We start from the raw sequence: 140,862 nt of genomic DNA on the forward strand, positions 1-140,862 counted from the left end.
ACATCTTTGTTAGTCAATGCCATGTTTAGAAGCATCTGACTCAATGGCTCCTAGAAATGCGCAGAGCCAGGGTAGTTTGTGGTTTCATATAGCAGTAATGATAACACAATAATGAAAAAGTGACCCTCCAAAGAAATCCCTTATCTTTTCTGACAGCCACTCACAGGAAGGACATTAATTTCCAACTTGTTTCTAAACATACTGACAGTGGACGATTTGGGGAATGAGGGAAGCAATATACCAGGTACCTGGTCATAAATGAGGAATTAATTGCACACTTTCTTTTAATTTCCCGCCCCTTACCCAAGGCTGTACCGAGCTTGCATCCTTGGGGCTGACAATGTGTTTCCTGGTGGAGGAAAGATATGCAGTGATTATTTTATTTGCTCTGTTGGTTGGTGTTTCCATCACTTTCTGCTTGAGTTGGACAGTTCTTTGCCAGTCCTTTGCTCTTTTCACACCACCTCTTGCTTCTTGGTGCTCCTTTTCCAAGTATGAAAGCACTAGGAGGAAGGTTTGGGTCAGTACATTTAGCAGACTTTCCTACAGTTACTGGGGTCTGTGTAAAAGGTGTTTTGTTCGTGATATCGGATTCAGGTTGTGACCAAGTTTAGTCAATGCTACGCTGTCGTCATCTTGTGCAACAGCCAGAGACCGTGTGCTGCAGCAGCCCTGATTTAGGAGGATTGGCTCTCCTCTGTCCCCCATTACATCCCTCTTTCAGCTAAGGATGTTCCTGGTCTGGACCTTAGTATGACTTTGAAGAGATGCTGTGATCCCTGAACTGGGTAGCAGGTAACCTGCAAGTTAAGCTTCTTTCCCTAGGGAAGGGGTAAGCCACAGAAAAATATTTGCTGATGTGGAAAAATAGGCTTTTTCTCAACTCTTTGAGTCTGTGAGGCTGGGAATCCCTCAGCAGCAGAGCCGTGTTCCTGGTAAGCTTTGGAGCATCTTTGTCAGCTGCAAACCAGAGGGAAACTCAGAAACAGATAAAAATGACCAAGTGGGAGAAAAGTTCTTCTGAAAATGATGAGGCAAATGAGGATGTGTCCAAGGAGAAATAGGAACATACCATGGCCAGCTTAGGTGTTTTTTCCCCTTCCTCCCACCTCCTTTTTCTCTCCACTTAGGGGTAAAAAGAACCTGTGGATACCTGTAAGTCTCTCCCACGTTTCTCTCCTTCCAGCTCAGGTCTGCTCAGCCCCCTTAGCCTCTTTGCCCTCAGTAGCAGGCTTTTCTGATGTGGCCTCAAAGACTTCTCCCAGGGCAGTGGAAACCATCCAACAGCCTGAGCACTAGGTGAGATTTGACCCTGTTTTTACGACTAAGGAGATCCACGACCTGATGCTCACCATGTTGCTCCTGATTTTCAGAAGCATGTGGGGCCATCTGTTCATATTTTGCAGCAGAACATGTATTTACATAGGAGATTTATCTTTGTGCAACATTGGGAGATCTGAAGCTTTCCTTTCTCTTTTTGTCTCTCCTTCTGGTCCCCTGACCATTGCCTGGCCCCAATTACAGCCTGGGTACTCTCGGAGGAGAGGCAACAAAGCCCAGTCGCACGCTGTCCTGCCAGCCCTACAAAGACTACATCTCCTGGACTTCTGCTTTAATGAGAGCAAATTTTTTGTCCAAACATTTGAAGCAAGGAGGTGCCTTCTCTTACCACCCCCTGCCGGGATTAATATTATTATCCAGTTTGCTCTGGTTAGAAATTATAACAAAGGCATTTGCTTCTTTTAATGAGAGGTGACAGTGGCTCCAGCACTTCAGAAGGGAATTAGGAAAGGAGGGATGGCTGCGGAGCCCGTCTCCACAGAGTCTTATCCATTGGCCCTTCTGCCCTGGGCAGCGAGCGGGATCAAAGGGCACCTACCTGCTGCTGAGCACAAAATCCCCGAGGACACTCCCTTCCGCGGTCCTGCCTCACACTGGAAATAATGGCTTTAAAGGGTAGCATAATATAGAGCTCCTCTTCCTTGGGGAGGATGGGGCAAGGAGGCGAAGAGGGGACCTCATTGAGCCTCTGGGCATCATAGCCGGGTCTGCTAAAATGGGGGTTTTGTAGGGATAAACCTGATTTTAGGTTTAGGACTTTGGTGGAGGAGAGAAATATTGGCGTAGCTAGATTTATGCAAAACTGGTGATGATGCAGCAACTAAAACGTTGTGGAGAGAATTTTGGTGATGGTCGTTTTATATGAAAAGCTTTGAACTTTAAGTTTTTAGTGGGACTTTTTGACTTTAGGGAAGTGCAAAGGGTTTGGTTTGTTTTTTTTTTTATTTTAAGGAATTGGAAAAAAGTGCTTATTAGAAATACCCACCAAAGGCTTCCCCTGATTGACGGTCTTATCATTGAAAAATAATGAGCTAAACCTGTTCTTCTATCTGGCTCAGGATAGTTTTGATTAGAAATGTCAAAAAAATATGGGACAAAAACGTGAATTTTTAATCCTATTTTAAAGGCCCTTTACCCATGCGTGAACTTTCCTTTTGAAGTGCTGCAGCTGGCTCTTCCCTAGACTGCTCGGAAAAATGCCTCCTTGGAGGGGGAGACGGCCTGCGAGCCCAAACAAAGGTTCCTTTCTGAATCCTTAAAGCGGACGGCATTGATCACTACTCATAGCAGGACACTAGAGTGCCGGCTTCTTGTGCTGAGCTGGGCTGGACTGGGACACCACCAGTCTATCCAGTTACTGGAATGCCAGGGTGCTTTGGAGGTGGAGAGAGGTGATGGGAAGCAGACACTGAGCCACATAATGCAGACCCCACGGTGTGAAAAAGGATTGAACAGGGTGATAGCAGTGATTACAATGGATTTTCTTGCTATTTTGTGTGTGTGTGTGTGTGCTGGAATAGCTTATACCTGTCCTGAGAAAGGGATGGAGAGGGAAAATAATTCCCTATGCACAGATCACACAGAGGATGCTTTTGGCACACCTCTGCTGTGGAGCTGGGTTTTTGTGAGCCTTGGCCATAAATGACTTTGGTAGCTGATATGGGATGGTTCAGCCCAAATCCTACCTTGTCTCATGTGATTGTGCCCTCGCTGGGAGCCTCCCAGCTTAAATTCATACTTTGGTTTACTGGGATGAATCCATTTGAGGTGGCAGGATGTTTCTGGAAGCAAATGGGAGAGAGCAATTAAGGGCTATGTGGGTATTCCCTCTCTCAAAGAGCTGTGTCAGAGGCAATGTTGCCAGTGGCTGGGGACCTGATGGTTATTGCTATCCCATCGGTGGCACTGGGAACCAAGGAACAGCAAATAACAGCTTCACCGGGGTCTTCACCACATCAGGAAAACACAAACAAGCGTGTTGCAGTTCAAGCTGCTGGGGAGAAAAAAACCTTTCTCCCATAGAGAGAGCAAAATTTCTGTTTTGTTTTGGTGTTTTATTTTTTTTTTTTTCCAATTGGAAGGCTGAAAATGAATGTGCTTTTAGGTTTCTGAATGAGACGCTTTCAGTTTTCAACGGATGTGCAGCACGGCTTTGTGATTCTGCCCCTCAACTCTGCTCTCATGTGACATCACTTGGATTATTGTGTCCGGTTCTGGGATCCTTGGCACAAGGAGGAATTGGATCCATTAGAGCAAGTCCAGAGGATGCCACAGAGGTGATCTGAGACCTGGAGCACCTTCTATACAAGGACAGGCTGAGGGAAGCTGGGGTTTTTCAGCCTGGAGAAGGCTGCAGGGAAACCTTAAAGGAGCTTCCAGTACTGAAAGGGGTTCCAGGAAAGCTGGGGAGGGGCTCCTGATCAGGGAGTGCAGGGATAGGATGATGGGGGAATGGTTTTGAGCTGAAAGAGGGGAGATTGAGATGAGATCTCAGGGAGAAATGTTTTGCTGTGAGGGTGGGGAGGCCCTGGCCCAGGCTGCCCAGAGCAGTGGTTGCTGCCCCATCCCTGGAGGGGTTCCAGGCCAGGTTGGATGGGGCTTGGAGCCCCTGATCCAGTGGGAGGTGTCCCTGCCCATGGCAGGGAGTTGGAAGGGGGTGGGCTTTAAGGTCCCTTCCAACTCAAATCATTCTATGATTCTGTTTTGGTGCTTCGCTCTGCAGTGGGTCAGGACCATGTGTGAACCACTGTGGTGTGCGGCCCTCATGGAATGGCAGGATGAATGGTGTGAACCCTCTCACCCACCTCTATCAGGGCTGAGGGCTGCTGACAGCATGAGTGGAAGTGCATGGAGCCGTCATCCTTGCCCAGGGCTGGGTGGGGAAGCAGAGGAGCAAACCCCCGGGAGCAGAAACGCTGCAGCTCTCCAGCACAGGTACACTCAATAAATAGCAAGCAATAAAACAGCTGCCTCCATCAGGAAATCAATTAGATGTGAGGCCTTTGGGTTGGTTTTTTTCTCTTTTTTCCCTTCTCACTTCCCCTCCTTTTATTCCATTTTTCAGGCAGATGTCTAAGGTGAGGGTTGTGGAAGCAATTGCTTCTTGAGGCAGTTGCTTTTCTGTTCCCTCCATTCACAGCTAAAGTGCAGCAAAGCCCATCGCTCTGGGGCTTCGTGCTTCTTCGCTGTTCCCTGCATCCGCTGGGAAGTTGGGTGGAGAGAGGCTGGAGCTGGGGAGGTTGCTGGGGTCATGCGTTTGAGATGCTCACAGCCTGGAGGAGATGCGTCAGTGCTGGAGCCAGGCCCAGACTACAAGACCCAGAGCAAGGTGTTAGCAATTTTCAGGCTCAGGATGAGGGCAAAAAGGGTTTGAAAATGTTAGCTGCTACGCATTTGCTCTGTGTTTGGCTTCTGAGCTTGCTTGGAGACAAGGAGGGGCTGAGAAGGGGGTTAAATCTGCCTCTGGTCAGGGCAAAACAGCAGGGTTACCTGCCGGTCCTGGGATGGGCTGGAAGTGAATGGGCAGCACAAAGTGTTTGGCAATAGGAGACTGCTCAGAGCCGTTCAGGTCGGATGTACCAGTGACTGGAGAATGCAGGTTTCCCCTTAATGGGTCAAAGCTTCCTGATGACCCATCAGCCCAGCCACGAGGCACTGGACAAGGCTTTTCCTCAGCTCCCAGTTGTGACTGTTCGCATCAATAGTTCTGCCAGGGACTCCTAGACCTCAGCTCCCACCCACTCCCAGGCAAAGACAGTGGATCTGCATTTTAGCAGTGACAATGTAAGCCCACCGTGCTCCTTCTGCAGCCCTTCTGCCCTCCTCACTTCATGTTTACAAGCATTTCTGCCCTCCAAGCTGATATTGTGCTCTTCCCTGTGTGTTTACGGCACCCACCAAAATTGCTCGCAGCATCCAGCGCAGCAAGAACCACACAAACTCATGGTGTGCATGTTGAGGTGGAACTGGAGCTCTCCCTCATCCCCAAAATACCCAGACAGGTTTTGCTCAGCAGCACATGAATGAAGGTTTTACAATTAGCCTGATTTGTCTGAAATAGCTCACTTGTTTATTTTGCAGGCAGTCCAGATGTTAGAGAAACCCAAAGCCCTGAGCTGATCACACCTTGAGAGCATTCACTTGTGTCCTGCGTGAATTCATAACTACAGCACACAGCTATTTGAATTTCTGGTTTCCTCCTTACGCTTTCCTGATTTTACCAGAGTTGCAAAGTCCTTGAGACATTTGAAACAATGATGGGTTAATTGACTTAATTTGGATTAAGGAGGAATTAGAGATTTATTTCCAGAAACAGGCCTTTAATAAATGAGATAAAATCCAGTTTAGGGAGGTGGAATATATTTTTCTGGGCTTTTTTTGCCCTTGTCAAAAGAGGAAAAGCAGGGTATTTGATGGGTCAGGCTTGATGGATTCAGCAGGGCAGTGTCTACTTTGGAGTGGATCTGCCTTGGTTTTTGGAACTAGAAGTTCAGGTTGAAGGGTGACTCAGCCTTGAGGCACAGGCTTTGAGACCAAATCTTTCATTTTAGTTGTTGTTAACATCCTTTTGTCACTTGTCCTTCTCAGTGTTTTACGACCTTGTCCCTTGTTTGCCTCACTCCCCACTTAACCCTCAGAAGTTCAAAACCGCTCAGTGTTTTCTGCTGTTGGTTGCAGAGAGACCGGAGGATAAGAAGAAGAGATGGTGTTGGCTTAGCTAAGGAGGACCAAATTGCTTTGGTTTGAGATCTCTGTTCTTTGCAAAAATAGAGATGATTTTAACAGATCAAACATGGAATTGATTTTGAAAAATTTCCTGCTTTAAGAACACCAGACTATTTGGTGGGTCTTGATGTCACATTTTTGTAAGGCGAAACAGAAGTTCCTAAATAGACTTTGCTAACCTAATTGTCAGTGAAAATGTCACCAGCATTTCTGCAAATGTGTTGTGACTTCTGTAAGTCTGCTTTTTCTGCTGATAATTAGTGTCAGGAAACAAGCGGCAGCCTCCTCCTCCTCCAGCAAAGAGTGAAGGAGTGTTTTCCTGGAGAGCGGGAAGCGGAGGATGCTCTCCTGCTGGTGCTGTTGTTTGTCAGGGACCAAGCAGAGAACAGATTGCCTTGAGCCCAGGTCCTACCCGCAGTACCTAGATGTAAGGAGAGACCTTGATATATCATCTGTCCCTTTGAACAGTCCCAGGGTGGATGGGCAGGTTCATTCATCTTCTCTTCCAGAGAGGGAAAGGAGCAAATTCTCTCTGGTCTGGATTCCAGATGTTTGGGGGGAGGATGGGGGGGGGTGATTGTGGCAGGACCTGAGGATGCAGAGATTTTCTCTTATCAGAGTGCTCAGACCTGGAGAGCACTGAGTGCTCCTGTGACGAGGAGCAGCAGCAGCACGTATGCGTGTGCGGGCAGACGGTGCACACAGACCTGCTGCACTCTCCTGAGCATTATGGACTGTAGTGTGGTGGAATCAGCCTTGCCTCCTGGTGGACTCACTACCCATCAGCTGAGTGGATGTAACTGGCTGCACTCATGCTCCTTACCTGTTGCAAATGTAAAGTATTATTTAAATGATTTCTCTGAGTGACTTAAGCTGATAGAGTTAACTTCCCAGCCTCGTCATTAAACCTCTGCTATCAAGAGATACTTCAGCTGCTTTTAATCAGATGGACACCCCGTGAGCTCCCAGATGCCAGACTTGGGCTTATTACCCTGCAGGAACTTGTTAGACTGTCAGCCTTAAATGTTCAAATATCCCAGGTGAACCACCTCCCATATTCATTTAATTACAGATCTATACTCAAACATATATTCTCACAGCTTGTAGGTTAAAATAGATGACTTTGAAAGGAATGGATGTAAGAGTATGTTTACTTTGCCTTTTGTTCTTTAACCATCAGATATAGATTTTAAAAGGTACAGACAAAAAGTTCTCAGATTCGGCAACAGGGGCTCGTACATTTGCTCCTTGCATGTCTGATCCATACAGGAGACGTGTTGAGCTGATTAAAACTTGTGGGTTTTTTGCTTTGTTAACAAGTTTGATGTTGGAAAGGAAATGGCTTTCTGGTTTATAATTTCAGAGAAGGTTTTGGGAAGTGGGTAAGAGTGAGCTGGAGGCACTGAACATCACCTGGTTTGGGCAGGGGGATAGTTTTCACTCTCTCTGGAATGTATTGGGATTGTGCAGTTAGCAGGAGAGAACACTGCGGTTTTGTTCAGGCCAAAAGCAAATGGAAATATTGTCATTAGAAAGCTTCAGAATGGCTTGGCTTGGGTTTTTTTTGTCTGCATGTACATGGTGTAATTTAAAACTTGTTTGTGTAAAGCGCCGTATCTGCAGTTGGCCACCCTGTTACAGCCAAAGTGCTGCATCGTAGCTCATATTCAGCTGGATGGGTGCCCAGGTTGGTCCCCATGAAGGAAAGACAAGGTCAGGACTTACATTTCTGCCTCTCAACTATGTTTTCTGTTCACCACAAATCGATTAAAAACACCCAGGAAGAAGTCTTCTCCTAGGGTTTTTCTCTAGTGCCTGTGAGCAGAGCCTCTGCCCAGGCTGGAATACTTGGACCATCATTCTCATCACTGCTAAGGCCGAGAGGTGCCCTTGGCTCTTACAGCGAACCAAGGGCTGGCTGGAGAAAGGGTGGTTTGGAGACCAAACTCATTTCTTTTAACACCGGCTGCCTCCATCATGAGTTGTTCCCTCCCAGCCCATCCTGTTTCAATCGCCAGCCCCGCAATGTTATTTCAGCAATCAGCTGCAAGACAAACCAGCTGGCCCCGTCAGGCGGCGTGTGGAGGTGTGGAAAGTCCACTGGGGGATTAAGCTGGTCTTACCATCAGTCCTCACTTGTGAAAATACAACCTACTAAGTTTTCCTAGATGATGCAGTTTTCAATTGCTTTTGTTTGCTTTTCAGACAGGTCTTAAATCAGGCTGTCAGTCAGTCTCCCTTCCTCCCCCTGCCTTGCCTCCGAGGCAGCTTCCAGGCACTTTCTAGGAGGACCTGTAATATCTTTCCTTTTGCCATTTATTTATGGGGCTTTCCCTTCCTGCCTGTAGGAAGGGAGGTGCTGTGTCTTGCACGGCAAAGCATGTGCGCTCTACAGCTCGTTGTTTGGAGCCCTCAGATCATCATTGCCCCTGGGTATTTGGCAGCAATGCAGCATGGAGCAGGGGGGGTAACATCTTATAGCAAGACTAGGGGTACCCTGTCCCTGTGCTCGGTGTCTTTGCATCATAATTCCAACCTGTTCTCCAACTTTCTACTTTCATCTGTGACGCAGCAGATGCAGGAGGCCGGGGACATCGTTATCAGTGTCCCTCTCTTCACACCTGTAATGGGGGATTTCCCATAAAGAGCTCGGGGAGAGCTTTTATCCATGTTTCCTCTCCTTTGTCTCCTCCCTCAGCTGCTACATCCATCTCCTTGGCTGCAAAAGATATTTACACAGCATCTCGTGGGTACAGCAGAGCTGAAGGCTCATTAGAGCTCATTGCTAGAGTTTCTTCTCCCAGCCGAAAAGGATGCCATGGGTTTTGGAAGAAGAAGTACTGGCTAAGATGTGGAGGAAGCAGGTCTGCAAGGTGCAAGCCTGCGAGTTCAGTGGGAGTCAGACGCTCGGCTCAGCCTTGTTCTCCATCCCACCAGGCGCATTTTTATATGTCTTTAGGTGCTTGAGTACAGTCCTGTCAACGCAGGGGAAGGGAGGTGGTCCTGTCGGCGTGTATGCAGCAAATCCAACACATTGCAGGCAGGAATTGACTCTGCTTGACATATGGAACAGGTCAGTGCCTCGGGACGCAGCAGCCCCGTGGCAAACGTAACACAGAGCTGCTCTGCATGTGTTCCTTGGAGGTTGGTCCAGGATTTCTAACCATCCTGAGTAAACCTTGACCTAGGTCTCTGGGCATCAGATTCCTGCTGCAAGTCATGGTGCACAGGTCCCACTGGCAGAGGTGGCCGGTCTCCAAGGACCTTTACAAATCTGGCCCAAATCTTATAAGGGGCCGTGGCTACATCTCTTCCCTCCACCCCCCACCCCCCCGGCCTCAATGTTCCAGGTGTTTTCTTCCACCTTTGTCTCATAACACAATACACAAAGGACAGACTTCTTCCAGATATGGGAATCTGTGCGCCAAGTCAGTCCCAGCAGCCCACTAAATCCTACCCCTCCATGTAATTTAAATCGCAGCGGTTGTGCCTAGACGATGGTGGGGGAGGTTCTGGATTTGAATGTCACCTGGTTAATGAACATGCTGCGATACCTTTTCCCCCCTGTATCTACAGCAAAAGTCAAGGGATGGAGGGGGTTTGATCAGCACTGCTGCCTGAAGAAGCTGATTCCTCTAGCGAAGCTGATTTCTCTAGCAAAGCTGCTGTGGTTGGTATAACACAGACCCGGCGTGCTGGCAGAGCCGGGATGACGTTAGCAGACAGGGCTTGCAGCCCTCCTCAAGCTCCTGGGGGAGCACAGTGCCGAGCTGCTGGCAACTCTCATCTTAGATAAGGATGAAGGCAGAGAAAATCCAGTGCACGTTCCCATCCTGGAGGGGCTGAGGGCAAGCGGCTGGGTTTCTGCATGGTGCAAGTGATGCAGGAGATCGGCCTCTTCCCGGCAGCGATGTGCCCTTCCACCTAAGGTAGAGAAAAGTGCAAATGCTGGTCTAATATGCTCCATTGTTGCCACAGGTATGCAAGAGATTGTTCCTCAATATTTTTATTAGTGACAAGGATGGATATTTGGGCAGATCAGTGAGGCAAAGTACCCTAAAACTGTTTGAGGAGAGAGGAAGAGCTGGGTGTAATCTGGGGACGCGTGACAACCAAGTGGGTGGTGATCCTGCAGGAAAGCAGTGGTGCTTGGCAAGGCAGGATGAAGAAAGAGGCTTTGCAGCCTTCTACTCCTGTTGGCTGATGTGCAAAAGGCTTGAGCATCTGGAAATCCTTTGAGAGAACCATTGTACAGACGTGATCCCTGCAGGAAGGGAACAGAGGGTGGCTGCTTCTGACTTGCACAGGCAAATCCACGGGAGCCTCTCACTCCAAGCCTTGAACTGGTTTTACATCTAATTTCAGCCAACACTGGCATCTAGATAAGGCTTTGCTTTGCTTCTCTTTGCATCTCCTGCTAAGCAGCCTGTAGACACTTAGAGAAAACCGGGTCTTCCAGTACTCCAATGAGGCAAGAAGGACCCGAATATCTGATCTCGATGTAGCTGGCTTTAAGTCAGACCGGTCTTGCCCTGGGCAGTAGAAATAGGAATGAGCAGAACTGAAACATGAAAGTGTCTGTGCTGTTTAAGGGTCCAGCCCACAGAGTGAGGGAAATAAGTTTTCACTCGAGCCAAAACAAGCTGAAGGACCGAAAATTGCTTGCCTCACAACCCTGCTGTGAAATCCAGGTTGCCTCCCCTGCACACATCTGCAGCATTGTTTCTTTTGCTGCCTTTGGGGGAGATCAAGGCAGGAACCAGCCATGCCAGATGGTCTCCAGCACAGCATGGTACAAAGGACTCGGGTGCTTTGCAGGTGAGGAAGACAGGCTGTAGTGCACAGCATGGCTTGAAAGCCTTTGAGGGATGCTCTGGGTGAGAGTCTCCTTGTTGTCCTTATAGCAGTATTGTTTGAATAGCTTCATCACCAGCAGCTCGAGTAGGGTTTTATCCAGCTACTGAGCACCCCAGGGCCATGGCTCATGGAAAAGCAGCTGGCTGGTGCCAGGGCTGTTTGTGGCTGACAGGGCAATGAAAAATAACTGTACTGTGCTTTGAACCATGCTCTGCTGGATCTGGGACCTCTTGGATTCATACATAGTCTGTCTACTCTTGAATTGTGCTCCCAAAACATCCCCCAGCCACTGCTGCTGGAGAAGGGGAGAGGATCGAAGGAAGTCCTTCAGGCTCTGGTGATCAGAAGCCATGGCCCCACCTTGTCCTGGCCTGTCTCCTTCCCCTTCACAACTGACCTGGGGTGGGTTGAAGATGCTCAACTGGCAGCCATTCAGCTCATCGCTGCAGAGACAGGAGTGAACTACAGAGCGAGGCATCAGAATGAAAGCTCCCTGCAACCCAAGATGGTAAGTGCATGTTAGCCTAGTGCTAAGGAACAGCATTCCTCCTGCTCCCGGAGGAGGGGTATGAGTCAGGTGCACCTTAATATTGAGCTGTCTATGTCTCTATCTTTGGAGACTTCCCTCCTGACCTTAGCAAAGCCCTGGCATTGGAGCGCATGGCCCAGAGCCCTGGTGGAACATCACACACCACCTGGAGCCATTTGAGTGTCTCTGCACAATACATGTTGCTGCTAACTTAGAAGTTCTCCCTGGTGAAGATAAGGGCTGCTCTCATTTGTTCTGCCATGCTTAGGGAGCAAATGATGTTTGTAACTGGAAATGTTTTTTTTTTCCCAGCTTGCTTTATCCTTTCCTCTTGCAGCCTAGAAAGAAGAGCTGATTGGTGCCTTGGACACCTCCAGGGATGGGACAGCCATCGCTTCTCTGGACAGCCTGGGCAAGGGCCTCACCCGGCTCACAGCAAAACATTTATTCCTACGATCTCCTTTCAATCTCCTCTCTTTCAGTTCAAAACTATTCCCCCATCCTATCCCTGCAGTTCCCTCCCAGCTTTCCTGGAGCCCCTTTCAGTACTGGAAGCTGCTCTAAGCTCTCCCTGGAGCCTTCTCTTCTCCAGGTTGAACAACCCCAACTCTCTCAGGCTGTCTGCATAGGAGAGGATACCAGAGCCTCTTATCCTGCGCATGGGGTCTTGGGTGAGCCAGTGGGCAATGCTTCTCCAAATCCCCACCTCGGAGCTAGCTCTTTGGCCTTAACTAGGGGATGGTCTGGACTCCCTAAGCTGTTCCTTCACCCTTGTGTTTTCTTTGGAAACAGAAAAATTTCAGAAGGCAGGCTCTCCTGTGTGGTGAAATTGTTGGGAATGTCTATTTTCTGCAGGCAAGTGGTGTTTCTGCTGCCCTCAGCACAGCAACGCCAGCCGGGAGAGGCTGTGCTGATGGTGAGCTGCTCCTCCGGTATAAATCTGACCCACGAGCTTACCCAATTCATTAGACACTGCCTGTTGAAAAGGCAGTAAATCAGCTAAAACCTCAGTCAGAACTGGCTTTGGCATGTTTTATGGTGGAATTAGAATAATGAATGAGGAGCCGGCTGTTTATGTTAGTTTTGGCTTGCAAGCTGAAGAAAAATTCTGGTGTTGAACTTCATGATAAACTCTCCACACTAGTGGGGTCTAAGATTGGAAACAATTTTTAAGAGCCTCGATGGCCTGAGAAGGTGAGAGACTGGCACCTCACAAGCTCGGTGAACACTAGGGCTTAGATAAGAGTCATGGCATGCTTTGGGACATGAAGCAGGATGAGACCTCGCTGCTGGAGGGGTCTCCAAAGCTTGGCTACCTGCAGTCTTCTCCCTGGGATTGGTTTCCACGCCATATGCTTGAGAAGCAAAGTGAATTAGGCAAACCTGCAGGTGTCCAGCTATCTCCATGCACTGACTAGATTATTTATACTTCAGGTCTATGCTTTGGGACTCCTCCATGCTTTGTAGTGGGTCACCCATCATCTGTTCTTGGCGAGAGTTTTTCCAGCTTTTCTTTCACATCCTTAGTTGAGTTAATCTGTAAAAATGGGATTTGTGCTCTGAATCTAACAGAGTTGCAGGAACTGGAGTGAACTTCACTGTGGTTTTCTTCAAGCTTTAACAGGGCCTGCATGGCTCGTAGTGGACATAGTCCTGTTTTTCCTGGACTGGGGAAAAGATACTGCAGAAAACATGATGAGCAGTTAATTGGATACAGCCCAGCTTGATGGATAGATGGAGAGATTTTGTGTGTTAGTATTAATAATCCAGCAATGCAGTTACAATGCAGTATCCATAATCGAGGCATGCTGCAGCAAATTCCCATTTTCTTGAGTAGTCTTTGTTCAGGCAGCCCTTGTGGGGTCCTGGGAGGAGTGAGCACCTTGACATGCTGTGTTCCCTCCACACCACAACTCAGCAAGGCTCTCTAAATAGCTGATTATTATATCTTCTTGCTGAATCCAGGGTTTCATCTCCTGGTGGTCCCTTTTTCCCCCTCTGATGACTCTGGTTGCTCGACTCAGAGTGGGTCGCTCCTTTCTTCAGTTTAGAACCCTTCTGTCACAACCCTTTTAGCCCAGTCAGCAAAGACTAAGCAGATGGATCCACCATGTCCTCTCGTCCCCTTTTTCTCTCTTTCCTATCATCTGCTGAAGGCAACCGTACTCAGTCCAAGTTTATCCTGGGCTTATTTTCTGGCTGGATAAGCCTTCCCAGGCTCCCCTGAGAACCGGGACCGTGGCCGCCTCCTGGCGGAGTGGCTGGACTCAAGGGCAACCACCCTCCTTTAGCTCTTTGAAGATTAGGGGGCTTTAACGTGTCTTTAAAGTGAATTTCTTCCCCCCACCCTCCTCTGTTTTATTATTATAATTGATGACCAGCAAACTTTTCTTTTCCTTTATCTCTTAAATATGTTTCTTTCCCCTTAAAAATGCAATATTTCTTTTAACTCGGAATATGGATGGGTCTGTGCCTAGCAGGGCCGCCTTGGAATCATCTGTCAATTTGATTGTGTAAAGCCTCTGTTTTCAGCTGGCATCCAGTGCAGATTTCAAAGCCGTGACTCACCACTTCTTGCAGAGTTAGGACCAAAAGGGAAGGTAAAATAGAAAAGAATTAAAACCAAAATAAACATTTTTCAAGCAGTTAATTACTAGGTTTTATTTTGTGAGGTCTGTAGCGGGGCTATCAGGGGGTTTTGCATGTACGTGCACAGGAAGGATTAAAAGCGTTGCAGGATTTCAGCAGCAAGGGCTGCAAAATGAATGGTTGTTGCTTGGAAAGAGTAGGTTGGAAGACATGAAATGATTGTAAATGAAGTTGGGAAGCCAGAATGCAAGTTTTTTTTTACAAAGCAGGAGGCAGGGAAGGGGGAAGGCACTTGAATGATTTTTATATATAGTCAAAACATTGCATTTCTGTAGAGCGTATACACGCTGATGTAGTAAATGCTTGAAACGGAAGCTGCTTTTTCTCTCTGTGCACGTCTGTATAAATAGCTGAAACAAACCTGCTTTCAGAATGAAAAGATCTGCTGAAGTAAAAAACAGACATTCCCTGTCCTCTCAAAATGTGAATACGCTGCTTTCTTTTAAGCAAAATTTCCCCCCGTTTGTATAATTTTACCAAAAAGACCTTTTCTTTCAAATGCCATTTTTCTTGGTGTGATTGCAGCCCCCAAATTGGGAACTGGTCTGTGTTTCCTGGGCTGGATCCCCAGGCCAGGGTGGACCAGGGTTATGAACACGGTGCCCCGCGGGGGGTGACAGGGCACCGTGCTCCTGCCACCGACGGCTTCTGTTACAGGATCCCAGGCTTTAACCAAGACAACTCTACAAATAGTGTCAAAAGAATATGCGTGGAGCAGCTCAGTGTTTCCTCTCTTGTCAGATATTTTTATGACACCTTATCGTATGCATCTTAAATCCACATGTAGAGAAAGCAGGAATTAAAAATGAACATTTGTAACCGACTGATGAGCGCTGGTGCTGTCCTTGGGTCAGCAGCAGGAGGCTACCAGGAGACGGGATGTTTCCTGCACTCAGTTCCCGTTCAGAAGTAGGGCAGGACTTGCCACGCTGTGTGTCACAGCATCAGCTTCCAGCCCTTCTTAGTCTAAAACCTCGAGCTCCAGGATGGGGCGAACCCAACTCTGCAGGCTTTGCTCTGTTTGCTTTGGAGATGGGGGATAGGATGATGGGCTGATGTGGGTCCCAAAGAGGTCACAGATGTCCGTGCATTCAGTGTGCTCTGAGGGTCCTGCCAGGACCAGCTCTGTGCTGGGAACACCTGAGACCCATAAAGGCAGAGTGCTCTTGCCATTAAATACCACCATATAACACCACAGGGGACACCAGAAAGGCTGTGCGTGGCAGCAGGGCCATGGTGGAGCAATCCCAAGCAACGTGGATTTGAGGTGACGGCTGCTGCAACATCGTGTGGAAAACAACACGATTTTAAAACAAAACTTGCAAGCAGATGGAGCTGGGAGGCACCTTATGATGTCAAGCACTGAAGAAGTGGGATTTGATGGTTGTTCATGCTTTGTAATTAAGAATAATGCATCAGTATAGGAGGGGCGTGAAATGCAGAGCCCACGTAGTCCAATCTCATCTACTGAATTTACTTTTCCTTGCACCAGCCAGTGTCTGTAATTATTCCTATCCTCAAGCACAGACGTTCTTTAAAGTGTTTTGCATAGTGGCACCTCCAGCCTCCCTTCTGGACCTGTGTGGGAAGTGCTGCTTGATCAGCTCTATTGAGTCTCGACCTACCATTACTGTCTGAAATAGACGATATTCATCTTCCCTTTGCTGTTTTGTTGTCAAAGGCTGCTTGGTCAAAACTTGTTTAGCACCAAGTTCCTCTTGAAAGTGGCTTCAATGTTTTCTTAGCCTCTGAAGACCAACAGCTGGCCACCAGGAAACGTGTGCCGGGGCTCTTACATGATCCGAACGTGGCCTTACAGGTTAGCTTAGAGCAGTTGAGAGCTTGAAATTAGCACTTTTCAAAACCTTATTGTTCATCATGTAGTTGCGTTGCAACTCAAAACAAAGTAGAAAGTATGAGACAGAGAAGTGAATGCTGGAAGGAGATGGTGGGGCAGACAGGGAGGAGGGAGACAACAAGCTCTGGGTGGTCGTTGATTGTCTTCATCTCCAGAACTACGAGATTCATCCCAGAATCCCCCAGAATTAGAGTTGTTCTCCTGGTGTCTGGGTCTGAGAACAGCAGCTTTGTGGTGACTCCAAGCTCTCCGGTGGCTACTGAAGCATGATAGCGAACTGGCTGAGCTTACCTGGTCCTCCATGGCTTGGTCCTCTTGCAGACACCCACCTACTCTTGGGAGCCGCAATGAAGATGGAAGGAAGCAGTTTTAAAAGCAGAATATGAGTCAGCCAGAGCTGGAGAAAAGCTCTAGCAGAGCCCCACTCGACCAGCCAGGCACCCACTGCTGTCAGGGGGCTGCTAGGGCGCTGCCAGCAGTAGCGACTGGCTCAGGCTGGAGCTGAGCCTGTGAACCGGGAGATGAAAAGCTGCATTACAGGTCCAGGGAGCCCACCCAGGGCCCTACAGCCGGCCAAGCGCCGGGCGGGAGGATGGATATGGGGGCCATCGAAAGACCTCATCCAGCGTATATTTGGTTTGTCTTGTGTGACACAGAGAACCTGAGTTATTATTTGATCCTGCTCTGAGTAATAACCAGATAAATGGGCCTGCAGATTTCCAAATAAACATTTTAATAAATGATGGGTGAATTAAAGGAGAGCTGCTCCCCCCGTCCCCAGCTCCCAATATTAATGTTCAAATGAAGGCAGGCAGTGTCTAACAGAGCCCCGTGTACTGTAAATACATTTCTTGCACTGTCACATATAAACACTGGAGAGACGGAGATCAAAAGGTCTCGCTGTGCAGAGCAGAGCTGTGTGATGAAGTGAACATGTTGCTTTGTGGCTGGGGTGGGGTGATGGGACGCCTGAGAATAACAGACTGGCTGGAGACGTAGGAGCCCAGAAGGCCTGGGGGGCCTCAAAGGGGGGGAAAAAAAAATCCCCACTAGCAGCAGGAAAAATAAATAATTCCGTTATCTCTGATGAATTTCTGCCTTTGATCTAGTTTTTCCTCTCCCTCGCGCTGCCTTTTCGTTCCCTCTTGTCCCCCCTGCTTGCAGCCCCCCCTACCTCCCCCTCGGACACTTTTTTCCCCCTTTCCCTCTTGCAGTTTGATTTATCCCATGGCCAGCTCGGGAAGCCTGACGGGCCCTGATGAATGGGCAGAGCTCTTCTGCCCATAGCCCTGCCCCGGCGTCTGCCAGGACATCCCCGGCTTCTTTTCATTCTTGGAAGCCCAGCATCCCGCCGGGCAGCCTTGTGCAATATATTTGATTCGCGGGTTGTGCTTTCCTCAGCTGCCTCGGAGAAGATGCTTTGTGCCTCTCCCGTCCATACAAACACACATACACCAAGCCCAGCCTTCCCCATCCCAGGGTTATTTAGCTTAACCTTGACAGCTGCTAAATAATTGGGTGTTTCTTCCACGGCCAGTGCCTCCTTTCTGAGCCAGTGGAGGCCAAATGGGTGCCTCTGATATTTCCCTGCAGCATTGCCAACAAAAAAAATATAAAGATGGGGTTTTGGAGACAGAGGAGAGCAGAGTGGAAGTGGTCCGAGTCAGGATGGTGGCGCGGGAGGGAGAACAGTCCCCCAGCGAGGGGTGAACAGGGAGCTGGGAGAGGAGGCGGTGGGGGCTCACAGAGATACTGAGCTGACCCTTTCAAGAAAAGGAGAAAGGATTAACACCAAAATGTTTCTCACCTGCAGCTGATTCTCAGCTTAGGTCCGAAATTTGTGTCCTAGAAGGGGCTCAAGTCATAGCATGGTTCAGCACAAGTGACCAGGATGGGGCTCTTCTGTTTCAGACTCTAGATGATGATGATGATGATGATGATGATGATGATGTCTTTAAGAAAATATGTCATTGAAGCTGGAAAAAGATGCCAGTGAGATGCTGTGTAACAACCTGCCTGTCCCTGCCTGCCCCGGCTATCCTCCACTGTCCCAGTCCTCTGCTGGTGTTGGGAAAGATCCCTGGGTTGATGCATCAACTGTTTCCCATGGCTAGAAGCCAAAACTCATACAGTAGTTTGATCATTGGATTGTTAAGAGGTCCATTAAATAAAAAGTCCTGCAATTCTGCATTGACATTTCCTCTCTCCCAGTTAAAAAATCAAAAAAACCTAATGTTAAAAAAATTAATGTTAAAAAATTTTGTTCCTCTACAACATTTAATATTAACAATTTCAATAAAAATCACTGCTTTTTCTGTCTGATTCAAACCCATGGATCCAACCCAGCTCCTTGCTCTGATTTCCCACCCTCTCTATTTCTTTGTGCCCACAGTGCAGTTCTGATTTATCATTCCTGTTTCTCCATCTCCAAGAGATATCTTAGTAAAAACAACCCCTCTTCTGGGCTTCTTGGGCCTGAGTGAACCTGTAATTCTCCCAGAGGAGGTCAGCTTGAAAATTCACACTCTACTCTTGTTAATACATATTTGAAGCTGTTTTTTTCTATCACTTGAGAGGTTTGGTTTCTCCCATAGTCTGTTTACTGATCCGCTTCTCTACCCTCTAATCCTTTTCTTTGCATTCCAGTTCCTCTAATCTTTTTCTTTATATTCTGTTTCTCTTCCAGATGAAATGGAGATTATTCATGGAGGAATTGTAAGGCTTTTTGTACAGCCGATATGTTCATGAAGCCTGCTGGCAACGAAATACTTCCAGACTTCTTATCCCCACCAAAATGTACGTAAACCTTGAAAATTCACACACAAACAACGTCTTAAAACATTAAAATCCAACCCACCCAACACACTGAGCACAATACAACCCATCATGCAAGGCATTCCACTCCAAGTGAGGATGAATTCTAACAGCCAAAAGCACAAGAGATGAAATAACTCAAATTAACTCTAATAATTAACTCTAAGTGACTCTAATAGAGTCACAGAGTGGGTTGAAGGCAGAGCTGGGAGGAGAAATTTGGTCTCTCAAAATCTGTATTTCTTTTCCTAACCTGTTACAATATCCGCTCGCCCTGTGTCACTAAGAGGTCTTGAAAACCTCTCTCTGGTAACTATGCATTTGTGTATTGAATAATCAGGAGCTGATACATACCCCAGAGGTGGGTTCTGGGAGGTGAACAGTAGCAATCACAGTGCCAGAGAAGGTCATATCCAGCCCGTGGGCTCCCAGGAAGCATCCGGCTGTGGTTTGAAGACATCCAGAGATGGTGAATCCATCACTTCCTGTGGAGAGCTGTGCCAGTGGTTAATCACCCTCACTTAAATATGCATGCCTCGTTTTTCACTGGAATTTGCAGGGCTTCAGCTTTGAGTTGTCTTTTGGTTTTCCTTGCAGAACCACAGACCTTTCCATGGCCAGTGCATGGCGGGTTCGCGGCACCGGCTGCGCTGCTCAGCACCCCGATGAAGGACTCGGGCAGTTTTTCTGGGTTTGCTATCTGGGATCCTTAATTAATTCACTTTTTTCTATAGCTCAGCACCAAGCTCTGTCCTCCTATCGTGATCTCCTTATATTAATAAAGAATAAACAATTGCATTTCTGTTATAAATAGATGTAATTCCTTATCACTTGCAAACAAAAAATCATCAACCAAAAGCTGCACAACGAGCAAGGTGCTCTCTGCGTTTCTGTAGCATAATTTTGGCTTTTTCGGTTTTCACTTGCTATTTAAGTATAATAGTCTATATTATATATGAAAAACACTACACCGTTTAAGGAAATATCTTAAAGTATCACTTTGTTTCGAACCATACCCTGCAGACCAGTTGTAGAGCTCCACAAACAGAGACGAGAGTAAGAAGACCTCTACTCTGATTTTAGCAGGAAATGGAATGTCCTCACCTGCACAGCTGGTAAAAGCCCAGGAGTGAAGGCAAGAGGGCTAATTAGCTGAACAGCCTGCTGGTAATTAGAGAAAGGGCAGGACTTCCCTTCCCTGGGGTGACAAACCTTATATAAGCCCCAACAGCAGAGGGGTTGCAGCGATGCTGGCAGTGTTTGGGTTGCAAGAAGATGTGGTTTCCACAAGGTACTTGTGTTTTTTTCATATTGGAAGGAATATAGGCTGTGAGGGTGTTATTTACTTATCTGTATTATTTTGGGGGGACACAAACATTCTGCCCTGGGTGCTGCTGGTGTTCAGGGAGCACTGTTTGTGGTGGATGTCCCACAGGGCAGATACGAGGGTCCAGGATGCAGCTGTGAGCGAGTGTTTGCGCGTGGAGTCCTGGAGGACCAAAGAGCAGAGTTAAATCCCTCACTGTGCTCTAGACGCAAAGATTACACCGCCTTCCTTCAACAGAAAAAGGATGTTTCATGCTTTTCAAAGGGAAGAGTTCCTGTCGCAGCTGGGTCAGTTTTGGTGCTAAATAGGTGAACAAGGTGGATAATCTTTAAAAATCCTAAATGATTCTAGTCTGGGGATCCTCTGCCTCCAGAAGAGAAAATAGGAAGGAGAATAGATGCATTTAGTTCTGGGCTTCGGGTTTTTGTCCTTTCCTCTTTTTCCTAAAGTGAGACAGACAGCTTTCAGGGGACTTTCCTGTAGAGGGGTGAGGCAGCTTCTCTGCTAGAGGGATGTCAAAAGTGGAGAGGGAAGGGCTCAAAGGAGCCTGGTGTGGCTCATGCTCTGGGTGCCTTATGCCCTAAGTGCTGCCTAGGGCCAGAGGGTGATGAACACAAGGGCAAAGACTTATAGCTTCTTCCTTCCTGACCTCCAGAGGGATATTGGTTTGGGAAAAGTTCTCAAATGCTTCAGGTGAAGCAGCCCTTGGTAAGCAGGGCACTTCGAGCAAGGAGCAGGAGTAGAAGCTTCTGCCTGTTCTATGAAAATAAGTTCTCCAGCACAGATTTCTTGGGGAGCGACTTGAAATATGTGAAGCTTTTAACTCTGTAACGTGGTTTTTGTTCTGTGCTTCAACTCTCTGCATTTAACTGAGTGTTTGTTGCCTCCGATCTTGTCTGCTCTGGCTCCATCCTGGGCTGCACATGGGGTGCAGATGGAAGGCAAAGGCTTTGGGAGATGCTGGGGACAAGGTGAGCAGGCGGGAGCTCACCTCCCAGCGCGATTGTAGCAACAACATGAGGAGGAGGTTGTTGATCAAACATTTCTGGAAGACCAGAATGCGCTTGGCTGAGTGACTTGCAGAAATAGCCCAGGCTGCCGTCCCTCCTGGGGAGCAGCCACGGCCGGCGATCGCGCCGGGGCTTATCTTTTCCCCCCAAACATCAGAGAACCGATCTTGCTCCCGAGGCCAGGACCTGACAGCCTTGTACATTAGCACTTTTTAAAAGCGATGTCCGCTTTTGAAATAGTACCTGTCCTGAGAGTGGTCACTTCATTTGACAAATGCCAGTGATGACAGCTGGACACCACTTTACAAACTCCAGCTTTCTGCTCACCCGTGCTACAGCCCTGCTTGCAGCTCGCCCGCCCCAAGAGAGGAGATGGAGGAAACCTGTGTTCCCCTTTGCCTTGTTAAGATATTTGTAGGTAGTACCCTCTCTGAGCCCACAGCCCTGGCATGAGGTCTGTGTGGGCCTTGGGCACGGTCTGCTCCCTCTGGAATATGTGCGTGGACCCCACCAGCATCACCGAGCATCACTGAGCACGGCAGCTGAAGGCAGTGAGCAAGTAGATGGGGATTTTCCCAAAAGGTCGGTGGGGTTTTGTCAGCCTCGAATGTCTGCCCACTGCAAGGAGTGAAGCGAGGCAGAGAAATCAGCCCCAACATAACATTTAATGTAAACCCTGTTGGACAGGGAAGGTCCGTGTAGACTGGCTGCATGGAGAGATGGTGCCTTGCACGGTGATGGTTGTCTCTGCTGCTAATTGGCACAGTGAAGCATTCCAGGCTCATTTGTGTCCCTAAGGAATCTTGGCAACTTGTTCCCAACTGAGGGTGGTGAAACACCGGCCCAGATTGCCCACAGAAGTAGTGGAGGAGCCATCACTGGAAAATCCAAGGTCAGATTGGATGGGGCTCGAGTAACCTGATCTGGTCCCTGTTCCTGCAGGGGCGTTGGGCTGGGTGACCTGTAAAGGTCCCTTCCAACCCAAAGCATTCTATGATTCTATGAACTCATCAGCATTTTGGCAGTTTTGGGAGGCAGGCTGGAAGTCAGATGGATTCTTTTCCTCCCTTGTCTGCATCTTAGATGCTTTCCCCAGCCACCAGCTCATCTCTTGCTGACCACCCTTCCACTCCGCTTGCTGAGCCATCTCTTGGTGCCCACCTCTCTATGGGCTGACTCTCCCATGCAGCTGCTCTCTGTCCCTGCATTAGTCTCCCTCCACGACCCCACTGAGACAAATTATGACTTGAAACTTGGACACGAATGGACAATTGGCACAGTCCAAGCTGAGCCTGCAATTTCCTGGCTCATAAAAACATGAGCTTCCTTCGGGCCCAGGTCTCCACCAAGTCCTACTGATCTGAGTCCCACACCTCCTCCCCAAGGCCTCCCACCCCCCAATATTTCGTGACAGAAGCTTGGAGCTAGGTTTTTTTATTGCTCCATGTGTTGGAGACACATGGAAAAACGCATCGGAGAAATCCCCTTAGCGAGGCAGTGAAAAGCCACCAAGTTTACAGGGTGTTGCAAATAATCTGAGGCAAAACAAATGTTTAAGGGCTGACTTGACTGCCAGTTTTGAGTACATTGTTTTAAATCTGGAAAACCAGGCCAAAGGGCATCTGTTAATGGGCCAGTAGTTTTCTTCCTTTCTGGACACCCCAGAGCAACAAATATCAAATATTCCTTGGGAAAGAAATCAAGTGTGGAGGCCTTTTTATTTACCATCTCAAAAGGCATCATTGACTCGCCCTCATAGAGCGCTGCTCCTTCCAGCGAGGGGCTTTTACAAGCAATAACCTGTTTGCGATGCAGAGCAGTGAAGCCACACAGCCAAGCTCGCGGCTTATTGTTGGTGCTGACTTTTATAAGACACTGTGGGGGCTTCCAACAGACGTGCTTTTTGTAAACCAGTCCATTAAACAACACAACCTGAGCTAAACAGCAGCAGGGGACAGAGCCTCTGGGGACCCTGCCGAGCCGACCCCTGCGCTTCTGTAATAAACTCAGCGGCATCCCACTTACAGCTCGAGCAGCAAACAGCCTGTACACAGAGGCTAATGTACTGCTGCAGAGAAGGTCAAGTATGAAAAGACCCAGGCTGGGATTTTTTCCAGAGTGTCTGGTTGTTTCTAGGGGCTCAGTTGGCCAAAACGCTGTTGGTCCATGTGGTTTTATCGTCGGTGATGCTTTGAGCCCTGGATTTGGGATTTTTGGATCCTTGTTGAGAAGATTTTTCTCGCTGGGACTTGGTGTGATCTTGTGGGTATTGCACTGGTCTGCAGCCCAGGAGAAGTGGCTGTGTTCTGGGCAAAGGTCCCCAGCCTGCTCCGGGGTGATGCGCTCCTTGTAGCTTTGTGTCCCCACGCTGGGCGCTGTGTGGCTGCGGTGGCTCTGGGCACTGCGTGCAGCTGTGTTATAATTTCTCCGGCTACCATACAGGGACAGGAGTGCTTCTGGGAAACTGCCTCAAATAAAGCCAGTGTGGACTTTGATGATAAATTGTCTTTCTCTTGTGCTGTAAGAAAAGGAAGGACCTGTTGTCTCCCAGCATCAAGTGCAGGACTTGTACCCCTCTGCACTGTCTGCACACAGTGTGCTGGCACGGGAGCTCTGGCAGCAATGCAGCGTTAGGGGTAGTGATCATCAGGATCTCTGCTGGCACAGCGTAGGTTTCTGGATATTCACTCAAACCGCATAGGTGAGAGCAGGAGCTGGTATAATGATACCACGTGGTTCGGAAGAAAAATTAACTTCTGAGGATGCAGTCTAAAATATCCAAGCAAAAAGCCTTCACATGGTCTTGTTTGGACCAAGGAGACTTAGAAACCCCAAAGCTTGTTGCTGTCAGTGTGTCTTGGAGTAATTGTTGGCTCCTGAAGCTTCCAAGGATAAGGAAACAAGGAGTGTGCTTCATGCATAACTTGTAACTGGTGCTGCTGATTGGATTGCTGCTCTGTCCCCCTCGCTGCCCACGGTGTGCTGGGCAGTGGTGGTCCAGAGTGCAGCCCTGCCAGGAGCTGTGTGGGTCCTGTTCCCTGGCTTAAGCTCCTCAGAAATCCAATTCCTCTTGGGAATTGGACCAATTCTTGTTGGTCCTGGTACAATCTCCACCCGGGCTCCTGGTTCTGCCCAGGTGGGCTTTTGCTGCAAGGCGAAGCCTGTGACTCTTTGGAAGAGTAGTGGCTGCTATAGGAAAGCTGCAGTTCCACGGGACGCTGAGGTAAGGCGTATTCTGGAGGGGTTCAGGAGGGAGGAAGGGACCCCCATTCCTGGGGATGGAACGGGGAGGGCGACTACAAAAAAGAGGCTGTGGATACTGTCTGGGCAGGGAGCACAGCAAGCAGTGTGAGACAGCTCTGAGGATGGTCTCTACCAGACCCTGGTGGCACATGCTTGGGGGCATCAGCTGATGGATGTCCCAAGGCAGAGAGGACAGCCAGCCCATCATGCAGGGCTCAGGGCTTGTCCAGCTGCAGCAAAACTCATAGAGGGCTTAAGCTGGGGACGGAAAAAAAGAAACCAACCGTTAATTTTGACATTAACACCATTAACTTGTGCTTGCTGGTTGTCACTGTTGTCCTTTCTTTGTGGAGGCTGCCTGTGGTCCTCAGCCATTGTCGCTTGCTGTGGTTTGAGCAGAACTGAGAAGCTTCATGCTGGCTGAGGAGGCCGTGGGCAATGAGGAAAGACCTGTACATGCTTGTCCTTCCTCGAGTTCTTTCAGTATTTCACTTTGAGCCTGTGGCTTTTACCTGTCAGCAGGTCTTCCACTCCCTACCAGGGCTGAGAGAGGAAAAGAGGTCGCTAGAAAATGCTTGAGGCTTGGTGCAGGTCTATGTGCTGACACTGAGGTTGGCACTGGTTGAGCTTTTCAACAGTACTTTTAGTTGGAAAAAATAGTCCTGACTATATGGGAATGTTGTGGGAGTACAGAGCACTCTGCTCTATTGCTTTAGAAAACTCAATTTCCCCTCAAGTCAAAATTCTTTGTATTTGCAGAATAGTCCTGCAGTTTGGGTGGTTTGGAGCAATCTTTCCTTGCAATTGCTTTTATCTTTGCTTTTGAGGTTCTTGCTCAAATTTAAGTACTTTGGAGCAAAATATGTTGATGAGTCTGTGGTTTAAAGACACTTCCAAATTTACTTACTTTCAAACCCAGGATGTTCTGAATTGAGATAATACTCAACCCTCTCTGTACTAATTCAACCGAACAATTTCATAGAGTCACAGAATAGTTTAGTTTGGAAGGGACCTTAAAGCCCATCCAGATCCACCTCCTGCCGTGGGCAGGGACACCTCCCACTGGACCAGAGGCTCCGAGCCCCATCCAACCTGGCCTTGAACACCTCCTGGGATGGGGCAGCCACAGCTTCTTTGGGCAACCTGGGCCAGGGCCTCCCCACCCTTATCATGAAGAATTTCTTCCTCATGTCTAGTCTAAATGTTTTTCCCTCTGATTTAAAGTACTTGTCTTGCACAGATACCTACTAGTGCACTCTGGAACAAAAAAAACCTTATAATCTTTGGCTTAAAGCAATTCATTCTACTTATTTTTGATCTAAAAAGTCTGCGCTGCAGATCTCTGGGTGGATGAAAGTTTAAGAATGAATGATTCCAGCCCACAAAGGGCTTGAGGACTGGGGCCACGGGGGCTCGTCCTGTTGCACCGTGCTGAGCATCCACAGCATCCCGTGGTCCAGCACCGGTCCCTGGGGGATGCTGCAGCCAGGGGGTTTCCATGGCAACGGGAAGATGCCGAGCCTGAGATGCAGTCTGGTCCCCACTGCTCTTGCAGGGGATGGGGTGCCGAGGCTGGAGCACCCCGGGAGGGTCGGGGGGACCCCTCGGGGCAGGCTGCCCCCAGCCCCGCTCAGTTCTGCGGCCCCGCGGGGGCTCTCGGGGGGCTTCGGGCGAAGGGTGCGGGTGACACCTTGTGGCCGCGGCTCCTCGCCGGGACCGCGCACCGAGACGGCCGCGACAGCAGAGGCTGCTCGGCCCCCCCGGCTCAAACACCGGAGCTTGAGGTGGGGAAACTGCTGCGGTCCCTCGGGCTGCAGCCCTGCCCTGAGGCTTCTCTGCTGGCTTCCTTCCCAAGCGTCCACCCTCACATCCTCGCCCAGGGCATGAGGGTGAAGCGGATGGCAGGGCAGCCCCAGTCTCTCCAAGTAGCTAAAATCATTTTTTTCCCCCCTTCTGCTGATCAGCATCCTTTCCAACAAGGGATCATAGAATCACCAGGTTGGAAAAGACCTCTTGATCTATATAGACCTCTATAGTCCAACCATTCCCATCAGCCACCTTCATAAGCACAGACGTGGCCAGGCTCTTCTGGTCTCGTGCATTAACGGGGAGCAGGTTGTGCTTGCTTTACTCCATCCTGATGCTCTGCAGCAAAACCCAGTCGGCTGAAAACCTTGGAGGGCTTGTAATTAAATGTGGACTCACTGCTGTGAGGTGCCATGGAAGCCAGGAACATCAGTGGGATTAAAATGGGTCTGGAAAACTTCAGGAAGAAGGTGAGTATCAGGAGATGTTTAATGCCATGGCTTGGAGATAGCTTGAGAGGTTTAGACCAGACATTAGGAATAAAAGTTTTTATGCTGAGGGTGGTGAAATACTGGAACAGGTTACCCATAGAGGTGGTAGCAGTCCCATCCCTGGAAACATTCAAGGTCGGGTTGGATGGGGGTCTGAGCGACCTGATCCAGTGGAAGGTGTCTCTGCTCGCTGCAGGGGTGTTGGAACTGGGTGATCTTCATGGTCCCTTCCAATCCAAACTGTTCCATGATTCTGTGTCCACTGGCAGCCTAGGCAAGACTAACTCAATGTGTACGTTGTTTCAGCGCCTGATGCTGGCCCGTAGAAGGGGGAGGATGCTTAGCCAGGTGGGGGTCTGGCTTGGCCTCTTGCTACTGTTCTTTGTGGACTTTGTCTTTTGGGAATTTGTTTCAGTTACATCTGAAGGTGTCGAGGTGTAAAATCAGGACAGAGCTCAAAAAATCCAACGCGCCCTAAACTGCATCCAGTGCCTGTCCTTGTGCTCTGCCCCACAGAGGAGGAGGCCAGCACCCTACTTGGACGATGGCAAGGGCTTAAAAGTGTCTGGTTCTTTAGGGCTTTGCTCTCGCTGCTTCTGCTGTGGAGGAAAAGGTTAATCCCCAGGCAAGAGGGATGGGTGGGGCTGTGCTACTGCTGAGCAGCTCAGGGATTTTCTCATTCCCACTGAGCACAGTTTGTCCCCTGGCTCCAGTCCCCATGACTGACAGGGACCTGCCTCCTCCGAGGTGCCATGGGAGCAGCCTTGACCTTTGCAGCCAGCAGTGCCCAGCGTGTCCCTGGCACGTTTGTGCCTCAGGTACCCAATGCTGTCAAGCAACTCCAACAGAAAGCAAGGAATAAAGTGACCCTGCAGGTTTTGGTACCTGTAGGTCACTGGGGACCTGCTCTTTGGCTCTGACATCCCTTCCCTGACACTAGCAGGAAGCATCTCCCACTCTACATGTGTATTTTTGATGTTGCACGGTCCCCGGGTTGAGTCCCCGTGGCTTTTTTTGAGGTAGCACATTCTTGGTTTATAGAGCTCTGAGTGGAAGCAAGACTTGGGGTGCAGCTGGGATTTGGTATATGATCGAGGGGTGTAGGTACTGCAATGCTGCAATTAATTAAATGGATTCTGTAGTGCTGTGGGGAAAGATGTGGGGTGAGCCCCTGTTTTGGGGGTCGTGGCTCTCCACTCCTCGGTGGACCCATGTTGGGGTCAGGCACATCCCACAGTGACTTTTGAGAGCACCTCTTTGGGCGGCTGATTTGACAGAGGGTTAATGAGTTGAGAAGGTCTCCCGCTTCCTCTGTGGGTGGAAAGGTTTAACTCTACCCTGCCTCAGCCACCATTTTTCTGCTCGGGTGGGCAGGAGGCTTAAAATGCCACTTTGGCTGGCAGCAAGATGGGGGCCAGGGGAAGGGCGAAGAAAAAAGCTTTTATTTCCAAAAATAACTCTGGAACAAAATTAAGAGGTCAGAGGGCAAGCAGGGAAACAGAGAATTACCTTCCCCAGGGGCAAGCACTGAAGTTTTCTTCCTTTGAGTACCCGAGGAAGGAAAGCTCCGCTATATTAAAGACTGTCCCATGATGCCAGGGCTAAAACAAGCTGCGGCACCACAAGCGCAGGCACGCATGAGAGCAGCTGGGTGATCATGGCATGGAGCATCTTACTGCCTCTCTTTCATGTCTGCAGTTGAGCTTCCCCAGCCCATCCTCTAGCAAAATTTTTGGCCGGATGGGGCAGCAGTGGCATCACTGTGTTGGCTATTCTGCTGCTCGTGGGAACTCTCGTTGCTTGGGTCTCTGGCTTTTGCAGGGTGGTGCTGCAGCTGCTTCCCAACACTAGTACTCCCATAACTGGCAGGAAGGACTAAGGGGCTCCGCTGCTCCACTGGTCCCTTATTGACGTGTGTGCTGGTCCATGCCCAGGTGCAGGTCTGTCTGTCCTTGGAAATGAAGATGGGACAGGATGGGATCACTCAGAGGATGGAAACACTTGTGGTGCTGTGCCACGTCACGCCCTGCCTGCATCAGAGGACGTAACAGAGAAGGAGGAAGGTTTGGAGTCTGCTGTGCACAAGGACATCTGGCATCCCCTTAGCTGGGGACCAGTTTCCAGCTCCCCTTTACAGAGCAGGATTTGACCCAGAGTGAAGCACTGGGGCCGCGTCTCCGCTGGCCATGGGGAAGCTCTGGCTGGAAGTGTTACAGGTGCTGGAAGGAGGAACTTGCTGCTCTGCTGGCTGCTTCCTTCCCTGCTCACTTGGTCTAAACGCCAGTTTCTTACCCTTGCATAGAGCTTGAGGCTTCCTGAAAGAGCCATTCCCTCCACCTTTGTGCTGAGCCAAGGGAGCAGCTGTGCTGGCGACCTCTGAGCGAGAAGCTGGCACAGCCCTCAAGCACCAGGACACAGGGAAATCCTGTACTAAATTGAGGGGAAAAAGACAGAATAACCCCCACAAGGGCGTCTCCTGGCCAGGAGCGGACTACTCTGTGGCACCCTGCAGAGCACTGTGGTCTCAGTCTAGGGCGAGTATAGGGGCTGTCTTTGATCCCCACCCTGGCACCCAACCCTGGCCCCAGCACCCATCCTTGCCCCACGCAAGGAGCTTGCCTGTGGGTCTCTGCACCTGATGCTGCAAAAGCCACCTCCTGTGCATCAGGCCCTCCCCAATAAAAAGGGATTTACTTAAGAGGAAAATGCAGAGGGTGTTTCCCATGGCAAGTGTTAGGTGGGCATTTTATTGCTGGTGGTGGCTGGTATGCCAAGAAGTACTGTTATTTCTTCTCTTTCCAATGCTGGGAAGAGGCTGGGATAAACACTAGGGTCTGCTCCATTCAGCTGTGATCCATCAAGGCAGGGGGAGACTCACACCAGAGAGCAGGTGAAGGGAGGTCAGTGGTTGTGTAAACAGGCACTTTAAGAGTTCACCCCGAGCTGGTATTACTGTAATTCATTAACGGTGTCAGCCCTCTTTGTAGTTCCTCGCTTGGAGAGAGACCCTTGCTTGGCAACTTCTAACATCCAGCCTTGCCAGGGGAAAACAAACAGTGCAAGATGTCTTTGCAGGAGACAAAGTTGCAATTGCAGCATCACGCTGCAGAAAAAAAAATGGTGAGATGTAGCATCTCTGCTTGTTTTCAGGCGAGGCTCTGTTACTCTAATGAAGGCTCCTCCTCCACTGCAGCACCTGGTGTTGAAGGAGTCCTATTTGTTCCTGCCAAAGTGATGCTAAGTGAGATGCAACATGGTACCTGACCACCCTGGTCAGGCACAGCCCACCCACTGCTGAAATTGCAGAATTTACTTAGGAAAAAATGTGTGAGGGCACTGAATACCCTTTCCTGCAGCCAGGATGTGGATTTGCTTTGGGGGACCCCTAGCTCCCTCTAGGCAGGAGGTTGGGGAGCATGGGAGCTTGCTGCCTCTTCCTGGACTCCTAGGCTGATATGCCTGTATGGAACATCCTTTCTGACTTGGATTGAACCACTCGCACCAAACCCCTACCAAATGGAAATCTCTGTTCTGCCCCAGGTGGCAGGGGTTGGGGAGCATGAACTCTCCTTTGCAGCCCATCCGGCTGCCACGCTTAGTGTGAAGCTCTTGTCAGCATCTGAGGATGGAGCAGGGCTTTGCAGGGAGCAAGCCAAGCCCATGGGCTGGAGGAGGAGCAGGGTTGCAGTGCTCTCCCGCATTGGAACAGCTTGTTCCCATCCCCTCACTGGCTTTCTTGGCTGCAACACTTCACTTGACTTAAAAGAGCACTAAATTCTCCCTCCCAGTGGTGGGGAAGCCCGGCACAGTATATAAACTGCTGGAGGTGTCCCGTGAGCAGTTCATGTGGTGACTTACAGGTCTGTAAACATGGGGGAGGATGAAGTGCTGTGGAGGGCAGCCTTTGGGATGTAGTATCTTGGATGTGCACTCCGGTGGTGATGCTGAAGATCAAGCTGCAGGACAAGGAGGGAGTGGTGTTTTGCTCTGTCCACAGGGGATTAACCTTCTAGGCAGGATGAAACTGCTCCTTCCAACTAAAACGTTCCTGCATCCGTGCTTGGTAAAGCAGAGGAAGGGCCTCTGCAGGTGAAAGCACTGGATGGCCGTTCCTGCACTGGCTCCTGCATGTTGCTGTACCTTGGAGATGCAACACACTCTCTCAGCTTTAGCTGCATGTTGGCAGGAGATGAGCTGAATATTGAGTCCTCTGCAGGAAGGGCTGTGCCTTGCTCTGCTCTCCAGCTTGATGGAGCTGCTTGAGGTGACCCTGTGGGGGACCACAGCATCCTGGCCAAGTTGAAGGTCACCTCCCAGTGCTGGGGAGGCTGTCTCCAGTGATGCAATAGCAGCAGGCAAATAAATGCAGAGAATTCAAATCTGCTTCCAGATCTGGGGGCCTGGTGAACCCCTCTAAGGAACTGGAAGGCTTCTGTGAGACCTTAGAGCAGCCTTCCAGTACTTAAAGGGGGCTCCAGGAAAGCTGGGGAGGGGCTCTTGATCAGGGAGTGCAGGGACAGGATGAGCGGGAATGGTTTTCAGCTGAAAGAGGGGAGATTGAGATGAGATCTTAGGAAGAAATGTTTTGCTGTGAGGGTGGGGAGGCCCTGGCCCAGGTTGCTCAGAGCAGTGGTGGCTGCCCCATCCCTGGAGGGGTTCAAGGCCAGGTTGGATGAGTTTTTGAGCAACTTCATCCAGTGGGAGGTGTCCCTGTCCATGGCAGGGGATTGGAACTGGATGGGCTTTGAGGTCCCTTCCAACCCAAACCATTCTCTGACTCTATGATCATCAGCCTGTAGGTGACATGAGAGCCAGGCATCAAAGGCTTGGGACCAGCGTTTCTGTTTCTAGGCAACAGTTGAGATGCACTTGATGTGAGTGGATGGGGTGGTACAAAATATGTAAATGGGATGGGAATCCGCGGCAAAATTGGGGGATTTTAGCATTTCGGCAAAGCCCAACACACCTGATGCTACAGCAGAGCAGTTGGTGTGGGCAGACAAACTAATGGCCTTAAGCGTGCAATGCCTCCTACAAGGTTTTACACGCAGTATGAAAATCTTCTCACAGGATTCCCATATTTCTCTTTTATTCATTACTTCGTATTTGTATGTTTATGGACCAGGCTGTGTTGCACTAACAAAGGCTCCTCCTTCATTAGGGCACCTGCTATTGAAGTCCTATTTGCTCCCACTAAACTGATGCTGAGTGAGGTGCAGCGTGGTACCTGACCACGCAGGTCAGGCAGAGCCCACCCACTGCTACAGTTACAGAATTTGCTTAGGAAAAACCTTGTGGGCACTGAATGTACTTTGGGTTTTGTGAGGACAGACTGCCACCACCCTGTTGAAAAGCCAGGGATTTGATGTGTCTTGTTCAGGCTGCTAGAGTGAGGCTGGCTCCCTAGTGAATGACTAGGGATGGGGAGGGAAGAAGAAAGAACCTTGGGATGCTGTGGAGCTGATATCACTTGTGCTCTTTGCATCGATCTCTGGTGCTGTGCTCAGTGAGGAGGATGAGCAGGGAGGCCAGGGCAGCCTATGGCACAAGATCTGACTTAGCTTTTAATGCTACAGATAAATGGTTATTAACCCAAGTGACAATTTTCATTTCTCCCTTATTTGCCTCCTCAATGCCACAACCTAATCTAATCCCATCTTTCCACTTGCTGAACTCATTATTGTGCTATCAGAGTGCCGTGTTCCTGAAGAAATCTGTCCTCTCCTGCCCTGTTGCAGGGGAGGGGGTGCGTGCTGGTGAGGGAAACACGTCTGTGATAGACCTGCTTCTGATGCCTTTGCACTGCAACAAGAAAACAAGTGTCTGCTCCCAGCTCTGTAGTCAGTAATAAACCATCTGGCATTGCTTATTTTGATTGCATTGTGCTCCGATGGAGGGTCAGTGTGGAGAGAGGGTGTCCTACATTCTTGCATGCGGCATTTGGTTGGGGATAATTGTGCTGCGCGAGTGGCAGGATCCCAGCACTGGGGCCTTTGATTCCCAGCCAAGGGAGGCAGGTGCTTTCAATATTCACCCTGCTAAGCCTCCCTGATAGGGAAAAGTGTTTGCAAGATGCATATGGTAGAGGAGAGGCCAAAGAGGGAGTTCAGCCTGGGTAGGTAGCAAGTCCTTGGTCTGGGCTGCCCTGTGGCCTTGTGCTGCAGCTGTCCCTCATCCTTCTTGTGCTGCCTGTTCATTATTTGCTGTGTGTGGTGTTCTCAAGATGTCAGCAGTGGTCTGTCACCACCAGCTTGAGTGGTGGCCACTGCTTTTGCCTTCCTTCCCACAGCTCCTTGCCGCTGCCCATGCTCTCCTAAATTCTCCCTCCATCCATGCCCAGGTGCTGGCTCTGGGTTTTGCCCATTTGGGATGGGAAGGGTGAGCTCAGCTGCATCTCTGTGTCAAGGGCTGGTTCTGCAGCTCAGGAAGCCTCCAGCCACCTCTTTAAGCCACCCAAAAGTGAGCACCTTGGCACAGTCCTTTGGTTGCTCCAAGGGCTGGAGCAAAAAGGGGCCAGGTATGGCAAAGGGCAGCTGCAGTTACATCCCTGGCTGTGTCACCATACTTTCCCCTTCCTATGCCTCAGTTTCCCTTTTTGGTCTTTGTTTTTTGTGCTTGTCTTCAAAGTGCTGAGATGCAGGACTCTGAGCAGGCATGGCTGTAGATGGAGGCTGTGGTCTTTTCTTTGCTTTATTATGAGGTGGGGGAAAAGCGGTCTGTGGGATATTTTGGCAGATAAATCCTTTGGGCTGGGACTTGTATGATGGGACGTGGCAGCAGTGATCAGGCCATCCCTCCTGCTTTACTCCCCCTTACTGGGATCTCGTGTTTCTTCTTTGTCTTTCCCAGGGGTTTTCAACTTCACTTCTTCCCTGGGGAGACCCAGCACCCCGAGCCCAGCATCGTGCCAGCACCACCAGGGAGAATGAAGGGGATCTGGTGCAGGGCGCAGCACGGCACTGCCTTGTTCCATCAGTGCAGAACAGGGGCTGGGCTTCCCTCTCCCTGGCTGCCACCCATCCTGGTTTGGAGGTGGGATATCTCAGCCTTCTCCACTTGACTTAGCAGCCCTTCCATGTGCCTTCAGCTCACTGTGGTGACCAGCAGCGGCATCGCAGCACAGAGCACCACCACTCTGGAGTAAGCTGGGAGCCCCCTTGAGCTGCCAGTCTGTTCCCACTGCTCTGTCTCTCCCCTTCCACCGCCCCCTGTGCCAGCCCTGTCAGCTCTCCAGCCCAAAGGCCTCCATCTGCACAAAAAAGACTCATCCCTGCCAGATCCCCCAGCACGGGGTACAAGCAGACATTTTCATGTCTTTTTTTTTTCTTTTTCCCAGGGTTTGCTGATAAATCCTGTCTCCATAACCCCAGCCCTGATTGACTCATTATCAGGCAACGTGCAGCGAGGAAGCGACCTGTGACCCTGCCTGGGGAGATGGGGTGACCCCGCGGGAGGAGCCCTTATCGGCCCTTTTTAAAAGCTGCCCTTTTTAACACAACAGAGGAGCCTCAGCCAAGCCAAGTAATACCTAAACAGCAACGGAGCTGAGGAAGGTGTGGAGGGGTTGAGGACAGGGGAGTGCAGGAAGCATCAGGCACATGAAGGGGGCATTGCTTCTGCTGGAAGAGTGTGAGGGTGTTTGCTGAAGCTGGGAAGAGCCTCTGCCTGGGTGAAAACATTGATCTGGTTCCCATCAGAAGAGTTGTGGAGCGGGGCTGGCTGTGGCTCAGGGGGCTGAGCTTGCCTTCACCCAACACCTTGCCTGAGTCCACCTGCTCCACGCAGACAACCTTCCCAGCTTCCCACCAGGGTTATCGGGAGAAAGCCTGCCAGGAGATAAGAGTGTCCGTGGGGGAAAGTGGCATCAGACAAGCTTGGTGTTGTGGCCAAGCCCACACATCAGGCTGTCCTGTGTGCCTGGGATGGAAGAGAGGCTGTGAGCCGTCTCCTCGCTGTCCCCAATCCATGGTTGTCTATCAGAAAGGGGCTAATTTATCTTCTCTTTTCCTCCCAGCTGTTTTTATAGCAAGTGACCTTTCAACCCTTGTCCCATCTTTATGGAGGCGATAAAAGCGTAAGGGCATCACTGCTCTGCTTTCCCTTTGGCATTCCCTCCCAGGGCGAACTGTGGGGGACTTGGGACTTGGCACGTGCTGAGCTGCTGGCAGGGGCAGGCAGGACAACAGCGAGCTGGCAGGGTTTCTCAACATGTGGGAGCAAGGATGAAGCCACAGAGGGCAAAATAAGTAGTGGAAAACCCATTGCTTACCTTGTGGCAGAGAGGTTAACATCTTGCTTTGGATAGAGCCCCTTAAGGCAGGTGGGAACAACCTTCCTCAGCCTGTGTCATGGCATGGATCACTCCCTTCCATGGGCTGAAAGTTGGCCTATCTGTGTGGGTCGCTGATCCGACCCCCCAGCTCCCAGCAGAGATTAGTGGAGATGGTTTTTTGCCAAGTCTTGGCTGTCACTATGTTCCCACCTTTGATCAGGAGTCGGCATTCCTGAAGTGCTCCATCTCCCACATGTTGCGTTGATCAAAGGCAGCTGTTGCCTGGACCCTCCCCTGAATCCATTTACGCACATACACCCAGAAATCCAGAAATACAACAGAAACTGAAGGCAGCGGAAGGGGTAATGGGTGGGAGAGAGACCCAGGAGAGGGGCAGCATTAGGCAAAATCCCTCCCCCTGGTCTCCTTGCAGAGTGCCCCATATGGAGCCTCCAGGTAGGCTGGTGGGGAGTTTGTTGTGGGTCTGAAGAGAGATGATGAACTCCTCCCCAGGAAGGAGTTGGACCTCATCTGTTTTCTGAAGGAAACAGTGTCATCGGTGAGTGACAGCAATTACCTGGACTAGATGCAGCTGCAGCAGAGCGTGGCCAACATCTCCTGTGGCTTTAAGTGGCATCAAGGAGACTGGATGAATAGACCATTTTCTTAGGTCAGGTGGCAGGTTCAGGTGAGTGAGGGTTTGTCTGGTTGAAAGCCAAATTCTGCTGCCTGCAATGATACTGTACCAATCGCATCCCTCGGGGAAGGATGAAAGCATCGTCTCCCTCTAGCAGAGGGTCCGGCAGACCAGTCTGGGCAGAGTCGCAGCTGCTGCAGATGAAGCCCTTCAGAAGGGCAGTTTGTCTTGCTCCTCCCTTGGCCCCATCTTGCTGTGCAGCACACAGCGTAGCAGGTGTATTGGGCTTTGCATTTCCAATCATTAAAGGCAGCCTTTTATTTCCTTTCTCCAGGACTGGGCAAGACAGTTTGCTGCCAGCGTAAGGCAGGGGCAGCCATCTCTACTTCCAAAAGCTGGTGTCTCCAGAAGCAAACCTGAGGAAGTTCAGGCAGCGTTTCCAATGATGCTGTTAATATAACATTACCTGCATCAGCTGAGTGCCCTGGTGGGATGCCAGAACACCAAAACCAGGCAGTGAGTATTGCTGGGTCACATTCATCCCTGTCCTTGTGGGTTAATTTAATCAGCTGAAGAAGGTCCTCAGCCAGGTTACAGCCTTTTTTGGTAATCCTCCAAGGCTGAATTTTGCTCATAATCAGCATCTAAAGAAAAAGGGAGGGATTCAGGGTCTGAGTATCAAGGAAACAAAGCACCTCCTGCCATTGACGGGTGTGGGTACCCTCAGAATCCCCACTACAACAACCAAAGGTGCTCAGCAGCATCCTGCATGCACTGGAACAGCTTCCTGGCAGGGCTGCATGGGGGGTGCTGTCCCAGCAAGGGTGACCCTGGCTCAAATGGATCTCGTCTTTCCTGTTCACCTTAACTAGTGTCCAGTAGCAGCTGAGGTGTTCCTGATCAGACAGGCATGAAAGGCTCCTTGGGGCTGCGCTCGTCCTTCTCAGGCAGGGCTGCCAGTGCCTGCCCCCAGCCCAGGGCAGCCGAGGGCAGGCTGGCTTGTCACCACAGCAGCTATCCCAGCTCGAGGTCATAGCTCTGCCTGCCCAGGATGGCAGGAGTGACGGGTTGTGCTGTGGCACCTGGGGAAATCAGGAAGAAACCTCTGGTGCCCCTTTGGACACTGTAGAGGCTGTAGATCAAGAGAAGCATCACTCCAAAGACCACAGTGATTTTGGTTCTGATCTTTCTCTTATCATAGATAAGGATAGATGGGATCTGTGGCAGCTTCTTTATTTCCTCCTCAGCAGCACTTCAACACTGGTGCATTCACCAGGGGTGCTCGGGTACCCAGAGTACAATGTCAGGAACCTTTTGCCCCTCTGCCCACACCTGTCTCTCCCCACTGAGAGATGCCCCAAACACCGCATTCCCTTGTCCTAACCCTGCTTTCCAAAGTTCAGCTGCTTGGCTGCAGGCAGCCCATAATACCGTTTTACAGCAAGGTGACCCCTGCACTTTGATGCTGTGCAACCCCCTGTCTGACCTGCCGAGGAGCCGGCCACCTAACGCAATGTGACAGCTCGTCTGCATGGAGCTCGTGGAGGGACCACGTCTTCCCCCCCCTCTCAGTGGTGGGGTTGACAGCACTGGGCCCTACTCTGCTGAGCACGAGGGGAGGGGATTGGAGGAGGGAGGTCAAAGGGACAGGCATCACCTGGACCCTGCCACTGGCCCATTGATCACCCCAACACTGAACTTACTGGTGGGATGGGAGGGCAAACCTGGTGCTCTTTCCAAACAGCATGCTGGCTGTGGGTTGACGTTGTGCCACCTTTGCTGGGCACGTCACCCTCCTAGTTGCCCTCTCCCTCTCATTGTTATAAGCCAGTGTAAGAAAAAAAAACCCAAAACAAAAAGCTGGGCAGAGTTGCTTTTCCTTCCACTTCCCCACTCAGCTGCAGCCCCAGGTGAAGTTGTGGCTTGAGGTGAGGGCCCCCCAAGAGCAGAAGGGCTGGCTATGGCCAAGGTACATCTCTGGCCCAGCAGTGCCAGGTTAGGAGGCAGGAACGGACAAGGACTGTGGTGTCTGGCCGTTGCGGACAGGAGCTGGGCACTGCTGCTGGCTGCAAGCAGCAGGTGAGGAGCAGATGGGGAGGGAGGGAGGGGGACGAGTGTCCTGGAGAGGATTGGACTGACAAGGGCAAGGTCTGGATGTGTTCGTGACAGTCCAAGTGTAGCCCTGTCACTGCCAGCCCTCATCCCAAGTGACAGGTCTGACAGCCCGGCCAAGGACACAGCAGGAGCAGAGGGCAATAGGGGGAGGGAGCTGGGTCCCTGGTACTGTGACACCTCACGGAGACCCATTCAAAGGGTCAGGTGAGCAGGAGCATCTCCTCCTGGGTACCCCCAGCTGTGGATGACGGTTGTGAGGGATTTGTGCTGTGCATTTTCCCTTTGAACAGGGCTCCACGTGGCAGTTCCAGCAGCATTCCACCCTCTTTCTCCTCTTTCCTGTGCACTGAGCCTGGCCATTGCCAGCTCTCCTTCCCTGGAAAATGCTAGTATTTGCCTTGCTGCTAACTTCAAGGGACAGGATGGGCTCGGGTTTACATGACTGCATCTCAGTCCTGCCAGGACACAGGGATGTAGCAGTGGTGTGTCTGGTTTGAGGCTGCCTCTTCCAAGCAGCTCACTCCATGTGCTCCCTGCTGCTTCGAGCCTTTGGGATGGGCACAGCCAGCCGGACTGGCCTCAAAGGGGTGTTAGGAGATGGTGCTTCCACCCATGCTGTTTGTGGGGTGGGAGAGCTGTGGGCTGGGCAGAGGAAGCCTCAACCTCTGGGGTAAATCAGGCTGCCTTGAGAAGCTGTGGTTGTCCCATCGCTGGAGGTGTTCAAGGCCAGGTTGGATGGGGCTTGGAGCCCCTGATCCAGTGGGAGGTGTCCCTGCCCATGGCAGGGGGTGGAATTGGATGGGCTTTGAGGTTGCTTCCATCCCAAACCATTCTATGATATTTTTCCTCTTTTGTCCAGGGCAGCTTCTGCAACGCGACATCCGCCAGCTGTGTTGTTATTTAGCTGTTCCTTGGGGAGAAGGTGTATTTTCTTAGTCCTGTAGCACTTCCCTCGAGGGGTTCAGGGATGCTCGGTGGGCTCTGAGCTCCCTCCTCCGGCCCTGCCGAGCAGCGCGGCCAGGCTGGGGGCTGCAGCCACGAAGCCCCGGGGATGGGCAGCGGGGTTCCCTCTGATGGGGAGGGAGCACTGGGTGCAGTTTTGGGCACCACAGTATAAAGAGGATCTAAAGCTACTGAGGAGTGTCCAGAGGAGGGCATGGAGCTGGTGAAGAGTTTAGAGCGGAAGTGCATGAGGAGTGGCTGAAGTCAATGTGTCCGTTTAGTCTGGAGGAGACTGAAGAGAGACCTCATTGTGCTCCGCAGCTTCCTCAAATGGGGAGGAGGAGGAGCAGGTGCTGAGCTCTTCTCTCTGGACCTGAGGGAAAGGCAGGAAGATGCTCCAGGGTAGGGTCAGGTTGGACATTAGGAAAAGGTTCTTCCTCCTGAGGGTGGTGGCACAGCTCCCAGGGAAGCTGCCACAGCGCCAAGGCTGACAGCGCTCAAGAAGCGTTTGGCCAACGCCCTCAGACACCCGGGAGGAATGCTGGGGCTGTCCTGTGCAGGGACACGCGGATCGCGGCCCCCGCTGCTGTGCAGGGACGGGCCCTGCCCTCCATGATGCTCCCCGGCCCCGTGGTTGCCAAGGACCTCGTTGCCGGGGGCCCCGCCGCCCCACGTGACCTGCGCCACGCCCACCGCCACGCCCACGTGACCCGCCCCGCGCCCACGTGACTCAGCGGGACAAGATGGCGGCGCCCGCGGGGAGGCGTGCGAGGCGCTGAGCGTGGCGGGCCCTGCCCTGCGGCCGCCGGTCTCCGTCGCAGCGATGTCGCGGCTCATCGTGAAGAACCTCCCCAACGGGGTGAGCCCACCGCGGGGTGCGGGAGTTGGGGTTGTTCAGCCTGGAGAAGAGAAAGCTCTGCGGAGACCTTATAGCGACTTTCCAGCACTTGAAGGGGCTACAGGAAAGCTGGAGAGGGGCTGTTTACAAAGGCTTGTGGGGAGAGGACCAGGGGGAACGGGTATAAACTGGAGAGGGGCAGATTTAGACTAGACATGAGGAGGAATCTCTTCACCGTGAGAGTGGGGAGGCCCTGGCCCAGGTTGCCCAGAGCAGTGGTGGCTGCCCCATCCCTGGAGGAGTTCAAGGCCGGGTTGGATGGGCCTTGGGCAGCCTGAGCCAGTGGGAGGTGTCCCTGCCCATGGCAGGGGGTGGAACTGGATGAGCTTTAAGGTTTCTTCCAACTCAAACTATTCTGTGGGTCTGAGGGGTCTCCCCAGGGGGACATGGGCTCCAGGCAGGGAGAGGCCCTGGGAGGGGAAGGGTGATACAAGAAGTAGTTGCTGTTGAAAAAAATGGATTATTTTTTATTTAAGCTAAAATAATGAATTTTCATCTAAGTAATTGCATTCTTTGAAAGTTAGACGGAATGTGCCTCTGACAGCATGTTTTCTTTTGAACAGTGGTCCTTTTGGGAGAGCCAGTAGGCAGCTTTAAGGGTAGGATGGTGGGGAATCCTGGACAGGGAGTGCTCCAGGAGAGGTCAGGGAGGTGCCCTGGGTGGGAAGCGGAGTGTGAGGCATGGTGGGCAGAGTGGTGTCCCAGGAGGAGAGCTTGCATACCACAGGCTAGAAGAGCAGGGCTTGTGGCTAATGTCCTCCCCTCCCTCTCAAGTAGCTGGTTACAGGTGTACTGTGCTGCTCTACTGTTATCCAGGTCCTCTGTGGGATCCCACTCTGCCTGGGGTTGAACTGGGGCTTGTTTGTGGCAAGTCTCCTAAGAAACAAGTGATGGGATGAGAGGGAATGGCCTCAAGTTGCAAGAGGGAGGTTTAGACTAGACATCAGGAAAAAATTCCTTCATTGAAAGGGTTCTCAGGCACTGGCAGAAGCTGTCCAGGGAAATGGTTGAGTTCCCATCTCTGGAGGCGTTCTAAAGACAGGTAGACAAGGTGCTTGGGGATATGGTTTAGTAGTGGGCAGGTACAGTTGGACTTGATCTCAAAGATCTTTTCCAACTAAATGATTCCATGATTCTAGGCCAGTGCTGTGAGGCCCTAGGCTCCCCAGGAACTGGGTGCACAGCTGTGGGGCATTGCAGACAGAGATCTGTGCAGGGAGTGGATTCATGAAGGCGATTAAGCGGTTTGGTAGCTGCTGTGTGGGTTTTTTTGTGTGTTGCCGCAACACAGTGTGGTTCCTACAGCACTTCGGAAGCCGTCTGGTACCAGATGTTTTGTTTTGGATGCAAAACATCTCTTGTTGCATTGCTAATTTCTGTTCCTCTTGTCCTTCCTCTTTTCCCAGATGAAGGAAGATCGCTTTCGGAAGCTGTTTGCTGCCTTTGGACCGCTGACTGATTGTTGCTTGAAGTTCACCAAGGATGGCAAGTTCCGGAAATTTGGCTTCATTGGCTACAGATCTGAAGATGAAGCTCAGAAGGCACTGAACCACTTCAACAGGAGTTTCATAGACACCTCCAGAATCACAGTGAGTTGATCTTTAAAAATAGCTCGCTTTGATTGTTCAGAAAGTTCGTCATTGGAGATTTTGGAAGTGCTAGAGGTAAACAGTCAGGGTCTGAGAAAGCCTAGAAACCAAGTCCTCTGCAGCAAACCAGCAAAGCCTGAAGCCAGGCCTCGTTGCTGGAGTCTCAAGCAGGTTTTTGATTCAGGTAGGCTGTGATTATGCACTAACAGTGATTTTAGTGCTGGTTGGAACAACAGTGCCAGGTCTTGAGCTGTCACGATCTGAACATTTGAGGTTGTTTTTTGTTTCAAGTCATTTGTGTTGCTGTTCTGGACAGAGAATGATTTGTGATAAACAGAACAACTTATTTGACTATGCTTAAGTGAGCGCAACACACTGTTCCCCATGTGAGTGAGCATGCAGTCCTGTGCTTTTAAAATCATGGAATGGTTTGGGTTGGAAGGGACCTTAAAGATCATCCAGTTCCAACCCCTGAAATGCACATCTGTATGATGTTGCTTGTTCTTCCGCACGCTTCCCCTCCATCCTGTCACAGTTATAAGAAAGGTTCCTGAGTGAGGTTTATCCAGCAGTTACAGACCAGACTGTTGAATATATGTTTAATTAAAGGTCTGATTCTTTCCAGGTTGAGTTATGCAAGTCTTTTGGTGACCCTTCAAAACCTAAGGCATGGAGTAAGCACACTCAGAAGGCCCCTGCCTCAGAAAAACAGACTGAGAAACCTGTGACAAGTGCAGCTCCTGCGGGCACAAAGAAAGTGAGTCTGGCTTCTTTCCTGGAGGCTCGAATGTATGTCAGTCTTGGCAGAGAGAAGAGTTTGTGGAGAAGGGGTCAGAGTAGCTGGGACAGTGGATTTTGGACTCCTGGTATTTTATGCCTTGGGATTTATGTTCCTTCTACCACTAAGTTAACTGAGAAATGATCTTGGCTGTGCTTGTAATAAGCCTTTCTAAAAATGTTTTTTTTTCCTAGACTAAAAAGAAGAAAGATCCAACGGAAAACTTAAAGGAGGTAATTTGAGGTTGAATTGTGATCCCAGTCTTCATGCTAGCTTGAATTAAGAACAAGAGCTGAGTGAGTTTCCGTACTGCTTCCAGTGCTGATTAATTCAGGCAAGGTGCATGGTTTGACCAGCTCCCTGACGGTTTTACTAAACAAAACATGATTTTAACAATCTCAGTACTGGGGACCAGTTTTTTAATTGTCAGCTACTCTGTGAGCATTGCATCTAGGACAACCCTGTTTCAAAAGCTTTGGTTTTCAACCATGTGTGAGTTTTGTTGTCTTTAACTTGTATGGCTTTTTCTCTTTTTAATGTTTCATTTTCTTTAAAGTGCTTTCTTAACATGAATTACAAAAAAAGAAAGCGTAAGACTGAGGGATCCTGAGAAGATTAGTCACTGTAAGTGCTCACCTTGCAAGTGTAAACTGGCCTCCCCTCTTAGTGCTTTTTTATACTGCTGGAAATTAGGTTATTTCTCTGAATTAAAACTTACTGCTAGCTCTCCTGTGTCTGTCTTCACAGTTTGTCTGCTTGATTTCTTTTTCCGCAGCTGGAAGAAGATAAGACATTCCAGGAGTTCTTGGTGGTACATCAGAAACGGTCTCAGGTGGCCACTTGGGCTAATGACACTTTGGCAGAGGAGCCCAAGAAGGAGAAAGCAAAGCCAGCAGATGATTATCTCAACTTTGATTCCGATGAGTCTGAATTGCTGAGTGAAGAAGAGGATGGGAATGAACCCTCTGAAGATCGAGAGGAAACTAAAGGTACTTAAAGGAGCCATCACCTTTTGCTTTTCTTTGTCTCCGAGTGTGAGAGCTGCTGTGCTGAGAGGGCCTAACTCGAAGTCCTGCCTCCACATGGAGACAGTGTAATCAGCAGGGTGGTTTTTCAAGCATGAAACTTGTTCTGTGTGCTGTGGATGGACGTTTTCCCAAATCTGGGGAAGTGAGGGAAATGCAGTTTCTGGTATTAGTGGGATGGCATTTGTGCTTCCCATGGGCACTTAAATCAGTACCTCAAAAAAGTAGCAGGGCAAACATCTGCATCTCTCCCTTAAATGGTCTCCTAGCCAGGAGCTGCTTTGATCTCCAGGGGCCTACAGGAAAGCTGGGGAGGGGCTCTTGATTAGGGAGTGCAGTGACAGGATGAGAGGGAGAGGTTTTAACCTGAAAGAGGGCAGATTTAGGAAGAAATGTATTCTTGTGAGGGTGGTGAGGCACTGGCCCAGGTTGCCCAGAGAAGTGGTGGCTGTCCCATCCTATTCTTGGAGATGTTCAAGTAAACAGAACAGCTAAAAGCCTTCTCTAGGCTCCATCTGAAGTATTTAGTTAAAATTGAGACAAAATACCCTGCCACGTAGCTCCGCAAGCTCCTTGCTAATTTGTTTTATACCTGAACTGTTGCTTTGAAGAGTAGTCATCCAGACATGTTAGTCTGGAATTGCTGAGATAAGGTTGCTATTCTCCAGCCTTTCCTTCTGGTGGAAAAGGTAGAGGAGAGGAAGGTGGTTCTTGTGATTGTGTCTGTTCTCAGCTTTTACCTCACTGTGTAGAGAGCAGCAGCATCTGTGTGCAAAACTCCCCTGGTCTCTCCTCTCTGACAGCAAAGAAAGGAGGGAAGAAGGCAGCCACCAGCAAAGACCTCTCGGATATGGATTACCTGAAATCCAAAGTGGTGAAGGATTCTTCCTCCTCATCCAGTACAGAGGAAGAAACAGATAGTGAGGAGGATGAAGAGGAAAGCGAGAGTGAGGAGGATTCGGGCATTGCAGAAACTATCGGCACCTCTACAGATAAAAGGGGGAAGCCAAAAGCCCCACAGACACAGCAAGAGACGCCAGTGGAGAAGAAGAAGAAAGGATCCACACTGGAGGTATTGCTGAATTAGACTTTTGTCTTACCAAAAGCAGGAGCTTTATGGGGTAGTGTGTGTCTGTCGGTCACTCCAGGCATAAGCTGAAAGCTTAAAATCCACAGGGCCCCCAAATACCAGCTTGCTTGGCTCACTGAGTGGGAGCCATTAAAAAACTTTGCTGCATCTCCTTTTAGTGCTCATTGAACCTCTCCCCACCCCTGCCAAGACAGAGCTTCCAAACAAGTGCTGCTAGTGCCTTTTCAGAGGCTTTTCTGTTTTTCCTGTGTCCATCTCGGTCTGCAGGAAACACTGTCCTGCAGAATTCCATTTTTGTGACTGGGTTTCACAATCCCAGTCAAACCTTGCACCCTCACCTGGCACCTCCTTCCTAGGCCGATGCAGTTGCGAGAATCCCTTGATATTCTCTCCCATTCTTTGGCCTCCTCCTTGTTGGACAAGACCAGCTTGTTGTGCTGTGACTTTTGCTTCTTTTCACTTGGCTTCTTTTCTTTTCTTGTTTCCTCATCCTTCTGTCCAGAGCCAGGGCAGCTCAGTGAAGGCCAGCACACCACACACAGTGAAACTTCGAGGTGTCCCCTCAAACATCACTGAGGTGAGCTTTGTTACCAAGCTGGGAATGGAGGCTTGAGGGTCTTTTCAGCGTGTAACTCAGCGTGATATTTACAGAGGCTTCTATCTTACATAGCTGTTTTGAGGGTTGTAAGGGTGGTTGGGAACGCTTTTGAACTGGCTTTGTGCACAGATATTATATGTTGCATATAGTGTTTTCATAGTGCATTTTAAAAACCTCGGTCTGAAACCTTCTGCCTCCTGCATCTGAGAACTTATTTAAACAATTACAATTCTTCCTGTAGCAAAAGATTCGTGAGTTCTTCTTACCGCTGAAGCCAGTGGCGATCCGGATGGGAAAAAGCGCCCAGGGAAAAAATCCAGGTAATGTGTCTGTTTGGAAGGGGGATGGATCTGTGAGTTAGAGGCCCCTTCAGTCACACCTTGACTCTTATCTGCAGTTTCAAATTGCTGGCTTGTGTCCCGAGTCTTACAGACCTTGCTGTGACTTTGCAGCTCGCCTGCCCTAGTTGCTGTCTGTAGGATGCTGTGTGCAGAGTAATGTAGGCTGTGCTCCCTTCGGAGCAGCAGCAGGAACCTGTGCTTTGATCTGCCTCCAGAGCTTTCTTAAAGCATCCCAAAGAAAGTTGTTCTTTTTTTTTTCATTCTGGGATGGCTACAGCAGCACCCAGGGACTTTGACCAGTGCCTATCAGCTTCAGAGCAGCCTGTGGCTGAGGTGGGTCTCCTGACAGGCTGTGGCTATGGAAGAGACCCATCAGAGCGCGGAGCATGTCCTTGGAGCTGACAGGGAACTTTGCTGTATGCTGTTTCCCTAACAGCAGATGCACCTTTTATTTGCTCTTGGAGACACCCGTGAAAGCCTACTTCAGCTCTTAAGTCAGGCTTCTTTGGTTTGCCTGTAGAGAATAAGCTTTCAAAAGGCAGCCTTCCAATCTGATATGGCCATTTTCAGGCTGGGTTGAAACTTTAATGAAAGCTGAATGCTTTATCTATAGGAATCTAATTTAAAGAAAGCCCAATTCACCCTTAATTAGCCAATTAGTGGTTGTAAGTTCCCCACATGATGCTCAGTTGAACCTTTCCTTCCTCCAAGGTTATATCTTTGTTGACTTGAAGAGTGAAGCAGATGTGCGAAGGGCCTTGAAGCGAAAAAAAGAATACATAGGTAAGGGCTATTTGTTCCTTCTTGTTCTGTCTGATATTGATGGCAGGGTGTTCAGCTGCTGAAGTGTTCCCCATGGAAGTATCTCCCGTTGTTCTAGTTTTTCCCAAGCAGATGATGGGGGTGATTTCCTTCGCTCAGCTGACATGGCATAAGTCAGGTACCATGTCAGGAGCAACATAGAATTGGCAAGTGACTGAGCTTTGCACGTAGCTCTTCAGGCCTTGTTTTTTGTCACCTGCTTGAAGTATATTCTGCTTTTCATATAAAAATGCTGTTGTTTAAATCTGGTTAGGAGAGTGCAGGGGATTGCTTCATATGATACTATAAGCCTGTGTTTGAAACCTATTCTTGGCCGAACTTAGTTCCTTAGTGGAACTACTAAAATTGTATTTGCAAAAATCCTGGGCAGAATGGGAATATCTGCTTGAAAGCCTGTGGACTAGACTGGAGCTCTCTGAAAGGAAGAGACACTGAAGTTGTCTAGCAAATGTTACCCTGTTTTTTATGAAAATTGATTTTTTGCAGCTTCCACCCCCCTGTTTTTTAAAATGGGGCAGAGTTCTGCTCAAAGCTTGTGGAATTGTAATTGTTTGTGTCACTGCTGTAAGTCCAGGGTCTTTGCACATTGATACTGATTGCCCATCGCCTTGTGAAGCATCTAATGGGGCTCTATGTATGTTTGTGGATTAGGTGGGCGATGTGTTGAGGTATTCCGATGCACAAATACCCCAAAAGAAACCATTACAGCGAAACCTGAGAACCAGCCTTGGCAAAGAAGGAAGAGAGACGATGAGGAGGAAGAGGACTTGTCTGAATCGGGGAGGCTCTTTGTCAGGAATCTTCCTTTTACTAGCACTGAGGAGGACTTGGAGAAGATCTTCTCAAAGTATGGTAAGTATTTGCTGCGGGGCTGGAACTTGCAGGCTTATGCCCTTCTTGCACGTGAAGGTTTGCTTGCTGGGTGTGAATGCACAAAACTCTGTTTCATGCCTCTCGGATGTGGACCAGCTCCCATCACCTTTATTGCCTGATGTGGTGGTATGTGGCTGCTTGGCTTTGAAACTGGTGCTGGCTCTGGCTCCGTGCCCCTTCTCTTGAAGCATTTCCTGTTGTGCGTGGCTGCCCTCGTCCCTCTGAGTCCTAGTGAGATGAGGAGGAGAAGATAGCCAAAAGCATCTGCTGCATGAAATGCTGATCGTGCAGGAGATTTCTAGATACTGCGGGTAAGAGGTAAATCTCTGAGATACACCCCAAATTCATGTTCGTGTTTGGCATGTTAAGTGGAAGCCTGAAGGTTCCCTTTTCTAGCTTAAAAGTTGAGCAAATGTAAGGCTCTGTTGGGATTATAGAGTGTCCTGGAGGGGACAGAGGGTTAAGTTGTGGGAATCTTGATTCCTGGCTGAAGTGAAGTGCAGCTGCTTGGGGGTTGCTTGGTTTGTACTGTGTGTCAAAGCCCTGCGAGCTGCCACACAGTGCAAAGCCAGACTTGGGGTGTTTTTGCTGGGCCTGCCTTGTCATTCTGCAGCCAGCAGCTCCTCACCCATGCTGGCAGCTCACCGCACATCCTCTGCAATATCCAAAGCTGCTCTGCCCTCCCTGGCTTCCTTCCTCCCTGGCTTTTTGGTGGTTCAGAGCATGTGATGGTTATGTGAGGACATCTCTCATGGAAAGGGCTTGCCTTTTGCAGGACCCATCTCGGAGATCCATTTCCCTATAGACAGGCTGACTAAGAAATCCAAAGGATTTGCTTTTGTCACCTATATGATTCCTGAGCATGCAGTGAAGGCCTACGCAGAAATGGATGGACAAGTGTTCCAGGTACAGTGACTGACGGTTTTCCTGTGCTATTGGACTATAGCTGGTGGGAATACTTGTTGGTAACATGGCCAAGTGTTTGCTTTTGTGCTTTGCTGAAAAGGTTGTGTCTCCTGCCTTGCTGTATGGAAACACAATTGCTTTTGGTAGAGCAGCCTGGTTTGAACAACCTGGCAGGTTCCAAAGTCTGAGCTAGAGGTGGAGGAAGGAGATCTGAGTCTTGTCTCTCATATTCTGTGGCTGCTCTGAGTTGTAGTAATATCTCCTCCTTCCATGTAGGTTGCTTGACTAGGAAAGGTGCCAGGAAGTTTCCTCCACTCTTCTTAGTTCATGAGCTTCTGTGGGTTATTTCAGAGCTGCTGGACCTCTTCTCCCTTCCTTCTAGGGTAGAATGATGCACCTTTTACCATCCACAATCAAAAAGGAAAAAGTCGAAGATGCAGATGCAGAAGAGTCTTCCTCCTACAAAAAACAGAAAGAGGCCAAGGATAAAGCCAACAGTGCCAGGTACAGAGGTGTCTTGTGGTGCAGCTAGTCGGCACTGCCTGCCAAATTCCCAAATGGCAGGAATGCATGTGGGGTCTTTGCAAGGGCTCTTTAGATGACCAAAATCAAGCATGTGCTTTGTAGCTCTTTGCTTCCTCTGTCTCTTTCCTGCTTGATTCTTCTGTCCAAGTAGATCTAGTAGTGCAGTGAGCAGCAGAAGTTGACAGAAACATGGTTTTCAATGCCTTTGTGTGTGAGTTTATTTCTCTGATGTCTCATAGAAGTTGGTCTGATGTGATAGTTCTTTAGGGTAGCGTTTTCAGATCAGTTGCATCTTTCTCCTTTACTTGGCCACCTGTATTTATAAAACTTATAGGAACTCTTACCTTTTTATGACGTATTAGTTTGAAGGTGGCGGGTACTTTCAAACTTAAAGAGAAAGGAATGCGCCCTTACTCGCATGGGCTTTGTGTGTTTAGGAAACGAGTTGAAAAAAAGCCATATGTTCCTCTGAGCCAATGTCTGAACTTCCAGCTGTAACTGCAGAGCCGTGGCCAGTGATCTCTAGAGAAAAAGAGCAAAGCTCCCTGCACTGCTGCCTTTCTGTTACCTTTCCAGTCATGCCTCCCTCATCCTGACTCATCTCTAAGGATCTTCTACCCATCTTTCTCTCTGGCTTCTCATCCTGGCTGCTAATGGTGGCATTCAAAGCTGTTTTTCCCCCAGGACCATTGGATATAGAGACATGAGTGGGAGAAGGGCCTCTGTGACCTGGCTCTTCTTTCTTTTTCCAGCTCTCACAACTGGAACACGTTGTTTGTGGGGACAAATGCTGTGGCTGATGCCATTGCTCAGAAGTATAATGCTTCCAAAAGCCAAGTTCTGGATCATGTGAGTTGAGTTATTGATCATCTGGGATGGAAGATCATCTTATCCGCTTCCCTGTGCCCAGCCCCTGCCTGGTCTTTTTGTACAGCAAAAGCTTCTGTACAAACACCACCCAGGCTGAGTGATCAGTGGTGCTGTAGCCCCTCTGTGGGATCTGAGCCTAACAATCCCTTTGTCACTGGAAGACAAAGTCACACTCACGGCTCTCCCACCCACTCTGTTTTTCTGTGACTGAGTTTTGCATTTCTATGTAACTAGTTGTTGAGAATTTGTATCCTAAAGCTTGGATCCTTCCTGGAAATGTTATTTTGCTTTGGGAAGTGTTCTGACTTCAATGGCAGCTTCATAGGAGCTGCAATGTTTTACCTTCAAGTCAAATTCCCTTCGCATTTGCTAATGAGAGCAGCAGGAACAACAGGTGCCCAGCGTCTTCCTGGATCAGGCTCTTTGCTTCCCTCTTTTGAGCTTTGTCACTTTTTCAACTGATGTTCTTGCCTGCAGGAGAGTAAAGACAGTGTGGCAGTGAGGGTCGCTCTGGGAGAAACAGAGCTCGTCCAGGAAATTCGCCAATTCCTCATTGAAAATGGAGTCAGCCTGGATTCCTTCAGTCAGGTGAGATGCATAGCTGAAGGCAGTGCACACCTACCTCTCAAATGTTAAACTGGTCCTACCTTCTTCATCTCTCTTTTTTAAATAAGTAATTAAATCCTCAGCATCTTGCAGGATTGAACCCTTATTTGCTTTATGAAATATTTATTTGAAAATGCACCCGCCCTTGGGGTGGTTGAAATGTACAGTGTGAGAGCTTATATAGCGTGATGGTCAGCTTGCTGCAGGCAGTCTTGTGTCTGTACCAGGGTGGACCTGGAGCTGAAAACTCCATACATCAGCGTTTGTGGAACGAGCAGGTTGCACTGGGGCATGGATCTTATAGGAAGTGCTTTCTAAATGACTGTTGGCCCTCTTGGATTCTGGAAAGATGTGACACGGAGTGAGAACGAATGGCATGTTGAATCCAGAATCTTCACTTAGTCTGGGGTTTGCTTTTTTAAATCCAATCTTGCCTTTCTTTTCTCACTGAATGTGGCAGGCTGCTGGCGAGCGGAGCAAAACGGTGATCTTGGTAAAGAACCTCCCAGCCAGCACGAGCGTAGAGGAGTTGGAGGATGTCTTTGGTAAACACGGCAGCCTGGGTCGGGTGCTGCTGCCGACAGGAGGTGTCACGGCCATTGTTGAGTTTCTGGAGCCAACTGAGGCCAAGCAGGCATTCACCAGGCTGGCCTACTCTAAGGTGAGTGTTGTAGGGGTAAGCAGCTGCCTGGAGGGTGAGGATCTCAGCTAGTTGTGAAGCTGCAGAAAGGAGTGCTTGCTCTGAATGTGAGGGGCAGAGGGCTTCTGAGGGAAGTGAGTTATTCCAGAGCCACTGCTGTTACTCTCTGTCCCTTGGGTTTAGAGAGGTGCCTGGTGCATCCTTGTGCAGCGGTGGCTGAGTAGGGCTCTCAGTCTGCAGCAGAGAGCTGGAGGAGAGGGCTGTGACACACCTAGAAAAGTCTCAGTGGCCTAGAGAGGGTTTCTTTTACCTTTTGCAATAGAGGAGCACAGTACATGGTAGACTGCGGTCCTGTGTGAGGCTGGATACAGACTCTCCTTTGTTGAAAGGGAGTTTAGCTGGCTGAAAGACATTGCTCAACTTTTCCAGTGCTGTTTTCCATTACAGAGTGAGAGGAAAATAAAGCTGAGAGCAGAGGTTTTTACTGGGGCCTTGCCCTCCATTCTTCATGTCTCTCCTGTGTCCTCTTTACAGTTTCATTCTGTACCGTTGTATCTGGAATGGGCTCCAATGGGTGTCTTTGTGAGCCCAGCCCCTCAGAAGAAAACGGTTCAGGCCCCAGAAAAGGAGGGCAAAGCAGGGCTGGTACCAGGTAAGAATCTTGAGTTTCGGACAGCGGTATGTCTGGTGGTTTTGCAGCTCCTTTATGTGTAAAGCAGCAATGCTGATATTCCTGATTGTTTAGGGGTGGAACCGCCTCACGGAGTCGTGTGCGTGGCCCTTAGAGCTACCTGCTTTGCAGTATTTTAGTTGATCGTATCACACAGATATTGTGCTCGTTCCTGCCCCTGCCCTCCTGGATGAGGCATAGGCAGTACAGTGCTGCTCGGACAGGGCTAACATGAGCTCTGGGAAGAGATTCTGAGCAGCAATGGATGGAGAGGCTGACTTGCCAGTGACAAACTGTAGAACCCTGTATAGATTTCTCTGCTCTTATGTCAAGCCCCACTGTATGCTTTGTCTGGGTGATTTCCCACTGCCTCCGCTTCAAGGACATGACCTTCCATCCCTGAGTATAACCTCTTTCTCCCTATCCCAGGGGTTGTAACAATTAAATCTTGCAGTGTCTGAGGGCTGGGGCAAGGAAGTTTGTGGAGTTTCTACCCTCAAAGAATAGCCAATATTTTAGTTTTCATGAGGACATATTCTTATACCACACGCGGAGCTTGCTTCTGTCTATATCCACACACAAAGAGCCAATGGAGAAGTGGCCTGTTTGTGCTGGAGTAGTAGCTATTAGCTGGGGTAGCGGGCAAGCTCCTCCAAAATTTGGTTTTGTTACATCTTACAAAATTGGGTTTATTCTTTTTATTTCAGGTGATGACACTGACACAGCTGTAAAGGGCTCAGAGGAAACAGCAGCACAGGAAGAAGAGGTGGAAGAAGAGGAGGAGGAAGAAGAAGAAGAAAGCATTCCTGGCTGTACTTTGTTCATCAAAAACCTCAACTTTGCCACCACAGAAGACACGCTGAAAGAGGTGAGCCATAAATGAGGAGGGGAGGAATGGGTTTTACTTAGCATGGTCCGCTCAGATGGAGTGGGAGGGGCTGAATGTGTGGTTGAGGGTCAAACTGAGGTGGCTGATGGAGTAAAGCCACTTTCAGCATGGGCTAGGAGAAAGGGCTTTACCCTGCTGCAGAAAACAGGGGGCAAGCTGTTCTGTACATTTGTTGTGTTGAGGATAAAGTGCTTAAAGGAATTAAATGGCTGCCAGTGTGACCTATGAGAGATGAGGGAGCACTGGGTTGTACTGGGACTGGAAATCTCTATTTTGTGGTTTCTTTAAAAATCTATGAGTGGGTGGGTGTATATTTATACAGAAATAATTTTATAAGCCGCAGCTGCATGGACTGCTTGTCAGGTGTGTGTTGCGGGAGGTGGGCCTGTGAGTATGTGCTCTGGGCTCTGGAAGAGGGCCACATTGTCACTCAAGTTGAGCTGCAAGCCTGTGACAAAGGGAGCTGAATCACGTGTCTAAATTCCTTGCAGACATTCTCCAAAGTGGGAGCAGTGAAGAGCTGCACAATATCCAAGAAGAAAGACAAAGCAGGTACTCTAGACGTTGCTGTTCAATTCCTTCCCTTGGCTGGTTACTGAGGGCTCAGGTGTGGCATTGCTTTAGCATTCATCTGGCTGAGCATTTTTGTTCTTATTGGTGAAATCCTTAATATTTCTAGAAGTGTATCTGTTGAAATGGCTGAAAGCAACAACCAAAAATACCCCACGGTTGGGTCTAGAAGGTTAAGCTCAATTGTGGGATTTGTGTAGATATGGTCTTCTCTTGAGATCTTGAGATAGAGAAGCCAACTCCTTCAAGATCGCAGAAGAGAGCAGGATGCAAGTTGAAAGGAAATGGTGCCCCACAATGATTAAACCTGCATATGACATGCTTTATCTACAATAATGGCCAGGATCTTCAAGGATGTCTGGCTGAGTACTGTGCTGAGTGGGCTTCGTTTGCCTTCTGTCTGCCAGCTTTGAACCCAGCGGGCTGTGGTGAGGAGTGGATATGTCTCTTGTATTGACTATGCTCACTTTCTGGGCAGTTGGACAGGAGAGAGTTTGCTTAAGGCAAATGCTGACTAGATGGGCTGTGTCTTGCTTCCCGATTTTAGGCTAGGGAGTTGCACAGCTTTACAGGATTTTGCCTTAACAGGATACCTGTTGTGTGGGAAAACTCAGATCCGCTGAAAGAAAAGAAAATGAAGTGAGTTCTTCAATACCGCTCACGTGTCCGGCTGTAGGCGTGCTCATGACCAAAGAGGAACATTTGAGTCTAGGCTGATCTCATACCACCTACCACAGCGATCCCTTCTGTCACTGTGGATTCATCTCTATAGTGTGCTGCCACTGAGGTTTTGAAGTTGGAACCTGGGTGTTATGTTTTCACTTGTGGATTTTTCCTTCCCTCACCCAGCCTTGTACTGGTCAGCGTGTTCCTCCGAAGCTTGGTGTGACTGTAGATGCTGCAAACCTTTGCTCTGCAGGGAGGTGGCATAGATGTCTCTTCCTTTGGCGTGGAAATGGCAGCTGCTGGCCCAGCTCTATAGAAGTCCTTGCTTCTTTTGTGCCTTGCAGACCTCAAAGGCATTTTGTCTCTTAAATGAGACACAGGGCTTGCACTTTGTGATGATGGGAAATACAACATGTCACAGCCCAAGCTCGAACAGATTTCAAATGCTCGGCTCCCAGCAGTGGTCAATAACTGACTGCCTTTCAAGTGATGGGGTTGCAGGCGAGAAGTGTCTTCCCTGGAGGCCAGACTGAAGCATGTATATCTCTGTCCTGCAACAAAAGACACATCCTTTCCTGGATAGTTGGCGAATTTTCCAAATGAAGATCTCATTTCAGCCATGAGGAAAAAGTGCTGCATATAAACAAATGCTTATGGACCCGTAATGGAATCGGTCACCCTGACTGTGACCAGCAGTTGTTTTGTGGGACTTAGTGCTTTATTCAAGGAGATTGCGGTGAAATTATGGAAAGCAAAAAATCTGTTTTGCATGCAACATCAATTATCTCTGACATCGGCAGCAAAACCAGGCTGTTCTCGATCAGCGTCTTGCTCAAAACAAGTCAGTAAGGGGTGCTGATGAGTGCTGGAGTCAAGTCATAGGCAGGCTGGCCTTTTGCCAGAGGTGTTAGTTTCTGTCTTCCCAGTTTTGGCAATCAGTGCTTGCTCCTGACTTGTGTTTAAAACTTCTGCTTAATATCATCGCTGTTTCCTGCTAGCTTCATGACTTCCCTTTCTGTTCTGACAGGCACTTTGCTTTCAATGGGCTTTGGGTTTGTAGAGTACAAGAAGCCAGAGAGCGCCCAGAAGGCCCTGCGCCGGCTTCAGGTAAGCTTAAGCATTGTCGGTCCAGTTTTCTTTCCAGAGATGATGGGCAAAGGCTTGAAGGAACTGGGAAGTTCAAAATGTAGCTGAGGTTGTCAGTGCTGTGAGTTACACTGCCCCGGTGGAGAAGCCTCCAAAATAGGCCAAGTTTGTGAGGAAAGAGGGTTTTGTAAAGGGACAAGACCTCATGCAAGAGTGTTTCCTGGTGCTGATAGAGATGGCAGAAAACGTGCAGTGAAATTTAATGAGTTTCTTCTGCAAGGTGCTTTTTGCCTTGCCTGAGCGATGTTCAACAGAGAAAAACTTTGGCAGGGAGAACACGATGAATATATGGGATGAATAGATGTGAAATGCTGTGTTTGTATCCTAGAAGCTGTTGTGAGTTTAATCTGAAGTTTTCATTTCATTTTTTTCTGTCGTTGTTTGTTTCTTTTAACTTCTAGGGCTGTTCTGTAGATGGCCATAAGCTGGAGGTGAAAATCTCAGAGAGAGCCATCAGGTAAAGCTTGTGTTTCACCTTTGTAACATGGTTACATTTAAGCTGCAGTAATGCTGCGCAGGTTCTTCACTTCTGACCTAGCATCTCTGCACCATGAGGGGTGCAATCACCCTTTATTGTGCTTCACTTGGTCACTCCAGTCAGTTTTACTTGAAAAGAAGAAAGAAATGGTGAATAGCTGATGCGAAGATGTTCACTCACTAAATGACTTATTTCCAGTTAAAATCTGTAAGCAGCATACAGTAGTGGGACCCCAAAAATGAGCCCAAAGGGAGAACCATGCATTTCAGGTTTCTTCCACACTCAAGGCAGAGGCTCGTCTAAAACTTCTGCTTTGACAGTTCGGTCAACACTGCAGAACAAACTGGTAGCCCAAGTTCCAGTGGGTTTAAAGAGTTCTTGAAGACAAATATTCTCTGGGTAATAAAACCTTTTACCTTAGTTCATCGGGGAGAACGGGAGCTTAAGAATAATGTTCTGCTGCCGATTCTGGTCAAATCATGACAAATACAGATCTCTTGCTTGGAAAAAAGAAAAAGTGAATTTAACTTATTTTGTTTGGGTGGCCAGGTGCAGAGGGTTTATTCTTTAATAAACTGTTTTCATCCATTTTGATTTTAACAATCCCTTCAGTAGGAATCCAGCCTACAGTGTGGAATGCTTTGCTTTAGGAAACAAGCTGCTGTGTTTTTTATTAGGTAAATTCTTCTCTTGTCCAAATGCAATGCAATTTTGAAGTTAAAACAAAGAGTTAATTATCTATTAAAAATATCATTTTCTGTTTCTAAGCCAATAAGAAAAAGAATCAGAATTTGCTTACATAAAGCTATTTTTTTTAATATATCAAAACAGTGCATTCTTCTGGCAATTGAGTGGACAAGATTTGGTGTCAAACAAAAGTTAGTGTCAAATATGAGTCCAGCAACTGAGATTGCAATCAGGAAGCTGGAGACTTTGATTTTCAGATGTAGGATTTAAATCACTTTAATTAATTTCTTCTTGGTGTTCTGTGTGACATTCCCATTGTTGCTGGTAAGATGCCGGTGAGGATGTCTGCTCATTTTTCTGTGTTCAAAGTTTGGAAGGAGTCAGAATGCATTGGGTTTTTTCCTGCTCGGTGGTCCTTACCTGCCCCTTCTGTTGACCTCATAGGCCCCCTGTGAAATCATCCCGCAAGAAACAAATCGTCAAGAAGCAGACGACTTCCAAGATCTTGGTCCGAAACATCCCATTTCAGGCCACTGTCAAGGAAATCAGGGAACTTTTCAGGTAGGAAAGTGCTTTCCGTTGGATCTGTGGAGTCCCCTGCACACGAGGTGGTATGGTTTTCATACAGGAACTGTAAATATTCTATGTTTTGTTTTCTTCATGGAAGTAAACAAGCCTTTTACTGTGTGTAAATACAAATGGCTCAGCAGGTTATACCAATATAGAAATTGTGCTGGTGAGATGGAGGCTGTATAAGCTGGCATTCTGACCGGAGCACTGGGAGCTGTCAGAGCCTGGTGGCCTGTCACCGTGTACCAGACATCCTTGTCGGATGCTTGGTGGTCGACTTACATGTTGAACAAATGACATAGCATTGGATATCTTTTTTTTCCTCTTGCCTGAAAGGCGTGCAGCAGCTTTCCTGCTGCTTGGCACACCTGGCTGGGAAGGAGCACCGCGAGCCACTGCAGACAGCTGATGTTGAGGCTTTTTAGCTGGGATAGGCTTCCTCCTCCATCTGCCCTGCCCATGTGATGGTGGAGCTTCTTCCTGGCATGGAAGGAGCACTTATATCTTGCTTTGCCTTCAATGAGTGTTTCAGTGCCTGTGCTTCACGCAGTGGGGTGTTGCCCTGCGGTTGGCAGCCCTGTGTCGGTAAGGGCTGTCTGTAATTCCCTCTCTGGCTAAAAATACCTTGTCAACCATGAGACCTGCCTGGGATAGTCCTGAGTGTTGTATAGGGATTTAGGATCCCAGCCTGCATGCTTCTGTGTGCTGGATGATCTGTTTTCTTTGTATCCTCAGCCTTTTATGCAGTGACTTCTTAAGCCTTGTAATGTATCTCAGAAAAGAGGTAGGACTTTGTGAAATACAGTATACGGCATCTTTTCTGTTCCCTGGACAAGGATCTTTTGCTCATTGATCCATGCTGTGGTCCCTGTTCTGCTGCTGGCTTGCAGAAGGAATTTTGGGGATCATTGTCCAGCTCGCCCATCAGTTTTTCCTATCTGCCACATAAGGGTGATACTTCACATCTGCAGGGCATGGTGAAGGACTGTGTTAGGAGGTGGTTTCTCTGTGGGTCTGTTCTAAGGAGAAGACAGGCACTTTTGCCAGCTTAGGGCTGTGGTGTTCCTTCCCAAAGGGACCAAGCTGAGAAATCAACCCTTTGAAGTGGCCCCGGCCATGCAGTGATAACTGCCCTGCAAGGAGCCACTGGGCAGTGATTGGTTGCAGGAGAAACAATGCATTTCTGTACATAAAATGAATTCTACCAACTTTATTAGCATGTGATGTTCTCCTGGTTTGACCACAGGTAAGGACAGTGATTCCCATGCGGTTTGGGGCCTGTCTCCTTGCAAGGTGGACGGTGGTGAACAAAGCTCTGTGTTGTAACACTGTTTTGGATTGGACTCCACAGATCTAACTGGACACAGACTGTGACTTGGCTCTTGGCCACATGTTGCTGGAAGGGTGACAGTAGGCACAGCGCAAAATTGCTGTGGAAGAGCTAAAGGGTTTTCTTCTTGTGCTATGCAGCTTCAATGGTTTTGCTTCAACGCTGCCATCAGAGGCAAAAAACCTGTCCTCCCAAGTTACTGTGCTGAGTTTTCTTAGCACGTGAGGCCCTGTTAATTTAAAACCCAATGCTGTGTGGCTAGACGTGACCTTCATAAAGATGGAGCAAACAAAACCAGGTAGATCTATTTGCCTTCTAGAGCCCTGGGTTAAGTTCAAGGAGCTGGGAAGCTTGTGTATGTCATGAGGATAGACAAGCCCAGCAGAGACTGTGGGCGTTTTGGTATGTTTTTTTCCTCCTGTCTCGTCTAGCACCTCAGTGCTGTGGAGAGGAGGGGTAGAGGAGCAGTCTGATTAATATTGCAAGGAACATGCAGCTTCTAGCCCTGTGCGCTGTTGACAGCGCTCCCGGAGCGATGCGTGAACATCCGTTTCATTTACCTAAGATATTCAGAGATGTGTTTTTTATCCTCAAAACAAAAGCCAGCAGCTTGGGGGGGGGACCCACAATCCTCCCTCCGTTCCTGCCATCCCTCCTTCCCTTTAGAGTGTCTAAAACCAGGCATGACGGAGCTCTACTAAACACTTCATCCTCCTAGATTGCTTTTTTTGTGGTTTTAAATCAGATGCCTTTGCTCTGGAGCTTTTAGCTCTTTCTGCATTTAGGAACCTGTCTTATTTGTATTTTGTTATTTATTTATTTGAAATTGCAAACAATTGTTTGGCAGCAGAGGCGGCACGGACAGCAGGGCTGCAGGGGGCACTCTTAGCCTGCCCAGGAAAGCCTGGCTGGCGACAGCAAGGGACTGGGGACAGCAGGGGGCCACCAGCCAGAGGGCCACTGGGCCATGCAGCAGGGCATCACTGTGCAGGGCAGCAGCCCCAGGCTCGCAGAGCTGGGAGGCTTTGCAGGGCAAGCGTCTCCTCTGTTGTTTCACACCCTCAAAAGCCACTTTCCAGCCTTGCAGCTGATCTTGTCTCCCAACCTGCTTCCTTCTGTGCTTGCATTTTTCCTTTTCTCAGTTACCTGGGCAAGGGAAAGTAAACAAATAAATAAATATGCATATATTCACACACACTATGTAGTGTGTGTATAGTTATATATTATGCAGATACATATGTCTTAAATATACTACCCCAAATATTTCCATGTTTTGAGCTTTGTCAGGGAACTGTCTTCTTTTTTTTATATGGACCCACAGTAGGTGTTAATGACCCTGAAACAGCAAAACAAGTGAGTTGGGTCTTTTAAGTAGTGAGTTTTGAAAGCTGCTCAGTGCTGCAGTTCAAGAAATCCTGCCCTGGTTGTCTTTATGCTTTTTAATAGCACTTGTGGGTCCATCGCTTAAATGCTTAGACTTGCCCTCCGCCATCGTGCGTGTTCGTATGGCAGTCAAAGGTGGACGGTGGCTGGATGGTGTGTGCCCTCCTGGTGTTGCCCGTCTCCAGCTTCTTTGAGTGATCTGTGCAAACCAGGGGGAACGGCTCTGTGCCATCCTCTGGGCTGGACCCTGCTGTGGTTTGGAAGTGGTTGGTGACATGTGTGCTTCTCATCGCATGACAGCTTGTGTCCTCTGCATTTTGAGTACCAGCAGGTTTAGGGAGCTGCATTCCCCAGGAGTTTCCTCCTGCTTGTCCCGGTGGTAAGGTGGATCCCCGGGAGGAAGGAGGCCAGCCAGTCCAGAAAAAAGATCTGTGAGTGGGCATAAAATTCAAATGGATTTTTCCCCAAGCTTATAGTTTGCAGGAGAGCAAAGAAAATGTATTTCTTTTAATTCTGGAGCCTGGGGATACTGAGTTCTAACTCTTGGGCTGGAGAAAGCTGGCGCTTGATTTTCTCTGCATGGCAGTCGTGAATGCTCTGGTTAACAGCTAAAGTCCTCTGTCTGCAAAATAAACGTTTGGTTGTAGGGCTCCATGAGCCTCAGGTGCTGCCCACCTTCTGCGCCAGACCTGATGGCTTTGCTGGGGTGTGCAGCACTGGTCCAGAGCGTGTCTTGCCCTCTTGTGCTGGAGGTGCTAGCCTCCCTCACACTGTTAAGGGATACAGGTTGGCTTTCTTTTTTTTTTTGAGCCCTGATAGGTGTTATTTTCTTCAGAGGGAGAAATGCTTTTCAATTATAGGGGCTGGTTTGGGGCTAGGTGTGAAGATTCAGCTTTTGTGGGTGTGGGGTGTTTTTTTCCCCCCATTTTTGTTCTTTATTAGATTCTGCTCTTCTCTTTACTACCTGGAAAAATAACAAAAGACAAATGGTCCTTAGTTCTTTCCGAAGCGCCATAGTTAAGGAAGGAGAGACAAAGGGATTGATATACCGTGAGGCTGTTAATTTTTTTGCCAAATTGGAGGCCTTTTATGGCAAGAATTTTTTCAAAAGGAACTCTAGATGTGGCGAGCTGAATTGGAGATCTGTGAAAGGCCACATTTTCACAGATTGGAGCTCTGGCAATTTCTGAAAATTAGGCTTCTTTAAAATCTATCACATTAGATCCATGGAGCCTTCATTGGAAGTTCCAATTAACCATTTGTTTCATAGCATCCTCTTCCATCCTTCTCCCTCCTCCCTGCACCAACTTGCACGAATATTAAAAATAAGGGTGGTTTGCAGTTGGTATATAACATTTTGAGGAGATATATGGGTTTTTTTTTTCCCAAAGGGGGAACGATTACATTTAGAAAAAGACTTCCTAAAGAGTTCTTCTATTTGACCAAATGAGATCTGAGGGATAGAAACTGTAGAAAGCCATCCAAGACTTCACAGAATCACAGAATGGTTTTGGTTGGAAAAGACCTTTAAGATCATTGAGTCCAGCCATTGATCCAGCCGTGCTAAGCCCGCCACTAGACCATGTCCCAAAGTACAACATCTATTTGTCTTTTAAACACCTCCAGGGACAGTGACTCAAACACCTCCCTGGGCAGCCTCTTCCAATGGTCAACAACCCTTTCGATAAAGAAATTCCTCCTAATATCCAACCTAAATCTCCCCTGGCACATCTTGAGTCCATTTCCCCTTGTCCTGTCACTGGCTACCAGGGTGAAGAGACCAACCCCCACCTCCCTACAACCTCCTTTTAGGTAGCTGCAGAGATCCATAAGGTCTCTGTTCAGTCTCCTAATCTCCAGACTGAACAACCTGAGATCCTTCAGCTGCTCCTCATAAGGCTTTTTCTCTAAACCCTTCACCAGCTTTGTTGCCTTTCTCTGGACACGCTTGGACATGTGTGATGCTTGTACCACTGACGGGAAGCAGTTATTAGAGTTGGATCTTGAGTAACGTGTATTGGGGCTGGCATTGTTTCCTCTTTGCTTTGCAAAATACAGCTGAGAAGTTATCATTGGTTCTGTATCTGTAAGTTCTCTTAAAATTGCAGTGATGATCCCTTCCAGCTCTTCTCTGCCAATTATTTGCCATAGATTCTAACCCTCCAAATAGAGAGCGAGATCAGATGTCAGCACTGTGACCGTAGCAGGTGTTTTACTGTCTGTCTGGCCATCCCTCTTCTTTCACCTGTAGGAACTGAATTCAAACACGTTGTGTAAAGCTATGAAATCATAAAATTATCAGCTGAGCCGCTGGACTTGAGTTTGACTGAAGAAGCAGCCAGCAGGAAAAGCCATTGAAAGGTATGCCAGAGCACAGAACAGGTTATCAGGTGTGTTTAGCTCCATATTCTGACTTACCTATAAAGGGAGTAAAGCTGCTGCTTAGGAACACCTTCGGGGGGTGGGTGTCTCTTTTAATTTTTAACTACTTTGCTGACTATTTTCTCTGTCTTCACAAAGACGTGGCATTTATTGCATCTGGCAATACAAGTGCCTGGGACTGATTAGGAGAAAACAGATATATTCCCTCTGATAGAGGGTAAAAGCCAGTGAGACAAGACTTTGGAGTCATGTCTCTTCTTCTAGAGGAAGGAGAAAAACCTCTGGGGAAAGATATGGTGGATAAACTGGCAGAGATATTTTTTTAAAGGCAGTCTTTTTGAAGTTAATTTTATAAGATGATGCCTTTCACTTCTTCTGACCTATTATAATAAAGTGTAGTTATCAGAATGGGCTTTTCATTTCCCATTATAAAGGACACGGTGGTATAATGAATCCGTCTGCCAGACATGCTTGCTGTTCACACCTTTCTCCCAGTAATGGAGCCTACATGGCTGGAGACAATTTCTCCCTTCCGGAGTAACATTGCCCTGTTGAAGCCGTGGAAGTCTTCGCTGCTGAAAGGCAGAGGAGGAAAAAAAAAAATTAGTCCCGTTGTAAACATGTGAGTTTGTTAAGCAGGTGCTGGGCAGCATTAATTGGAATACTCAGTGCAAACAGCCCCGGGATACACAGTGCTGTAAGCATCGCTTCCTGAGCAGTCTAACGTCAGATTAGTCTCCAAGTGATGCTTTCGCTTTTAAAACTCCGGATGATGTGCTAGAAATGTTTCAAAATCCATTGCTGCTTCCTTTTAGCTGCTTAAATTTTTTTCTCTCCTCGCTGTCCCCCTGCAGTTGATGGCCCGTGGATGCGGGGGAGCTGCAGAAGTCGCAGTGAGCACCTCCTCGTGCTGTAAGGGTCTGCTGGGAGTGGGATGAGGGCTCTACAGCTGCAGCTGGGGGAGATGAAGCTGGTGTGTGGGATGTTGGGGAGAAGCCCCAGGAGCTGCTGAGTTCACGTTGAAGGTTTGGTTTGGAGACGGTGGAAAGGCTTAGTGATTCCCAGTACCAATGGGTGCACTGGTCTGCCTGTTCCTTTCTGCCATCCGACTGCACCAGCAGATCTGTCCTAGGTGGGACATCCCCTCCTGGCCAAAGTGCCTGCTTAGCTCCTTGTTATCTGATGGAAGTGATGTCCCCCAGCGGGTTCTGCACCCTCCTGTGAAAACCTATTGGGGCTCTTTCTCCACTGTTAAACAACTGGAAACTGCCCCAACACCCTGCAGAGTCTAGGTGAGAGTGAGTGCTTTGCAGACATGACTGTGATTCATAGGACTGTGAAGCTTCCTATTTATTATGCTCTTAGCCCTTTACAACCAAAATAAAATTCAGTTGGCATAGGTAAAATATTCTGGGGATATCATTTGAGGCGCAAGGGGAGACTCGGCAGAGTTGCTGGATGCGCAGGCGTTAGGCGAGCTGGGCTGTAGTGCTGATGGAAGGATGCAGAGCAGATCTTCAGCCCTTTCTTCTGACAGAAACCACTGTTGGGTTCATGCGCTGTTCATCTGGGTTAAATCCATGAAAAGATTAAGTTGCATTTATGAGTCATTCTAGATCTAGTCTGAAGGACTTGGAAAAGAGGTGATAGCTGTTTGGGTGTTGAGCAAAGCCTGCCTGCTAAATGTCTCTCTTCCTGCACATGTGTAGCTACTAGTTTAAAGCTAATGCTTTCTGCTCCCTTATCGGTGAATACAGAGATGTTCCTCAGAGTGACGTATTACCCCTTCTCCCTATGAGGCTGCTTCTGACGAGGGAAGAGCCTCTTGGTCTTCTATAGTCTGATGCCTGTGGCCCAGAAGACTCTCTTGTTGCTCACTGTGGAGTCAGATGAACAAAATTCTGCACTGGAGAAATCTGCAGATGAGAGGAGAAAGGCTGCTCTGGTCTGTATTCCTTGCTCTGCTCAGGCTGGTTTTGATCACTTGCTTAATGACCTTTGTGGGTTGGGGCTTAGGTGCCTTGGAGAACGTGCACAGTTCCTGAGGAGGACTGGTAGGATAAATGTATTAAATCAAATGCTCAGATGCTTCAGTAGCCTGGCTATGCCATACCAGAAGGTATTTGTGCAGAACTGAGCTGCCATCTCCTGTGTGATACTCACACCTTTGCTCATCCCAGGGTACCATGCTTGCAAGTCTGTGAAATGATGTCCAAAAGTGAGCTTTGTCCAAGTAGAAAAGCCCTGGGGAAGCAGTTAGCATCAGTGGGCACTCTGCACCCAGCTGTCAGTTTTGGATTCCAGATTTCTGGCTTCACCTGTGAATTTGGGATGTTGGTGCCAGCACGTGGAAGGACCGTGGAATGTATATTTTGCTGAGAGACAAGTGTTCAGGAGGAAACCGGTCATAAACCGTTTTAGGAGCAAGAACTGGAATACATCTTGCTACATGTTTAAGCACTGTGAGCAGTAATGATGCCTCTGAGTTTGGTTTAGTGTTGAGAGAAATTGTGCATCATATTCTACAGGAAACAAATGAGTGGTTTAAAAAAAGCGACCTGTCCATCTTTGAGATCTCCAAAGCCATCTCCAGATTCCCACTCCAGGCCGTTAAATGCCCTGAGGTTATGGTGCTTTGCATCTGAGCATGTGCGCGGATGCATGTAAGTGCTCTGGTGGCTTCAGCGTATAGGTGGATTCCCACACCAGCAGCACTTTTGCCCTGGTTTGGTCTGTCCCTAGGGATAATAATGCCTTGTTCCCATTGTGAAGGTAGCTTTCAAGACCGTGGTGCAAACTGCAGGGCTGCCTGCGTTAGAAGCAGCGTCAGTGGGCTGGTTCAAGGCTACATCCTCAGAAGATGTGTAAATACAAGAAACTTCCGACAATGCCAGCAGATGATGCGGCATTTTGCATTAATGCTGGATTTCAGTATTCTCATTAGAATGTGAGGTCTGTGTGTTAGGCTGCTGAGCGTCAGAGGGAGGAGCGTGCCTGGCATGGGGCGCTGTGGGATGCTGCTCTGGGTTGAAGCTTTCCAGCCTGGTGCAGCTCTGCCCCTCTCATCTGCCTGCTGTGTGACTCCCCTCTGCCTACATAATTTGAAGGCGCTTGCAAAAAGTGCATCATGAAGCTTGGTCCAGTGCTTCATGGTGACATTGCCCGGAGAGGTGGTGGCTGCCCCATCCCTGGAGGTGCTCAAGGCCAGGTTCCATGGCTCTTTGAGTAACCTGATCCAGTGAAAGGTGTTCCTGCCCACAGTGGGGGGGTTTTGGAACTGAATAATTTTTAAGGTCCCTCCCAACCCAAACCATTCTGTGAGTCTTTGGCTGTGTTTTCCTTGCGTGATTAGGAAGCTGCTTGGTTGCTTGTTCCCTCCTTCCTGGCTGAGGAGCTCTGCCTCACTGGTTGGCTTTTAGTGTCTTTCCAGTTTTCAGAAGGGGAAGATGGAGTTTCTTTACCATTACGTTTTCCTCTGCCCTCCAGTGTTCCTGGCAGTGTCTTCTCCCTGCAGCCTTCCAGCAGACCCGGGGCTGGTGTTTGCACCAGGTCCTGGTTGTGTTGGGCTGCTGTGGTCCCTGTTGTGATCCCTCCACATAACCCATCTCTCTTTTCACCCTTGCTCTCTATTATCACCCCATTTTCCCCCTTTGCTGGGGCTGTTGAAAGACAGAAGTCTTGTCACTTAGGCTGAACCCCTGGACAACCCCATGGCTTTTCTGCCATCTTTGGATTGTGTGCGACCTTGTTCTCCTGCCACCCTATTCCATGTCCACCTTTCCAGCCTGGCTTAACGCAGGGAACTTGCTAATCCCTGTGTGCTCCCGTGTCCCAGTTGCAGGTGCTGGGAGCGGTGTCCAGGGAAATGCAGGGTGCAGGTGCATTTCTGGGCAGCAACTTGCAGGTATGTGCACCGGCCTCATGAGCTGAGTGCTCCTGAGGAGAACACAGGGATCTGCTGGGGTGGTTTATTTCTCTTACTATCTCAAAAAGCTTAAATTAAACACTTTTTTTTGGTCCTTCTTCAAGCTTTTTCTTTATATGCTGGAAACCGAAACGCAGCGATGCTAGGTTGATATTTGGAGACCAGCGATGTAACAGACCAGTTTAATTTGGTGATCCAAAATGAGCCATGGCACGGGGGGGGGAGAGCAAAATAGATTTTCAGTGCTGCTTTTCAGTTTGAATCATAAAGGTGTTTAACATAGATAAGGAAACGTTTAACTCTGTGTTACCTTGACAGGATTGCTTTAAAAGGTGGATCTCCCCGAGAGAGACTTTTTTTTTTAGATTTTTATTTTTTCTCTATATTGAACATTCATTGCAATACTTGGGGTTTATTTTTTCACCCCCCTTCTGTACTCCACGTGCTCCATGCCCACAGGTCCCTCTTCTGCTTGGCTGAAACCCCTGCTGAGGCACTTTCAGCTGCCTTCTTTTGCGCAGTCCAGTTGTCCAATGCAAATGAAGGGAGTTTGTAGGCTGCTTCCTCCTGTCAAAGCATCTCACACTGGGGCACCAAGCCGAATCTCCCGATGGAACTTTAATTAGTTTTATGCACAGGCTCCATCGCTCATCAGTGCGGAGGGGCTTATGGAGGTGGAGAGAGATGGGGCAGGGACTGCTTTTGAAGTGTCTTATTCAAATGTAACTCTGGGGTTTGTTTTGGGGATTTTGCCGCTTTTCTGTGCTGGGTGGGACTGGCACGTGTGTGTGCACACATGGCTTTTTCTCCTCACTAGGAAGCAAAACTCAAAGCCTAGAGGAGCTGCTGTCTCCTGTAAATAACCCACTCAGTGCTGCTAGTATTATAAGGTCTCTTTTGGTCTGAATTGTTAAGGAGAGTATGTGTGCATCTCTATATAAGGAAGGAAAAATGTGTTATTTTTGTGCCTTACATTGCAGCCAGTTCTTGTTCATTTTCAGAATTGTCCCTTGACCACTGAAGCTGTGTCACCCGGGAGGTTGGGATGCCACTGCACTAACTTCTGAGCTTGTGTCTTAGCCTTTAAGTCAAGGAGTAATCAACTTGCAGTGTGTATTTTCTTGATCTTCTCTCCATTACATTCCTTAACTAGAGTTCTTGCACGGTGACATTGACCCATCAACCTTCCTGTCTTTCGCTAGCACATACGTGTGGGAATTTTTTAGTCTCACTTCATGAGGAGGTCTTGAACAAGCCTCTAATGAATCACAGTTTTCTTCTCAGGATGACACTGTCTCCTTTATTTGCATCTCTGTTTGCTTTATTGGTTTTTTTTAACCTCAAGCCTGCTACAGCATTTCTTCCTCTTCCAATCCAGTGGGTTTTAAGCCTTGGGATATGATTACAATTAAGGACCTTGCCTCGCACAGCCTCTTCCTCTGGTGCAGACCTCTCTGAATCGTGTTGGATTCTGCAGCTGGTGGCACCATGAGCATTTCTCTCTGTGCTCCTGCCCACGCGTTGTTTTCCTGAAGAAACCAAGCGCAGACAGACCAGGTTTACCGTCTGTCTTCTCACCTCCCTTTCTTCCTCCCTCAACAGTATGCTGACCACTTCCAGGCATCTGGCAGAGGGAGACGAGACCTAAAATTTGAGAACTTGGTGTGGTTAATAGGAGGAAACTCCCAAGGCTTGTCTTCCTAGGAAGGTGGCGTTACGGAATTGACCCTTATTAGATATCCAGGAGTTCATATAAGCTGCCCCTGAAAATGGGACTTTTTTTCTCACCAAGTTCTCATTTTATTAGATACCAGGAAAAATGCCTCTGTGAAAACCACCTGCTTTATACCACTTCTCACAGACCCACTTGTTATTGGAGGGGCTGCCCAGCGGTGATCTGGGCACATCAGGCTGTCCCATGATGGGTGGCCTTCTGGGACTTGTCTGAGGATGTTTGGAGGACAGCCTTGGTCTCCCTTTAGCCCCCCTCATATTTTTTTTAGACATCTCCTTGAGGAGCCTTGCTTGGAAAAGCAGCAACAGTGACTTTTCTAAGCTCAGAAGCGCTGATCTTGGCACGTTCGTGTGCTGTTCCTGATCGCAAGCAGCACCGTTGGGATTTGTGCCAAAACTTGCCTTGCAAATTCAGTTGTCAGGTGGGCTGTGTCATCCCTCTTTGGTTCTCTTTAACCAAGGTCTTATTCTTCCCACCATTTGATCCTGCTGCAGTGCTTGCATCTGAAGGGTTAAAAGAGTTCGGAGGGGGGGTGAGAGGGTGGAGATGAGGTATTTCAGATGCTCATTACTCACTGCCAACTTCCCCCAAAATCATATTAATTTCACGCTGTCACGCAGGACTGCGCTGTCTCTCTCGTCAGCATCCAGGAGGGTGACGGGGCTGGGGGGAGCATGGATCCCCCCTCCGCACCATGGCTGTGATTTGGAAAGCTCATTGGTAGCCTTTTCCCTTTCTGCAGTACCAACCCAGCAGGACCAGGCTGGAGCTGCTCACCTTGCAGTGGGATCTGAGGAATGGGGTGCTTCACCAGCCACTGCGTCCTGATGATCATTTTCCACCCTGCTGCTTGTGCAAAAGCGCCATGAAATTAGGTCTGCTGCAGTGGGGAAGGCTCAACGAGGGAGAGAAGGGAGCTGCAACCTGCCCTCCCCTACCTGAGGGCAGCAAGGATGCTGCTTAAAAGTTGCTCTTTAACCAGTTGCCTCCTTTTCCCTTCTTAATGCAAGCAAGCACAGCCTGGCTCTGTCTGCACAGATCACTTCCCCACCTGCCATTGCCTCCTCTCTCATTTCTCCCCCTTTTCAGCTGTTTGCTCACTGCATCTGCCAGAGCTGTCACCTCTGCAGGGACTTCTTGCTGTCACACGAGGTAGGACCGGGACTCTGACAGCTGCCCATCCCGGCTGGCAGCTCGCTCCCCCAAGAAAGCTCTCGAGCAGGAGGGATTTCTCTGTTCTGAGGAAATGTTGTTCTCACCCCTACAAGGTGTCTCAGCTTTTTTTTCCACCAGTGCTCTTGTATTTCTTTTGTGGATTGGGGCTGAAAGGGTCATCTCCTCACATTTTCTCCTGTGTACCCCACGGCCACACTTCTTGCAGCACTTGGTGAAATGCAGCAGCAGCTTGGGGTTTTTGCAGAGCTAAGAAGGAAATGGCACGTGAAGAGACAGCCCTCTCCCCACAGCAGAGCGCTGAAGGGCCATACTATCCAAGACCAAAAAAGCTTTGTGGTCAACTTTGAGAGGGGAGTTACCTGCCTGTGTGGGAAGAGGAGTCCCAAGGGACCCCGGATGCTCATGTCCACAGAGCTCTGGACCCTTGGGAGGGGAGGATGAGAGCAGCAAATCCGGCGCCAGCCGCAGCACCAGCCTCTGGTACCCACACCTGAGTGCTGACTGTTATCAATGCTTCCTGATGCTTATCAAACATTACATAATCTATGAATCCAGGCATTACTCCAATTGTTTAATCAACCTGTTCATGCTTTTCTGGCTTTGATTCCTTTCTGAGATCCCCTCAAAAAGGCCATCCTCTGATTTGTGAACTGAAAGCAAGATCCTCCTGGATGGACACATCCCTTGGGGACATGGGCCACCTCCGTGGTGCAGTGTGTTCCCCCACATTTGCATTGACATTACAAACTGATGCTTCTCAGCGTCAGCTTTTACTCTTTCTTGTGATGGGGACCTTCCACTTGAAGCAGAGATCTTGCTTCTGGGAGGTACGTGGGGTGTTGTGGCCATTCAGAGGCAGAAAAGCAATGGTGGTAGGTTGTTTCCTGAGCCCTGTTGCTCGATATTAGTGCAGGAAATGAAGGAAAGCTCATTAGTTGGCAAGTGCCTCTATTCAAGCAAAGCATCTCTTCTTGGGGAGTCATTACCTGCTCCCATCTCATTTAATCTATCAACTCTGATGTGGGCATGGCAGCTTGTGTACCAGCTCAGAGCTGTACCTAGCTACGTTGCCTCTAAATAGTAGGATCTTCTCTTGAAAGCCCTTGGCCTGAAAGCCTTGTAGCATGGAGAGATGAGGTCCCTGCTCTGCCCCCATCTCCCTGAGAGCCAGGTATCCCTGCCTGGGCAGCCAGTGGTCAAAAGCTGTGGGAAATGCCTCCTCTGGGGAGGGAAAACTCTGGCTGTTTTGAACCCCAGTTGGCACTGGCAGGTTATTTTTAGGTGTGTTATTGCCTCTATGTTTTGTTTTTTCCTTCCTGAGATCCATGTGTGCATTACAGCTCCTTCAGGTCAGCTGGTGCAGGCATTGCTGGCAGATGAAAAAGAACATGGTTTCTCTTCCTCTTCTGCAGCCCCTGATTTCTACCTCACGTTCATCTTTTCTGCAAGCCTGCGGCTGCCACACTGCGTTGACGGCATCTGTCAGCAAGGTGCGAGCGTCTGCTCTTGCCTGCAATCGATCGTCAACACCCTGCGTGTTGTGATGAACCTTGCTGAAGGAAGGGTTGTAGTGGAGAGGACGCAGCAGAAGGGGAGTGATGGGGAGAACTTGCCCCCCACCAGGCAGATACCCTGCTCAGCGTTGGGTGCTCTCTTTGAACTGCCCAGCTCTCCTCTCTTGTGTTTTCACAGCTCTCAGTGAAAACAGTCTGGGAGACACAGACTGTGTGGTTTTGTTGGGTGTTTTAATTTCTTTTACTGAAGATGCTTTGAGTTGGGAGGGGGCAGGCAGGTCTGGGGCAGGGGGATGGGGAGCGCTGAAGCAGACACTTAGACTCATCAAAGTCCATTTATTAAATTAGCAAGATTGCATTGGCAGGGTTCACGGCTGCTGGTGTTTGCATACTGATACAGCGTGATGCTGGGCGAGGGCAGTGCGGGGAGGCATATCCCCACCTCTGGGAGGTCTTCCTCTGTTGCCGAGGTGCTGTGTGTTTGGTGGTTGTTCACTCTGTGCCTTGCAAAGGTCCATCCCCATGGGGCAGATCTGCCTCCGCTGCAGTGGGGGGATACATGTGCCTGGGCCCAGGCGGCGCTGAACGTGGACTTCACCTTCCCTACGCGTGGACACACACGCTCCTGCTTGTTCAGTTCAGTCGCAGTTATTGCGCGGCAGCCTTGCTGCACGTATGAAGTCCGATACAAAAAAAACCCTGAGACTGTGCCTGTAACTCTTTATTTAACAAATCAAGAAAATCAACTATGTTCACCTTCCAAATAGTTCCCTTCTGAGGTGACACACGGCTGCATGCGATGCTGCCAATGTTCAAACCAATTCCACAGATCATTTTCTGACAGGGTGGTGAGGATCTCCATTGTTTGTGCTTTCACATCTTCTTCTGACAAAAACTGGGCTCCTTGGAGCACTGACAGGATCTTGGGGATCTCTTCACCGTTAGCCTCAAGTCAGTAATTGAAAAGTTTCCATTGTGGGTTTCTTCAGTTTCACATGAAACTGTGCGTGAGCTCTCTGTTCACTCCTGCCCACTGACATTTTGTGACTGGGGGTAGGGAAACGTCTCTATTGGAACACATGTCCACTTGTACTGAGTGAAGTGAGTGAGCTGAGCCTGGTCTCCCTGAGACAGGTCAGAACATCTTCTAGAACCACCTCTCTGTCTCTCCCCTCCCATTCTTGGTTCCCAAGCTATAGGATTGGTCTTTTTTTTGTGTGTGTTGGACCTGATGTCATGCTTTGCCATTCTGATACATATATAGGGAAACAAATTACTGAAAGACCCAAATTCAACAAGCAGCTTCTCCTACTGCAGTTTTCTTTGCCCAGAAAGTCCCCTGGTCATGGCTCGGCTGGGCTTGGTGGCTTCCATCCTGGGCTCTGCCTGATCTTTGCAGTGCTGCAACTCTCTGTCCACTTCATCTGGAAGGGTTGCAAGAGTGGAAAGCAATGGGCTTTGTGCTCAAGTAAAGTTGAAACATCATTGTTGAATCCCATTGTGTCTCATTTGTTGCTTGCACCATGCAATCACTCCCTATCTTTGGAGAGTTTTCCAAGTGTCCGGTAAAGGTGTGTCCCACTGCACAAATAGTGTCTGAGCTTCAGCAGGGGAGGGGCTCTTGATCAGGGAGTAGGACAAGTAGGAACAGTTTTAAGCTGAAAGAGGGGAAAGTGAGATGAGATCTTGGGAAGAAATGTTTTCTTGTAAGGGTGGCGAAGCAGTGCCCCAGGTTGCCCAGAGACGTTGTGGCTGCCCCATCCCTGGAGGTGTTCAAGGCCAGGTTGTATGGGGCTTGGAGCACTCTGACCCAGTGGGAGGTGTCCCTGCCCATGGCAGGAGGTGGAACTGGATGGGCTTTAAGATCCCTTCCAACCCAAACCATTCCACGCTTCTAAATACAGCACATCTAGAAATACTTCTGTGCTCATACTGCTTTTAGAATAATGAGAAAGTGTAAAGTTTTGATGTTAGTTATATCTCTGGAAAGGACAGTGTTGGTCAGGGAAGCATGATTGGTGGCTCCTGCCTGCCGTGCCAACAGGCTGATGTGTCCCTGTTTTTAATGTCTTGTTCTGATCGCTGGCGGATTTCAGATGTGATCAGGCTGGGCTCTGGGGAGAACAGCCTGCCCTTGGGGGAGCTTATCCTTATTGTATTTGAGTCATCAGAACAGAAGCACTTCGTTCGCGCTCCCATGTTCTTCGTACGTTTGCATGCATTTGATCTTCCCTACGTGTTTCTCTGTTCTCCTGATGAAAATCATTAATCTGGTTATTTTTCGAAGTCATCCTGCAGCTTTACAGGGACAAGACTTAGGTAAGGATTCTCTTTAAAGCAGACCTGTGTTAAAATAGCTGTCTGACTATAAATACTTCATTGCTTCTATATTTATTCTGCTCAGTGCAGGAGGTTCGACAGTTGAATCTGATATATATATATATATATATATATATATATATGGCTTTTTGACTGTTGATGCAGCTGACATCTTAACAGCCAGGCTGCTTTCTCCAAAGGGTGCCCCAGGTACACCTTTGGGGGCCCACGAGCCATGGCTAAATCTGCTTTCTGTGTTTACTCCTTTGCTAGTTGTACAAATTTCCTCTTGTCTTTGAAACGAGCTGACTCATAAGAATCCTGGAGGAGCGGAGATTTATACTGGGCCCTCCTGTGAGCACTATTTTTAGCATAACTTATTTTTGACCAGAGCTGCGCTCTGATCAGGATTTTCAAAAGAGCCCAGGAGAGATAAATCCCCAAATCTCAGTGCTGTTGGAACTGCAGGTTCATTTGAAATCCTGACCCGCTGGTGATTACTGCGGTGACTTGGTGGCTCTTAAGCCCTGGTCCTGCAAGGTGCTGTGTGCGGGGAGAATTGTGGCTTACGAGCGCAAGCTCTGCGAAAGGCTTTGCAAGCGTTGGAGGCTCTCATTGAAGTCTGTGCAAGGATTGAGATTTCCTGGGTTTGGGGATATAAGGGTCACGACTGCGGTGGTTTGTACATCTTGGTGAGGTGGAGACCGTGGGAGGGGGTATCAGAAACTCTAGTTTGGTCCTGGTGTGGTAGTTGGATGAGAGGCTGGGGAAGGCTCAAGATAAGTCCTCTTTCAGTTGTCCTGATAAAGCTGGACTTTTCTCTGCTTTACTTGAATGTTCTTTCTCTCCCTCTAAAAAAAAAAAAAAAAAGTAAATTACAGTACGATCAAGAAGAAAGCCACTGGTTAGGGGAAATCACAGAATGTGGCAGGGCTCACACATGGCAGCCGAAGGGAAGAGGGTCCTGCAGTGAGTGGGGCTGAGAGCAGAACTCGTCTCTGTCGGGTGGCAGAAGTGGAGAGAGGCAGCAACAAACCTAAACAATGTTAGAGGGAAGTTGTCAACCTCTCTGCTGGTTTTGAATGGTCTCATGCGGTTGCACAGGAACTGCTTTTAAGTCCTCTGAGTCACCAGCTCACACTCTTTGGGACCAGCAGATGACTTTGAGGCCCCAGCTCTTGTGCAGAGTTCAGTGCAAGTTCAATAGTCTAAACCTGAGGCTTCCTAAAGCTCATGGCATTCCCTGTGCCTTGGGAACGGGCTTGGAAGTTTTGAGCGTGGAGATGTAAAGTTTTGGGAGAAAATGTGTTCATGCTTAAACTAAATAGTAAATCATCAAAGTCTTTAGGGCATGGAACTAAAATGCACAGGTGTCTTCTCTGGGAGGTGTCAGCATGCTCAGTGTGTCCTGGGTGTTTTAATTGATCTCTCCACATCTAAAATAGATGTATAACAATAGGTAGATTAAAAAATCATCCCCACCCTATCTTTGACCCGGTGGCACACGTTCCTCTATCAGTGAGGACCAGGAAACAAAGGCAGGACAGACGTGACTCTGCGCAATGCCCTGCAGGAAGGCACAGGTAGGAAGGGACCTGCAAGGTCTTGCTTTCCAGTCATACCAGGAGAAAGGTGAGAACAGCTCATCTGAGCCGTTGGACTGAGTCTGTCCAAAAGGTGTGTGGAGGCTACATGGTGGTTTTCCGCACGTCAGCGTCTCCGGCTGCCGATGCCAAGGGCTGGCACTCAGCCCCTAGGATGCTCCCCACCTTTCTTTTTGCCATGCTGCCCCGTTCAGTTCAGGCGTGGGAGCCAGCTCTGTAGGGCTAAATCACTGTGACGGTCCTACCATAGCAACTGTACCTGTCTGCCTCCGCCAGCCGGGAAGCTGCTGAAAAACTAATCATCGTTTGGGAGGAGCTGGGGAGGCTGCGAGACAATGCCGTGCCGCTTCCGCCACCATGGCAAGTCTTTGCCAGCCGAGGAAGGGAAAGGCCCCTTTAACATTAGCGTAAAGCTCTTCTCTTTAAAGAACTGAATCTCTTGCACGACGTTAAACCTTGCAAAGTAGGATTAAATGCAGCAAAATTAAGAAACCAAACCTGGTTGCGGCACCTGTTTAAAAATGACTTAAGTGGAGGAATATTAAAATTTTAAGACCTGCCACTGTGCTGGTGATGGAGGATTTAAAAAATAACTGCTGTTGGGTTCTTTCCTTTTCTTTTTGCTTGGTTTCTTTCTGTTTAGCATGCAGCCTAATTGCGTAATTACACGATAGACTGGAGTAGAATTTAGTGTGTGTAATACTAGTTATAAAGAAGAGCCCTAATTATGTATATCTTCTCAGGTAAATAATACATCAGGGGCATGGAGTGGCCTAATTACTGTTCTGAAAACCTGCCTAATGACTAATTTACTTGGAATTTCAGAAAGCTTTTGATAAGGTCCCTCATAAGCAACTGTTAAGGAAAATAAATCAAGAATGGGTAAAATGTTTTGCTACATTTTTAAACAAGCCATTTAAGCGATGGGAAACAGCCACTGCCTTAGGGTCTTGGATCTTGAGGAGAGGGAAGGTCCTGTGGCTGCGTGTTGGTCTGGGGCCAAAGGTGTCACGTTTCCAATCGTGTTTCACCGCCAGTTCCCAGGGAGGCTGCTGCTGACTGAGCCGTCCACAAAAAATGGGACTTAATATTATCAGGAGTCTTGTGGGTAAATTCACAGCATGGAATAAGCGCATCTAAGTCCATATGGTCCCTGGCAGTGTTTGTGAGAGTGAGCATCCAAATATCTTTTGCAGATCTAATCCAAAATGTGATACAACCAAAAAAGAGCTAAACTTTGTTTAGTTTTCCCCATGCAGAAGAGATGGGAAGTGAGTGCAATCCAAAAGCTGGACCAGCTTCCGGAGGACTGGGTTCTAGATGGATCTTGTGGGCTTCCTCTGCGCGCTGCAGCTGGGACCACTGCTGCCCTTAATCTAGGGAGTATGGACAGGATGTCAGGGAGACACCACACTGAAACTTAAATCAACAGTGTGGGTCAATGGGGCAGCTGGTGGTCCCTGGCAAGAGATGGATGCTGAGCAGATAAGGAGGGGTAGGAGATGCAGACTTTTCAGGTGGGAGAGAGGAGAGTGCTGGCAAAGCCTTTAGCTGAAGCAGAGGAACCCAGAACTGGTGAGGTGATGGGGACGAAGGAGGGGAGATTGGTGAGGACTGACTGGTGCAGGGGGGCTAGTGGGGGCCCTGAGCTGCGAAGTTTGGCTGGGGTAGATGTCCCGGGCCAGTGTGGCAGGTGGAGAGGGAAATCTGGGAGGGTGGCGTAGGGATGGTGTTGCGGGAGCCTTGTGGACCCCCTCTGCTCCCAGATCATATCAGCCTGGCCACTGTATCTATTGGGATGAATTTTTTTGGCATGTACTTGAAGCAAAGCATCATTTTATTCTGCCACGGGCATGGTGCCTGCCTCTTCTCCAGATTCAAAGGTTTATAAAAATAGATAAAACACGCACTTCATTTGTAAAGCCCTCTGCCATGTGTATGGCAATGGTCCCCCTTGCCTCTGGACCTTGATCCCCCTCATCCCCAGACCTCGGGCTCTCCTCCTTCAACATTTTGTGTATGGGCAGGTTTAGCAGCTCAGGCTGGCTCACCACTACTGCTTCCTCCCTTTGCAACGTCCGTCCCCCCCACTCACACACACTTTGCTTTTGGGTCTCTCTGGGAGAAAGCAGAATTTCCAACTGGAGGAGCTAAAGAGATGTAGGGGGAGCAGCAGGAGGGAATTGGCACCAAAGGGTCCTCTGCTAAGCAGCCGCAGTGGAGATAAAGCGAGAGGATCTTTTTGCCTAGCCGGCGACGTGCTAATTGGCTTTCCTTCCTAGCAAACTTTGCAAATGATGCTCTTTAAGTCGTCGACAAGATAAACAGTTGCTGTGGCAGGTGTGCCGAAAGCGCCGTCTGGATGTAATTAGACGTGTTCGTGAGAGAGCATCTCAGAGACATTGAATGGTGCTGTTTGTGCTGGGCTCGTCCCAGGGGTACTCATCCTGCTCCCCTTCCCCCTGCCGTGGGCATGGCTGCTTTTGGAAAGCGTTGGTCGCTTCCAGTCAAATTCAAGGGGACGTGAGCTGGGAATCTGGCTGGTGTTGATTTCCTACAAGTCTAGTGAAAATCAACCTGGGGAAAGGGAAAGGTGGAAAATTCCTCTCTGACATGTCAGTCTCTCCATGGGAGAAGGAGGGGACAGCCACCAGGGCTGGATACTACATGGCCCGTCACCACAGCCCGCATGCTTCTCGTACACCTTTCTCTGACCCCAGTTCTGCCGTCAAAGAGAAGTCCCCAGGTGATGACTTCTCTTTCCTGCAAGGCCAGGTCACTTCTAGTTCTTCTGGAACATTTGCCGTGGGGTTTTGCATTGTCTCTTCTACCAAAGACGCTCACGTTCAGGTTGCACCAACTTCTTTTTTAAATCCTGAGTCTCTCTGCTGCCTTCATGGATTGATTGAAGCGTTGCTTGTCTGTGTGTGACGTTGGTAGGCAGCAGCTGTGGCTTTGCAGGCGGTGAGCTGGAGAAATGGGAGAGGTGCAGCTTTGTAAGATTACCCTTACAGGAGAGCTGAGGTTAAAAAGGAGCCCGAGGTCCCCATTTTGCCCGCTGGCGTTGCTGCTGAGCTGCTTTACAGTAGGGCTGCAACATCAGATACTAGAAAAAAATTCATTAGTGAAAGAGTTGTAAAACATTGGAGCAGGCTGCCCACAGAAGTGCTAGAGTCTCCATCCCTGGAGGGGTTAAAAAATTGTGTCCATGTGGCACTTCGGGACATGGTTTAGCAGGCAAATTGAGACTGGGCTAACAATTGGGCTGGGTGATCTTGGAGGTGTTTTCCATCCTTAATGATTCTATGATTCTCTGATTCTGTCTCTTGGTGCTACCTCCTGCCTCATCAGGACCTGATGGTCATCACCAGTCCCAGAGAGCCTGGTTTGAAAGTGCTGTTCCAGATTTTTGTGGGCCCTTCATGTAGGAGCATGTTCAACAGCACTGCCATTTCAGAAGCCTTATTTCAGAGAGACCCTTCTTTCCTGGGGAAGCTTGGGGTTTCTCTGAGACTTTGGATTCTCTCCCTTTGCTTCTCTATGTTGTTTCGCTGCCCTGTCGAGTGGTTGTTAAAGCTTCCAGGGAATGAATTCCAGGTGCTCTGCAGGGAGTACAAAGCTGTATGTTGGCTGAGATGAGATTGTAGCACCCTGAGAAGGCAGCTGCCTCGGCCAGGGCTAGCTCTCACCCAGCAATGCAGGACAGGGTCGAGTGGGAACCACCCGTAGCCAGCTGAAAATGCAGGAGCCGTTTAAACACTCGTGATCCCATGTGAGCTAAGGATACCAGCTTGAATAGCTTCGAAATCTTGTCATGCTGAGGCTTCCTGTGACTCCAACTGCGAGCAGATAGGGCTGCACTTTGTGTACGTGGCGTGGAAGAAGTACCTCATCACATCCATGAGTGCAGCATGACCAGCAGCTCCTGCCTGGAGATGCCCAGTGCCAAAAGGGTGATTTGTGGTGAAATGCTGTGGCTAAGCTCAGATGTGTGCCGTCAGTGCATGGCTTCCCTCAGTACGAGTGGCCAGGAGTGGAGCTTGGCTTTAGACCTGCGCTGGGAGCCTCTCTGCAGCGTGACCAGGCGTGCCTCAAAAAACTGGCCTCAGGAAGGGGTCCATCGCTTGGAAGCAGCTGAGCTAGGAGAAGACAGCAGCACTTCTCCCAGCAGCACTGGAGAACAGGAATTATATAAAGCAAAACCTAGTTTTGCTGCGGCAGCAGATCAGGAGGCCTCCAAACAAAGACGATGCTCCTGGGCAAAGAGGAGAGGAAACTGGAAAAACTTGATGATCCATGGAGCAAAGAACAAGGTGCACACATGGCTGTCCTCCTCCCGTGTACCGCCAGCTTTTCATAGGGGTCTTGTAGGTGATTTGATTATCCAGCGGGCAATACGATGTAGATGAGGAGCTGCTGTGGGAATGAAGGATCAGCTTTGCAGTGGGGTCAGGACAGGCAAGGACCTGCTTTTCTGCATCACTTCATCCATGCAGCTATGGGCTGGGGGTCCACCAGGGCACCTGGTCTGCTGCAAAGTCCCTCCATCCAGCATCTCCTGCCTGGTGGCTCCACCGAAGAGGGAAACAGCAGCAGTTTGTACTTGGTTCAGTGTGTCAGGAGGCTTCGCTCCTGCCTTCCCCTCCTGCGCATTCATTTGCTAATTTTCAGAGGTTACCGAGGAGACGTTATTGATGATGATGATGATGATGATGATAATGGTAATAGGGGACATAGGTGGCAGATTAATTCCTGAACTCTCTAACAGGATTTAAACTAACAAGAGAGCAGGGCTTTTTTCTTCCCTCTCTCCTTTCCCTTCCTCCTTTGAGATATTTCCTGTGCTGGGGATAACAACACCAAGAAGTGTTAAATTGGCTCTGAATGTCCACCCCTGGCTGTCCACATTCTTGTAACGATTTCATTAGCTTGAATTATCCACGTTATTTTCTTGTAATGGGATTAGCCGTACTGGAGTCAGCTGAAGTCCTGGAGCGGGAGGCGGGAGGGACCTTCTGCTGCGTATTTCATTAACTCTCTCATGCAGGGGGTGGAACTGGCCATGGCTCAGCCCAGGGGCAAAACCATTTGCCAGGGTCCTGCGTTCCTAAAGGAGGAAGAAAGAAAAAGGATCATTGTTATTTCCCCCCCTCTATAATCAGCAAATCAGCACAGAAGCAGAGACGTAATTTGTTGGGGGAGGGGAGGTCCTATATGGGGGCGAGGGGGGAAGAAATGATAAAATGAAGACGACCATTGCCAAGCAATTGATTGAATTCTGCTGGGCTGACGTGTGGCTGCAGCCTGCTGCTGGGAAAGAGGTTGTGCAAGCAAGGGAAGGGAAGGACTTCTGTCTCATTTGGACTCGTCATCCCTGCCCAGAGCCATTTCTGATGAGCGGTTACGCTGCCTGGCTCATTCGCTTGAGCTCTGTCCTAGGGCTGCCAGCAGTCATAAGGAGGGATTTAGGCAGCAGCAGGGCTTGGGGATGAGAAGGCAGCGAGCGAAGAGGAGAGAGAAGGTGGTGGTGGCAGTAAATGGTACCTTGGCAGCCTTGGTTTTCATGATCAGCTTTCCAACCTGGCTATTTTTAGTTTGTTTTTCTTGAATGGATATAAACCAGAGAGAGGGGTTTAGGGCCAAACCATGCAGTGGGACATCTGTTCGTGTCTGGAGAAACCTAAGAGTGGTTTCTTTTGTTTGATTTCCAATAAGGTCTGCTCTTCTGGTAGTGGACAGCAGTTGGTTTTTCCAACCATTCGTGGATTCGTGGTATAGGTTGTGCTTTCCCCTACAGAACTTGGCAACCCAAGAGTCCTGGATCAGCTCATAGCTGAGGGTGCACCGAGATCAACCATGATGAACACATCTTTGTGTTTGGGACTTGAAAATAACAACCAGGGCTGGACAGATCTTGGTCTCTCCTAAGGAGCTTGCAGTTTTGAGGGGACACTTTCCAGCTGGGTAGTGTTCACCCTGATCTGGAATTACCTGTCCTAGGAATGAGCATATGCAAACCGTCATCATGGCTGCCTGGGGCAGTGATGGAGCCAAACCTGGACACTGGGGACTGAGCAAGGATAGGGAGAGACTTGGAAGCTGGGACCAGAAACCCCAACAAAACTCCATGTGAAAAGAGGTGATGGAGTCAGTGTCAGAAGATGGTGCTGGCATTCGTGTGCCTGATGATACTGAGGTAGAAATACAGAGCATTTGGGGCTGTGAGAGTAGTGATGGATTGGGAGGGAACTTTCACGTTGTGCTTGCAGAGGAGGGAAGAGGGTTTCTGCAGACTACCTGTATCCCTGTCCTCTGGCTGCTTGTCTGGTGTAGATGAGGGATGAACAAGCACCTTTCAGTAAACAGGCAAAGCCAAGTGAGCAGTGTGTTGTCTACCGAGCTGGAGTGCACTCTGTTTAATAGCAATATAATGTCCTATAATTAGCAGGCAAAGGACTTGCCTCCCAGCTGGCCTGTGCCAGAAGGATATAATTACAATCCCAAGGAGTGATGTTCCTCTGACCTGCAGCGAGCTTGCAGCATACGACTTACAGCATGGAAGAGAAATGTACTTCTCTTCCCTCTGTTCAGCCAAGGAAGTGAGGGGATGGTGGCAGCACCACTGAAAGAGCTGCCAAAGCCGCGTAGAAGTGCTGGATCTGATGTGGGTAGGAGGGAGGGGATGTCCCTTCTGGCATCTCTGGAAACATCATGTGTTTCTGCTGAGTTTGGGATGGGTGACTCATTGAGGGAAAGGTTGGAGCTGTCTTCATTCTGCAGCCGTGTGGATCGTTGCTCAGCCAGTGTCAGTATAGGCTCTTACTGATTTCCCAGTAAATCTGGATCTGTACAAAACAAAGGTTCTCATTTAGGAAATATCTTAGTTGCAGCATTTGTTTGGAGCTGTCACCCCTTCCAGCCAGTAGCATGAAAACATGCCAAGCCTGGGAGAGCAAGCACAGGCGTGAGGATGGATTTTGCCAGCCTGGCTGGTGGGCTGCCTGCGGCGTGTGGGGAGCACAGACAGAGGGAAGCCGGGAGAGCTGCATCCTCCAGACCCACCCCACACCTCTCCATGCACTCTACCCTCCCCTCTGGGCTCTGACCCCTGCTCAGGATTTCAGAGAACAGATGATTGGACACTGCTTTTTGTGAATATGTGGAGAAGGAAGCCAGGAGGCAATGGAGCAGCCGTGTACCTGGCAGGTTGCTGCGGGCTTTGCAAACCTGCCGCCTCCATGGCAAAGTTCTTGCTCTTTGCTTTTGCCCCCCTAGAACAGCCTATATGAGTTGCGAGCAGCTCCATGAGGTCGTTTATACCAGACATTTGGTTTTGCCACACTCCTTGGCTGCACTTGTTACGGTTGAAATCTCAGCCTGAGGCCGTGCTACCAAGAACTGTGGGGAAGCCCTGCCAGTAATGCAGCCCCAGGCCAGGCACATGGGTCTGGTGAGGACACGACTCACCAGAAAGGAGGTTACAGTCTTTTGCAGTTAACTGAGCTGACTGCGAATGAGTCAATGTCTCAAGAAGGATAGGGCTTTGCTCCTACCACTGCCAGGTCCTGTAGTGCTTGTGCTGTGACTGAGCCCTTGGTGCAGGGGCTTGCGAGCACTTGGAAACGGCGTGGGTGCAGGAGGGTACAGATCTAGAAGTCACTCAGGTTTTACAGTCGCACCAGCTTTGGGGACTGCTTTGTAAACCATTGTGTTCAGGGCGAGGAGCCTGGCACGGTGCTGTGCTCCATGCTAACAGCAGGGTTTGGTGCCAGCGCTTTCTGATCTCAGTCCAGTTTACTGTGGAGAGAGGAGAGACGTCAGCTCCAAGAGGAACCCCCACCCCTGGAGCGCATGCTGCATTTTCGCGCCGTTTGCCTCCATCAGAGCTTCCCTTCTGGAAGGGTTAGGAGGTGGCAGGGACACCAGGTTGCACTGAGCCCTTCTGCCTGTGCAGCCATCCCCACCTCTGGGGAAGCACACGTTTTAAAGCATCTTGGTGGGATCTTACTGGTGAGCTGCAGTTCAGCAGCCTGCATAAAAGCTGCTTTCTTCTCTCCCCTGTCATTTCGCTTGGGTTTCACCCAGGTGATGAGCTGCATCCCTTTTCCTTCTGCCAGCCCCACAGACTTTGCCTGTGGCAACCGTGGCACAATCTGTGCATGGCCATCCTGGACCTGGAAGTCTGCAGCATCGATGCAGCTGGAATGGGAGCAAACACGGCAGCACCTGGCTTCCCCAGGTACCGGGAGCCTGGCACTGCGGGGAGTAATTGGGTTCCCTCCTCCTCTGCCTCTCTCCACGCAAATCCAGAGGAAATAATTGGAAAAGAGAGGTGTGAGTCTCTGCCTGGCGCTGGAGAGGAGAACATTAAAGGCCCAGGCTCTCCACTTCATTCGCAGCTCCTGGGATGGTAATTGCTGTGTTGTGGTTTCTAATTAGCGCCACAGTGGGAGGGAGGGTGTTTCACTCTGCAGCCCCGGTGGGGTCAGCCCTGTCTCTGCTGAGCCCCTCGGCTTTCCTCACCCCCCCGCTTTGCCTGCTCCCTGTTAGGAGCTGTGCCGTTGCTTCCTCTGATGGACCCACCTCTGTGGGAGCCCGTGGTGGACACCACTGTCCTCCCCCTCCCTAGGAAGATGCCTGCGGCCAGCCCTGCTCCAGATCAGGTCCCCACCACCTTTGCACATCTCCCAGTGTGGGTAGCTCGGGCCACTCTGAGCTGACGAGGAGGGAAGAGCCAGCTTCTCCCACCACTGCCCAGGACCATGTGGGTCACCCCACCTTCCTGCTGGTACCCTAACACTGTGGTCTGTAGCGGTCTTGCTCCTGCTGGGCACCTCCTTGCCCATTCTGTGTTGAGTCTTGGTGTCAAAGGGAGACATATGGTGTTTTAGTGCACAGAGCGGGTGTTGTCTGAGACCTCCTCCCTTTTAGCAAATATTGGGCTCCCCCAAGCAATGCCCATGATGTTTTCTACTTAGGTTGGAACAAGCACTCCCTTGCCCATGCCACCTACCATCCTAGCTAGATGATCGTCATCTTGGGCCAGGAGCAGTCTCATTATCTCTCCCTTAACCCAGCTGTGGCATTCCAGAACCTATAGGTTCTACAGAGGTGCCTTCAGAGCTCCTCCGGTCCCACTGCCTGCACCCCTTGCTGGAGGATACTCGGGCCACTGGAAACCATGCAGCACTCCTGCTGCTCCTGGAGCCAAGCATTCCCACCAGCTAAGGCTGCTTCTCGCCTCCACTTGGGTTTGTTTGTTTGTTTGCGAAGCACCAGCTTGAAGAGGGCAGGAGGGAGAGAGGGAAGGAAAGCACTGAGGAGGAGACGTGCAGATTCATTTTGAGGCTTCATAATGGTACATTTACACACCACGTTGCCTAAGGAAATTGGGTAGATGAATGCCTGGTCATGCTGCCGGTGAACCAGGTTAACTCCCAGGATTTAGCTTATATCATTTCACAAGAGCGTTTATGGCCTTTACTGTGTTTATTCCCAGGTGCTCTTTGGCACTGCTGCATCCCAGACTCCTTTTGTGTATGCGTGCCTGTGTGTAGATTTTCAAATCAAATAACACATCTATTCAGACCCAGTCCACATTAAATATTTATTGCCTGCAGTTTGTGCATATGTGTTTGATAAATGGGCATGAGGGGAGAAGGAGAAGCAAGAGCTTGGATGCAGAGAAAGCATTGGCTTTGTCTTGGAATCTCTCCAGAGGATGGCACTGCAGAGAGGTGTCCGGCAAGCGCTGCCTTTGGGTCTGTTTTCAAGCCTTTTGGACAAGGTCCAAAGCTGGTGGGACGGCTGCGTGCTTTGATGCTCAAGTGACAAGTTCCTTCTGCAAGGACAGGTGTTCCATGACAAGGTTTTTACTGGGCTGTGTCCGAGCACGGGTGCTGCCATCCCAACCCCATACCCTCCAGCTGAACGGGAACCTCCCTTTCTTCCTGCACTCCTTACTCTCTGTCCCGTTGGCACTTGGAAATTTGTCTGAAACACTGCTGCATCTGGGGGCTGTTGAGTAAGACTTGGCTCTGCTGAATTCACCTGTTTCCCTTTATACATATAGTAAGCTTAAATAAAACCAATTTTCTGGCTCCTGAAAGAGGCTGAGTGACTGGCTGCAGAATGGGAAGTGCAGGTACCCAAGTGCAGCGTTAAAGGAAGGAAGTGCACTCCTAAAAATTACATCCAGCATTTGAGGAGCAGAAGGCTGACGTCTTTGCAGACACAGTGCACACAACAGGCTATTCTGGAAAGAGAATAGGTCCCCACGGGGCTGTGCTCTGGCTTGTATCCATATTGTGTACCGTCCAGCTCCTCTTCAAAGATACAAATAAATCTATTTGGATGGTGGTCAGGAGCAGCGCTGCCTCCTGGTAACCTGAAGATGCCTCTTGTCAGCCCTGAACAGGGCACAGCCTACAGGCTGGGTCCTTGGTTTCCCGAAGGGAAGAGGAGCATAGTGGTTCTATTAAAGAAGTTTTTTGCTTTGTTAAGGTTTAAGACTGGAAAGGATGACTCTTAAAACCGAAGCTGAGTTTTTAGCTGTTACTGAGTGCTTTGGACATGAGTCTTACATGGAAGCAAAGCGGCTGCAGGATGCTGTTCACCTGAGTCCTCAGCACAGGCAGCCTGGGTCTGTGGCTGACACTGCTGTGGTTTGTGATAAAGTGATGGTTCTTTCCTTGGTCTTACACTGTCTTTGCTTCTCCCTCTCTGATTCACAGCACCTTTGGAGAGCTGAAGACCGTCCGATTGCCCAAGAAAATGGCAGGAACAGGATCCCACCGTGGCTTTGGGTTTGTGGATTTCCTCACCAAGCAGGATGCCAAGGTGAGACATAGACCTACCACATTCTCCCCCTCTGGCACCCTTCCAGCCTCGTCTCGGACCAGAATGTGAGGAGGAGAGCCTGGAGGCTCTGTTCCTCTGAGGCTTAGCCTAGATTAGGGACAGGTTGTTAGCATTCACCAGCAAAGCTGCACTGAGGTTTCAAAAGCAAGGTAAGAAGGGGTGGTTTTGGCCCAATGTAACACATCGGGAAACCTGAGCACATGTCATATCTCCACCACTGCCTTGGTTTTACGGGCGTTTCAGATATCGTGGCTGTTTACTGATTTGGAAACTACTCAAGTCAGTTCATCAGTTCCTGTGGGTGTTTTGAGACTCCCAGTTAGCAGCATTTTTCATGTAGTGAGTGTAGCAGAAGACCAGTCGTGAATTGGTCAGAAGGATATGCAAACAAAGAGAGAGGACTGTGTCTGCTTCACTTTGCTGAACACAAGAGCAAAGACCGAGTTGTGTAATCCAGTCATTGTCTTGGTCCAAAGAAAGGACCTAGCTGTGCTGGGGTGGCCAAGGATGCTTTCTCAGAGTGATTTGCACTGACTGTTTGACAGTAACATGGAAAATATTAGCAGCAGACAGCAGGGCCTGGGAAACACATTTCTCAGCACCAGGAACTGAGCTCCTGAAGCCTGCAGGTTGAAAATATGTTTTGCTTTTACCAGAAAATGCAAAAGGCATCATTAAGGGGGCCTGCAGGAAAGCTGGGAAGGGGCTCTTTTCCAGGCAGTGCAGTGATAGGACAAGGGGGATCAGTTTTAAGCTGGAAGAGGGAAGATTTAGATTAGATCTTAGGAAAAAATGTTTTCCTGTGAGGATGGTGAAGCCCTGGCACAGGTTGCCCAGAAAAGTCATGAATGCTCACTCTGTCTGAAGGTGTTCAAGGCCTGGTTGGATAAGGCTTTGAGCAACCTGATACAGTGGGAGGCATCCCTGACCATTGCAGGGGAGTTGGAACCAGGTGATTTTTAAGGTCCCTTCCAAACCAAACCATTCTAAGATTCTGTGGCTCCAATATCTTGACACATGTGCGATCTGCTCCTATATGCAATTTATGCTGCAAATTGTTAAATGCATAGCATTTTAAGCTAGAATAGGTTGCTATTCAAAACGTTCTATGCTATTGGATGTTTTTCAGCTTTCCCATATGTTTAAATTCTGTATTTGCAGAAGAAACGTGGGGTTTGTGGCCTATCTGATAGTATCTTGCCCCTCCGCTTTGCCTGAGATTCAGGAGGAGGCTGGACCAGGCATGGTCTCTCAAGCACGGGGCAAAGGGAGGGTCCTCAGCCCTGCTGTGAGCTGTTGGGTGGGCACTCCCAGCACCAGTGTGGGTTTCGTCCCCACTGCTGGCTCCTGGCAATTTGTACAGTATCTGGAGGAGTAACGATTGTGGGCATAATCCAAGGGATGTTGTTGCTGAAGGGAAGGGACCACATGGCTCCAATGACTCTTCTAGACTCTGTATTTTCAAGACTGTGGGCAGAGAGGAAGGAGAGAGGAGGGAGAGCAAATGTAGCCTGTGTTTATGTTTTTAGACAGGATTCATTGATCCAGCATCTCAAGGGACTATTAGATCATCCGTTCCAGTGTGACCTCCCGTAGAACACAGTACATAGAGTTTCTTTGTTAGTCCTTTATTGATCCTAATTCAAACTTCCTTCCGCTCAGCTTTCATCCTCCCACTGGGGACCAGCTCACTGGGCAGGGTGGGATACCCCAGGAGCGTGATTCCCTCCCCCAGCAATGAGCTGTGCCTGCGGCTCTGCACAAACCCCAGCGTTGGGCAGCTTTGCTTTAACTTCTGCTTCACACCAGAGTCACTCAGGCTTTGTTCTTGTTTTTTTAATTAATCTCTTCCTATGGAAACTTTAAGCATTTGATAGAAAGGTGCATACAGGGACCTCTCTGGTTCTTTAATGCTGCTCACTTTGGGGTGAATGAGACAGCACCCCCTTTTCTGCTTGCTTTCTGGAGGAAATGGCACAGTCTTAGTGTCTGCATCCAGTCCCTCTTCAGCCACTTGGGGACCCTGTGGCTGATTCCAGCTGCACTGAACAAATCAAATTCTCAACATGAGGAAACTCATCTTTCTCTGGTGAGCGCCAGCAGCCGGCTGGAGGGGAGAGAGCTGGCCGGGATGCTTGCTCAGGGCATTGTTCTCAAAGCTCACAGGTGCCATGGGAGGTGAGCATGGAAGGAGTGAGCCCCCCTACGGAAGATTGCATGGGGCAGGGGCTTCTTCTTTTCTAGCAAAGCAGCTCCTTCGTCTTTTTTTTTTTCCCACACTTATCTCTTTGAGGGATTTAATTGTCTCACAAGTGGCACATCAAGTACACTCCATTGGCCGTCTGGGAAAGGGTGCACTGTATTGATGAATAGGATCCTGAATATTGTGAACACGAACATAATTGGCTTAGAGTTTATTGCTAAGTGAAATGAGAGAAAAGGGGAATGGGCCCGGAGATCTCTGAGCTGAATAGCTGTGACCGTCAATGACGTTTTTGCTCAGAGTGGTAATCTGGAAATCGCTTATAAGCATCTTATAAAACATGATGGTTTTGTAATAGTTCAGGTGGCTTTGTTGGGCATTTAAAGCCTGTGACCTCCCATGTTTATCTTTCTCTAACCAATCACAGCTGCTGTGGGAGTGTTGGTGGAGTTTTTCCAAAGCTTGGAAAGAGATGTGGGGCTCCCCTTCTGAACTCCCTGATGCTGTGCTTGCAGACCTGTCCCAGCAAGCTGCGTTTCGTCCCCTTGGACTGTCCTAATGCTCTGCCATCCACTCGAGGAGAGCTAGTCCTGCTGAAAGGTGCTGTGATGGGAGGGGTGAGCACCCAAGCCACCCTCAGCATGCAGTGGGTCATCTTGCCTGCAGGAGAGGGGATGTTCAGGCAGGGCATGGGGTGCTGCTGGTGGTCACATCCTCTCCCCATCATCTGCTCGTCCTTCAGAGCCCCAGTCTCGTGCCTGGCTTTCCCACGGTGACGTCTGCAGTTGGGGCTGCCTCTTGGGTCGTTTGACGGCTCCCAGGGTGATGGATGGACCTCGACTGGGAGTGTTACACCACCGTCAGATGAAATTAGCAGCCCTCTCTCTTCTCTGTTGCAAGCATTTAGCAGATCACAGCACGCACACATGCGAAGCCGGGAAACAGGGAGGAATCCACATCAAAGACTGCAATGGCAGGGACAAAGTCATATTCACAAAGAGGGTTTACATACCCACTGGTCAAGCTGGGAGTGTGTGGAAGCTGGTGGATGAGAAGAGGAACTTAAATCTGCTGGCAATAACAAATTAACTCCAGTTAAGGAACATTAACCATTTGACATGTTTCCTGACGTTCCTGTGCAGCACTGTTGTGGGATTGTTTTTATTTTTGAACTATTAACTGGAAGCCGAGTTTCCACTTTTCTCCCTTGTCGATATAAAAATACATCTGGTCTCCAAATAGAAATTGCCCATTTGGGAAAGACAGTCAACCCTTTAAAAATGCACGCACACGGAAGGAAAAATCCTTATGTGCAGCTGGCGTCGCAGAGAGCATCCTCAGCTGGGACTGGTTCTTGCGAGCAAGGGAAATTCATCAATCTCCTAATGTTGTTGACCCTTTGTCCCTCTAATGACTCCAGCCCGGAGGCTCTTCGGCTTGAGTATTTAATAGGGCAAGGGGGATTCTATAGGCAGGGCAGCACTGTCCTCCAAATTAATATGGCATTTAGGGATGGAGCCGTAGCACTTGGGGGTGACAGACGCAATGGTCTTGATCTCTGCTTTTCCAACGCCCTGGCGCAGCAGGCTCTTCTCCAAAGCAGTGTCCATCTTGTCCTGGGCTTCATGTGGGTTTATCAGCCACCTCTTGATTTTGAAATTCCCTTTCTGAATCCCACGAACATTTTTAAACTGCTGTTCCAGCCTCTCCCCTTCCTCTCAGCGCCTGAGCTGTAGCCCTGCCGTAGCCGTACTCACAGCTGGCGATGAAATCCTGCCGTGCTGAGCCATGACGCTAAGCTCGAAGCAAACTCTGCAAAATCAGACTGAGAAGGGTTTGGAAATGATGCTTTTAAGCATACCTGCATCCTGTTTTATAGGGAGAGAAGGCCGTGAGGGTTTCATGCATCCCCTAAAGCACTTGGAAAGCAAAAGAAACTTGCAAGGAGGTTTGCCCGTGTTACCTGGCAGTGGGTGTGTTACCTGGCAGTGGGTGTGTTACCAAATGCAGCAGCTTTAACGAAATCCTTTTTGACTTTTAAGGATACCAAGCTTTGTGTGGTGAGAGCCTCCCTTTTCTTAAAGGAGTAGGATAATGTGAAGCCACAGTATTAGAGCTCATTTCTGGTGAGCCTCTCTTGGATGAGCAGACACCACACTTCTCTTTGTCTCTCATTCACATACAGCTAAACAATCCTCTGGTGCTGTTCCTTTGGTGCTTTGGTCTTCAAAGGAGTTGTCCTGAGAAGGAGACACTCGTGTGGAGGAGCTGCACCCTGAGAATAGCTCCCACTTCCAGCCCCACTTCCTTTGAAAGCCAGTCCACTTGTCCTTATTTCATATGTCTCATCTAATTGAAATATATTTTTTCCCTACCTACCTTTTCATTTGAAATAGCAGCGGTGGCAAATTTCCTCCTCTCACTGGAAGATTTCCAGCAGCATGGATGTATGGGGATGGCATTTCTCCCCTTCATCCCTTTGTCTTTTAAATCATCGGTGGCTTCTCTTTTTTTTCCCCTGAAAAAGTCTCAATTCCTCTCAGAGCAATGAAGAGCTAAGTTCTTTTTTTCAGATGGTTTCCAAATGAAGTAACATTCAGTTGGTCTTCACCTGAAATGCACTTCTTCTCTTCTGCAGCCCCAGCTCCAGGAGCCCACCTGAGAGACAGGGCTGTGTGGAATGTGGGTCCCAGCATGATGTTTTCCACCTAGGCTTGAGCAGCAGTGGGCTGGGAGGATCCCTGCAGTTTCAGTTTTGCTTCATCACCGGTGCAAACCAACCCTTTTTGGGAGTGTGGTTGGCTGAGAAGGGTCAGTGTTCCCAGAATGCCAGCAAATGTGTCCCTCCCAGCAGATTTCTTTCATGCGATGCAACTTGATGACAACATCTGCCTGCCTTCTTGCTCGGTGGTCTTCCCCAGTGCTCCTTTCAAATCTAGAGGATGCCTCATCCTGGACTGGGCTGAGCGGCTGTGTGTACGCAGTGGGACATGGAAGCAACAAGGAGGACATGGCAGAGCAAGATGCTTTGGGGATGAGAGCCCACCAAGCACCGCACTTTACTCCATGATTGTAGGCATGTTCAGCATGGCCTGCTCTCTTCTGTGACCTGCTTCGGGTTGCTGGGACCGTATCCCATCTTCCAGCCTTCCTCTTCCTTGTGCTGCGGGAAGTGAGAGATGAAAAAGTATAAATTAACAAATGAGACCCTGCGATTAGAGCTGCAGTTGTTTGCCAGGCTTTGGAAATGGCTCTTTGTGCCAACATAAACAGCCGTCACAACTCCCTACTGCCACCTCCCCCCGAGTGTTTATTTAAGCCAACACATTGCTCTGCTAATTGGATACCATTCCAAGTGAAAATAGGCCTTTAAAACAACAGCAGCGGCAAATAAAAACAGCTGTAGCTGCAAAAGCACCAGCCAGGCTTGCAACCTTTCAGAGGGAAAAGGAGGCACACTGTCCTGCTGGGGTCAGCCCCAGGGAGCTGGTGAAGGTGAGGAGTCTCCATAACGCTGTGGAGGAGGTGGAATTGGTGCTCCTCCTTTCTCTTTTTATGTTGAATGAGAATTAGATGAGTGAAAGGGAGTCAAAACGAAGGGAGAACATGGGCTACCAAGTGCTGGTCACTAGAAATGGGGTTTTTTTGAGTTTCATAACACAGGAGCTCAGGTGGGGTCCAAGGAGCAGTTGCAGGCAGCCGAAGCCCCTTGCAGGAAGAGCCTCTCTGCCCAAAGGCTTGGCACACCATGATGAATCAAAATTGCCATTTGGCAAAGGGCTTGGAGGAGAGATCTGTGCTTCTCCAGGACAGCTTCAGTGCTGATTTGGGGCCTCCAGAAGGGAGGGCACACCCCTCTTGGACAGCAGGATGTGTTTCTGTAGTCCTAGAGCTGCTATTATGTGTTCCAGGGATGTGAGTTTGAGATCTTAATAATCCTACTTAATCCCAGCCTTAGTTTGGGTTTTAAAAAGAGCATTTTGGTCTCCTTTTCTCTACCTTTGTGCCAGCCTTGTGTCTCATTGCTGTGGAGCACTTTGTGGGCCCCTGGGAATGAAAATATCTGACCAGCATGTTTGTGTATTTGCACTATGTGCCAAATCCTGCTTGGTCCTGAATTTCCTTTAAAGTCTGTGGGGAATGAGGACAAAGTCAACCTTCCCTGGATTGAGGGATCAATGGGCCAAGGCCAGTCATATGAGGGTCAACAAGACCAAGCGCTGTGTCCTGCGCTTGAGTCACAAGAAGCTCATGCCACACTCCAGGCTTGAGGAAGAGTGACTGGAAAGCTGCCTGGCAAAAAAGGAACTGGGGAAGTTGGTTGACAGCAGCGGAACATGAGCCAGCAGTGGCCCAAGGGGCCAAGAAGACCAACCGAATCCTGGCTTCGATCAGAAATGGTGTGGCCAGAAGGAGTAGGGAAGGGATCATTTCCCTGTTCCTGGTGCTGGTGAGGCCACACCTCAAATCCTCTGTTCGTTTTGGGGCCCCTCAGTATGGGAAAGACATTGAGGTGCTGGAGCGCACCTGGAAAAGAGCAATGGAGCTGAGGAAGGGGCTGGAGCACAGGGGTTAGTTATTAGGAGCATCTGGGGCACCTGGGGCTGTTTAGTCTGGAGAAGAGGAGGCTGAGGAGGGACCTTGACAGCATCTACAAATACCTAAAAGGAGGTTGTAGTAAAGCGGGTGCTGGTCTCTTCAACAAAGTAATGAGTGATGGGATGAGAGGAAATGGCCTCAAGTTGCACCAGGGGAGGAAAAATTCTTCACTCAAAGGGTTGTCAAGCACTGGCTGAGGCTGCCCAGGACAAGCAGTGGAGTCTCTGTCCCTGGAGGGATTTAAAAGACAGGTAGGTGTGGTGCTTAGGGACATGGTTTAGTGGTAGACTTGCCAGTGTTAGGTTTACAGTTGGACTTGATGATCTTAGAGGTCTTTTCCAACCTAAACGATTCTGATTCAGTGATTCTGAGTCACTGTTTCCTGAACGCCCCTGCTGGTTGCCTGCAGATACAGAGAGCCGTCTGAGCTCCCGTGCTGGCTGGCACACTTGTTTTCAACACCAGTGAGAGATTATAGCTGTACAGATGTTATTAAGTAGGATCTGACAATGAGGAAACCTCTGGATTTGTATAACACAGCAAACCACCAAAGGCAAAAATAGAAGGGGACTTTGGCATGGGCTTCTGGCAGCGCCACGTTTGCTGCCACCATGGCCAACATCACCAAACAGTTGGTGAGAGGAAGGCAGCTTTCCTCGGTGAGCTTAGCTTTCTTGAAATTCATTGCCCCTGAGCAGAAAACAACCTGCCTACTCACTGCGTGCCAGCAGAGAACAGGATGGGTGGAGAGTCACAAGGGTGCTCTGCCCGTGAAGGCCCTGGTTTGTGGTTGAACCACCTAATGCTGTTATAAGTCTCGACAGCCTTTCCAGGCTGCAGCTTTCCTGGCTCAGGTGCGGTCCCAGGGGGAGTGCAAGGCTGCAGCCAACCTTGAGCTGACTGCCGTGCTGGATTTCCACCCGCTCCCCAGCGAGCAGCAGCAGCCTGCAGGAATGGCGAGGGGAATGTGCTCTGCTGCAGCTATGGAGAAGATAAATGATCGAGTCAAAGCCACTGATGGAGATGAATCCTGCCCCATCAGAGCAATGTGCTGCATGTAGGATGATCTCTGGTGGCCTTTTAGAGTCAGGGCAGAGGGAAGGATATCTGCTTTTCCTGAAGTGAGCCTGGTTTATTTTCTCCCTTAATTTTTTCCTCTTAATTCTACAGAAAGCATTCAACGCCCTGTGCCACAGCACGCATTTGTACGGCCGGAGGCTGGTCTTGGAGTGGGCAGACACGGAGGAGACAGTGGAGGCCCTGAGACGGAAAACAGCGGACCATTTCCACGGTAATGTAGCAGCATCCTTCTGGCCTGTCGATACAGCCCTGGCTGGCACTGTCCCATCTGGCACACGCTGCCAGTCCACGCCAGCCTTTTCTCCGCCGCTGCTGGCTTGCTGGAGCTGGCAAGGAGATGCTGGAGCTTGACAATGCGAGCACAGGGGGAAGCAGGAGGGATCCAGGCCACAGCTTTGTCTGACAGCTCTCTGTCTGCACCCGAGCTGGTTAACTCTCTGTGTGCTGGCACTACCGAGGCACCTCAATGCCACCTGCAAGCTGGAGTGCTCTGGCTCCATCCAGCTGCACCCCAGGGTGCTCCGTAGTTGGAGACAGGCTCTGTGCATGCAGCACACAGATTAGAAAAGACAAATAATGTGGCTGTCGGTTGAGATGCAGAGAAGGCTGTTTGGATCAGCTTCCTGAGAATGACAGCTCCACAGATAACAGCACTGCAGGCTCCTATTGACAGCCATCGACAGGCACAAATGCATTGCTTGGCAAATATTTATGTAGGAAGGGATCCCCAGGGCTGGAGGGCTAAGCTGGAGATCAATGCTCTTCCTCCTGCATCCCCTCCCAGCCTCCTGTCACCATCACACACGGGCCCATTGCCCAGGGGTTGGCATAAGCAGTTCTGGGGCTGCATATTGCAATCCTCGATGATGGAAAAGCAGCAAGCCTTGTTATTTAGGGAGCCTGACTCCAATGCATTTGTGAAGTAGTGTGCACGGCGCTGATTACTACAGGCTGGGGAAGCTGCAGTTTGGTGATTGGGGGCTCAGGGTGGATATGACCAAAGAGCTGTGGGGCAAAGTGGGATATACTGGGATCTACAGGCCAATAACAAACGTGGTGCCATAAAGGAAACCAAAAGGACCACAGCAGTGTCTAGGTGTGTGTTATAGCCCAGGCACAGAATTGTGCTGTGAGGCAGCAGAGAGGACAGGCGCTGCTGAGGGGTGGGTGTGCCCACCAGAACCAGCGCTAGAGTGAAGGACACATCGTGCTCAATCACAGCAATGTGAATCTCCACCCTGGTGGAGAAGGCAGTAGGTGTGATGTTCCATGCACCCCATTTTATATTTGGGATCTCCTTTCTTCCTTTCTACTCTGCTCAGTCTAGGGGGAAAAATAGTCTTGGCTTTACAGTAGCAGCAGACTCACAGCAGATGCCGGCTGCTGCCTGTGAGCTCGGTCACCTCCCGTCTTCCCAAGGCTCTGCTTGCCTCCTGATTTCTGTCTGCGTTTGCTCCACTCCGCTTGTCCAACATATTCCTCACTGAGATGGGGACCCTGGGAGAGCAGCAGAAGAGTATTTTCATGTCCCAGCAGGGATGCAGCCTTGGAGCTGTGGTGACTTCAGGGGCTTGGCTGAAAAACAGGAGCAAGGTTATCGCTCCCCATCTTTAGGGACTGCAAATGTGATTGAAGGCACTTCAATCACATGGGCTGCGCGCCAGCCCATCTTGAGGGGGGAAAAATAACATCCAATGACTTCAGCTCTGTCTGGTGCACACGCGCTCCTCCACTGCAAAACTGCTGGTAGCTAATCCTGCGGCAGAGCGGGATCTGCCAGAAGTGGATCTCCATAACAAAGCCTGTCTGGGGCACCAGGAGCTGGCTGATGCCTGGGACCAGGGCTCGGCCTCCCTACACCGGGAGCTGGCTGGTGCCTGGATCCAGGGCTCAGCCTCCCCACACTGCACTGGCAGGCTAGAGTTTTATAGGTGGGGTTTTATTTCTTTAGGAATCGTCCTCTCCTAATTCTGAGGCGGGCTTGCCCTGCGGTTTCTGGCAGCGATGCCCAGCAGCCCCAAAAGGGGAGGGAGCTATGACCATTGCCTTCTGCTGTGGATGTGCAGAAGGTGACAGTGACAGCAATAAAGAAGGAAAAACTGCAGCTACCACTCCGCCTTCAGCCGCCATGCGGATTCTCCCTCGCATTTCCTCCCTGGTGTAGCTGGAGGGTGATTTTCTCCGCATGGAGCTGGGGTGGAGAGGATAGAGTACACACAGCATTGCCACCCTGCCTTGAATCCTCCCTGGCCCTGCAGCCTACCAGACAGCTGGGCTGAGGCCGTGCATCTCGTTTCACTGGTGATATCGACTGTATTCTGTCGATGAGAAACCCAAGCTCACTTTTTCCTACCAATACCCATTTTCTTCCACTTTCCTCCTCTCCTCACAAGGCGCATGAACATGCCTGTGCTATTCGTGGATGTCCCTGTGAGTTTTCCTCCTTGATGTGGGTGATTTGTAAGGGTCTTCCTGAGGCTGCAGGCTGCAGTGGCAAGGTCCTTCTGGTCTCTTATCTGCAGGTGGGAAGGGACCAAGATGAGAATTGGAGAGAAAAGATAATTTTGAGTCTTCAATGCCTAGTGAACAGAGTCAAGACCAAGATTCATGGTGTCTTTAGCTGCTCTTTGCCACCAAAAGCCACTGACACTGCTGTCCTCACATTGCCTGCCAAGCAAAGCCAAGCAAGCCACATCTGAGAAGCAGAACGTGGAGGTAGATGCCTCCAATAAGCGTAGTGCGGTAGATAGGGTGGGTCTTATCCCACCGTCCAACTCAGCTTATTCCTCATCTCTTGTTCTGGATTTCTTTGTAGGGTTGAACATTGCCATTCCACAGCAGAGTCTTTCTCTTTTTTTCCCCTTCTCTGAAGGTGTCCTGTGATCCTTTTGAACCCAGAGCCCTCCAACACTGCAAGCCACCCATGCTGTTTAGAGATGCTCGTCCTGCTGTAGGGGTGTCAGGTGTTTGTATCAAGCTGTGTTGGCAGTGCTGTGCTATCCATACAGGGTGACATGTGGCCTCCGCTGCTTTTGGCCTTTTTCCTGGTTATTCCACAGATATAAAAGCAACCAGAGAGCCTGCTGAGGATTTTGTACATGCCTGAAGAGGATAAAATGTTCAATCAGGACAAAGCACTGAGACTACTCATCTCACAGGGCCTTCAGGACAAATGTCTCCCAAGTTTTATGCAATTGGAATTAAGTATTTTGAGAAGCTCTTCCTTTTTCTTCTTCTATTTCCTCTTTTCTGTGCAGCTTTTGGTTTGCTGTGGGCACAATAGTGTTGCATGGGTGTTAGTACATGGTGGATCTGCATGTAGGAGAGGCTACAGGGTGCTAACAGAGGGTGAGAAATTTGCTGTGAGGCCTGTGGGATTGTTATCACCCGAGTCTGGTGAGATGGCATGGTGACCTGCACTCTCCTAAGTCTGATGGCAAGTTTGACTTGAGCAATGAGCTCATCCTGCTCTGTTTTGCTGATATCAGAGCATCTTTCTATGTTTCCAGGGTTGAAGGAGCCACCTTGGTCTTTCAGGCTGGTGTCTTGAGTAGCAGTGGCCAAAAGCCTTCACCTGGTGTCCAGTGTGAGCCCCATCATTTTGTTTTAGCAAGGAAATAATTTGTAAAATCTACAACTAGGCTGCAAGAGACACGTACTGCCGCTGACTTCTCTCTGCTACAATTATGCACTGTATTTCTAAACACCATTTAGAGAGATTTGGCTTCCAGTTCCCAGGTCTCACTGTGATGTTGTTACGTTGAAGAGAGGTCTGGTCTCCTAAATCTTTTCTCCATGCAGGTGTTTGTCATGGCAATCAAGCCACTTCTGAGCCATCTTTTCAATAGATCTAATAGGTGCAATAAAATGGAGTAGGCTTCCTTCCCATTTTATGTAGTTTCCAGTTCATTCTTTATGCCTTGTTCTGAGTCTTTGTAATGTTCCAGGAGAGAATGAGGACCCCAGAAGTGGTCACCGGCTGCCAGAGCTGTTCAAGGCCAGGTTGGATGGGACTTGGAGGAACCTGATGCAGTGATAAGTGTCCCTACCTGTGGCAGGGGGTTGGAACTGGATGATCTTTAAGGTCTCTTCTAACCCAAACCATTCTATGAGTCTATGAAAAAATCCCCAACCAGTTTAATTGAGTTTTTATTGCACTCCACCACGCACTGTTAATCTCAGGGACCCACTGCTGTAAGGCAGCTGGAGAGGCAGAGTGCTTGGCCAGCTTCAGGGGCAGGGTTGATACTGCTGTGGATAAAGACACTTACCTATGTGCTAAGGAGAAGCCACGGGAAGGTTGGCTCGCGGTTGGCCTGGCAGCTGCTAATGTATCCCATGATGTGGAGCCGGGTCATGGTGAACACTGCATCAGGGGAGTGAAGGATGCACTAATCCTGCCACCAGCAGCATCATGGTCCTCATTTGGGGAGGAGGGTTCTCTCTTTGGAAAAAAAGGGTTCACAATTGTCTTCAGAACCAGGAGGGAGAATACTTTAAATCGACCAAAAGAGAGGCAAAGGGATCCCAATGCCTTGCAGCTGAATTTGCCAGCCCTGGGTGAGGAACCAATCTGAATCTGTGCCCTGTGCTGGGGGGAGCAGTCTGGGATCTCAGGGATCTCATCCAGACCTGCACATCTCCTGCAGCCCACCAAAGGTCTATGAACAGCTCAGTCTCCCTTTCCTTCCCGTTCTTGCCCAGCACTGGGCAACGGTTGCCTTTGTGGCCCCGTCCCGGCAAGCCTCGCTGGAGAAGATTTGCGAGCGAGGCGGCAATACCCTCAGCATGCGCGCGCTCCCTCTCTCTCGGGAGCTCGCAGTCCGTGCAGGGAAGGTACTTGCTCCCAATCCAGCTAAATTACTATTGACTTGTGTTCTCTGCGCTTCACAAACATTGCACTCAGCCGTCACCAGCGGGGCTGGCGGTATCCTGCCAGGGCTAACTTGGGAAACCAGCTGTGCTGGGCCGTTTTTTCCTGCTCTTTCCCATCGATCAAAGAATTAAATTGACAGATGGGGAATTTTGAGGCGAGAACGCAGGAAGGGGAAGGAATGACTTGTGGGGTTTGTTTTATAGGTAGGATGAGGTAGAGAGAGGGGATGCAGAGCCTGCGGGGTGCGTGACTGAGAGGTGCATGGAGAGAGGGTCTCGACCACATTTTGGTTGTGAGAGTGTTTCTGGTGAGGCCCCCAGGCTCAGCACAGGGCTGTGGGGTGGGTGGAAAGCAGTGACGCCCCACTGCAGCTCACGTCTGGTTGTTTACTGGTTTTGCTGGAAGCATAGAATTTGCAGGGGAAGGCATTCTCTCCTCTGGACCCGATCCTCGTGCCCTCCCTGGCAGGGTGGGAAGAGTCTTCTCCATCTCCATCCCCTTTCCCAGGTCACTCTGCCGTTGGCCACAGCCCCCAAGCTGCTCGTTTTACCCCAAGCTGCATTACAGACCCGCCACGCTTGCCCTCACCTCCCAGCCTTTTGGGCTCCCTTTTTTCTCCTTTCTTCTTTTCCTTTTTTTTCTGATTTATTTTTTTCAGAGAGCATCTGTAACTAATGCAAACACATGCCGGAGCCGGAGAGTAAAACCCTGCAGGATTAGTGTGGCATCCGCAACCCTGCCACGTTCTAATCCCGTGGTAATCCCCCTCTCGGCCCACCCCCGCCGGCTTTGGCTATTGTTTAAAGGAAGCAAATGGGATCGTTAGCAGGCAAACCTTAACCAGCTTGGAGCAGCAGAACGGAAGTTGAACCAATTCGCTTCCCCACCCTCCCGGGGTTGTTTTTCCCCCTTTTCGTCCTTGTTAGGCAGATGGGGGGATGCTCCCAGTGCTCCCCAGCACCGCTGGGGCTGAGCTGGTGAATCCAGAGTACATGACAGGGCAGTTTGCCCTGCGAGCCCGCTGCCCACACCACAGCAGTTCCCGTGGGTGCGCTGGGATGCTCCCAGCACCCCGTGTCCAGCATCCCACACCCAGCATCCCCTCCACCGTGCAAGCCCCAACATCACCTCCATGCAGGCTTTTTGCAAAGGCCGTGTTTGGGTTGTGGGGAAGAGATGATGGGTGGAGGGGACACTCTTCCCTGGAGGGTCCCAGGGTGTCACCTTTCAGCCTCCCTCAATTCCCTTACCTTGGTAGGGTGGGCACCACCGACACCCCCATCCCCACAGTCCCTGGCGAGGAGGGAGGCAGGTTCTGGCGCTTTGTCAAGGAATTAATTGAAAAATAAAATCATTAGATGGGAACTCCAGAAATGCAAAATTGTGGGGAGTTGGGGGGGGGAGGCGGAGGGGGGGATGTGAGCTTTTGTCAGGTTAATTTCTTCTGTATTGATGTTTTGTGACATTTACTTGTTGTTTATCTCCCGCAGCAGCTGTAATACTAAAAGAAAATGCACAGCTTGTTCCATTTATTTATTTTACACCTTTTCTTTAGTCCTATGGTATGTTTGTTTGTTTGAGAAACCCAGCGAGGCTTTTGATGTCTGAAAGCAGGATTTAAACAGCTGTTCTCCATGTGCTGCTCGCAAGCGAGAGCCGCTGGCTGGGGAGCGAGCAGAGGGAGAGGGGGCTGCGGCACGGCTCCTGCCGAGAGGGCACTTCTTGCTCGGTGGAGAGGAGGCAGAAGCCGACAGCAGCCTTAGCACAGAGACCAAATGGCTTTGTCACCTCCGGCACTGGGCTGATGTGGGGTTGGGATGCTCCCCTGGGGGCTGGCAGCCCACCGGGGTTTCTCACCCTTACACAGGCTGTAGCATGCACGGGGAGGGAGGTGTGCATGTTGCCGTGCCCCGCGGCAGCTTCGGGAGTGTGGTGATCCCAGCGCAAGTCACAGGATAGTGCTGTTGGTGTGGGGCAGGAGAAGCAAAGCAGGGACATCTCTGCGCAGCTGCTGGGAGAGAACCAGCCTCTTGCCTTTGCCAGCTGCCAGCCGGGGTGGGAGGTGCAGACTGGGCTACAAGCACTCTTGGACTGGGGATAGGTGAATTGGGGTCAGCGGGAAGGGTTAGCATCACCAATGAGTCTGCTCGGATGCTGGGAATATTTACTTCCAGCCAAGCCTGTGAACCAAAACACGGGTGGAAGGCATGGAGTCACACATCCTGCCATGGTGTCCTGCTGGGGCCTGGCTGGTGAGGAGGCATAAATGGTACTTGAGAGGCTGTACCCAGGAGGGGAGGGACAGGGCTGGAGGCAGTTGTGTGTGGGCCTGAGTTGTAATCTTTGCTTTTCTTCTTCTCCCGCATCCCCTTCACTACCACCTGGGCCTGGACAGATGCTCCAAAGAAAAGAAAACGATCGGAGGTTTTGAATGAAATCCTGCAGCATCTGGAAGAGGAGGAGAGCAACAAAGACGAGGCCATGTAGGAGCTGCCTGGCATCCAGTGAAGTGAGTACCGGGCAGTGGGGCTGTGGAGGGCACAGCTGGTCCTAAAGGTCAAAATGCCTTGGGCTGCACGGGGTCAACAGTGCCAGGAGGAGGAGAAGGTGGCATGGCAAAGGCTCAGCAGCCTCCATGCCAGGATCCCACCCACTGCCTCTCCTTCCTTTCACCCTTGCTGGCTCGTAGGTGTGGTCTCAGGGACTACAGCCCAGATTTGGGTTCGATTTAGGCTCTGTGTTGAAGTGAGTACCTGCTCTGCTTGTGTTTCTGTGTGCTCCCCAGCGTGTTTGCTTTCTTACAAGGGAAGCCAGCAGAATTGCTGTTGCAGCAGAAATAGCTGTCATGTCTTGGATTGGCCCTCGCTGTGGTTAGGGGAGAACAGATGGGCTGCTAGGAAAAAAAGGTGCCTGTGTGGAGACCAACCTGCAGCTGCCACCACAAAAGGGATAGTTTGGCAATGACCTTTTCCCTGCCAGCACCCATGGCATCCACAGCTTCACTACCTCCCAGGCCACCATGCACCCCAAGGTCTTGAGTCTTGGCTGGCATCACTCTTCTTTGACACATGTCTCCTTGGAGTAGCACAGCTGGAGCCTGGAGAGTGTGGGGTGGAAGAGGTTGGTGAGAGGGAGCCAGGAATAAATAGCTCCTCACAGTGAAACACCAGGCAGTTCAGCCAACCCCCCACCTCCTTTTGAGACTGCCTAGCAAACCGTCCATGGGGCCAAGAGAGGTGAGACAGGCTCTTGGATCACCTTTATGTGTGTTTGTGGCCATGGTGGAAACCTTGGATTGCTGGTAGGAAACCTGTTCACCAGCCACAGCATCCCAAGAAGTGCAATAAAAACAGAAGGGAAGCTTCTAGGTTCCTTTGAACTGTACTCTGTCCCTCTTATCCATCCACTGAGGGACTCACCACCCACCTCCACGGTGATGAAACCCCATCCTGTGCTGAGAAGCTCACGTGGGGCCGAGAACAACAAAGGCTCTGCTCTGGCACGCTGCCCGTGGGAGGTGCCTTGGGGCGCTGGGTTGACAAATCTTTCCTGCTGGGGAGAAAGTCCCTGCAGTGCTTTCTCCAGCAAGGCTGTATTCGCTCAACACCACCGAGGGAATGATTTTTACGCGTTCTGGCTCCCATTTTTACAGCCACAGAAATTACGCCAGTTCCTGCATCTCATCCAAGTGACCTAGAGCCCCCCTGGTTTTAGGGGTGCTGCTAGGGCTGCACAATGTGTGCATCCAAAGTGGCGCTGAGCCCATTGTGCCAGGGAGAAGCCGGGGCTGTCCTCCATGTATCAGCACCAGGAAGCCTCCCAGTGCTTGCTGATGTGTGTTTGTGTGCATGATGCACATTACTGCCGGAGAGGCTGTTTTCCTCTCGGCAATATCTGCCTATTGCTGCGAGGTGGTACCCAATACACCCAGCAGTGGGATGCTCATAACCTTACTTATTACTGGACTTTTGTTCAACCCACAACACCGCTGGCCGCCTGAGTAGCGAGCGCATCTGGCTCTGAAGCCGACCAATAACCCTCCTAATACATCTGCCTTCCTGGGCTGCTGCAAGCACTGGGCAGGAGCACGGTGCTGGGGCCCTGCTGATGAAAGAGAAGGTGCTTACGTGACTGCAGGAATAATCTGAGTTAGGTTAAATAACTGCCTGCTTCATGCAGTGTGTCTGCAGTAAGAACTAGGGCTTCGAGATAACATTTGTTCCCTCGGAGCAGCTCTGATTTAAGGATGCCTCCAGGTGTACGTGCTGTTAACATCTTCTCCAACAGCCAGCCCCAGGGTGGAGCTGGCGAGGGACGGAGCTCAGGAGGGATGCAGCAGCACAGGAGGAACAGGACATGCAGTGTTGCTCAGAGCCCAGGCAAGCCTCCTGCTCTTCTGCAACCTGTCCTGTCCTGTCCCAGCTCTTCTGCAACCTTACTTCCACAACCAGTCCTCCCACAAGGCTTGGGGCTCAGCTGCAGTGGGTTTAAGGCTCCGTAGCTCTTTGCACAATCTCCAGGGAGGAGGCCGAGTGCTGGTGCTCAGCACCCAGAGCTCCAACACCCTGTGCCGCTCCCCCAACTATGCTGCAGCTCAAGAGCTCTGCTGCTGCCTCTGAGTGGCTTCCCAGCCTCAAGCACTGGGTTTCCCTGCTGTTGGGACCTGAGGCTGCTGGCTCAGGGGACAGATCCTTGGAATTCAGGGGTGCACCCATAGGACCTCTGCAGGGCTGTGCTGTAAAACATTCATCCCTTATGGCAGCTCCAATCCGTCCTGCTGGCCCCGCAGCAGCTGGGTATTTGTGCTCAGTGGCTGGGTGGGTAAACTGAGGCACAGGTTTTGGAGCAGCACTGTCAAAGGGGGTCAGCTCACCAGGGAGAGAGGAAATCTCTCTTTTTTTCCCATTTCCTGCTCAGTGTGGAGCAGTGGTGTCCCCATCCCTGCTCCCTCTGCTGCTCCTCCGCTGCCTTTGCCATCTGTACTGGCACAGGGGGTGGCAACAGCAGGACCCGTCGGTGGTCTCAGTGTGGCTCTGTGCAGGGAAAGTCACCTCAGGGAAGCAGAGCTTTAGCATCCCAGGGGTGAAGAACCAAGCAGCAGCGCTCAACACGGCCGGCACAGAGGATGGAGGAGCCGGGCAGGGTCCCTTCCAGGCACATGTACCACCAGCACACGATTTAAGCGAAGCTTTGCAGGGTTGCAGGTTGGGGTTGGATTTTCCTGGTTTTTTTTCTTTTTCTTGCTATTTCTTTCCCCCCCCTTCATTGTCTTTTGTGGCGGGGCAGGTTTCTTGCTGAGCGTCTCTGAGGTCTGCAGCGGCGACGAAAAGGATTAGCGCAAGCAGAGCATGTAGGCTTTAGAGAACAGAGCAGAGTTTGGTTTCAACATCTAATTCAATTTGTTCTGCCGAGATTGAAATATGAAATGGTTGCCAGTCAAACGTTCAAAGCGGGAGGAGGGAGGAAAGAAGAGAGGGAGCCTTCTCAAATTTAAATTTTAATGAAAATTAATTTAACCCTTTGATATGTTTTAAAACATGTTATTGCCCGGTCTGGAAACGGGCTAGAAAACATTCATGAGGGGTTTTTTTTCTCTCCTGCACCTTCAAACATAATGAAGATTTTCTTTTTCCCTTAATGATACTTATCTTGTTGAGCAGTTTGACACTGGTTAATTTTTCAGGCAATTTGGTATCAAGGAAATCTGTTTGATGTGTGCGGGGGGGACTGTGTATGTGTATACAGATATACATGCCCGTACATTAATTATGAAAGTGCTGATCGCAGCTCTGGAGAACAGTTTGAGTTAATTCCTCCTCCGCAAGCAAAGGCTCGACTTCTTTGTTACGTATTGAGAATCCCACACATCGCACCCCTAAAATTACAGTGGGTTAGATGGGAATGTTCTGAAAACGAGCGTCTCCCTGCTAATTACCCTGAATTAAAATGAACGCCTAAGTAGGTCTGCAGGAAATTCATCACTCCCCACTGCCTTTTTTTTTTCCCCAATCTGAAACAATCCTAATGATAAAATAATGCAAACTCTCTTAACTGTCCGTGTGGTTAAACCTGGGAAATCACCTCCCACTGCTCCTTAGCCCCGGCGGTACCTCTGCAGCCGAACACGATCGCAAGATGCTTATTTTGTTCGGGTGTGATAACAGCTTCTTTTAGCAGTAACTCTTCTTCAGAAAGGTTGTATCTATAACAAATGATCACGCACTGTTGTAATTAGGCTGTGATGAGCTGTAGCCCTGGCCCCTCCTTTTGGTGGCTCTCGGCACCGTGTGTGCCGGTCACCCCTCAGCTGCCCTGTGCTCCCTGGGGACATCTGAGCAGTTTTAGGGTGTGATGCTGCTCTGCTCTGGGTGTCAGTTTTGGGGTGGGTGTGTTGTATCCAGGCTGTGCTGGTGGCAGAGAGGACGAGCAGCCCGCTCCAAGCCTCTGCCCCTGGCTGGGTCATCACCCATTGCTCTGCAGGTAAGAGCTGGAGAGAACTGTCCTGAGGGTACACAGGTTATTTTAGGCTCTGATGAGCTCTGGGAAGCCTCTCTGGGCTCGTGCGAGGCACGCGCTGTCCTCATCAGAGAACTGAAACCAATAGTTCACACTGGGTCCTGTCTTCTGCCATCCCCAGGATGGTGTGCAGGGTCTCTGTGGGGGCTGCAGACCCCCGTTGAAGCCCACTGCCCTGGTGGGTGGGCTTTTGCCGGCTTGTGACAGCTTTGCCCAGGGTGAGAGCCCCGGGGGCTGGACGGCAGTGGAAGCCGTGGCGGCTGCAGCTGTTCCCCAGGCACCCACTTGTATCCTCTTCCCCGGGGCGGCTCTGGAATTGGATTAGGATATTATTCAAATGCAGCCTTTTTACTGAATTAGAGGGTTAACGGGTTTTAATGTAAAACTAGCTTTACGTTATTGCTGCCTGTTGCCAGAGGCCTGTGTGGGCTGTTATCTACTTAAGGGGACAGCAAGCAAGTCAACACGCAGAGGATATCCAACAGGCCCTGGTTTTCCTGGGCGCTGCGAGTCGCCCTGCTTCCAGCGCTGGGTGTTTGTGCCGAGTGATGCTTCCCGCTGCTCTCAGAGCCAGGATGTGCGCCAGCGCCCTCCTCAACAGCTCAAAGGGACTCATTGCCTTTGGAAAGCTCTTGACCACGATCTGTGTTGCTTCCCTCGCTGTCCCATGGGAGGAGGCAGGGGACTCAGTGCCGGCAGGGACAGGCAGGTAGTATCCCACTCTGTGAGCTATTGTTCTCCTGAGCTGTAGGCTTGAATTGCTGCTGCTAACAACATGCCCCCATCCCTCTGAACAGCTGCGGGTGGTTTCTTTTCATCACCGTTGCATTGCCTGCAGTGTTGGATCATGAATTTGAGCTCTTCTCGTCCCTTTTATCCCATCTTGCCTTTACAAAGTCTTCCTCCCAGGGGCGCCCCACAGAGCAGGGGCTTCGGGAGGTGCTGAGGGTCCAAGCAAGCCTGTCTCTTGCAGTAGGCACTATAAGTGCTGTTTGCCAGCCTTTCGCTCGAGCTGCAGGCAGAGCTTGCATCCCCCCGTGTCATGCTCGCTGCTTTCCAGCCCAGCTGCCGGCTCCAGGCAGGAGCTCTGGCATTTCAAGCCTTTCTGCCTGTTCGTTTTAGCAGCCGTGCCTTCTCCCCAGCAACTCCACCAGCTTTGCTTGTCTGCTCGCAGAGGCAGTAAGTGTGGTGTCTGTAGGTGTTTGAGGGTGTCTTCCTGAGCAAGGTGTGGCAGAAAACACACAGGAAGGATTTGAGCTTGAAAAAAACCTGTGCTTTGATTTCTGCTCCCTTGAGACAGAAGAAGCAGCGTGCAGGTGGGTGTGCTGCTGGTGGAGTGATGCTGTCCCACGGAGAACTTCCTCGCTGCCTTGTTTTCCCTGTTTGCAAAGCACGCTGCAGACCTACAGGTGGAAGCAGCTGTGTGCTGTGCCCATTCCCGCATCCCTGCCGAGAGCAACCCGGCTCCCTGCTGGGCGTGCAGGTGTGCTGCAAACTCCTGTTTTAACTGGCAGTTGGCGCTTGCTTTTCTTCAGCTCCTAATTGTGTCCCTTCCTCCTTCCACCAGCCCTTTGCAATTGCAAACCCTGTTTACTTCTCCCCTGCCGGCAGATTAGCCGAGAGATGCCACTGCTGCTGCCCCATCATTTCCCCACCTCGCAGGGAAACCTCCTTTACCTTCCCTGCAGCCAGCATTAAAATATTCTGACTGTGTCTACAGGATCAGACATGAGGATTAAACATGAGGAAGAAATTCGTCATAATGATGGTGGGGAGGCCCTGGCCCAGGGTGCCCAGAGCAGTGGTGGCTGCCCCATCCCTGGAGGGGTTCAAGGCCAGGTTGGATGGGGCTCGGAGCCCCTGATCCAGTGGGAGGTGTCCCTGCCCATGGCAGGGGGTGGAACTGGATGGGCTTTAGGGTCCCTTCCAACCCAAACCATTCTGTGTTTCTGTGGTCAGATAAGTCGCCGCTGGGTGACCGATTGCTACGGATCAGCCAGGTGATCTCCAAGGTGACTCCCAGTAGCTGGACCCCATCGTGGAAGTGAACAGCAGCAAACTGGCATCACCCCAGACTGCAGCAACCCACGGGAACGGTTGGCTGGGATGCTGACTAGAGATTTGGGGAGCTTGAGCTTCTCCTTAATATTACGGCATGTCTGGACCTTACCCTGGGTCACACCATGGCCAGCATTTGGCACCACCACTTTCCAGCTTCTACCATCCCTTTCCAGCTTCCACCACCACCTTACTTGACAGGAAATAAGACAGGAGAGCGAGGAGGCAGCATGCAGCTTTCCTTCCTCCGGTGCACGGCTACGTGTGGCTGAGATACCCTGCCTCCTGTTTTCCCTAAATATATGCATTGGAGAGGGAGAGAAATCGCATGGCAGGGCTTGAGATTTCAGACTTAGCCATTCATGAATAATAATCAGGCTCAGTAATTCACAGTAAATAGGTATCCAAATTGGCTAATAAGGGAAGCTTTCACCCCAAACCAGAGCTAGGAAGAGAGGCAGAGAGAATATCAACCGATGTTGGCTGAGGCGGGTGTGCGCATAGTGTGACTTGAATCGGTGAAATATGGAAAGCGGTGCCAGCGCGAGGGGGGAGACTGGAAAGCAGCAATGGAGAGGGCTCTGGAGAGGGGACGGCATCCGACCTCCCCTGCCATGGGGCAGCAGCAGCCGGGCTCAGAACTGCCCAAGCACGGATCCCAGCGTTCTACAGTCCATAATTAGTGTCACGTAATAAGGCTCAGCCCCAGGACCATACCGGGCTGATGGGCCCAGCCTGTGTGTCCCATCAGTGCTTCTGCCCCCATGGGCTGGAGGGTACAGACCCAGTGTCGTCACGTCTCCCAGTGTGACATCCCCAGTTCAGGGCTCAGCAAAGCCTCCGGGATGGTGATTGCACGCGGGGCTGACTGTCACGGGGAAAGAAGGAGCAGGAAAGGAAGAGAGAGGTCTGTAGCGTGTCTCAGGTGAGGTGACGTGGCAGGGGAAAGCGTTTTCTTCTTTTTCACTCAACTAAAAATCAGATTTTTCTTTATCTGCTGTTTAATTTTCTCCTGCAAGAGCAAGCCAAGGAGCAGTAGGAGCTGCATTCAGGCACAGTGAGGTAGGCTGTCGGTCCTTATTGTGGGGAGGAGGTGCTGCCCCATGGGCACCCACTGCTCGTGGGAAACAGCTCACGAGTGTCAGATGCCAGACAGAGCAGCAGCAACGGGAGCTCAGAAGGTCACAGAGTCCTTCCCTACCGCAGATCAGCTCCTGCTTCCTCTAGCAGCATCTTCAGATGATGTTCGATAGTTAAGATAAATAAAAAACTGGAAAAGCACCTCTGCAGATCTCATTCTATGATTCAGCCTATTTAAATGGATAGAGTAAGAGCTCAAAATGCAGCTGATGAGTAGCTGAAGGAAGGATGCCCCTCCGAGGGCCGGCTGTTGCCAGGCGGTGTTTTGCAGCTGCTAAATGACTTTTTAAATTGAGAAGAAACCTACAGCCACTTTTACAGTCCCCTTAGCTCCCTTATGTAGGGCAGCGCAATGGCTGGAGATCACCGCGCTGCTGCTTGGCTGAGTTACCGGGTATTACAGTCCCACTGTCCTACAGCAAGGAATCTCAACGGATTCAAAATAAGCCGCAGCAACTCTGGCCAAAGGCGGTTTTCCTCCTTCCCTGCCACTCTCCCTTTGCCACCTCTCCCCTCCCTGTGCCACTGGATTGAGGGTGCTCACAAAATTTAGCACGCTGGGTCGCATGGAGCAAGCAAACCTCCTTCTTTTCCCTTTGCCCTGTGACTTGGCTTAATCAAGTGTGTTGGAAGGTGGTTATGCGGAGTGTTTTTCCTTGGTATGTGGAGTATTTTTCCTTGGGGTATGGTGGATGTTCTCAATGCCCCAGCAGCTGCAGCACTGCTGCGGTGGTGGCCAGAGCCCCCCCCCCCCCCCCCCCCCCCCCCCCCCCCCCCGTGTCCCTCCATCCCTTCCTGACAGCTTAAACCATCCCTCATGGCCCCAAACCAGAGGTGGGATTTAGCAGGTGTAATGCAGACAGCTTTATAAGCCACGATAGATGGAGAGGAAATTATGCTCCTGCCTCTGCTGCTTTTGGTGACCTAAAATCTTTTCGCAGTGAAGTGTAGGCTGTGTTAGCAGCTGTCCTGCAGGTGCTGATGGGGCTGGAGGGGTGCTGGGGTGCTGCCCTCTGACCAGTTCCAAGGTTTTCTACTCCATCAGCTTAGAAATCAGACCTCATAAGGCAAAATAAAGCTTTACCCAAAGTGCCGTGAGAGATCTGTCCTGGCCATACACTAAATCTCCAGGCAGGCACGCCCATGGGGCCGTACCGTACCTTTGTGGGGTCCATCCTGCCCCAAGAAACTCAGGAGCGAAGCCCAGGCTTGACCTCAGCATCATCCCTCCCGCCGAGGCTCAGCAAAGCTGTGCCCTGCCTGATTCCCCGCAGAGGCTCAGTGGACGGCCAGGCCCAGGAGCTCTTGTAGCGCTTTGGGTGAAGCTTTAATTTTGCATTTTGTGGTCTGATTTCTCAGCTGATGGAGTAGAAAACCTTTTAATTTCTTTTCTCCTGCAGGCTCTGGGCGGGTGGGCAGCACGAGCTGTGGCCACTGGCTGAGCCCAAAGACCTTCCTTCCCTAGAGCCGGGAGTATCCCAGCAGCCCCTGAATTAAACACAGGTTATTTCAACAGGCAGAGATGTGGTGCTGGTGGCTCTGTAATGCCTGATGAGGTGGCAGAAATGGGCAGATCGCAGGCAGGAGATGTTTTAATTTCATTTTCAGCTGAACCCAGCCCAATATGTCAGCCTGGCCTAAGAAAGTCCTGAGAAACAGCCGGACAGGCTGTCCCAGGAGCAATTTTAAGCACGTGTCAGCAGAAGTGATGCAGGGTTGCAGAGGGCTCACGCTGGAGGATTGCAGCTCGCCATCCTTCCCACCCCTCAGCAGGATAAACTGGACAGGCACCTCACCCCCGGGCAGCTGCAAACCAGAGCGGGTATCCTCCCACTAGAAATTTGGGCTGAAAAATGAAAACTGGGAAGTCAAATTTAATAAAACAAACCCAGCCCACTCTGTGTTTCAGCTGCTGTGCCGGGAGCCCTTTGCGCCCGGCAGTGAGAGCGACGGCAGGCAGGAGCCTTGGACTTCGTTAGGATTCAGCCGTTAGATCTCTCCTTTCTCTCTGATGGCTGAGTGTGATTGACACTTACAAATTACCCAGCCAAAAGTGTCGAGTCTTTGACCCCTGAGTAACATCTTTGGCAAGCCTGAGATTTGCCAGCATTTTGTCATCTAATTACTACAAATCCCTTGAAAATTCACTGGCTGGTGAATTTTTAATGCGGGACAATTTCAATGTGATGCATCGCCCAGATGGGCACGCACGCGTGCTCCTTCCCTCTCCCCCCGCCACCTCTTCTCCTTCCCTTTCTTCTCCTCCTCTGCTTCCACTCCAATCCCTTTTCTTACCTCCCTCCTCCCCATGTGCATCTTTATTTGCGGGAAGCGCCCTGGCATCTCATCCCTCCGGGGCTCTCCATCCCACCGGAGGAGGCCCTTTGCGTGTCCCCCGGCCCGGCAGCACCGTGCTTGAGTGCCCCTCGCTGGCTCACCCGTGGTGGCAGGGAGCTGCTACGTGGCATTAATTTCTTTTTCCATCTTCTCAGGTCTCTCGCTGACGGATGGAGAGGGAGAAGCCTCCGCTGGGGACTCGGCAGCCAGCACACTTGTTGCCAGCGGAGTCCACTCGTCCTGTGAACCCAAGGGCTGATTGTGCCGTGTGTCCCGGTCTCGGTATTCCCGGCCTTTCAAACAGATGTTGAATTCAGAGCAGGAGGAGCCCTCGGCTGCCAGCAGCTCTTGCCCAAGGTTCGCTTCTTAAATCCAGGCAAGGATATGATTCCCCTCATCTCAGAAACCACCCAGCCTGGTGGCACAGAGACCTGGGGAGGTGGACGCTTCCCCTGCTGAGCCCACGGACTCCGGCTGGACCTGCTCTGTGTCTGAATTAAATGATAATTCCTGTACATTAAAAGCCACACGTATATTTTAAGATTTTTCCAAGCCGAGTCACCTTTCGGGTTTGTTTGGCTTTGTTTGTTTAATACATATTCGCCACAGCTAGGTAGTTATTTGGGTCCGATAGGGAGATAAACATATTTTAGGAGGGAGGCCTGGGGTTTGCTGCGTTCGGCTTTGTGCCTGTGTCAGTTCTGTCCCCGCTCTCAGGCAATCGCCTCCCGTCTCTCCCTTCCCGGCTTTCAAAGGGAAAGAGGCTTTGCTTTTCAACCAGGGTACCGCTTTACATATGTACGCAGCTGATAAAGTATTTTCACTTCGCCCCTTTCCCCTCTGGGAATCGCTGTCTTACGGCAAAACTGTTTTGTCTGACAAGGGCTGCAACAGATTACACATGTTGGCTGCAAACACAGGGCCTTTTTTTTCCCTGTTTTTTTTTTTCTTTTTGAGAACTGCATACCTTTAAAAAAAAAAAATCTCTCTCTCTCTATACTCTCATGGCAAGCGCTGCCTTTTGCCTCGTGTCCCCGGGAGCAGCCCGGCGTTCAGACCTGCTTGCGGCATCACACAGCCCGAAGTGGTGCGTTTCACCAGGTTGTGTGCCTGGATTGGTTTTCTAACATGAGCTTAGTTTGAGCCTGGATCCACAGAAATGCCACGGATTTTGTCGGGGGCTGAGCAGTTCAGTTGGTCTGGCCTGGGGTTTTGGCTCTGGTTTGGGGGGAGATTTCTTAGAACCCCTCAGCATCCACAGAGCTGCAGCAGGGGAACCGCGTGTGATGGGACTCGGTGGCTCAGGGACACCCAGGGCACCTCTTTTCGACTCTAACATGGGCCATGGATTTCTCCCATCTCTTCTAACTGGGAGCCAGCTGGGAAAGGTGTGGGCTCTGCTTTTCAAACGGGTTATTCAGGCATTAAAAGCAAAACCTTAAAATCCTGGGCTGGCTTTAGCAGGAGAAGGGGCAGAGCCAGGAAACCCCTGCCATGGGAGGGGTGCAATGTCGCTGATCTGGGCAGTGCCTTGCATGCTTTAAAGGGAAAATACAAGATGTTTAGCGATGTGTATGAAGAATTAGGGTACGTCGCTGTAGATGGAAGACAGCTCAGGAGAAAGCTGTCCTCCAGGAAGGATACTGGCCGGGAGGTGACATCCGAGGTGGGGAACCCAGACTAGATGCCACTGGGAAGCGTGATCCGCTGAAAGCATGAGGGATACAGGGGTCAATAAATCTAAGCGAACTGAAGCCAGAAGCTTGTTTTGCACTGGGTTTTATGTGATGCAGAGGACCTGGAATCCCACCAGAGTGCCTGGAAGGGGCTCGCAGTGCGGGCAGCTCTCCCTGTGTCACCTCCAAGGGATGCTGGTCCTGCCTGCTCCCAAAGACCTCTGGTGACCCCAGCCTTAAGCAAACTTTGGACCTGGGCACCACTGAGGGTTCCTAGACCCAGGGAGAAGCTGTGGTTGCCTCAAGTGTTGTGATGGCACCAGATTCACCTGACCTAGGGTGGATTCACTGCCATTTCTAGGAGAGAAAGTCCCACCAGCAGCACTGTCTGACTCCAGGTGAGGACACTGGGCGCCTTGGGGAGGACGAGAAGTGAAGCCTAACCTGCTCTTTTCCAAGTGAGTGCTCTCTTTTTTTTCCCCTCATCTCCCCCTCTTTGCTCATGAATTCCCATCAAAGCAACAGGTTCAGGCCCAGGAAACACTTCACTTCCCCTGAGTTGTTTGTGGAGATAATTAATTGTGTGCTCTCGGCTGAAATGTGCCGTGGCTGCACTGAGCAAAGGGAGCCCGAGGCCTGCGGCATCGACGGGGATGGATGGGGGAGAACCACAGGTGGAAAATATGCCGAAGGAACCAGGTGAGAGCAACCTTCGCTGCAGCAAAGGTTGGGACCAGCCCCTACCCTGGGCTGCTCATCTCCCAGCCTATTCTTGTCCCCCAGCCCAAGGCTGTTCAGTTTGGGGACGTCTTTTTTCTCTCTCAGTGCCATTTCCAGCTTTCTGTGCCCCATTCAGGCCAAGGACGGACGCTGCATTCTCTCTCGCAGGTGTGGGTGCAGCTCTGGTTGATACCATGATGTACCGACGAACCCGCTTGGTCCTTTTCACAGCCTTCCCATCTTTTCCCAATAATTTCTGACCTTCAGCCTTCCATTACTTTACTCCGCTCCTGTTTCTTCCAGAGCCGAGTCTGACAGCCTGGAGATGCTCCCAGAGTGGAGGGTCACTGCTTGTGGGTCACCCAGGGCACCTGCTGCGTGGGGTGACGCTGCCTGTCCAGGCGAGGCCACCCGGTGCCTCTCAAGGGTCTTCTCAAGCCTGGGAACACCCTGGGTCCCAGGGACAGCCCACGGCACTCCATAAACCCCTGCTCCAGTCACACTGCGATGCCTGGGTAACTAAGAAGTAATTAGTGCCGCTTGCTACAGCGAGTAGAACCCAAATGTCAAAGAACAGCAAAGCTATTAAGACCTGTTTTTATTGCGCGTTTGCAGCTGAAGTCTCTGTGTGTGTGTGTGTGTGTGCTGGAATGTAGGGGATGAATCCAGCTCTGAAGCACCGGGCAAAGTCCTGTTGCTGTGCTGCTCACCTGGCAGATCATTCGCTGTGCGCTGCCTCAGTTTCCCCTCCATCCCCTCTGTAAGGCACTCGCCCTCCATGGGAGAAAAACCCGTAGCTGTGTGGATGGGAGAGGCCGGATCCTGCCCCAGGGGGTGCTGGGGAGGGCGCGGGGCAGCCGGGGGAAACCTTCTGCTCCGGTTTAGATGTAAAAAATCAGGTGGGCTGTGATGCGCTGAGGGCTGTCCCTGCCTGGGGACCCACCCGGCTGCTTCCCTGCTCCCAGACCTGCGTGTTTGGTGCCAGTTTGAGGGGAGCAGGCAGGGTCCCGCCGCAGGATGCGATGCGCCAGCCTGCTCCCATCCCTGCGCCGAGCAGGAGAGGGAGAGAGCGGAAGAAAACGGGAGGGAAAGGACATGTCAAATCAATCATATTTAAACAAAAGCCTCTGCGGCCCAAGGGCCCTTTTAAAAGCTGCTTATTTAATTAAAAGTCCCATTTTCCATATTTATGGCCCTTATTCAGTTAAATATTAACCGCCTGGGCCAGGGCTGGTTTATTCTTTGGGAAGAGGCAATGTTGGGAGGTTCGTTAGGGGTTTATCAGGCAGCCGAGGCGCCCGGCAGATGGATGGAGGGATGGAGGGATGCAGGACAGCACGCGTGGGCTCGTGTGGGCACCCAGGACCGTGGGGTGGCAGTGCCACTGGCCAGATTCTTTGGGACCATCACCTTCTGGAGAGAAGACCCCCCCCTAAAAGGGCTCCAGGAAAGCTCAGGAGGGGCTCTTTATCCGGGAGTGCAGCGATAGGATGAGGGGAACGGTTTTCAGCTGAAAGAGGGGAGATTGAGATGAGATCTTAGCAAGAAATGTTTCACCATGAGGGTGGGGAGGCCCTGGCCCAGGGTGCCCAGAGCAGTGGTGGCTGCCCCATCCCTGGAGGGGTTCCAGGCCAGGTTGGATGGGGCTCGGAGGAACCTCATCCAGTGGGAGGTGTCCCTGCCCACAGCAGAGGGTTGGAACCCCCTTTAAGGTCCCTTCCAACCCAAACCATTCTGTCTCCTCAGAGCCCCTAAGTTGAGGCAGAATAGTCATAAAAAGACCCCCGTTCTGCCGTAGGGTCGCTGGCTGCCCGACAAACTCTCCCCAGGGCTGGGGAAACACGACTGCTTTCCCCCGAGGTGTTATTCCCAGCAGGTCAGTGGGCAGTCCTTGCCGGCATGTGATGACCACTGCTGTGCTGGACCCATCTCAGATGGGTTTTGACAGGTCAGAGCTGTGCAAGACCTCATTGAAGGTTCATCAGCCAGCCGTGGTGTCCATGCACCAACCTGGCCTTTGGGAGCTGGAGGCAAGGACCTCTGCGGGAGTGGAGGTGGACCTTGCTGGTAGACACATCTTGGAGCAGGACCAAAGCACAGCTGGCCTCAGGAAGCTGTCAATGCCTTTTGAAGATGTGGGAACGAGGGGCACCTGGTGCTTATGTAGGCTCCTCTCGAGGAGAGGCAACAAGATGTAATTTCTGGGCTTCAGTTGGGTTGTTGGTGCTCCAAGGGGAAGCAGTTTGTCCTGGCTCTGATAGCAAGTGGAGTGACCACCACATCACGGAGAAGGTGCTGAGCTGGGGAGAGATGGGGCTGAAGGCTTCGTGCGTGGGTGGTGGCTGTAATCGAGCTGATGCTGTGTGAGGCGTCAGTGCTCTTTTACTGGTCGCTCTTCTCCTTCCTTGCTGGTGGTTACTTTACGTGGCTGTGTCGGGCAGTCACTTCAGTCCACGTGGTTGTGACCTGGGTGAAAACCATCTGATAATTTGATGATGTCGAACCGCTTCAACCTGCTCTGCTCAGTACTGTGCAAGGGGCAGAGGGTTCTGACTTGGTTGGGTAGTTTGTATTAAGATATTATTAGAGCTGCTCTTGTATGTCATTTTACAGGGCAGCAGCGAAGCAAGAGAGGAGCTTTGCTGGAAGCAGGGCTGGTTGGGAGAACTTGACCAGGCTCACCACGTAGCTGTGGAGGCTCAGGAGCTTCACTCATGGGCCAGCCTGACCGGGGGAAGCTGGAAGGTGCTTTAAGCCAGAGGCTTCTCCGTGTAAAGGTCTTTTCCTCCATGTGCTGCTTGTTTTCTAATAGACCCGTGGGCAGCTCTTGCAGCATAGGGTGGTGGCTTTGAGCCATCTCCATCAAGGGGAACACCGTGGAGCAGAGGAGCAGCCGTGCTCCAGAAGGTATCAGTGGGCCCCGGTGCTCACCCCTGCTGTGGGGCAGGAGAAGCTGTGGTGTCCTCCTGTGGTCCAGGATCCCGCAGGACAACCTGCTGTAGATGTGCCGGGAGGTGCCCCGGGGAGGGGAGGTCTCTTGTGAAGGCTCCGGGAGAGCGGGGCTCACCTGAGCAGACACAAGAGCTTGCTCTGAACTCCATCCACCCTTGTCCTCTTATTTTTTATTACAGCAAGCAGCCCCCTACAGCCCCACGGCATCCTGGCGTGCCGGGTACCACCACGCCAAGGCGAGGGATGGAGTGCCGGGGACAACAGGACCATCTCCCCCTCCATCCCAGTGTGGTCAGCACAAACCAAGCCCTCCTCTCGATCCAAAATAACAGGAGAGTGGCCCAGAGGGGACCTTGTGTTGGGAGGGTGGTGCTGGCAGGGCGAGGGATGAAACGGAGCCGGCGATTTCCTCCGGGGAGCGGGGCGGTGAGGAGGGGGGCGGCAGGAGACGGAGAGACACCGGGTTATCAGAGAAGTGTGAAGACAATAATGCAATCTGACATTTCTGAAATGAGACCCCCCGGTTGCCCTGGCAACGGCTCACGTGGGACCAGCTCCCGGGAGACGGCTCCGAGATGTGCTATAAATGATGTTTGATTAGAATTTAAATCATTTAGGCGGAGAGAAGATAGGCCTTTTGTCAGCGCGGGGACCCGTGGGGGTCAGCCACCCAGCAGCTGGCTGGGCATGCGTCGGCGCAGGGACCGGGGCGAGGGGTCGCCCAAGGGGGGCATTGCTCCTGCCCTCTCCTCTGCCAGGGGGATGCTGACCTTTCCAGCCAGGCAAAGCGGGAGCTTGAGACCAAAGCAAACGCATCAGGGGAGGAAGATGCTGCCCCCGAGCCCTGGGAAGGTAGCGGGTGTCTCAGTAGCCACAGCATCACCTGAGTTTTGGGGTTTCCCAGCTGGTGCAAAGCCACCGAGATCCTCCCACGGCTTCCACCAGCTGAGAACCTGGCCCTTGGCTTTTTCAGCAGTGGCAAACGTGTGTTCTAATTGAGATAAAAACACTTCAGAATCAATTCCGTCTCCCTAAAAGTTTCCGTAAGGAGAGCAGGGAGTGAAGAATGTGATTACCTCCAAGTGGAGTGCACTTCCCAGGAAAGATGGGCCCAGGTTGCCTTCAGGGATGCATTCAGGTTCTCCTCACCATCAGCAGACCGTGGCCCAGGTAGGCTCTCCAGCATCCAGCCCAGTTTGGGGCAGGAATCTTGCTGGACAACTGTACACTGGGCATCTCTTGCTCTTTCCAGCTCCTGCATGCGTGTGGTGAAGTCCCCTTTGCTGTACAAAGTCTTCCTGATGATGAAATGTTTTGCGTAGGTCTAAGGGCTCGGAGGATTTCATGCATGGAGCAACAGAGATTGAGGTGGGGTTGGCAGCTGTGGTTTATGTTCCTGTTATGCCAAAACCACAGTTACTGGGTTTGTTGGATGAGGTCTCCAGGTGATAGTAATGAAATGCAGAAAAGTCTCAGCTTGGGCGCTAGGTCTTTGCTTTGCTGCCGTCCCCTGGTGCAAAGGGGCTGTGGTTCACTCTGGTTCTCGGCTGCTGAGGACACCACTCGGATTAGCTGAGTCTTGCTCATCCAGGTCAGTTAGAAGATGACTTTAAAGCTGCCTTCTGAGGTATTGAGTGCTGTGCAGAAATGGTCACCATCGAAGCCAGGAGGCAGCCCCGTTTCAGGAAGGCTGAGTCCTCGGAGAAGGCTCCTGTGTTGTTTTGCTCTTCTTATCTGCCCCCGGGAGGTGGTTGGGTTGCTTTGGGTGGGGGCTCTGAACGGCAGTTGCTACTTTGGGTGTTGTGGGCTGACACAGGCTCGGAAACGCTCCTTCAGCTGAGCACGGGAGCTCCGTCACCCTGAGCCCGGCGCTTTGCCGGCTCCCCTCAGGGAGGGATCCAGCGTTGGCTCCCACCGTCGAGGCAACTGGAGGAGCTATTTATTTGCTTTAATATTAACAAGCCTGAGCCCCGGCCTGAGACTGGGTAAGGAAGAATAGGTGCTGATTTCCCAGTTGGTGGGAGAACACTGTTAGAAGCAAACCAGCAACCGGGCAAAGACTTTCTTCTCGGAAAATGTTTAAATTGCTTCCTCTTTAATGTTGTGGTTTAGATTCAATGAATCTTTAGAGCTTGCTTTTCAACTTCCTGAAAATGCCATCTGATCATGAAATTAGAGCTAAACTAATAAGTCTCAACAAATATTAATCTAATGAATTTAGCTTCTTTCTGTTTGTGGACCAGCAAAGAGGGAATTGCAATGTTCTCACATGTATTAATTATTTGAATGTATTCAACAAACCCTTCTGACTGCTTTAAGCTTGCAGCTTGGTCATGAATATTCTGAGTTTTGTTTCTTAGTTGTGATCACCCTCTGAATTGAACTACAGTCGCCCATTGGTTTGGGCAAAGAATTAAGTTGAGGGGAGCTCAGGGTTTTGCAGGCAAGTCCTGAGTTTTGGTGTAGGCTTTTTGTCTTCTGGTGGTCTTTAATCTCAGATGGACTCCTTGAATATCCGCAGGGTGACCTGGACAGGAAGAGAAGCATTGCAGAGTGGATCGGGTCTCGGATCTGTGGGCTTCTTGGTGTTAGCAGAGGTGAGGGATGTGCGGGACTCAGTTTAGTGCCTGGAAGATGTTCCTTGATGCCTCCGAGTGGGTTTGGTGGGCCTCAATTATAAGAACACTGAGCATCTGCAGTGTCTCCGGCGAAGTCTGTGGCATTGCCGAGTTGTTTACTGGCTTATGTGCACACTACTGCAGTCACTGTTGAGAGATTCCTCAAATGAGCAGCACAGCAGGCGTGGAATGTGTTCCCATGGGGCTCTCACCTGGGTATTTGGGCCGTTTCCCAAAATCTCCCAATTGGAGAGATTTTGTCTGCAGCAAAATTGCTTGTCCTGTGGTTGCATGCGGCTACGGAGCCGGCGTAGCTGGGTGGGTTCAGACCAGGGCCACCACAAACCCGGTCAGCCAGAGCCCTCCCGCTTCCATAGCTCTGCTTCCACAAATGGAATGGTGTTTGGAAGCTGGGAATGCTCTGGGCAAGATCCCTCCTCGCTTCCCTGCGTACCCAGAGCAGAGCGGTGGTGATCCTCACTGGATTGGAGCGTTATTTTAACGAATAGGTGCTTTGCTCCGCTTTGGAACATCTCCTGGGAGGAAGCCTGGGTTGGGGGTGGCATTAGAGCTGCCCTGGTACCTGACGAGGGGGCAGAGGGGCTCTGGGGGATGGATTTTCTCCCTCTGGGATTTGTGCACCGTCTTCCTGGGACCAGGGGCTGGTTTGGCGCTGGGAGGCACGGAGGCAGGAGATGCCGGGCAGGGCTGGCTCTGGGCCCCAGCTGCGGCGCGGGCAGCGAGACGTCTTTAATTGGCACACACAGTGCAAACCCATTACAGGCACGGGCTCGTTGTGGGCAGGTCTGCGCCTGCTCTGGGAGAAGTTCTCCTGCAGCTCCGTGTGCCCGCGTCCCCATCCCTGGCGATGGAGGTGGTCAGCAGAAAGGAGCCCATCGCCTGCCCGGCGGGCTGGTCTGAGCACGCCGGAGCTGTCAGCTGGAGCCTGGACTAACGTGTTGCTGTTTAAATTAGCGCTGGATTGATTTGGGTTGCAATAGGGCGGCTCCGACCGGCGCTGGGCACCGCGCTGCCTGGCTGGGCTCTGGCCGGGGCGTGCGGGGCTCTGGTATGGGCTTTGCTGCTGCCCGGTGCCACGAGGCTCGGGGGGGCTTTAATAGGGACTGGCTGCAAAGTGGAAAACATGCTTGAGTGCTGCCCTCCTCTTGGATATCCTGGTGCTCTGGAAGCTGAGAAATGCCCGTGCGTGCCCCCTCCCCTGCCGTGGCCAGGCTCCCTCACCAGGAGCAGGACCAGGGATCCAGGAGAGAACAGGACCCCTCTCAAGAGGACCCTTGGAGCTTGGTGCGGAGATAAACCGCTGCAGGCTCCCATTGCAAAGTCATTTCTGATGTTCTCCTAAAGCTGCAGTCCCCAGGCCACCCCCACTACTTTTGGAAGAACTCCTGGAGCTCCCTGGAGAGAACTCTCCCTATCAGATACGAAACCCCTCGGAAGGGGAAGGTGGGTCTCTTCGCCAGCTCTCCTGTGTGCTCCAGAGCCCAGGACCCTTCTCCAGAGCCTGCAGCCCTCTACTGTAGTGCATCCTGGAGTGATGCAGGTCCGTGTGCTGATGGGGAGGACTTCCTCTTGTGTCTTTTTCAGAGGTGGCACAGTAAATGTGTCAGAAGTAGCTTTGGTAGCTAGATAAAGCTCTCAGTTGTGTTTTTCCCCAGGCAAGCTCTTGCCCAAGGTGCAGCAAGCTACCTATGGGAAGCCACGGAGGAGCCCTCCAGGGTATGCTTTCTGGTCCAGGATGCTGGTCTTGCAAGCCAGCAGCTCTCCCTGGGAAAGAGTTGCTTTTAGATGGGACCAGGAGGAAAAAGTAACTGGTTTCAGTTCAGGTAGGAAGTAAATTAAACAATTTCTGCAATGGGTCCACCACCAAGCTTTGAGTAATTTGATAAATCTTCCTTTCGATCTTCTCTTGCAGCACGTTGGTTTAGGGCTGACCCTGTCCCCGCAGCGTGGTGACCCTGGGGACGCTTCCCTGGGTAGCGCCTACACCAGCCCCCGCGTCCTCCGGGGGAAGCGTGGAGGAGCGGGATTCTGAGCTGAAGTGACCCCAGGTAATAAAGATAGATACAGAACAGACGTAAAACTAAGTATATTGCCGACTCTGATTGAAGACAAATGAGTTTTGCCAAATATTAATGTTCTGGCAGGAGTGTCACTTCAGTAATCCTGGGAATGTCTTCTTAATTTCCTTTTAGGTCTTCGGTTTGATATTTAAACACCCACCCAGGTCTGGTGCATCCCTCCGTGGGAAAGGCCACTTAGGGCTGGGGACAAGGATGGGGTGGGGCAGCCCTTTCTGTGCCCTGTGGCACCAGCTGCTCCCCTCTCTCCTCACGTGGGCACGGGGGGACAAAAACCTGCGTTTGCAGCTCAGCACCAAGTGTCTGCCGAGGCTGGGTTGGCTCTGGACAGGGCTTCCGCAAGGGGACAATGACCATGCGGGGAAGCAGAGAGGTCAGTGGCTCTGCCTTAAATGTAAAACTCTTGACTTTGGGAAGGGGAGCTGCGAGGTGTGATGCTTCGGGGGAAACCTGGCAATTTGTCTCGGATGGCTCTGGGATGATGCGGTTGCGCTGGTGTAAGTGTACTAAGATGTGGGTGGGAACCCCTAAGGTGTGGGAGAACCCCTCCGCTTAGGCACAGAGGAAAGGAACCCAGCACAAGTGCCAGGGAGAGGACTCGGAGGGTGAGCGAAGGGGCCGCCCTGCTCTGGGTTGCAGGAGGGACCCGGCATCTGCAGAGGAAGCAGCCTTGGAGCCTGGTGGGGATATCGAGTGAGGTTTTGCTCTGTTGTAACGTGGTCCTGGCACGGCAGCACCAGTGGGAAGTGGCTCTGCCATCCCCAACTCTGCAAAGCATGCGTACGGGTGATGATGTCCCAGCGCTGCTTCCAGGAAGGCTTTGATCATAGAGAGCCAAGAGCCGGTGCTGCTGCTGGAGCCGGCAGCTTGGCACTGCCCGCACCTTCGCAGGTGGTGTCCACCTGGGCTTGCAGAGCACCAAAGGCCACAGCCTTCTGCCAAGGCTTTGCTCCTTCTCGGCCGCGAGGCCTCAGGGGAAGGAACAGCCACCTTCCCCCTTTGTTTGGCTCCTCACAGCCGTGGCTCCAGCGAGCGGCAGCGCAGAAATGACTGATGGTGGGGAGGGAGGCGATGTTGGCCACCAGGATGCCCAGAAAGGCTGATGACCAAGCAGAGGGACTTTACAGCATCGCTCCTCTCACCAGCTGCTCCACTGGGGGAGTGAACTGGTTTTGTGAAGCTCTCCTGCTTCAGGTGTCGTCACCCCCCATTTCGCACAGCGAATGTGTGGTTAACCCTTGCTGCACCTCCAGCAGCAGAGTGACAGCGGCTGTCGCATCAATCTCCCGAACCCTCCTGACTCTTCTTTTTTTTTTCCTCTCCAGACATTTGCTGCTTTCCCTTGTATTAATGGCGGCATCTTCCATCACCAAAATGCCTCTAGGGCAGAGGCAAATGGCATCAATAGCTCTGCAGCCTGTCAGGAGCACATGCTGCCAGAGAGCACAGGGAGGAGGGACAGCGTGACTCGGGGAGCAGATGGGGTCGGTCCTCTTCCATCACCACTTGCCAGCAGCAGCCTCGCCTGGTTGGTGCCTTTCGGTTCAGATGGGGCTTTTCCCACCCTCACCTTGTGCTGCCTGCTCTGACCCTCTGGCACAGTGTCCCCTCTGCAATTCCTCTCCATTTTCCCCTTTTTCCCTGTACCGTCTCCCGCTTTCCCTCAGCTGCAGCCCTGGCTGGGCTGTTCGCTGGCCCAGCTGTGTGCCTCTTGCTCCATCTCCCTCTTGCTCAGGAATATTTAGCGTGGGAGCCCAGACATGGGCTAGTTGGTGCTTGAAGAGCATCATGCAATCTCAGAATGTAGTGGGGATTCCCCTAGGGATGAAATGGGCTGGGTTGGAAAGTGATACAGGATGGAAAGAAGGAAGAGAGGGGGGTATCTTGCAAAAAAAAAAAAGCCCGTTTATGCACTTGTCTTACAGCCTGAGAGAAGAAATGCCTTCGCTTCCCTTTGGGAAACCAGGAGATGGCTCTATGTTGCCACTGCCTCTGCAGCAGAGGCGTTGGGTCCTGCTGAGACGGCAGCGTGCATGAGGAGGTGTAAAATTGGGGTGCTTTGCTGGGGACTTGGGCTGTGTGAAGTCCCACACCTGGTAGTAGTGTAAGGAGGTGGAATCAGACACTGATTTCTTAAGCAGGGTCTGCAGGAAAATAACTTGGAGCCCAGGTATCTACCAGGCGCTGGTCCTGCTGCACCATCGGTGACAGAGACCTGGAGGGGTGGCACAAAGGGGGTTCTGCTGTTCAGTTGAACCAGGGGAACAGGAGACCTCAAAATAATCCCCATCTGTGGCAAGATGTTCTTGCTTTGCTACTGCTCTATGCTTCCCAGCCCGCTTCCAGTTAGGAAAGACCCCTTAGGATCTCCCAGGCAGGTTTTCCCCGCGCAGGGAGCGGAGGTGGTGCTGCAGCCACCGCTGTGGTTGCAGAGACCCTGGAAAGGGATAATAAACAACCGAAGGTGTTAGTGAAGCTGTTTTGCCAAATTTACACCCCTTCCCAGCCAAGAGAGGGGGCGGCAGGAGCCACGGCCGCTCCCCCTTGATAGCAACATCTATCACAGCGTATAAACAGCCGCGCTCTAGGGAGGTATCGAGCGGTGTTTGCAGAGGTGGTGCTGGCTCTGTCAGCCCCCCCATCCATCACCCGGCTGGGGAGGGCACCGGCAGCAAGCGGGAGGCACTCGGGAATGCTTGGAAGCAGCAGGATCTGGCCCTGAGCTGTGCCCACCTCCCTGCCAGCCCCAGCAGCCAGAGGGTGACCTGGCCACGCAGGGTACCGGTGGCCGCGCGAGGACCTTCCTCGCAGCCAACCTTGTCAAAGGGAGTTTCATGTTGGCCGCTGCCAACTTCGCAGAGCCCTGCGGGCCCCCCCAGGGGTTGGCAGGAGGCTGAGGTGGCAGCCGCAGCGCTCCAGCTCTTTGCTTTTCTTCAAAGCCATAGTGCCTCCTTCTGTCTCCCAGCTCTTGTTTTGTCTCTGTTCCCGTCTCCTCTTTGCACATACCATTCGAGTGGCTCTTGTCTATTTATTTTCTCTAATGGCATCAGGATACAAGTGGCTCAACAGTTAAAATGAACACCATCAGGCTTTTTTTTTTTTTTTTCCTTTTTTCCTTACGTTCACTCTGGAAATGGGGATCTTTGCTCTTCTCTAGCTGGGCTCCCAAGGGGTGAGGACTGTCCCCTTCTCTCTGTTGTCCCCTTCTGAGCCCGATTACTGAACTTCTGCTGAATTTTGTGAATGGAGAGAGGCCTTAAAATGTGCTCCCGGACCTTTGGGGGAGGCAAGCGGGGGGTGGAGGGAGAAGATCCTTTGCTGTCTTTACCAAACCCAATTGTAGGATAAGCAAAGGTAAACCCAAGCCGGGAAGCGGTGCTGGGGCTGGGTGGCCTCCCCTCCTGTGGATGGAGGATCCGACTCTTCTGTTCACACGGAATATGGAACCAAACTGAACTTCGTGCCACCAGGAAGAGGTTTATGTGGATCCCACCTACTGCATTGTGCTCTTAGTGCTTTTCTCATCTTTGACTCCAAGATATCCTTTCCTGAGGTGACAGTGTCCTTCAGTGGGGGTTTTGTCCTTGTGGTCCTGCCTGCGACTGGAACTGGGCAGGATCCATACTGGTCCCAGGAGGGCAGAGCAGCCCTGAAACATAGTTCCTGGCTGGGCTCTAAAGGCAAACGTGTGTGCTTCAGGGGAGACAAAACAGGGTTTCCAGCTTGAAACCCTCCCTGGGGTGTGATGGGTGATGGCACACACATTGCTGTGACCCTGAGCTTTGCCTGTGCCGTATAAATCCACACTGCAGCTGGAGTAGGAATAGCGATTCATACAGTGGAGCTCCTCCAAGTTTGTTCCTCCTGAGTTAAATGGACTGACTTCAGGCAAAGAAAAAGGTTATTTCCCTCCTCTCTGAACTATTTTCGTGCAGCACTGGCAACTTGAGCATCTTGACAGCTGACCACCACGGAGCCAACCTGCCCTGAACCACGTCAGGGAAGGTGAAAGATCTTCCTGCTTTGGCCAGGCAAATAAGGGGAAAACAAATTAGATTGCAATCAATCCCCTTGTAATTTGTGGGGTTAATAGAAACATCACAGCTGGATTTTAAAGAAATATATAGTGTTGCCAAGCCAAAGCTTTATGAATTCTCCTGTTTGGTGTGTTTTCCCTCGCCCCAAAACCCAGAACGTGATTGACTTGAAAGCCACAAGACTTTAATACACTCAAAATTAAGTAATTCCTGAATATGGAGTGTGTTTAGGAGAGAGCAGCAGACAGCAGACAGCTGTTGGAGTAAACTCCATCCCATCAATCCGGCGCTGCCTCGGTGCGGCTCAGCTGTGGGGCAGAAGCTGTGCCCATCCCCAGTACCGGTGGGCTGCTGCCGGGCTTTCACGTGACGGTGAGGGGCTCACGGCGAGGAACCGTGGCCTCGGGGGGCACTTTGGGTGCCCCTGTTTTACAGCAGGCACGAAACTGAGTCCTGCTCCGCTGCTGAGCTAAATGTGGCTGGGGGAGGGGTCCCCAAAGGTGCCCTGGCATCACCCAACCGTAGCACACAGTCCTTGCTGTGCTTTCAGCTCACGCTTCCCAGCCCTCCACAATCCATCCTGCAGCTATCCCCAAATCCTGGGGCTCCTGTGCTTTGTGGGGGGCTTCTGCACAGGTATATAGGCTGAGGGAGGCATCATCCGAGCTGCCTCATGCCGCCTCTCCCACCCTGTGCCAGCAGCGACGGCGTTCCACCCCCGTCCTCCCCCCCAGCGTCCTTTCCTCCTTGGCTCACAGCTGCTTTCTCCTTCTGCTCCTGCTCCCCTCTCGCTCCCTCCACTCTGCCTTAGAGACATACATAACTCTCCTGTGAAATATATACAGTGTAAATATATAAAAAGCCGGCGTTTGCCTGCTGCTTATGTATTCATGAAATAGTAAATAAATTTTATGGGATAATGTGAAGGCTGCCAGGGAGCAGGAGGATGAAAACCTACCCCTAATGAGCCTCCGTGTCAGTTTGGCACACGCGGGATCGATCTGCCGCTTCCATTTAGCTCCTGAGCGCAGGGGTGGAGGAGGCGCTTCCTCTGCATGGCCCTGAGCATCGCTGGCGTGACGCCTCGGTGATGGTCGCAGGGTCATGGGCTCAGCCAAGCAGGACCAGGAATGGTGGGTGGTGGTGGTCTGGATCAGGGTGAGATTTGGGAGGATGCGAATTGGTGGGGTGTAGGGCTGCCTGGGGAGGAGATGTTCCGTCTCGCATGGGAGGAATGAAAAGAGGTATGCGGGGTGAGATAGATTTGCACAGGAAGGATGCAGGTTTGCAAGGGGGAGGATGCAGCGTGGGATCTGCTGGGGTGCAGTGAGGGTGCTGCCCTCAGCAGGCAGGGGAGGAGGGCTGGCAGGGGGGCTGCAGAGCTCTGGGACACATGCATGAGAGCCAAGAATCGTCTTTCCCACCAGAGCTCTGGTCTTGCTGCTGATTTTGGCTGTGCAGACAGCCTGGCTCAGGAGGATTTGGGCTCCATCCTTCCCCTGAAAGGCTGCTTTGGCAAAAGGCTGCTGCTGGGGCTTACCTGCAAGGACAGTCGGAGGAAGAGCTGAGCAGAGCTGGGTTTGCTCTCCACAGCTGTGTGGCAGCCACCAAGGCACGCAGTCCTCCCCCAGCAGCACCAGTTCCCATAGGGATGGGGATGGGATGTCCCAGTCACCGGCTGCCGTGGGGCCTCCCGAGGGGATTCGTGGGGACGCACGTTATAGGAGCACTGCAGGGAAGGAGACAGTATGGGTTTCACAACCATCCCAAAGGCTCAAGTTTTGGTTGGAGCCACTAAATCCAGCGAGGGCCCAGACATCTCTCAGCTCCTGGGACTCAGCCTTCCCACAGGCTCTGTGGGAAGGGAAAGGGAAGAAGAATTTTGGGAGCTGCAGGTAGAGGACAGCAGGGGTTCCTCCAGTGCTGAGTCTCCCATCCTCATCTGCAGCAGCAGATGAGATTTTGGGGTTATTTGGGGTGTGAAAGAGCTTTTCCTTTAATTCATTATATAAGAAGCAATGTAGTGTATAATGGAGAAAAGCAAGAAAACTGAGCGTGTACTTCCAAATGCCTGGAGAGCCGATGATTACTGGACACCTCCGCCTACCCACCAAGCCTGGAAATAATATAGGGGATCCATCTGCACCCAGGGAGGAATTTTAAGGTTTCTGTGGCTAAAAACTAGCTTGGGTTGGAAAGAAAACAGAAATATTGGTTTGGTTAAGGTGCTCGGCCGGTTGCAGGTCAGCGAACACAGCAGCACCATCTCAGGCACTGCGCTGCAGCCTCGTCTTTCCACATTTATGACAGTAAAATGTAAGGTTTCATTTAGTAAACAACATAACTGGCTGATCAGTTGTCTTGGAAGTGTCAGAGTGGCTGAGAAATATTTATGCATATGTATATGTTAAGGTTTTATCCTCTTTAGTGCTTGCAGTTTTGAGGCTGCCTTTGGGTGCAGCGCGTGAGAGTCCAGCAGGTGCCGTGGGGTGCAGGATGCTGACGCTGGTGGAAATTTGGCACCAGACAGCTTTTCCATCAAGAACTGTTGATTTAAGGGAAAAGAACCATTTCCCAGCAGAGGTTTCACCGGCTCGTTTAAGCACTGTGGTGGGTGATGCTGCTGCAGTGTTTCCCCTTGGCCATTGCCAGACATCTCAAGGCTGAACCAACCCACGTGGGGCGCAGCAGCTTTGCTCAATCACAATATTTGGAGTATTTAATGGGATGTTTCCTTCCTTATAGCCTCCCTCACCCAGAGGAGAGCCGGAGCCTGGATCTCTGATGCTTTTCACACCTCCTCATGAGGTGGCTCTGCAAACCACTGGCTCATCTCCACACCACCTCAGCCCCTTTGCTCTCCCAGCGCCTCCGGATTCCACCCATGGATGCTGCCACGGGTGGAACGGGCCCCAGGCACCGCCGGCTCCCCTTGCCAGTGCGGCTCCCCAGCCTTTCCCTCCTGCGCAGCCTCTCTCCTCCCTCCCCCTTTGTATTTTTTTTTTATGGAGGGAATGAGATGGAGAAGTAAAAATTATTAACCCCGAGGTCAGCACTGGCTGCCTCATTCCTCTCTAGCTTCAAGCACTTTCTCCCTCATCTGTTTCACAGACAGCGATGTTCGGCTCAACACATTTGCATATACTTATTGCATTTTTTTAGTCTTTATCTATTTATTTATTTTTAAAGAGACAGAGCTGCTCTCGCCTCTTTTTTTTCCCTCCTGCAAGCTTTCCCCAGCCGCTATTTTGGATTTGATTCCCCTGTCGACACGGCTTGCCGATGGAGGCAGGGGAGCGCAGGACCTGTGTGGTGTTGGGAGGGATGCTGGGCTTCACTTTTTTCCTACCCCCTGGATTTCAGTGCTGCTCATTCCCTACGAAAGGGCTGAGCCGCCCGCCTCGGCTGCTGGGTGAACAAGAGGGTGGCCATCAGGGATGCATCCGTCTTGCACTTCATGGTGACGTTTCCCCCTGAAGCGATGGTGGGGAAGGGCAGTGGGACGCTCCATTGGTCCCATGCTTGAAGCAGGATGGAGAGAGGAACCCTTTGCTATTCCCGAGGCCTTTCCTGGGCTTCCCGCAGCCACCGTGGTTGAGAATGGCTGGGGGACTGGACGGCTCCTCCAAGACATCGGCATGTGGCAAAACCTGCACTCTTATGTAGGCGTTTAGCAGCACCCTCAGGCACAGCATCCACCTTTTCCTTAGCACAGTGAAGCCTTTCTCCTCCCATCCAACCCAAGAATTACGGGGGGGGGGGGGGGGGGGGGGGGGGGGGGGAAGAAGGGGGGCAGAAACAAATAAAAAATTAAGCATGTTATATCTTAAGCTCAGCACCTCCAAAAAATGACTCGCAGATATTCATAATGGTCCGGCAGCTATTAGAGGCGCAAGAAGGAGGGAAGGGAAGGAAATGAACGCCGGGTGAGAAGAGAAAATTCATAGCCCCGCTGATACGCCATGATAAATAATTATGAGTTATTAATTTTAAATTACATCTTTAATGCGTTGCATGATTTTAATTCCCACCACAGTATTAATATAGGGACTCTGGGTTTGATTAATTTAAAGCGGAACAGAAAGGTGTCGATTCCCGGGGCTGCCGGGGACCTCGCGGGGCCGCACAGGGAGGGGGTTCGCCCTGGGATGGGCACTGGGGTGGCTGGTGCTGCATTGCTTATGGGGGAGAGCGGCCAAGGATGGGGTGCAATAGGCAGGGTGGACGACAGTGGGGTACCTCAGACCCTGCGACCACATTATTTGGGGACAGGGTCAGCGGGAAGCTGTGAGGTGCCGCATTGTGGTGGTGGGGAGCATCACAGATGGGTTCGGAGAGCCAGGATCCTGCATCCCTGCAACGGCTCCAGCCAAGATGACAGCCACTGAATAGCATCCCCTTAGCTGCTTCTTCCCAAGTCCTCATTAACAAAACTAAAACAGGAGCCATCATTGCCAAAAGCCATTCGGAGCGTCCGCCCGCGCTCTCCCGCCGCAGGGACCCCCCCGCTGCCGCTCTGCCAGGGCTGGGAAGCTGCTCTAAGTTTGCTTTCCGAGTAAACTTCCCCTAAGTGTGACAATCGCTTTAGCTTCCCAGCGAGGATTTACCGGGCTTCTGTTATCTCTTTGAAAGTCGGAGTTCTCCAAATGGGCATGAGAGAGCAGCCAGAGAGGTCAGAGCCAGTTAGGCTGCACAGCCGTTCAAAGCCCCCTTCCAAGCGGCATTAAAGACGGGATTAGTCTAAGAGGGTTATGGAGGGAGGAGTAAAACAGCCTTGTCCTGCACACAGCGCCAAGATAAGGCTCTGTTCTCTAGGTGTGAACTCCCGCGTGTGCAAGCCCAGGCACTCTGGGGTTTGCGGCAGAAATTGGAAGGATAATACCAGAGGCGGGGGGATCAAGCTGGAGCTGAAACAGCCCCCTCGCAGGCGGTGGGGTGGTGCTGCTCGCAGCCACCCCGCTATTTATAGGATTTTTTAATCCAGGGAGCGATGGCACAAACAACCTGATTTTCCACTTGTTCAGCCCCAGCGTGGGCCGTGGGAAGACACAGCGTCGGGGGGTCCCTGGGTGCAGGGCTGGGTTCTGGGGTGGGGGGCACCCCTGAGTCCCATCCTGCCTCCTGGATGAGCCAAAAGGAAAGGCTAAGGATGGGTTCAGAGGTGAGACCAGGGTTAGAGGCTCTCCTGACATATTCTGCTGCATCCTAGTGGCCAACACGTCAGTAGGGTTAACAGGAGGTGCTGCCCCCATCCCAGAGTCCCAATGCAAGCGTCTGCTCTCCCTTTCCCAGGGCTGGGACACAGTTTTGAAAGACTTTCCGCATCCTCCTGCATCTTCCCAGACGTTGGAGTCCAGCGTGGCTCCTGGTCACCCACCGCCAACGAGGGAACACCAGCCAAATCCATGCACAAGTTGGGGGTTCTCCATTTAGGAGTCGCTGCACTCTCCCCTATGGCCCTTCCACGTTCATCCTCCTCTTGTTTTAATTCATTCTCCCACCTAGCGGTGCAGCAGCTTTTGGGCGATACTGAGACCTGCCCAACTCGTGACAGCCCACAGCCTCCAAAGCCGACGAGCAGAGCGGGCACAGGCAGAGCAGCATCCATCCCCCTGCACAGCATCCCCCAGCAAAAATTCCACCTGGGAAATCGGACATGAAGCATTCTCTGAGGTCCCTGGGGACAGCCCCACGTGTCCTTGGGGACAGCCCTGTGCGGCTGTGCTGGCTCCAGGGGGGGCATTTCAGAGCTTACACTCAAGCCATGGATTTTTCTCGGCTGTCAAATTCCTGCTTTTCTTTTTTCTTAGTTGATAGGAAATGTTAGTAGGAATTTTCCAGGCTTTGGGGATTTTTCTGGGAATTAGTTTTGAAAATGGTCCCTTTTTCACCAGGTGGTGATGGGGGGGGTTAAATGTTGGTGGTTTAACGTTGTTATCCTGACACAGGGGGTCCAAGAGACAATTACAAAATGTTATTTTCAGGGTGGTAATTTTTCAAATTAACGGCCAAAGCAGCAGTAATTTGTGGAGCGGAGCCTATAACCTCCCAGGGCCGAGGAGTCCGGGCTGGAAAGCGGGACTGGCTGGATGAAGGGATGTGGCCAAGGCTGTGTGGGCAGGCGGTGGCAGGGCAGAGAACAAGGTTCCTGTCGCTGGGCTCTTCAGCTCCTCTTCTGTCTCAGCACACTCCACCCGCTGCCTCGGTGGACTTGGTTCCCTCCGATGATGCTGCAGGGAGCCCGCGAGTTTGCGATTAGCCAATATTAATTACCGCCGTGCCCAATCCTTGGTGGCCCCATGGAAAAGGCAACCCATTCCCCAAGGGAGACCTCAGCGATGGGCTTTTCCTTGGCATCCATCCCTGCAGCGGCTGAATAATAATAGTTTTATCCACCTCACAAAGTGGCCAGGAAGCCATGCCATCGTGCCATGCCAGAGGGGAAACTGAGGCACAGAGAACCCCATGCAAAGCTGATGATAGTGATGATGTGAGCAGACCTTCCAGTGGCGTTTCGTGGAGAGCTGAAGGCAAGGGATGGGGATGGAGCACGCTGCACCATCCGCCTTTCCCTCTCAACCCCTGGAAATGCCAGCAAGAGGCTCGGCCAAGGGATATGCCCCTTGCCAAGCACCCCAAGGGTGGTGGGCTCTCTCTGGCTCACTCCTCATCTTGCTTTGCCAACCCCAGTGAGGTTTTGTGGCCCGGGGAGCTGCTGCCGGCAGAGGGAACGGGAATTGAGCCGGATTTGAGCCTCTCCCAAGTACAGTATTTGCGTTTTTCCTTTATTGGCTGGGTCCCGAGGCCGCTCTCTGAAGAGCCAAGCGACAGTGTTCTGTCTGCAGGCTCAGAGGCTGTTAAATTAAACAGTTCAGGGAATTAACTGCATGCCGTGAGCTGCAGCAAACCCACTCGCAGCCAGAGACGGCTGGATTTGCTCCTCGCCAAAAAAGCCTAGGAAAACAATGCTAATAAAGAAGGATAACAGAGTCCCTGCCCGCTGCACAGAGACTTGTATTTCTTCTTTTGCCTTCCTGCTGGATTTTTTCCGGGCAGGTTTGCAGGCTCTGTGGCTGGGGTGCCGCTCCCTCGGGGGATTGGTGGCTGGGATGGGGCTGCCTGGAACTGCGGCTCGGCTGGACCAGATCCTCGGAGCTGAGCCTCGGGGATTTGTGATCCGACTGGCAAGCAGGAGCGCTCTGGGCTCAGCCATGAGCTCAGCCCAAGGTCAAAGCTTGAAGGCAGACAGAGCTCAGCTCACCGTGGCCAAGAGCCATGGGGGTATTCCTTCCCAAATGTGCCCCATTGCTTTGGAACATCTCCCCCATGGCTTCGTGCAGCGTCTGCTCATCCCTCTGCTCAGGGCCAGGGACTTCCTTGCTCTTCACTCCTCATTTCGTTGACCTCAGTCTCCCACTGCCCTCTCCGTGCTGGGTCGGAAGAGCCCAGCAGAGCCTCCAGCATCAGCAATCTCCCCACCGCTTCCCACCACTGGTCTGTGATGGGGCTTTGCTGTCCATGGGGTGCTCCCCCCAAGACACACACAATCGTGCACCCTCTCCAGGGACGGGGTTTGCCCAGCGCTGCCCTGCCTCTTGCTTTATAAATACCAGGAGCTTCTCTGAGGGATTTTTCATCTCCTGTAGCAGCTGCTCGGCCAACCTCTGGTATGGCATTGCAACAGGAGCTTTGCACAGAGCCCTTGGGTGGCTGTGGTGGTTTCCCTGTTTCTACTCATCCCCCTTCCCAAGGCTTTTGGGTGCACAGAGCATCCCTGTCCTGTCTACCAGCAGGGCAAGGAACTGTACTAACTGATTTTTTTTCCTGCAAGGGAGCTTAGAGACACTTTTCTACTTCTATTTATTTTCCTTTTCTGCAAAGGCAAAAAATGAGTGAAGAGGAAGAGGGTTTTTCCCACCCAAGAAGATCACTGAGGGGTTTTTCCAAGGCAGAGCTGAGCACTGCTTGGGCACTGGTGCTGCCACGGAATGGAAGGGCCAAGCCCCGGCAGCCTGGCTAATGCACCCATGTCTTGGCACCTCTTTTTCTGCATCCAGGATTTTTTTGTTATGATCCCTCTCCCACGCACACTTAAGGATCTCCAGGTGTTTTGGGTGATGGGACCTGTCGAGCTCCCTGCTCACCAGCCTGGGCACTGAACCCTGGGCCCTGGGGCTCTCTCCCAGCCGGCGTGGGCTCCCTCCCCGTGCTGCTGTCAGGAGGAAGATGTAGAGCAATCACAGCTCTGTGCTGCAAATATTAATTATCCACTAACTGCTCTCCAGGCAGCCATTAGATCTCAGCTCTCCGACAGCTGTTCCCAGCCATCCGCCCGAGGGATGCTCCAGAGGGGGAGCAACCAGGAGGCGGCGGGGGTCTGGGAAGGAAGAGGTCCCCACACCACTGCCCTCCCAAAGGGTGGATGAGCCGATGAGCCAATGAGCAGAGGGAGGATTTTCCCACCAGTGCTTTTGTTTCCCTGCAAAACATTCCCATTCCAGCATGCTGTGGGTCTGCCTTTCCCTCTAGCTCCTGGCTCACTGAACGGTTACACCTACCCAAGGTGACAACATCTCGCTGAGATCGCTTGCAACCCCCTCATCCTTTGGTTCATTTTCCAGAGAGGAAAAATTGTCCCGGTTTGGTCCCACCTTCCTCCTTCCAGCAAGTGGTCCCACTCCCACCCTCACCTTGGGATATCACAAATCCTCCCCATTTTCCTACCTTTTGGACAAATCCTGCTTTATTTTAAATGATTCCCACCCCTCCTCCGGGTGGGAAGCTGTTGGCTGCAGACAACAACAGGGCAGTCCATCTCACCGGTGAGGCCGCTTCTCAAGGCAGATCTTCTGCGTGCTGGGACCCTCCTAGACTCAAACCTCTGCCTCACCACTTGGATATTTTAGGCTCTGGTTGCATCAATGAGCTGCAGATCCAATAATGGTCAAACCACTCAGCATTCCCCTGCCTCAGTTTCCCTATGTAGGGAAAGCCCTGCCCAGCCCTTGGGTAAAGATGCAGAGATAAGGCTCAATGAGATGCACACAGAGATTCTTCCCACCCAAACAGACGCCTGAGGAAACCCTCAGCCGAGCATCGCTCCTTACTCCCATCTTCCCACAGGCAGAGATACCAATATGGAGCTAGTTAACGAAATAAATGAGCGAGGTAGGCCCGTGCACATATAAATCTCTGTGAGAGAGCATTTAGATGTTCCATATTCAAGCTGGCTATCATTTAAATTACTACTCTGCCTCCCCTCAACGTAGCCCCTTATTATGGTGTTTTTAATGCTCAGGGCTTAATTGCAATCACTTGTGGGCTGCCCCTCCACGCTCTTGGTGGAAATCAGCTGCCTCTCCTGCCCACTCGTTATCCAACCAGCCTTGGGAAGCTCTAATGTGGGCCAGGGATAAGGTCCAGGTGTCTCCCAGGGGGGTTTCTGGGCTCCAGGAAAAAAGCCCATTACGATGGGAGCTTCCTGGAGCATTAAAAACTATGATTTCTTCTAATACTTTGCCACAGCTGCATGAGGAGCCTCCAGGTTTCAGGGGCTGGAGAACATCCGGAGGTGAGGTCTTCAGGAAGCTGAGCTACTGCTATGGTTTCCATCCTCCTTTCCCTACTATTTATCTTCACATCCATCCCCCTGCTCCCTGCCCTGAAGGCTTCGCTGCCATCTCCCTCTGTTATCTATAGAAGAGAGAAAGCGCTGCTCGAGCATCCCCAGTCTGTCCATTTCCCCCCCCACCAAAAAAAAGAGGTCAAAAAATGGGAAGGGCTTGAGATGCACCAGGGTGAGGGCAGGAGTGGGAAAACTTGCTGGAAGGAGGGAGATGGGACCAAACAGGAACAATTTTTTCCTCTCTGGAAAATGAGCCAAAGGATGAAGGGTTTGCAAGTGATTGCGGTGAGATGTTGTGACCTTGGGAAGGCGTACCTGTTCCATGAGTCCCAGAGGTAAGGTAATAAGAAAAAGGTGAAAAATTTTTCAGGAAATAATATATATTGTTGAAAAATACTGTTTGTTCATCTCTTGAGGTGGAGGACCCAGAAAGGGCTCAAAATTCAGGTCAGATTTGTCAAAGAGCCCAGAACTGAGTGAAAAATAGTGGTTTTCCCCAGAAAATTGAAAATTGTTGGGTTTGGTCATTTTCCAAAAGAAATGATCACAAAATAAGAGGTTTCCTTTACTAAACTGGCCTCTCACCCAAGCCAAACCCAGCCCAACTCAAACCTTGTTGGAGATGACGCCAGATCCCGCGGAAGCCTTCAGGGAGCAGAAGCACATGCCAAGTGACCAGGCTAAGGTGGCAGAGGGGGATGCTGGAGGGGGAAGAGGTGGTCCAGGGGGGGTCCCAGGGGTGCTGAGCCCCACGTGCCAGCGCTTGGTGCGGGGGAAGGTGTCAGTAATTGGCAACCTGGGCTCGACTGCCCTTTCTGCGGCATCTTGTTTAATTGCACTGGCTAACAGTTCAGGGGCAGAGCTGCTCGGGGGCCTTATCTCTGCTTTCACCATTTTTCTTTCTGGGAAATGAAGTTAAAAATCCCTTCACAGCAGCTCCAGCGGAAAAAAAAAATTAGTCCCATATCACTATTTAACATGCACTGCTAAAAACTAGATAAACACAGGCCGTCACTTGGAGATTAGCTCCTCACATGACTAAATGATTTATTTAGAAGATTCCTTCTTTTCTCTCCCGCTCTCTTTCTCTCTCTCTCACTCCTTTTTCCTTGGCTAAGAACATATTAATCAGAAATTAGAGGCAGACAGAGGGATGGAGAAGAGACTAACAAAAAGCAAACCGAGAGGGAAAAGGGGGAAAGAGGGGTGAGGGCTAGAGGGATGCAAACAGGGTAGGGAAGAAGAGAGGATGGGGGAAGGAGAGGGGAAAGAGTGGAGTGGGACCAAAAAAAATGGATAATGAGAAGAGGTGGGGGGAAAGGGGGCTTGGAAAGAAACGGGAATGGGGACGCATTGGGGGGCGAAGAAGGGGAGAAAGGGCTAACGCAAAGGTGAAAGGATGGAGGGCAGGAATGAAAGCGAGGGAAAAATGTAAAGGGGGAGGGAGCAAAAGAGCCCTAATTGTGTTGGGCAGGAATGCACAAGGCTTAGCCCGCACCCCGGGGGACTCCTGGCCCTGAATGATTAAGGTACTTATCAGGCAGGGAGCTCCGGAGGGGCAGGAGAGCAGCCCCCAGCCCCTCTAAGCCTCCCTCCTGGCTGGGGCCGGGGGGATTTGTGCCCCCTCAGCCCCGCTTTCCCGCTCCAGGTGTTGGTGATAAGAGCATCCGTGCGCCGCTCAGCCCTCTCGCCTCCTTTCTGCCTCCTTGCTCAGGCGTGAAGGGAGGGGAGCGGGGCGTGGGGGGCCGGGGGCTTCTCGCTGGGGATTTGCAATAGGGGGATAAAGGGAGAAACAACCCTGGCAGGATTAAAGGGGAGGGTTCTCTGCTGGGATAGGTGCTGTGCAGTGTCCCTTTTCTTTTATCCATATAGATAACCAGGCCCCGAGGCTGAGGCCTACAACGATAAGGAGATTAGGCGGATTGGCTCATTTGTAGTGAGATCCTCCAGCAGGGATATTCGGCTCTCTATAGACCCACCAGAAGGTTATCTAAATAGGCTAGACTTGAACTAACCCGCAGCCGGGCCTGAGGGGAGGCTCCCGGGACAAAGCGGGGACCAGGCGGGAGGGAAGGAGATGGAAGAGAGAGATGCTTCCATTTGCCAGGGCCTTGGAGATGATGGGCAAGCGCAATGCTGCCGTTAGCCAAGGACTTTTGCATCACCCGGTGTCGGCATCCCCAGCAGCAGTAATTCGGCTAACGTGGGAATGACCGGGCTACATCTGAGAAGGCAGCTCAGGATGCTCCAGGGATGATGTCTAAGGCATGGGGGGAGCCTTCACCACCAGGCTGGGGTGGTGGGATGCTGAGAAATTCGGCATCCATTGGCACAGGGATGGGTCAACCCATGCACACCCCAGCATTGCCCCGCCAGGTTCACCCCATGCGAGGCGTCGCCTCCTTGGGGTCCCACAAGCACCGCTCATGGGGAGCCTCGGGATTTCCTCCCCACGCACAGCGATCACATGGGGGTTATTCATTTTTCCATCATATCGAGCATTAGTTAGATGGGAACCAGCATTCGATTAAACTTCTATGAAAACAGGGCTTTTTCTTACGCGTTAACAAAACCTTAAATAAGCCGAATACGTAAGTGAAATAAATGCCTTTCCTTAGTTTTCTCTTTTATATAGATTTTTTATAGGTGTTATCTGCAGTGAGGGATCTGAACCAATTCCCCCCCAGCAAACTTCACCTCTCATGTGGGTTTATCCTGCAGAAGTGGGAAGACAAAGCCACATTTTCCTGCCTTCAACCTTCTAATTCCTCTCCCAGCTTGGACAAACCAGTCTTTGAGCTGTGCCACTTGAGAAAATGAAAATGTAATAGAAACTATCTCTGCACATGGGATGCTATTAGCAAGAACCACTCCAGTAATTCGGGGTTTAAGTATTTAGCAGCTGATTTTCAGTGGTTCAGTAATGTAACTTTCTTTAAAACTTCAACAGCAAATATGTACAGTTATCTTTTTATATATGGATATAAAATTGTATATATATTTTTAATTTAAATGTGAATAGATTATACTGAATTTATGCTTTAACACAGGCTTCCCATATTGTTAACTTTAATTTTAATTCGATTAAGTTTTTAAGGCAAAAAGTAATTCATTTAAATTAACAAATCCAGCTTCAGTAAAAAATCGGATTTTTAATTAAAACATCCACCTTTTAATTTCTTTTTTTGTAATTGATTTTGAACCACCCTTTGCTCAGAATGATAAGCAACAGTCTGTGAGCATCACTGGTGTGACTCGGGTCAGCCACCCTTCACTGGTGGCTCAGCCAGGCCAACCTCGAGACATCATTCCTCACCTCCACCAGGAGCTGCATCTCCCTTAGTCCCACATCCATGGACCAAGTTTGAGAGGGAGAGCAACTCCTGGAGGAGCTCAGAGCCGTCGCCCTGGCTGTGAGTGTCTCAGCAAAGTTGGGTTGGCAATACTTGAGTGCAAACTCTGCATACAAAGCTTTGCATGGAAATCAGGGTGTGCAAATTCCTGCATGCGGACTCTTGAGTGCAAATCCTTGGATGCACATCCGTGTGCTGCAAACTTTTGGGAGCCAGGCAAGCAGACACATAGGTCACTCTCAGCCCCAGCTCTATTTTCACCCAGGTGTAAAGCAGTCCTTAGGCACCCCTGTTCCCCCAGTGTTACCCTCCTGCATCCCACCCTACAGGAGGGATGCTCGGTGGGATGCTGACCGGGAGGCGGCCAGGCTCTCCGTGCCCAAAGGAGCCAAGTGCTGCTGGGGCAGTCCCCGCAGCCCTGCCAGGTGCCTGGATGTTGGGAAGCAAAGGCAGTGCTGGCGCGCCCCATGGCATGGTCATCGCCCCGCTCCTCATGGGGACATACACACACACACTGAGATACAGGCAGAGATACACGGCCGGAGACATCATCACCATCCCCGCCGCCTGATAGCCTCCGTGCCTGCACTTATCTGCACCTCTGACACCAGAAGCCTGAAAAGGATTTTTTTATATAGATGCACCAGCCTTTTTCTTTCTCCCGCGGTGTTTTCCTTCTCCTCCTCCTCTTAACCACACCAGATCAGAGCCCAGCGATGCTCTCACCGCCTGACAGCTCGCTCGCAGCATCCTTCCTCCTCCCTCCCCGGCCCCCACCGCTTTCTCCTCTTCCCTCCTTTCTCCCTTTTTATATGTATTTTTTTTTCTGTTACACTCCTTTCTCCTTCCTCTTTATTTTATCTCGATTTGCCACAAATCTGTTCCTCTACAAAGCAGCTGCCATCTTTGTTCTTTGCCATTATCAGCTGCGGCACACGGGCCAGGCCAGGCTGCCTGGCAGACAATTGCTGACTAATAGACTGTCTGAGAGCTATTGTAGAGTGTGGCCGAGGCAGGTCTATCACCATGTCCTATCACCCGTGCTGCATTGACACCAGGGGAGAGCGGCATGGAAGGGGGAATGGGGAAAGGGATGGGAAAGGAATTACAAAGGAAAGAAAAAAATGAGGAAGAGGGGGGGGAAAAAGAAGGGGGAAAAAAAAAAGGAAAAAAGGGGAAGAGGTGAAGGAAGAAAAAAGAAAAGAGAAGAAAAATGGAGAAGGTAAAAAAGAAGGGTGAGAAAGAAAAGAAGGAAATAAAGAAGGAAAAAAGAGAAGAAAGGAAAAAATGAAAAATATGAAGAGGAGAATGAAAAGAAAAGAAGAAACAAGAAAAAAGAAAAAAAGAAGAAGGAAAAGGGAGGACAGGATGAAAAGAAGTGAAAAAGGAAGAAGGAAAAAAGGAAAAGGGGAGGAAAAGAAGGGAAAAAGAAAAATAAGAAAAAGAGGATGGGGAGAATGAAAAGAAGAAGGAAAAGGAAGAAGGAAAAAAGAATAAAAAGGGGGGAAGGGAAAAAGGATGATGGAAATGGAAAAAAATAAGAAGGGAAAGAAGAAAAAGGAAAGAAGGAGAAAAAGGACAGAAAGTAGGGGCAAGGGGAGGAAGAAAAGGGGAGAAAGGCTAAAGGGTATCCCCACGCCGGGACCCAGCGGGGCCGGGAATTGCCGGCTAGGGGAGCTCCAGGCTTTGGGGGGACCAGGTTGTTGTTGTTTGGCTTCTCTGATGGCTAGTATAGGGTTTCTCACACCTCCGCCATCTCTCAGCACGCGCTGGCGTTGTGGCAGCCTCTTGCCTCCAAGCCCACCGCCTCCATGGCAGAGAGAGATGGAAGATGCCCCTGCTTCACCCCTCCGTAGACAGGCTCAGGCAGTGCCCCGCAGCGTGCTTGGGCTCCGGTTTGGGGTGTAAGACAACAACTGAACATCCAGAGAGGGGAGCGCAGCTTCGAGGGCAGCAAGAGGGGAGCAGGGCGCTCCTGGGGCTGGGCAGGCTGCAAGGAGGGCTCTGACTGCGCCCCAGACCACACACAATTAGCCCACAGCCCTTAATGAGGTCTTAGTGCCTGATATAAATATTTGTGGCAGAGAAATGTCAAGGCTCCTCATCTGCATAGCAAATGCCCTTCCTGGTGTCCTTAGGGGCTGGAACCCCAATGCTTTCTGCATCCAAGCTTCATGCCGGGATCAATGTCCTGAGCCGAGCTGGATTCTGTCCTGGGGATGGGGATGTAGGATCATAGAATCATAGAATCATAGAATAGTTTGGGTTGGAAGGGACCTCAAAGCCCATCCAGTCCCACCCCTGCCATGGGCAGGGACACCTCCCACTGGATCAGGGGCTCCAAGGCCCATCCAACCTGGCCTGGAACCCCTCCAGGGATGGGGCAGCCATGCCAGGGCCTCTCCACCCTCATGGTGAAGAGTTGTTCCGGGAGTCGCGACCTCCCCGCAGAGCTCCTTCTGTGCCCTCGGCGTCTCCACAGCCGGGCAGGGCTGCTCAGTGCCTCAGCTGGTCTCTGGCGCCCGAGCTCGCCTCCTGTCCATAAAGAGGATGAGAGGGAGAGGGAAGCGGTGTTTTGGGTTGAGTTCTTTGTAGTTTGGCTCTTTCAGTTCCCCTCCTCACACGGTGGGACCTAGAAAGGACCTGCTCTGTGCTGGTAGCGCTGACACCGCCAGCTCCGCGAGAAGGATGCTGAGGGCCTCAGTTCCCTGAGAAAAAGTGGGGATGGTGGGAACAGAGGGGAAAGAGCACCTGGGAGCAGCCAGGGGTGCGGGATGCATCCTGCGGGATGCGTGTGGGGTGAGGCAGGAACAGTGAACGGCAGAGGGGGCTGCAGGTCAGGAGGAGCGGGGACATCACAGGGGACACAGAACAGCTCAAGGATGCCAGGCTGGAGAAGGGGGGGTCCAGGGGGGGACCCTGGGCTGGGGTGCAGCCAGGGGGCACGGCGGGCAGCAGCATCCCGGGATGCAGTGGCAGTGATGCCACCCCTCGCTGGGAACACACCGGCCACAGCCCCGTTCTCTGCCCACCGCCAGGGCCCAGGTGGCATCCCCGGGGCCCAGTGCATCCCAAAAAACCCACCTAGAGCCCCAGGGTGGTCAGAGCCAGCGCAGGGAGGGAGCTTTATTCGGACCAGGCTCTGGCATTGCCTGATCCATGCGTGTGCACACAAGGTGAGAGGAGCTGAATAGTTGATTTCCCCAGTGGGTTTTGCTCCCGCTTGCTGTGAAGTTGTGAACAAAATGACCGGCCATGCATTGAACGGGCTTACATCGCTCTCCATATGGAAATGAAGATAATCCAAGTCTCAGCTTTGTGTTCTCCGGGAGAGAGCGGGGAGGGAGCGGGGGGCTGGGGGGCGGATGGGGCAAGCTCCGAGCTGGGGGATGTATCCTGCCCTGACACCTCCCCGCTCCGTGGGGCTTTGTCCAAAGCCAGCACAGCCTCATTCCTCCTCAGCCCATCGGGGTGATGGAAGTCTTTTCAGGGACACTCAGGCAGCTCCCAGTGCCTGGAAAGCCCCAATTAAAGCTAAGCCCACACACATGCGTGCGCTTAAATCGGAGCCTCATGCCCTGACATCCACCTTGATATATTTAGTTGAATAATTCAGCTGGTGGGTTGGTCTCTCCCTCTTGCTCACACTTGCACACACAGCCCGAACCTGTATGCTCCAAATACTAACAGAAAAGGATTATTCTTCCCAAAGAGAACATAATTCTTTCTTTGGCACTTGCTGTAAGACCCTTGTAGTGCTGTTGACAACAGCCCAAACAAAAAAACTCCAAGAAGCAAATAACTATGTGATCTGAAATTATCTCCAATAGTAAATCATTCTTCACTGGGCACTTTTTAAGGCCGTGGCTCACGTGTTTACCTCTGGTTGTTGATTGGTTTGCTTTTGGGGGAGGCCAGCATCCTGCAGTGGTTGTGTTGGTTATAAGGACTTTGCCGTTCGCAGACCTCATTCTTAGTTCAGGTCATCTCTTTTGAGTCTCTTTTTTCTGCAGAAAACATGCATATGTTTAGTACTGACATCAAGGAGACTTGCTGGGTTGGACTAGAGGATGATGAGGGAGGTCAGGAGGACAGAAGGTCAGGACTCTGCCCCACATCTGGGTTATATCTCCTCTGGCCACCCCACGGGGGACTTTGGGACCCCTCACTGCCCCCTGCGATCCTGTTCCTGTGCTGAATAGCCCCACACAGCAAGAGTTGGGGATGGAGCCATCCTACTGCAGTGGAGAACTCCTTCAGGAGGACATGGGGGCAAAAGGTAGGCTGGGGTATGGTGGGCAAGCACCTGATCAGGTAACCTGCTCCAGCAAGGGTAAAGAGATGGAGATATCTCCATGGTGGAGACGTCCCTCAATGCTGCATTTCAAGCTTCACCCCAAAAAAAATCTTGTGGCTGCCGCAGCTTCGCCTCAGCTGTCCCCAAGCCCGTCAGCAGGTCCTGGTGGGAGCACATCATCACCATACGCCTTGCCTACCTTCGTCCATAGATAAAATGTGCATCTCGGCTTAGCTCGATGTCTTGGCTCCCCCTGTAGCCAGTGGAGAGCGAGACACCTCCAGCCCCCCCAATGCAGAGGGGTGCCCGGCTGCCAGGCAGGTGACCCAAGCCTTCCCTGTCCCTTACCTGCCCAGGTACTGTCCCACTGCTCCTGAGATGCCACTCAGTTCAGACTGCTCCCCTAAAGCTTCATTTAGAGGCATCCCCCACCTGTCCCAACACAGAGCATCCTCCCCGGAGTGGGTCCCCAGCAGAGTGCCCATCTGGACATGGGGTACAAACTGGGGGCACCACAGCCACACTGACATATGGGCTGGAGGATGTTTGTGCTCCTCGGATAGGACCGAATAGATCTGTTTTAACATCAAGGTGG

At 50.8% G+C, this 140,862-nt stretch overlaps 1 protein-coding gene and 1 long non-coding RNA gene across 2 annotated transcripts in view; both read left to right on the forward strand.

Moving 5' to 3' along the window:
- Window positions 1-19,492, forward strand: part of LOC128853911 (uncharacterized) — a 22,758-nt gene extending 3,266 nt beyond the window's left edge. The window contains exons 3-4 of the long non-coding RNA XR_008452736.1: window positions 18,646-18,755; window positions 19,371-19,492. This is a non-coding gene — a long non-coding RNA (uncharacterized LOC128853911). The remainder of the gene's footprint in view (window positions 1-18,645; window positions 18,756-19,370) is intronic.
- Window positions 19,493-39,340: 19,848 nt separating this feature from the next.
- On the forward strand, window positions 39,341-109,544 carry RBM19 (RNA binding motif protein 19). The gene is made up of 25 exons (XM_054082418.1): window positions 39,341-39,475; window positions 40,921-41,103; window positions 41,729-41,860; window positions 42,076-42,114; window positions 42,657-42,870; window positions 43,710-43,978; window positions 44,499-44,573; window positions 44,836-44,914; window positions 45,647-45,718; window positions 46,409-46,609; window positions 47,406-47,536; window positions 47,919-48,040; window positions 48,814-48,910; window positions 49,409-49,519; window positions 49,998-50,198; window positions 50,712-50,829; window positions 51,555-51,715; window positions 52,228-52,288; window positions 54,000-54,079; window positions 54,520-54,575; window positions 55,728-55,844; window positions 83,955-84,060; window positions 92,054-92,174; window positions 99,235-99,348; window positions 109,046-109,544. The coding sequence occupies exons 1-24, from the start codon at window positions 39,440-39,442 to the stop codon at window positions 99,324-99,326; spliced, it is 2,874 nt and encodes a 957-aa protein (XP_053938393.1). The 5' UTR covers window positions 39,341-39,439; the 3' UTR covers window positions 99,327-99,348; window positions 109,046-109,544.
- The last annotated feature ends 31,318 nt before the right edge of the window (window positions 109,545-140,862 follow it).

The sequence above is a fragment of the Cuculus canorus genome, chromosome 17, assembly GCF_017976375.1.
Source record: "Cuculus canorus isolate bCucCan1 chromosome 17, bCucCan1.pri, whole genome shotgun sequence".
NCBI lineage: Eukaryota > Metazoa > Chordata > Aves > Cuculiformes > Cuculidae > Cuculus > Cuculus canorus.

Bases quoted from the DNA above. Each gene is read 5' to 3' on its own strand.
- RBM19 (XM_054082418.1), top strand. From the start codon at position 39,440: ATGTCGCGGCTCATCGTGAAGAACCTCCCCAACGGG. The intron at 42,115-42,656 runs GTAATTTGAGGT...CTTTTTCCGCAG, and splicing joins CAACGGAAAACTTAAAGGAG to CTGGAAGAAGATAAGACATT. The intron at 50,830-51,554 runs GTAAGAATCTTG...TTTTTATTTCAG, and splicing joins CAAAGCAGGGCTGGTACCAG to GTGATGACACTGACACAGCT.